This window comes from Aulonocara stuartgranti (genome assembly GCF_965226115.1).
Source record: "Aulonocara stuartgranti genome assembly, chromosome: 13".
NCBI classification, from domain to species: Eukaryota; Metazoa; Chordata; class Actinopteri; order Cichliformes; family Cichlidae; genus Aulonocara; species Aulonocara stuartgranti.
This window is the reverse complement of record NC_138949.1, coordinates 25387692-25515748: the sequence shown is the minus strand read 5'-3', so window position 1 is coordinate 25515748 and position 128057 is coordinate 25387692. Positions and strand designations below refer to the sequence as shown.

At 38.9% G+C, this 128057-nt stretch overlaps 5 protein-coding genes across 8 annotated transcripts; 2 read left to right on the top strand and 3 right to left on the bottom strand.

Moving 5' to 3' along the window:
* The first annotated feature begins 13598 nt into the window (after positions 1 to 13598).
* On the top strand, positions 13599 to 21676 carry pnpt1 (polyribonucleotide nucleotidyltransferase 1). Of its 2 annotated transcripts, XM_082558367.1 has the most exons (29): positions 13831 to 13846; positions 13954 to 14014; positions 14159 to 14342; positions 14489 to 14563; positions 14679 to 14784; positions 14897 to 14946; positions 15066 to 15129; positions 15230 to 15277; positions 15405 to 15518; positions 15930 to 16116; positions 16330 to 16381; positions 16478 to 16535; positions 16641 to 16737; positions 16831 to 16933; positions 17301 to 17371; positions 17870 to 17906; positions 18008 to 18074; positions 18169 to 18258; positions 18368 to 18421; positions 18619 to 18728; positions 18864 to 18935; positions 19277 to 19340; positions 19427 to 19510; positions 19610 to 19693; positions 19844 to 19950; positions 20385 to 20440; positions 20576 to 20654; positions 20744 to 20791; positions 20871 to 21676. In XM_082558367.1, exons 3-29 carry the CDS (start codon positions 14283 to 14285, stop codon positions 21024 to 21026), a joined length of 2193 nt encoding a protein of 730 aa, XP_082414493.1. In that variant the 5' UTR covers positions 13831 to 13846; positions 13954 to 14014; positions 14159 to 14282; the 3' UTR covers positions 21027 to 21676. The 2 variants fall into 2 exon arrangements, with proteins under 2 accessions (XP_082414492.1, XP_082414493.1); XM_082558366.1 differs by lacking the exon at positions 14159 to 14342 and having other exon boundaries at positions 13599 to 13846.
* Positions 21677 to 23704: 2028 nt separating this feature from the next.
* On the top strand, positions 23705 to 35256 carry ppp4r3b (protein phosphatase 4, regulatory subunit 3B). The gene is made up of 16 exons (XM_082557923.1): positions 23705 to 24164; positions 24694 to 24749; positions 26779 to 26877; positions 27083 to 27706; positions 28421 to 28498; positions 28719 to 28835; positions 28954 to 29070; positions 29635 to 29766; positions 30252 to 30354; positions 30436 to 30477; positions 30869 to 31027; positions 31204 to 31373; positions 31454 to 31593; positions 31881 to 32026; positions 32107 to 32246; positions 32558 to 35256. Exons 1-16 carry the CDS (start codon positions 24023 to 24025, stop codon positions 32660 to 32662), a joined length of 2370 nt encoding a protein of 789 aa, XP_082414049.1. The 5' UTR covers positions 23705 to 24022; the 3' UTR covers positions 32663 to 35256.
* A 575-nt stretch (positions 35257 to 35831) lies between these two features.
* cfap36 (cilia and flagella associated protein 36) lies at positions 35832 to 45619 on the bottom strand. 2 transcript variants are annotated; one of them, XM_082557926.1, is made up of 11 exons: positions 45256 to 45619; positions 44832 to 44896; positions 44604 to 44705; positions 42558 to 42672; positions 42381 to 42468; positions 40516 to 40675; positions 39841 to 39931; positions 39366 to 39547; positions 38302 to 38466; positions 37770 to 37889; positions 35832 to 37328 (listed from the first exon to the last, which is right to left on the bottom strand). In XM_082557926.1, exons 1-11 carry the CDS (start codon positions 45359 to 45361, stop codon positions 37245 to 37247), a joined length of 1278 nt encoding a protein of 425 aa, XP_082414052.1. In that variant the 5' UTR covers positions 45362 to 45619; the 3' UTR covers positions 35832 to 37244. The 2 variants fall into 2 exon arrangements, with proteins under 2 accessions (XP_082414052.1, XP_082414053.1); XM_082557927.1 differs by lacking the exon at positions 37770 to 37889 and having other exon boundaries at positions 45256 to 45618.
* A 919-nt stretch (positions 45620 to 46538) lies between these two features.
* LOC309720767 (uncharacterized protein) lies at positions 46539 to 50050 on the bottom strand. The gene is made up of 3 exons (XM_082557928.1): positions 49997 to 50050; positions 48019 to 48174; positions 46539 to 47603 (listed from the first exon to the last, which is right to left on the bottom strand). Exons 2-3 carry the CDS (start codon positions 48142 to 48144, stop codon positions 47370 to 47372), a joined length of 360 nt encoding a protein of 119 aa, XP_082414054.1. The 5' UTR covers positions 48145 to 48174; positions 49997 to 50050; the 3' UTR covers positions 46539 to 47369.
* Positions 50051 to 51092: 1042 nt separating this feature from the next.
* Positions 51093 to 125863, bottom strand: LOC309720765 (inactive phospholipase D5). Of its 2 annotated transcripts, none has more exons than XM_082557924.1 (10): positions 125576 to 125863; positions 75628 to 75764; positions 63765 to 63951; positions 60202 to 60301; positions 59839 to 59966; positions 57910 to 58107; positions 57105 to 57241; positions 56806 to 56971; positions 56619 to 56709; positions 51093 to 54751 (listed from the first exon to the last, which is right to left on the bottom strand). In XM_082557924.1, the coding sequence occupies exons 1-10, from the start codon at positions 125744 to 125746 to the stop codon at positions 54204 to 54206; spliced, it is 1863 nt and encodes a 620-aa protein (XP_082414050.1). In that variant the 5' UTR covers positions 125747 to 125863; the 3' UTR covers positions 51093 to 54203. The 2 variants fall into 2 exon arrangements, with proteins under 2 accessions (XP_082414050.1, XP_082414051.1); XM_082557925.1 differs by lacking the exon at positions 125576 to 125863 and adding an exon at positions 111498 to 111913.
* Positions 125864 to 128057: the final 2194 nt, after the last annotated feature.

Sequence of the window (128057 nt, the reverse complement as noted above, 5' to 3'; positions counted from 1 at the left end):
TTTTTTTTATTGAGAACCAGTTTGTCTGCAGCTTCAGCGTTATAATTTCTAACATGCTGTGGCACATTTGGTTCCAGTTTGTGCTTAGTTAATCCACTGGCATGTATAAATGGTGGGGATCCAGGTATACTCTTTGTCTGCTTTTGCACCATGCAGTACATTAGTGACATGTAGGCTACTGACACCTGGTGGGTAACGTAAAGACTGGAGGTGTAGTATCTGTCAATCAAAGAAACTGTTCCATCAAATTTGCAACATATGATTCGTTTAAATTTAAAATAAGCTTTCTGCAGTCTGTTGTTTGTTTATTTATTTATTTATTTATTTAGCATTATTTAGGAAGTTCTTTTGAAATCAAATCTGTTTTGCAAGGGAGATTTGGCCAATGCAACTTTTAGACATATATCCCCAAAATACCACAAATACAACAAAAAATACAAGGTCTACATACATACAATTAATATGCAATAAACAAATAACATAAAACATTAGTGGCCTCTAAAAAAAATAATGAAATGTCTCCTTTTCTGCAATCCGAATCAGAATCAGAATCAGAATACTTTATTGATCCCTGGGGGAAATTATTTTTTGTTACAGTGCTCCATTTTAAACCAACATTAAGACAAGACAGACAATACGCTAACTAAGAATAGTACAATATATACATATATATACATACATACATACATAAGTCACTTATAAATAAATATTTGGAAAAGAAACATGTGTAGCTGTAGCAGCAAACAGAGTGTTAAGTGGATGCGTTGTACAGGGAGATGGCCACAAGCTGGAAAGATTTCCTGTGTCGTTCAGTGGTGCTTTTCGGTAATCTCAGTCTCTCACTGAACGAGCTCCTGTGACTGACCAACATGTCATGGAGTGGGTGGGAGGTGTTATCCAACATTGTCTTTATCTTGGACAGCATCCGCCTCTCCGACACCACCTTGAGGGAGTCCAGCTCCATCCCCACAACATTGCTGGCCTTACGGATTAGTTTATTAAGTCTGTTGGCATCTGCGACCCTCAGCCTGCTCCCCCAGCATGCAACAGCATAGAGGATCGCACTGGCCACCACAGACTCATAGAAAATCCTCAGCATTTTCTGGCAGATGTTGAAGGACCTCAGTCGTCTCAAAAAATAGAGACGACTCTGGCCCTTCCTGTAAAGTGCTGTGGTGTTTTTAGCCCAGTCCAGTTTATTGTCAATGTGTACTCCAAGGTATTTATAGTCCTCCACAATGTCAACACTGACCCCCTGGATTGAAACAGGGGTCAAGTGTTTCCTGGTCTTCCTGAAGTCCACGATCAGTTCCTTGGTCTTTGCCACGTTGAGCTGCAGATGATTCTACTCACACCACGTGACAAAGGAGTCGACCACAGCCCGGTACTCTGTCTCATCATCCCTGCTGATGCATCCAACCACCGCAGAGTCATCAGAAAACTTCTGAAGATGGCAGGTCTCTGTGCAGTGGCTGAAGTCTGTGGTGTAGAGGGTGAAGAGGAAGGGGGAGAGGACAGTCCCCTGTGGTGCCCCTGTGTTGCTAATCGCCTTGTCAGACACACACTGTGGGAGACGTACATATTGTGGTCTTCCTGTCAGGTAATCAACAATCCAGGACACCAGAGAAGCATCCACCTGCATCGCTGCTAACTTATCACCCAGGAGGGTCGGCCTGATGGTGTTGAAAGCACTGGAAAAGTCAAAAAACATGACCCTCACAGTGCTCGCCGGCTGGTCCAGATGGGTGTAGACACGATTGAGCAGGTAGATGATGGCGTCCTCTGTTCCGAGACGAGGCTGATAAGCGAACTGAAGGGGATCCAGATGTGGTCTTACTATGGGTCGCAGCTGGTCCAGGATGAGCCTTTCCAGGGTCTTCATGATGTGGGAGGTCAGTGCCATGGGCCTGTAATCCTGGGGGCCACTGGGACGAGGCGTCTTTGGTACATATGATGATTTAAATTCACCAATAGCTATAGCCATGTTTAAGTTTTAGGTCTTCCTGTAAATTCCATGTCTAACAAAACACTGTTGTCCCCACATCTGTCAGAACTCTAGTCACATCAAAAAAGGCCAATCATAGCTAGTAACTATTGATATGGCAACAAAGAGGCGTCCAATAGTGTTAAATAATATCGCTTCATAGAGAAAGATAAACCAATATTGGTTTTTGTAAGTTATCAGAGACTTTGGATTTTTAATAAAATGTAGAGATTCACGGTACAATCTATCAAGATCTTCTTGCTACTCTTGGACTCTAGTCTATTATTATTTCAAAACAATCCCGATTAATCTTATACTGGGCCTTGGTACAGTCCCTCATTTCATCCAGCATCTGTATTTTAGTTCTCATCTTTAACGCAACATTCTTCTGATTGGCTATCCCTGATAAAAACACAGGCTCAATAGCAGGTGGATGGGTCTGTAATGACAATATTATCTAGACTCAGTGACATCATGCATACTCAAGAGTAGGAAAAAAAGTATGTGAAATGGAGCAAGTTAGAGCAGTCTGAAACTTGAGCTTTTGGCTCATTACTTCTACATATTCGTCTGATTCTGATATGCCTCTATCATTAGTTGAGCAGTCGCCATTGTAACATTACAAATTTAACAGAAATAGACAGGTCTGCTTTAAAGACCATAAAACTAAAAATATCCATAATGATACAGAATGAGGTTATGTCATTTTTATTGATAGTTGTGTTTTTAAAATGACTTACTGATGATGATTTACTAAATGCCAGAACAGCTATAAATGGCTAATTTTGAAGCTCTAAGATAACTTGTGACTCACACTATTCAGTGAAAGGTCAAATGATTACTCAAGGTCAGATTTTGACAGAAAAAGAATCTGCTGCTTAGATAATTAATGAATCATTCAAATAATTTTTAAAACAAGTTGTCACCAACATTTCTCTGTTTTATAGCAGTGGAAACTGAATTTCTGAGTGGGCCGGACAGAACATGGACACTGATTGTATTAGGTTGGTTTGGGAAGACTGTGAGTAACTAATCAATAAATTCACTGTTGGCAACAAATAGTACAATGACTAATGTGTTTGACTAAATGTGACTTGGTTAGTTTGCTGAATGAAGCCAGCAGTTTTAAGCACACAATAATTTTTTTTATTTTGCAAGGTGATGACTTAGAGATAAGTCCACTATAGAGGTTGAAGACACCTAATCAACAAATGATGAATGGCTTTGATGATGTGCAGAGGGAGCAAAGGCAATGTGGCCAAATAGCCAATCAAAACACAATCACTGGTTTGAGAACCAGAGACCTGAATCACCTCCAAGAAACAGGTTTAAGAATGAATGAATAGCTTACTGTACATATAGTCCCCTAAAACCTTCACTCAGCACATTTCACCAGCTGTTTTGAATAAGCAGAAGTTATAATTTGCATTTAGATTAACGGTCACTGTTGTTGGTGCTTTAGCTTGGGACTATACAGTATGTGTTCATGACAGGACCGGCTGTCTCTCGTTTCCTGCAAAACATGTTTAGCTGAAGCGATGTAAGTTGTTTAAAGCACAATATTCAGCTGGATAATCCAATGTAAACAAAACAAAAAAGGACTCTATTTATCTTTTACATGGAAGTCTGCTTCTTTATGTGGGCATCAGCCATTTAAATGACGCTCTGCTGCTAACAGATGGGCTATGTCTAGCGTACAACAAAATGCTCATTAGATATAAGCAGAAACTGGTAAAAGTCTGACATGTTTCAACATGTAATGTCTGATTGTGTCTTTGCTTATATTTGAACTGCAAAAGTTCCTTTTGGAGGCTTGAAATAAATCCCTCTGTATCCTAGATCACGCATACCGAAGCACTAATTCGGTAACACACCTGTTTTATATTCAAATGTATTTAAAGTCTCTGAAGATGTCGTTTCATTTCTTGAGCTGTATCAGTAAAACACGAGAGGAAGGAAGAACATACTATTCTTTCTTCGGTGATGATTCAGATATGATCATTTTGTGCTCTGATCTTTAACCTTACAATCGAATTTCTTTAATGAAGACTAAGTGGATATGGTTATATATATGATATATTTTGCAATAAATATTCAATGTTATTAACTAAATTATTTAGGCCTTATTTTTAAGGCCAGAAGTAATTGTTAGGTAAGTGACATGAACTAGTTAAATAAAAGATAAGTTAACGTTCAGTGATATGTCCATGCAGGGAAATGCTAATTTGTTTTGTTTATGCAAATATGTTTTAAGAAGCATCCTGAAAGCCAGGATTCTTGTTTTGTACTTTGTATTAAATCAGTCTCTGATCTTACTAGAAACCAAATGTGCTGCCCACTTCATTAATCAATTTACCATCTGACTATCTCTCATTCATTCTGGGCTGTTATAATTCAAAGTGACTTTGTGGAGGACTCCCAAGAATTGCTGATGAACTTCTCGGTCATGTTTGGCGTGATCTGTGTACTACATCTGCTGCTACAATTATCCCAAAAGACTCTGACCAACACTGTATTCATTTAAAGTACAGTAGTCTGGAAGCTGGCAAACTTTCCCAAATTAGAGACTCAAGAGTCAATCAATGAATCAAAGTCAGAACACAGTATTGTGTTTTGTTTTTTGTTGTTGTTTTAGTTTGATATTATTTGTAATTTTTGTAGCAATAACTACACTACAAAAAATGTATGATAGTCATTGTTTTGAATATCCAAGCATATATTCAAAAATAATAAAGTTCTTTTTTAACGGTTTTCAGTGTTATCAATCAAATCAGCTTTTCAGATGTTGAAATGTACGACACAAGATTTACCCTCACACCTTTGCAGGGCTGTAAAGAAGGTGCAAGAAGTAGCTTCAGTGCTGGAAAATAACTGTTTTGGCTGCATGAATTTGTTGGAGGCTCAAGGGTCAAAGTGGAGTAATAAGAACAAGAAATATATATTTGTAGCAAAGTCTACCTAACGATGCAGTCCTTTTTTGTAGTGTGCTGTTATTTTGGACATCAAGATGTGAAACGTGCACAGATCTGTTCAAGTGAATCACTGATCACACACAAAATGTTTTTCTGTTTTTTAGGTGACACCATTATGGCAGGTAGAAGCGTTTCAGGTTTTTTGTGTTTTTTTTCTTATTAAAAAAATGAAAAAATATAACTTTGGGTCAACTTTCATTATCCCCTCCTGCATTTCTACTCCTTCCCTCAAACCAAAATATTCTAACAATATGTTCCCTGTTTCTCATTGCTGTTCCTTGTCCCTGTTGTATTTCTTTGGAGTGCTTCATCAAACATCACTCGCAGGCCTTCTCTATTAGTCTCTATATAGAGTATTAATGGTTTTTATATTTGACAATATTTTACAGCAACATTTAATTGATTTTCAATGATCTAATTTAATGTAAAATTGTAGAAAAAAGTGTATAAAATATGTTATTCCTGAAGATGTTGTTCTCATTGATCATGTTTTTCGTCATTTCTAACAGACTGATAAATGAAGCGTACTAATAATAAGAAAATTGGTTTAATTGACATTGTTTTCTTAATTGAATCAAATGAGAACGGGGATTTGCTTCAGTGTCTGTGCAAATGTTTTTTTCTTCTTTTCAAATCAAGCCCAGCTCTTTTCCTTGGCAGCCCACACACATCTCTGCTAACCCTATCACCTCAGCTGACAATTAAGCCTGACGCAGATAATGAAAACCTTTCACGGTTCGTGTACCGCCTGCTTACTCACACAGCAGCCTGAATACTTTTTTTTTCAAAACTCATTTACTGTGGGGGATTAGACCTGTGGAGGTTTGGATATTTTGTAAAGCTCAATGTGTTTGTGATTGTGTATTTGCATTTATTTCCATTAGCGTGGCTTCGTTAACCTCAGACTGAACAGTGTGCTCCTGGCTGTTTTACTAAAATCTATTATTCATGAGGCTTTTAAGAAGTTTTGTCACAAAGCGGCATCCACCTCCACCTAATGACTCAGTGATTTAACAGCACTTCTCTCACACACTCAGCTCTGAAAGTGGGGAAAAAGACCCAGTGGAAACCTACCAAAGAGAGCCACATGGAAACTTCTCCTCTAGCTGACGTAAAAGACGCACTGGCAGCTCCTCTCTAAGAAAGTTCTCTTTGACGACTGTAGTTTCCTGTTAGTTATTCCACAGGAATTTACAAGACGCCACAAACATTTTAATTTGGAGCTGGGCCCATCTCTTGTGGTCTTGGATGCAGCTTTGAATGACTAAGGCTGCACAGAATTTCCTCTTTCTTCAACTAAAGATAAAATGACTATTACAAAAATGAGAAAGTGTAGTTAACTTGTCATTAATGAGAAAAGTTTAGTATTAAATCCTGGTAGAATGGGCCATTTTAAGAGAAATTTTGCAATCCATCATTTGAAATGCAAGATTTTTTTTAAAAAGAAAAGAAACATCAGGAATATACCAAAGTAAATGGAAATCTGGCCAGCATTTTCCATAATTCACATTCACACAATGATGGAGCATGGGACTAAAATCAGGGGGGCTGGTCTGAATATTTAACTCCTGATTTACTTGGATTTTCCCACATAAGCATCTCTAAGGTTTACAGAGAATTGTTTATGTCTTGCTAAAGACAGAGATCTACAACTGCTTCAAGCTGATAGGAAGTCAACAAGAGTTACTCTAAAAACCACCAGTTACAACTAAGGTGTGCAGAAGAGTATATCCAAACATGCAACATGCCAAACCTTGAATAAGATGGTAGTGAAGACTACACAGAAAGAGCAGAAGACCACTCAGGCACCACTCCTTTTGGCTAAGAAATGAAAATTGAGCCTAAAATTCAAATAAATTGGACAATAGAAGATGGAAAAATTGGTGTGATGAATCTCAGTTTCTGCAGCAACATACCAGAAAACTGCAGGGTCTGAATTAGGCATAAACAACATGAAAGAATGGATCCATCCTGCCTTGTATAAATGTTTTGGACTGCCGGTGGTGTGGGGCTATTTCCTTGCCACACTTTGGGCCTCTTAGTACCAAGTGAGCATCATTTAAAAAGCCCAGTCTAGCTGAGTATTGTTACTGATTATGACCATCCCTTTATGACTACAGAGTATCCATCTTCTGATGGTTGCTGAAGCAACGGTGTGATCTATCATGTCAACGTGGACCAAAATCTCTAAGAGATGTTCCAAACCCTTATTTTTTCTGCAAAGGATTGACATAGTTCTGAAAGAAAAGGGGGTCCAACCCGATACTAGCAAGGTGTACCCGGTAATGTGTCCAGTGACTGATTACAGGTATCATTAATTTTCAGAACAAATTTAATGGTAATCTGCTTAGTAGATTATAAGAGTATTAAGGTGTGGGAATGTGTACGAACACATATAACATAAAATAAAATGCATATCTTACAACATTACCTCAGCCTTTCTAGATTAAGTAATTTAAAGATTTAACCTCTATCATTATAGTGGAGGTCACTCTGACCATCCGCCCTGTCTCTGTATCCATCCCACCAAGGAATCAATGCCACAACAAATCAATGCAAAACTCTTAAATCTCCAATGTTAATTGTTAAGAGCCCCGTGGCACAGTGAAAGCCTAATTGCATAACATTGCATTAATAAAGATGAGCATGCCCCAACCCTTTCATCATGCAAATGTGTTGTAAAATGCTGATGCATGCTTTAACTCTCACAGATAAACTAAGTATTTTTTATTTTATTGAGACACTGGAGTACCACTACATCATCATGGTGGCAGTTTAATTTTGAAAAAAGCTACTGGATTTATATTGGTTGATTTTTATTGCTTTGTCTGAATAATTTATCCTACCATAGGAACAGCACAGTCTGATGTTATGAGGAGCCTTAATGACTGGCCATAATAGGATGGAGATCAAAAAGTATTCGGCTCTTTGCAGCCCCTTGGCTTTATGTCACATGTCTGTTTGAGAGGCTTTGGAAATGAGTAATGCTGCAGGAAGCCAATATTTAGGAAAGCAGGATCACGATTTAAATCACAACATTTTGGTTCAATTTTATTTCAAAAAATAAATAAACATTGATTTTGCTAATTTAGATAGTAAGACAGAGATAACAGAAAGATATGCTCTTTGATCTCTGTACAGCATTTGCTTATGTTAGACTTTGGGAGCGGTGGGTCGCCATTGTTTAACACATGGAGACCTACATTTGCTGTAAACCAGTGGCTTTTTCCTGCAGCACAGTAATAGGAAAATTCACCTGCCATGTTTTTGATGTCATTAGAAACTATAGATCCTAAAAGAGCCAGTGCGAGCACTGAGAGAACAACAGTGCTACCCAAATGATACTATTTTAAGAAAAAAAGTCAAAATGTGGAGATTACAGTTGTTGTTTCAAGACATACTGCTACAGTTTCTGTACCCTCTGAGTTAGTGAGCTCAGAATCTGTTTTAGTAACAAGAAAGGAAATGATTTCTCTTTTAGCACATAAACACAGAGTGGTGATAATTATAAGGACGTTGGAAAGATGGTGCAGAAAGCTGCATCTGGTTAGACGGGAAAACACACAAATGTGGAGAAGGAAATGAAGGAAATGGATTGTAATGGTCATATGCAAGGTTATCGATGGTTACACACTCATGCAATAAAGAGAATGCATGATGTGTTACCATACGGCTCGTTAATTTGTTTCACTAACTCATCTAAACAAGGTAATTTGTAGAGGGTATAGCAGCTGTGGCAGTTTGTCTTGAAACATCAATGGTAATCTCATTTCAAATTTTTTCCCAAAACGATCAACAATATATTTTTTCTTAATGTGACCCTAATACTCCTTCATTGTTTCCAACCAATTATTATTATTAAAAATAATAATAATAATAATGAAAACTGTTGTTCACTGTTGTCATGAATCTCTGCAACTGATGATCAGCTGATGTCACACTCTGGTTGGACTGATCATCTCAACATCAGCATGTTGTGCATGTGTCATGAGGACACTTTTCCCGGTGTTCTCTGAATCATCATTCATATCCAGTAAACACACACACACACACACACACACACACACACACACACACACACACACACACACACACACACACAGAAATAGAGAGAAGAGAGAAAGGAGAGAGAGGAGGGGGGTGGAGTTCTAATCTGCATCTAATCAATAAACTGATCCCAAAAGATTCATTAATTAGGAGCCATAATGCTGACAAAGCTAGCCTGCCAGTGAACTGTATGCATCAGTCAAAATTCACTTCTTTAGACCTTATACATACAAGGTGAGTTTTCCTGGCTGCTGTACAGCAACACCTTGGAAGGCATTTACTGGACAAGGTGTTAAACTCCATAAAGGATTTTTCATAATACAAAATCATTGAATCATTTGCCCACAGCTGCTGTACATGTTAATGTCTTGTAGGAAAAGGAACAGCAATGCAATTGCAATGTTACAAAATAATAATAATAATAATGTACAACAATTACAAATTTGCACAAAAGGTCAATGTGAAATACCTATGATACTCTCTCTATATAAATATAGTATATATAAATACTCTCTCTCTCTATTTGTCTTTCTCTTTCATATAGATAGAGAGAGAGAGAGAGAGAGAGAGAGAGAGAGAGAGAGAGAGAGAGCAGTTAAAAACAGTAATATATGAGTCATATTTGTACGCTGATGATTATTAACGATCAGTATGGTAGTTAGGATAGGTTAACACTCACAGGGTGTATGTTTTCTGTGTTGAATACTTTTGCTTTTACATGTATTTATTCTTTTTTTGTTTTCAAATTTAACATGTAAGTATTTTTCAAGCATGGTATTCATACCTTTTGTTAAGTCAGTGGACTAAATGAATCACAGCCATGAAGCAACAACCTTCCATGAGCTACAGTTGTGCCCTGCTTTGTTCTCAGAGAGGGAGCTCCTTATGTGGATCCTTGCCATGTGCCATAATGTAATTATCACGCTTGTGACAAAGCAAATCATGCCTTGTCAGCTCAAGTAGCCAAAAGCTGTCTATACATGGCTGCTGCAAGCTTATGCGTGTCCATATCAGTCAAATCAATTATTGAGCTTTCGCTTTACAGAAAGAAGGAACGATGAGATGTTTTTTAAAATATAAAGTAAGGACTACAAGGAACCAACGCTTCTCTGGTAAAAAAATAAAATCATTAAACAAATTAAACAGCAGTACTCAATTAAAGGTTTTCTTTTTTTTTTTTTTTTTTTTTGCCTGTCCCATTTGGTTCTTTAGCCGTCAGAATTGTTGTCTGAAGACCAACAAGGATACCCAATGGATTTATTTTGCCAAATGGATCATCGTGGCATTGCCGTATTGGTCCATTTGATCGACCTTTGTTTTTATTATTTATTTTATTTTCAGTTGTTACAGACGGGACAGACATGAGTGAGGGATAGGAAAGGGAGAAAGAAAGAGGAAGGAAAAGAATAACAGAAGGGGAGAGGGACAGTGAGAAGGGGGGGGGGGGGGGGGGGAGAAGGGGAAAAAAAATCTCCTGGATCACCTGTTGAGAGAAAAAGAATAGAAAACAAGCAAAAAAAAAAACAAAGCAACATACTAAACACAACATCATCGCATTAATCTAGCTAAGTGTAAACAGCAGTAAATACTAAATATTCAATGTTGTTGTGCAGCACGCAGGACAGACAGCGCACAATGTGCTTTGAAGTAGCAGCAAAGAAAGGTGTAATTTAAGTCTACGAACAGTGAACACCCGTGTGCACATCTGTGTGGATCAGTGCGCTTGTATTCGAATGGTTTCCACATGTAATGGTCTGCAAGAGGATGTAGAGAGCCATAGCCCTGCCCCCCAGAGCATGAAGCAGGCATGGAGGAGATCCAGGCCCCAGACATCCAGAGGCCCCAGAGTGCGAGAGCCCAAGGAGGACCACCGGAGGGGCATCCGTGCCACCCTCATGGGAAGGGCTGAGGATCCCCAGACGAGGCGTCACCCAGTAGCCACCGAGCAGAAGCTAGAGGGGGCTGCACCGGCGTGCCCGCCGGCTCTGCAGTCAGCCAGCTGTGCCAGAGTGAACCGAGCCGCAGGCCCAGAGGCCGGAGGCCTGAGGGCCCCCCGCACCCCGGAGGAGGCCTGACCGAGCAACAGGCGCCAGGCCCCGCCAAGTAGCCACCGGGAGTGAGCTGGTACATACCTGAGCGCCCAGCCCTGGACACCAAGAACCACCAATGCACCGACCCCTGAGGGCATCAGTCACTCTGACTCAAACTGATCGCCAAGGAGCCAGAAAAGCCTCGTTTCTCACCCCCGCTAAAGCTCCTGTTGATTCTGCATTTGTGTGTTCATGTGTGTGTGACAGAAAATCAGTGCAGAGTTAATGCAGGCTGTTCTGTTGCCCCCTCCTGATCCAACACAGCATGAAAATCACTAAACCACGTAAGCCTCTTGTGTCCTGAAGTGATCGAGAGACAAACACACTCCAGACACATAAACAAAAAACCTTTTTGCACTTTTATCAATTGCACGATCATCCTACATGAAGACCAGACACTATGGCTTAAAGTGGTGTCCCAATTTTCTTGAAAGATGGAACTGATATTATACTTTTACTTCCCCTTTACTTCCCCTAAATCTTCCCTGTTTGAGTAACCATTGATTAGTCAAATGGATTCAATTCAATTCAATAAAAAATTTTTGATCCTGAAGGTTGACCCCGAAGGAAATTGGGTAATTCTAATTATTATGCAGTTAGTTCAAATCATCAAATCAAGGCCACAGGAGTCTCTGTTAGATGACCAGATGACTTAATGACTGATTGATACAGCCTGTCCGTTAACATATATCAAACTTTTGTATTTGTCTCTAGACATTTACATTTTCTCTTCAAGGCAAACAACACATTATCTTCCACTGAGTTATTTATATGATCCATGTAGTCCTGTGGAAAACACTGAGTGGTCCATTACACAGTAATAGTTTGTGGCTCTGCGTGGTATAAATGAGATCTCAGTGTGTCCTGGAGCCACGGAAACAAGATAAAACTGGTAGAAACCTTAGTAATAATGGGAATGAGAGCTTATGTGTTTCAGTGTGTGTGCCCGTGTGAAATCCTGCTGCTCAGCCCTGCAATTAGCTTCTGTGTGTGCGCGTGCGTGTATGCGTGAAAGTAATGCCTGGAGATGCTGTTAACACTTCATCTGTTGCCATAACAACTGCACCAGGCTCAGTGTTAGTGAGCTGGCTCACTGACTGACTGGAAGGCTGTAAACGAACTTCAGGACTGATCGTCTCATGTGGAGGCAAGTTCACTGATTGACTGCCAGATGTACTGACTGATAACTGGACAGGGTCCATGCAATGTTTAATACTAGGTTTCAAGATAAATCATAACAGTTGATACAAAAACGTTACTCTTCCTGAACAAAGGCAACTTTCTGAATATGGATGAGATAGCAACACAAGCATTTTTTTCCTTATATGCTGTTATATAGGGTTGAAATAATCTCACCACTTTAATGAAAGTGGCTGGAAGTCGAGCAAACGAAAATATCAGCAGAACTTTTTAAACAAACAAACAAACAAACAAACAAACAAACAAACAAACAAACAAACAAACAAACAAACAAACAAACAAACAAACAAAAATCTATACTTCAACAGTGACGTCCATGGAGAAAAAGGAGAGTGTCTGACCGTTGTGGTAGAACTATATGCCTTATATGAGCTTTTTAATCCTGACACCTAGTGGTGAGAATTTAAAATTGCATTTTAGTGACGCAGCAAAAACATAAATATCGCCTTGAAAAATTGTAAATAATAATAATACTAATACTACTACTACTACTAATAAGAATAAGAATAAGAATAAGAATAATAATAATAAGAAGAAGAAGAATGAAAAGATATAAATAAAAATAGAAAACTGAGGGTAGTCTTTCATAAGATGAGAACTGGCTGATCTATGCAAATTCCCACAGAAATGCACAAATTGTCATTTACAGCATGATAATTTCCACGGGCATCTTAGACATCACGATTATTTGTTTGCTTAAGACATTTTGCATATAGCAAATGTTAGATGCAATCTAGATTTTAAGAAATCAGTCACTGACATATATTCTGGGAATGTGAAGAAAGAGTTTTTTTTTTTAAAGCAAACTTAATACTGTTTTCCCCTTAAACTTTTTACTCGGTCTTAAGAAAATGTGTTTTTTTTAATTTGTGGAATAAGTGGGTCAAATATATCAAACCATTACAATCAGATTTCATGGAGGTCTTAAGTGAATGATCGTGTCATCTTTTGTATTTCCTCTTTCCTCTAGCAAGTTTTACTCCTCTTTTTTTCTTATATTGCTTTCTAAACTCACTGATATTTTTTAAGTAACTAGACATCAAGGAGATTATAGGAAAATAAATACAAAAATATATTACATACGTCAAACAATCGAAAAATATGCCATACTTTTGAGCTTTTTTAAGATTATAGAGAATCAAGTAAAATATGTAAAATGAAAACCTTATTGATTACTAAAAGCCAATTTGAATACACCTGTTTGTTTATTTATTTAAATAGATAAATGTAAAGTAGATCAAGCGGAACTGTTGTTTACTGGATGGCAGGAAACTCCGTGGATGTGACACACTCTCCTCGCTCTGTCCAATCAGAAGAGACAGCTTCTCTACGTAATTCCGCACATGTGACGAACTGTCATGGTAGCCTCCTCGCTCACATCCCAACTGTAAAGACAAACTGAGCGCGGATATTTTTGTTGTTTACTGGTTAAATATGAAGTATTTGCTCCGGCTGGGGCGCTCGTTCGCCCGCCTTCATGTCCGGTTATGTCACCAGAGTGTTTACAGCCGCCATACTAACGCATGTAGAGTGGGAGTGGACCTCGGAGAGAAGTGAGTGGTCTTTCCCAGTTTCCATTCTCTTCCATGAACTGTGAAATAAAGCGAGCGGTTAAGGGTCACTGGCAGTTTCACGTGTTGTGTTCTTGCTGTTTTTGTAGGAAACTTGAAATCTCTTCAGGGAGGTTTGCCAGATTTGCTGATGGAGCTGCTGTAGTACAGGTACAAAAAAGTCTTCTTTGATTTGTCTTCGCCCTTTCTTTTTGCTTCTTTGTGTATTGTTTCTATTTCTGATTCTGTTTACTACTAATCCTCCTTCTGTTGTGGTAATTCATTAAACACCAGGCATAACTTTGTTGGCAAAAGATCTTTATTACAGAATAGTAAACCATGGGCCATCAGCATGCAGAGAATCGTCACTTATGCACAGGAATCCCACCAAGAAAAAAATCCTTTCAACTGGTAGCAGCCGGTCTATTAGTTTGGCTTTATGTCCCATGTCCGTTTTACCCAGGACGTGTCAGCACAGCACAGCAGAACCTATACTGAGGCTTGTATTGTTCGTGTTCATATGTTCAACTTGTAATTCACCTCTGTGGCTGCTTATTAAAACAGAGCAAAGATGACCTGTGATTTTTTTTTTAAAAATGTTGTTCTTCAGGTTTAAATGGTGACCACTTTTTCCTTTTCCCATAGCTCGGAGACACCTCTGTGATGGTGACCGCTGTGAGCAAAACCAAACCTTCTCCGTCTCAGTTCATGCCGCTTGTGGTACGACTCCATGTTTGTTACAGCCGTGTTCTAAGTGGATTTGACTTTATGAATCCCCGATGTAAGGAAACATCTGGTGGGGTTCTTTTGATTTAATATCCTTTTCAACTGACAGGTGGACTACAGACAGAAAGCTGCAGCTGCTGGTCGGATTCCCACGAACTACCTGCGGCGAGAGCTGGGCACCACCGACAATGAGATCCTCACCAGCAGACTTATTGGTGAGTTAATAAGATAAGCGCTGTCCTTACTGAGTGTATAACATTGTCGTGGAGGTTTGGTTTCCTGTTTAATTGGAGTGACCTGACTAACTTTCCCGTTCGTTTTGCTCAGATCGGTCGATTAGACCTCTTTTCCCTCCTGGTTATTTCTATGACACTCAGGTAAGTTAAATTTTAAAGAATTTTCACTGTCATGTGGTGATTATGTTGCCACATTTTTGTTTTCTTGCACAAAGGTGATAATCCTCCCATTCTGTTTTAATGTATGTTCACTCCTAAAGATCCTCTGTAACCTGCTAGCAGTCGATGGCGCCAATGATCCAGATGTGCTGGCTATTAATGCAGGTGAGGTAAATCTCAGCTACAGAGATTTCTTCACAAATCAGATTTTTTTTGTTTGTTTGTTTTATATCCTCGAGTAAAACATTATATTCTTCCATTAAAGCTTCTGCTGCCCTGGCCCTGTCTGACATCCCCTGGCATGGACCAGTGGGTGAGAAATATGCATATTGTTTTATTGATCTGAAATGGTGGTTTTCACTTCACTTTCAGTTCCTGGGACATTATTGTTATTATTGTTTATCTCCACCTTGGAGCTACTTATGTTATTGTGTGTGCAGGTGCTGTGCGTGTGGGTATGGTAAATGGAGAGTTGCTGGTCAACCCCACGAGGGCAGAGATGGCTTCTAGCAGTCTTAACCTGATAGTGGCTGGAGCTCCCAGCAGTCAAGTGGGTAAGTTAATAATTGGTATGTGATAAGCAGCAGAATATCTAGTGTTTATAGCGGCATGTAGTTAAGCTGCTAAGTTTAGAATTCAAACACTTGATCAAGTGTTTGGAATCACTTTGCTGAGGAGATAGTGCCTGCAGAAGTATTGACTTCCTGTATTTATAGACTTACCTTTATGTAAATTGTCTTTTATTGCTTCTCCTTTATGGGGATTTATTCATAATAGCATTTTGTGTTTTAAATTTGACAATTTCTGCTAAAGGTTACCTTGGACTTTTTTTAAATCTTTTTGTGGCCTGGATGTGTGGCTTTCTGTAATAATTCAGTTTCTGAGAATCCTACATTTTCCTGACTCCTGCTTCTTGTGCCTGTCTTAGACAGCATCACATACTCATGTTTCTCTGTGTCTGCCAGTGATGATTGAGGCATCAGCTGAAAACGTGCTGCAGCAGGACTTCTGCCATGCTGTGAAGGTGGGAGTGAAACACACCCAGCAAATCATACATGCCATCCAGCAGCTGGCACGAGAGCAGAAGGTGACTAAGCGCACCCCGGTCAAGATGTTTTCACCCCCGGCTGACATGGTGGAACATGTTCGGAGGTAAGAACACAGCCTGAGACTGAGGAAGATGAAGGCAAAGGATGCTGGGAATTAAGCAGTGTATTTTGAAATGTTTTGATAAACGAGAAAACAAAATAATCTTGAGGCAAGGGTAATGATTTCATTTAATGGTTTGGCCAAAAATAGGACAAAAATAGGATTTATATTGTTCTAGCTCTCAGAAATGACTTGCTTTTCCTTTTCCTGTTGCAGATTAGCTTCTGAGAGGATCTACGCTGTTTTTACCGATTATACTCATGACAAGGTAAAATCTATCATCTTTATTCAGCTTTCTGCTTCAGTTTATGTATTAGGGAAGTTTACCTAAATAACTGTAATAATCTCATCATAATCTTTTTAGATTTCGAGAGATGAAGCAATCAACAAAGTTCGGCTGGAAACTGAAGAGGAACTTAAAGGTAGGCCTTCAAAGTTATGGTGCATGGAAAGAATTTACAGTTGAGTTTCCAGTGTTGCTGTATTTCCATCTTTAACCCCTGTCAATTGATGTCGTCGATTCATAGAAAAATTCCCTCAGGCCGAGCCTTTTGAAGTCATTGAATCCTTTAACACTTTGAGCAAGGAAATCTTCCGTAATCTAGTGCTCAATGAGTACAGGAGGTAAGCACTCTGTGTTGTGGGTGGATATTATAATGTCACATCATCTGGGTGTGGAAAAATGGAAACATTGTGTTTCCCATTTTGTGTTTTTAGGTGTGATGGAAGAGAGCTGACTGGTTTAAGAAACATTTCATGTGATGTAGATCTATTTAAACCGCTGCATGGCTCGGCTCTGTTTCAAAGAGGACAAACACAGGTATGCTAAAGCACAAAGAGCCAACAAAAGTCATAGTTCATTTGGTAAATAAGTTGGGTTTTTTTTGAAGGGATTGAAGATGTTTGTGGCTGTTTCTTCAGTTTTGAAAGCAAAAGTATGACAGGTTTGAATACAACAGCAGGAACGCTGAAACTGTAGTCGAGATATGTCGCTTTAATGACTGTTACACAGGATTTTTTCCTGGCTCAGAGTAGGCCTGTTTGGTACACACTTAAGCATGATCAGTTTAAATAAAGTATCGTCTATGAGTCTGTGTTACCAGTGTACCATTCTGTGTTTAAAAAATCCTCTAAACTGGAAAAACTTGGATGTTACCTGTAACAAAGTCCTCCTCTGCTCCCTGTAGGTGCTGTGCAGTGTCACATTTGATTCCCTGGAGTCCAGCATCAAAACAGATATTATCACTACAGCTTTAAGGTAAAACAACCCGAACACATATCCCAAAAAGTTGATTCTGTTCATCTGGAAGTAGCGTTTTCAGCGGGAGAGAAAATTTCGTTACTCATCCAAGTGACTTCTTCAGTCACTTGCAGACCCCTGCAGGTTTCCCCTTAGATCCTGAGACTGAAGAAGTCACTTTGATGAGTGACTAAACATTTGTCCCGCTGAAAACGCTACATCCAGATAAACAGAATCAACTTTTTGGAATTTCCTTACATGGATGCTCAGACGGGAGCATGACCATAACTGGATATTTGTTGCTCATGCTGATACTGTTTATCATGGATTAAAAAAACGGTATCACCTCATATACTTTATATATACAGATATGCAGTATGTTAATGTAGTATTGAAAAGGATCATTGTTCAGGAAGTTTCAAGGAATGTATTTCAAAAGCTAGTTATTAATTGTGGAGATACTGCCAGCGTCTACCAACATCTGCACTCCTGTGATGCATGCATTTCTTTTTGCAGTGGCATCAAAGACAAAAACTTTATGCTTCATTATGAAGTAAGTAAAATCATTTTTTAAGTCACATAGTTGATCAGATATTAAATATAATTGTTTTAGTTTTCAAATAGAGCTGTAAAGTCAACTTTCCTTTCTTTTAGTTCCCCCCATATGCAACCAATGAGACTGGAAAGATGGGAGGCCTCAACAGGCGAGAGCTTGGACATGGTTTGTTTGACTTTTTTCATCCTCTGTTTGTATTCAGTCTAATAATCCCTCATTTCCATCAAGAATCTTTTGTGCATTGTTCGTGTTTTTGCAGGAGCTCTGGCCGAGAAGGCTCTGAGACCAGTCATTCCTAAAGACTTCCCTTTCACCATCAGGGTCACTGCTGAGGTGTTAGAGTCAAATGGTGAGTGCGGGGAAGCAATTTTATAAGTCGTAATATAAAAAGTCACAAATACGAATGTGTCCATTGCTCTTATTTTTCAACATATTTCCATCTCTGCATGTCCTCTCAGGATCCTCCTCTATGGCTTCAGCGTGTGGGGGCAGCCTCGCTCTTATGGATGCAGGTACTGTTCTGACTTTTTAGTTAATCCAGGAAAAATCCAGTTGTAAATTGCTCTCTGGACCTTAGACGTGCAGACAGCAAACATCAGCTTTTTTTTTTCAAAGTGACCTGAATTTTGCATGTGTCTGGATACGATGCTAGTCAGATAATATGTCATATAATAATGATTAACTAATATATCTAAATCTGTGTTGCCAGGTGTGCCCATCTCTTCTGCTGTGGCAGGTGTAGCCATTGGTCTCATCTCCAAGGCTAACCCAGAAAAACCTGCTGAGATAGAAAACTACAGACTATTAACAGACATTCTGGTAAGTCCAGTTTGTGATCAGTTATTATCACTAACAAGTGGAAGAAAGATTATAGTTGAATGCTCAAAATGTTATTGTAGTTGTTCCTGGGTATGACAGGTGTTGAATATGAGCTCTTAACTGTTTCGTAAACAGGGAATAGAGGATTACCTGGGAGATATGGACTTCAAACTGGCAGGAACAAACAAGGGTATCACTGCTTTACAGGTACTGCATTGAGTAACTTGTAATAAGTGTCTAAGAAAGATGTTTTAGAAGTAAAATTTAATAAAGCTAGCTGAAGGGACATCACTTTTTCATAGAAATGTTTTAATATAAACTGTACTCAATGTGTAAAATATTAAAGAAGAGACCAGTATAGTGTTAGAGCTTTATTTTATTCTCTTTTTATTATAAGACAACACTAACTTGTCTCTGTAATGGCAAGTTAAGCAGGATTCTTCTTAGTGAAAGTGTTGTTCTGCTTAAACGACTGCGTGGTGAAACATAAATGGCCTTTCTGATACAGATGAAATGTATTAACTAAATTTTCTTTATTTTACCTCCAGGCTGATGTGAAGATTCCTGGGTTGCCACTGAAGGTGGTCATGGAGGCAATCCAACAGGCCACAGGTAGCCCCAAAACTGAGAAATATACTCTTTATTAAAATTTTATTTGCATGGCTGTTTTTCAGCATTTGCCTGTTGTTGTGTTTCAGTGGCAAAGAGGGAGATCTTGGGCATTATGAACAAATGCATAGCAAAACCCAGAGAGAGCAGGAAAGAGAATGGACCTGTTGTAGGTAGGTTATGTCTGAATATTATATATATAGAAAGATGCAATATTTAATAGACAGTTTTTACTGTCATCTGTTCCAATATGTGATGTTTTCTGTCTTCAGAAAATGTCCGGGTACCTGTCTCAAGGCGAGCTCGCTTTGTTGGCCCTGGAGGCTACAACCTCCGCAGGCTTCAAGCTCAAACAGGTAATGTATAAGTAATAAAGTCTGAAAAAGGCAACTTGGAATGTGATGGTGACGTGATGCTAATCCAGCAGCACACAGATTTGTTTTTTCATAATAGAAACTGTTGTGCAGAATATAAAAACGTCACCACGTTTTCTTCTTTGCCTTTAGGTGTGACGATAAGTCAGGTAGACGAAGAGACTTTTTCCGTGTTCGCTCCAACACCAGGAGCCATGAACGAAGCCCAACACTTCATCAGCGAGATCTGCAAAGATGATGTGAGTCTCCCCCACTTGTAATTACCTTTATAATAGCAGTCTGTCTTTATTCAGAGCCTTTCAAAATTTGTGTTAAAATTTGCTCTACAGAGAACCCGAAACAGATTAAAAAAAGAGGAATATAGTATAAAGCTTAAGCTAGATGGCATTTAAACAAAGAAATAAGAGAAATAATCCTGATCAGTACACTTAAAAAAACAGGAAAGCTCTCAGCATGCTCTAATAAAACATAAAATATATATATCTATATTTATATATTCTAATAGTTTCTTTGCACCCTTTTATGCACATATATAAACTCAATTGCTGTTTTATATCACAATGCAAACATGACCTGCATAAACAAATCAAAACATTAAGAACAACTGCTTACACATATTACACATATTCATAATGTATGTAGGTGAAAATGGGTCTATTTCTTTGTTTTGCAGCAAGAACAGCAGCTGGAGTTTGGTGCTATCTACACTGCCACCATCACAGAAATAAGGTAAACTAAAACAATGCGTTATTTACCAACAGTGTTTGTTTACAGTTATTTCTCCACACTTGGAAACTGATTTATGTATAAATAAAGTATTGCAGCCTTCATACATTCATCTGTTCTTCTGCTCCTCTGCTTTAGGGACATTGGCGTGATGGTGAAACTTTATCCCAACATGACTCCTGTCCTGCTGCACAACTCCCAGCTGGACCACAAACGGGTTTGTGAATTTGTCTGCGTAAAATGGTTTTCCTTTTGAGTCTGATGGTAAGATTTCTACTTAAGTCACTTCCTTTATTTTCCTTTTAGATCAAACATCCGAGTGCTTTGGGCTTAGAGGTGGGACAGGAGATACAGGTGCGTCTCGGTTACTGCAGACAAGGCATTGCGTATTTCAGTCTGGGATGCTTGTATCTAAACTGTGTTCTGCTAACAGGTCAAGTATTTTGGACGGGACCCAACAGATGGCAGAATGAGGCTTTCGCGGAAGGTGCTCCAGTCTACCGCTGCAAGTGTCGTAAAGAGACTGAATGACAAACAGAGCATCTCCATGGGTTCAAGCGACATGCAGACGACCAGTACAGATTCGTGACACTCCCCCATGACTGCCTAACTTCTGGCTTTTCTGTCAGAGTAGACTTGGACTGAGTCAACTTTCCCTTTTCAAACAACAGATCTTGTTACGAACTATACATAAAGAAGGTTACTCCGCTGCTGAGAGCATGGATGTGGCTAAAATGCTGCTGACATCATGACTCTGAGAATTTGCACAAACAAACGGATAAGACGAGGAGGCAAACATTTTCAAAAATACAAGTGTCTACCCATTTTCATGCTCTGTTGTTTGACTGTATCAAAGTCATAAGATTTTTCTTTCATTACACAACAACAGTGCTTCTGTCATTCACATGTGTGATAATGTTGCCTCTTGAGGCATATTTGGTATCTGTTGTAGCAGCGTGTCCACTAAAGAAAAGAAAGGCAAGTGGGTGATGTGTTAGAGAGAGGCGTTTTCTTAATCTTTATATGGTGTTGCATTTATATTATATGTGAGTAATAAAATGTAAATAAAAAATCAGCCACAGGTGGGCCACATGCCAGTGTACTCCTAGTGCTGTTACCAACCATGGATAAGTAGGTCAGGAAGGGGATCCGATGTAAAATCTTCAAATCAAATATGTGGATCATCAAGAATGAACGACTACCAATGGTGCTGTTGACCAGCAGGGTGCTGGTGGAAACTGCTGTGCAAAGACAAAGAAAGAGGAAAGCAGGAGAGAAGGAAAGGTTTGTAAATGAGAGTTTACAAACCCAACTAAAAGGAGTAGCAGTATGTAGATGTAATATGTAAATAAAGTCATTAATGATTTCTTTATTCATGTCTTTAAGTCAACAAAACACCTTCCAACCGTGCCAGAATGTACTGAGTGCATGCATGTAAAATTTTCTTCATAAAAAGCTGATTTAATTGCATGTTTCAGTGGCCACATGCAGGCACACAAGTACTGCTTCAGCGTGTTTTAAAAAAGACAGTTGCTTCACAAGCAACTGCTTCACAAGGGCAGCACGGTGGCACGGTGGTTAGCACTGTTGCCGCACAGCAACCTGAGTTCAATTCCAACATCAGGCCGGGGTCTTTCTGTGTGGAGTTTGCATGTTCTCCCCGTGTTTGCGTGGGTTCTCTCCGGGTACTCCGGCTTCCTCCCACCGTCCAAAGACATGCAGCTTGTGGGGATAGGTTAATTGATTAATCCAAATTGTCACTAGGTGTGAATGTGAGTGTGAATGGTTGTCTGTCCCTATGTGTTAGCCCTGCGACAGACTGGCGACCTGTCCAGGGTGTACCCCGCCTTTCGCCCTATGACAGCTGGGATAGGCTCCAGCGCCCCCCGCGACCCTGAAAAGGATAAGCGGAAGCGAGTGGATGGATGGATGGACAGTTGCTTCACAATAGAAAAGGTTCATCCAGTGGGTCCTTAAAAGAAACTGAGTGGTGGAGATGATAACAGGAGAGCTGTAAAATTTCAACATTTATTTAAAACAATTTATTGCATAATATTGGACAGGGAAAGATCTAATAACTCTTTGGAGTCTTACAGAAGAATTAAGTGTTTCTCTGTTCAGCCTTAATCTAAGAGTGTTAGTAGTAATGTGTAGGGTTGCATCAGGAAGGGCCTACAGATCTGGAGGGAGGAGGAATGAAAGTCAGTAGAAGCAAGGCAGAATACATGTGTATGACTTAAATACCTCTGGGCTACAATCCAAAACAACAGACAGTGCACAAGACAGTATAGGCAGGGTGGAGTGGCTGTCGAGGTAATTTGTGGATATATTGGACAAAGGATGTTGAAGACGAAGCTTGCCAGACAGGAGGACAAGAGGATAACCTCCGAGAAGATTGATGGATGCAGAGGAAGGTTGATGTGACAGAGGAGGATGGACTGAGATGGAGGCAGATGATCCTCTGTGGCTCACCTTTCTCTGCAGAATAGTTTGAATTCAGTCATGTTGGGAGGTTCGTGAACATGAACGGCCTGTTTAAGGTCATGCGTCTAATTTAGGTCCCAACTTTGAATAGACCAATCCCAAACCTTTGTTTTGTTTTTGTTTTTTTGTTTTTTTTGAGGCATTCAGTGAAGTTTTGGTGTTTTGGATCATTGTCTTGCCGCATAACCCAAGTCTGCTAAAATTTCAGATGGCTGGACATTCTCATTCATGATTTTCTGGTAGAGGACAGACTTCACGGTTCCATCAGCTGCATAAAGCAGCAAACCAGCCCCAGACCATCACACTACCGTCACCATGTTTGACTGTTGCTTTGATATTCTTTTAATTAAATGTTAGTTTTACTTACCAAAAAGTTAATCTTTTGTCTGAGGAATATTTTCCAAGAAGTCTAGAAACTTATGCCAAAAAAAACCATCAAGCTTTTATTCCTTTCTTTCTCTGTAGATCATGGCTTGAAGTGTTGCTTTTTCCAAGACAAATTCCTCGTTTGTGTAAAAAAAAAAAACTTGTCAGTTATGATTGTGATTAATTAACGTGAAAAACTCTGTTAATCTTCTGCTTAAGTAAGTATCTGCTTCCTCTATGAATTAAACAAGCTGAACAAAATCACATCTGTACATTATGCCAACATCTGCAAACGGCTATGGGTGTTATTACCTTTCTCTACCGTTGGTGACGCGGTGAGCTGGAGGAGCCGCAGTTCTGCCATTGGACGATGCAGCCCGGGGGAGGAGACCCCGCGGCAGTTAGCGCTTGATTGACGTAGAAAAAGAAAAAGAACACAAGATCGGATTACAAGATGGCGGTCTGTGGACGTTAGCAAGAAGGCCGTTAGAGTTGTTGTGTTCTCTCAGAATTTTCCAGTTTAATATTAGGCCCCTTAATAAGTAGATTCACGTCGTAATATGTTTATGAAATACCTACTAATATATTTTGTTGCTATTGGGAACTAAATTTAAACATGCATGTTTTATAACATGCGGTTGGAAACAAAGTTAACAGGTCGAGGAAAACACTAGACGGGTGAGGTGATAGCTTGTTAGCAGAAAGCTAGCCTGCTAGCTCCGACTCGTTTAAACCATGTCGGACACTCGGCGGCGAGTGAAGGTATATACGCTGAATGAAGATCGGCAATGGGATGATCGGGGTACCGGGCACGTTTCGTCTACATTTGTCGAACGACTGAGGGGGATATCGTTATTAGTTCGGGCTGAATCGGACGGTAAGTTCCCTGTTAGCATAGTTGTTGCGGTGGTTAGCATGCTAACTCCTGGTTGTTCGGAGAGAGCGCTTCGATTGCCCACAGTGGGCACCAGATTACCTTATTAGACTTTTTTTCTACATGTGGGGCAGACTTCGCCGTCATAGTGCCAGAACTGTTAATATTAGGCACGTCTCTCAATAAATGGCAAATATTTATTGAATAGCTGTTGCTAGCATGCTTATTAGTTTAGTCCGACGGGATCTCTATAGCATGGTGCCCCTGAAAGTCTGAACGCATAAACTTGTTATTGCTCTTTGTGGTTCATGTATGTGACAAAGAAAGTACATAACGTTATTACAATAGAATCTAAGGTCTGCTGTAGTTATTTTACCTTTGTTTTTAAGCATTTTAGTTTAATTCGATTGTTTTTGTGTGTATTTGCATAGCCATGACTGTTTATTCCCAGGCAGAATAACAAACCTCGTCTTTAAAGAACCGGCTTTCTAACTGGTTTGAATATTTAGTCACCTATATCTCTGTGCTTTAGGATCACTGCTATTGGAATCGAAGATAAGTCCAAATACTGCATATCAAAAACAACAGGTAAGTTTTTATTATTACCTGAGTCTGGCTCAGCTACAGATAGCACACATATTTAAATAATCCCAACACTGGTTTGAGATCTGCTGCTGGATAGTTAATGTAATCTAGGCGAGACAGTAGAAATTGGCTGACTGATGCAATTGTAAACTTGGTATCGAGTAATAATCGGGTAATGCCGTGAGTAATTACCACATATGAACCACACCGGTTTGTAAATCAAGGTATCATTAGAATTATGGCATAAATATGAAGTCTTCCCACATTTATAGCTGAGTGTCTGAAAGTCAACTTCCACCTTCCTTTAACAGTGAGCTGCTGTAATTGATGAAACATTTAACTAATTCAACTTAACCTTAACCTTGTAACTCTGCAAGTTCCTAAATAAAGAAAAATATTTTCCACCTTTTTCTAAATATTTTTGCACGTCTTTAAAATTACTGCTCTTTGTTGAAGGTTGTTGAATAACTTCCTTTTTTTAGGTATTGGAGGCTGACAGCAGCTCTTGTTCTCAGACATGTTGAGGCGTGTTTTTTTTTTTTCTTTCTTTTTTTTTGTTGTTGTGTTGCATGGGGTTTTTTTTATGTATCACTGTTATTGTGATATGACACTTTTATATTACCTAAAAATTTATAGCATTATTAATGATTAGGGTCTGGCTAACTTCAGGTTTAATCCTGGATTTCCAGTGTTTTGGAGCTGGTTTACTTCTTATGGGGTACATTACTGTGGCAATTTACACTCGCCTAATCTCCTCAGGAATGGGGCATGTTTGAGACAAGAGATCAACATGTTTGAAATCGCGTCCCATGGAACAATTATTTCTATGAAATAATGCATAAAGATCAATTAGAGCTTAGTGTGCAGATATTAAGAAAATCTGAAGTTTGTCTCAGCATCGGTAAGAAATAGAGATTCTTGAGGGCAACTTTATTCCTTGCTTCTTTCCTGTTGACTGCAAACAATATTAAAGCAACTTTATTGTTGTATAGGCTGTAATACATTGAAATGATACTAAAACAGGCAATTTAAACCTTTTCGTTTCTGACGTCATGAAACATTTGCAAGTTGGCTACTTACCAGTTTGAAATCTTTTATTTTGTTAAATTTTGTCTCTACTTGCCCTTAGACTATTTCAAATTGCGGAGACTGAGTGAAAGAAGCGGCAAATCTAAACGTCATTAGCTTCTTTTTATTGTAATATAGTAATGAGGTCTTCCCAGATCTTTGACATTAAGTTTGTTGCCTTAAATTATCAAAATTTGTACACACTTTACTATTTACTTTAATCATTATTACTTTAAGACATATATAACAATACTTTAAAATTACACAGCACTTTTCTTCTCACACAGACTGACACTGCTGTTTTGGCTACAGAAGTTGTGTTGCAGCGAGTCTGTATTATCGGTTTACCTACTTCATGTTATATAATGCTAATTTTATAGCATGATAGTATTCATAAACTATGCCCCTCAGCTGCTAATAGACCGGTTCATGTTTCTGGTTGGTCATGCTGCCATTGCTGTCTCTTTCATGTGAATGTGGTCATAGCTAGATCGAAAAACCCCTGTTTGACTTATTTGATAACCACCTTGGTGAAGCTAGGTACAAAAAAGATATTCTGCATGTGTTTAGCTTGCTTTGTCTGTTGTAGACTTTTGTTCAAATCATTTTCATACTCTGTGGATAAGTCACTGTCATGCTAGAGGAGTGCATTCCCACCAGGATAGAAAACTTTATCCTTCAGATACACTTTAAGGATTTGCACCCAAATCCTGCCAGCAATATGTACAAGAAGGCATAACGGAGCCACAAGATCCTCTGTCTGCAGGAGTTAAATGTTGACGTTTTTATTTTCCTTTGCTGCCTGTGTGTGTGTGTGCACACATTTGTAAGCATGTGTTCAGTTAACATACAATTTAATGAAGTGTATCTTGAATAAGTGTCTGTGTGTGTCTGTGAGTGCCTGCCGTGAAAGAGTTAAGCGTGTCCGTGTGTAAAGTTTAATAATCCTTTGTCTTTGTTCCAGGACACATTGATTGTCTGGTCAGAAGCAGATAACTATGACCTTGCACTCAGTTTCCAGGAAAAGGCTGGCTGTGATGAGATCTGGGAAAGAATTTGCCAGGTAAAACTCAAACCAGGAACATACAGCTGTTTCACTGATGCTAAAATTCCATTGAGCCTACCACAATGGGCAAGCTCTGTTGATCTATTTAATAGTTTGTGTACTGGACAAATTACTGAGAAACGTTAACCTGTGCAAAGAGGTGACTGTACACATGATACTATCAATTGTGTTCATTTAATAATAGCTTTTATTTGTGACTCAGGTCCAAGGTAGAGACCCTGCTCTGGACATCACCCAGGACCCCATTGATGAGTCTGAGGAAGAGCGCTTTGAGGAGATTCCAGAGACAAGCCACTTAGTTGAGCTCCCCCCTTGTGAGCAAGGCAGACTGGAGGAAATTGCCGACTTGGTTACCTCTGTCCTTTCTTCACCCATCCGGAGGGAAAAGCTTGCCCTGGCCCTGATGACTGAGGGCTACATCAAGAAACTCCTGGGTCTCTTTAGAGTATGTGAGGAAGTGGACAACAGGGAAGGCCTCCATCACCTCTATGAGATTGTCCGAGGCGTCTTATTTCTCAATAAAGCAGCCCTCTTTGAGGTGATGTTCTCTGACGACTGTATCATGGATGTGGTGGGCTGCCTGGAGTACGACCCAGCATTGGTTCAACCTAAACGCCACCGGGAATTCTTGACCAAGACGGCGAAATTTAAGGAGGTGATCCCTATCACAGACTCTGAACTGCGGCAGAAGATCCACCAGACATACAGAGTTCAGTACATCCAGGACATAATCCTGCCCACACCATCTGTCTTTGAGGAGAACTTCCTATCCACACTCACCTCCTTCATCTTCTTCAACAAGGTGGAAATTGTCAGTATGTTGCAGGTAAGGATTCAAACCAAGCTATTTATAAAACAACATTATGAGTTAATTATTTAATCCACTGTGTAGTTTAGCCAGTACATATACAGTATTGCTGTACATGTTGTGACTAATTAAAATTTGTTTGACAAATGACCCTGCTTGTAGATTAGTCCACCAAGATGACTCATGCTTAAAACCAAATTAAAAATTTTTCTTTAAATGTATTTAATTCTCATGTGAAATGTTAAATCAAGTGGGAAAGCTCAAATAATAAGTGTGAACAGATGGAAATGTATAAGCCTGTAATGACTGTACAAATAATGTATGCGTAAGATGTGTGTGTCAAGTTTTGTATTGTGATGATGACCAATTAAAACTATACATTAAAACATTTTCAAAATCTTTGAGTGAATAGGTTTAGGCCCATTGTAACACTTGTATGTGTATTGTAATATGGTGCAAATGTGAGGCATATGTTCTGAACAATAAGTTTTATACCACACAATTATTTTCATGGTGTAAACAAACAGGACCTTAGAATTCTTTCATTTCACAGTCAGGTGACTGATTTTAATTTTCTGTACGGTTCTAGGACTCATGGGTTTATTGCTGGAATAATTTGCCTTTCATTCTTGTTGTGCTGAAATTGCAAGTCAGGATTAGATTTTCTGTTTATTTTTAAGACATGTTTCTTTATTGTTCTGATGTTTTAACCCGGCTTTAAATGTGCCGCAGGAGGATGAGAAGTTCCTAACGGAGGTCTTTGCACAGCTCACAGATGATGCGACTGAGGACAGTAAAAGGAGAGAATTGGCAAGTTTTAAGAAGTTTTTTTTGTTCTTGTTGTTTTTTTTTTTGGACATATGTTGAAACCTCAAAGTAGTTGCCTTTCATAACCATGTTTGAGAAATGAGCCCAGAAATGGCGGTAGGCACAGTGATTTTTATTTGGGACCGGTTTAATTATTTTGATCTTTGCATTTCTCATTTATATTGTCATTTATCTATCTCCTTTTTTTTCCTCCTCTCCTTAGGTGAACTTCGTCAAAGAATTCTGTGCGTTTTCACAAACGTTGCAGCCTCAAAACAGGGATGCGTTCTTCAAAACTCTGGCAAATCTAGGCATTTTACCTGCTCTTGAAATAGTAATGGTACGTTATAGTTCTGGCATGAATGTGTATCTGAGGTAGTCTTAATAAAAGTCTTTTTTTGATTGGTCAATGCTCAGTTGAATTAACTTCTTTTTTTTTTTTTTTTTTTTTTGTTCAGGGAATGGATGACTTGCAGGTGAGGGCAGCAGCTACTGATATTTTCTCTTACCTGGTGGAATTCAGCCCCTCCATGGTTAGGGAATTTGTCATGCAGGAACCTCAGCAGACAGATGATGTAAGCATCTAATCATTATTTTTTTTAAAAAAAAAAGAACTTTCTCTTTAATGAAAGCAGTGTTTTGGCAGCCCAGGCTCTCTCAGTTTCAAATAGTTCATTACCACATCAGGCATGTAGAACAGTCCATAACTGAGGTGAAATCTAAATAAGGAAAACTGTTTGCTTTATGAACAATGAGGGAAACGAGGTGTTTTGTATTGTGACAACAGCCTGTCACTGTTGGGGCTCACGTGATGTGCTCGATTTTTACTACAGAGCCATAACATTTGAAGGCATTTTATAGCTGATACACAATTTACATGTTTGATAAAGTAGTATAAAAACACAGAACTGTTATAGAGAATTACTGAGACAAAGTTTGATTAACTTTCTTTAGTGTCCTCTGTTGATCTTCTGTTCTGTGTACAAGAAGGCTTTTTTTTGTTTGTTTTAATACTGTGTGTTTGCCCTGTTTTTTTGAGAGAGACAGTTTTCTTTTCATGCCATACAAAATTTATTTTTAATCTGAGCGCGCTACTGTGTTAACTTCTCCTTTGTTTGCTTTGTGTATTTGTGTTTCAGGATGTTCTCCTGATAAATGTTGTGATTAAGCAGATGATTTGTGACTCTGACCCAGAGCTGGGGGGAGCTGTCCAGCTGATGGGTCTGCTCAGGACACTCATCGACCCTGAGAATATGTTGGCTTCCACCAACGTAAGCAAAATCAACCAGATTTTTGTTGATTTCTTCCCCTTTCCTTTTTCTCCAGCCATTGCTCAATGTTGATCACTCTGCTTTTTCATTTAAATCAGTTGTTCTCAGACTTTTATTTGGTGTGACTCATTTCCCCACACTTTTTAGTCATTAACAATGAAGAAAGGATCCAATTTAGTCAAATTAGGGTCAGTGGAGTCTTCTGTATTTAAAAAAACAAAGTCTACAAAGTCAAGTTTATTCAACTTAGTTTCACGCATTATTTTTACCCACCTGCAGTGGCTCTGCCAGTGAGTCCTGCCTCACAGTTGAAGAAACACTGATGTAAAGCAGCACATTTATGGTGCCTACCTCATTGTTATCTGACAAAATCCCCCATCTGTGTCTCCACATGTCCGTTACCACCGCTAGATTAAGTATATGTGTCCCCTGAGTGAAACCTTAAACACTTATTAAAGTTTTTTTGTGTTTGTTTTTTCTGCTAGAAAACTGAGAAGACAGAGTTTCTGAGTTTCTTCTACAAATACTGCATGCACGTGTTGACTGCTCCTCTGCTGGCCAACACTGCACTTGACAAAAATTCAAAAGGTGAGCTGGGAAGTTAAACTAGGGTACAACAGACTGGAAGAAAGGAAATTTCACTGTTTAATCTATGTAATCACATTTCAGATCTGCAGGAGGGATCAACAAAGGTCAACCCAGTGTGCCCAGGTGGGTGTTATTTAAACTGTCAACCATGAACTACTCAACAGTTAGAAATTTGTGCATTTGAAGTGGCTTGAAAGTACTGCTCTTGTAGTAGACAACATCATTATATTATTTGTTTTTACCTGAACCCTTCCAAAATAAATGACCAGCAGCTCTTACTAAGGGTGTGGTTCTTTTTCTTTTAGAGGACGTGAATAAGAAATAAAATGTTAAGCTAGTCACCAGACTATGGGAACAGCTTCAAATTATTAAGGAAGATGCTGAGGATCACAAAATCTGGAATGACTCTTAAAACCATATATTAAAGGATTGTACACTTGCTGTCTGGCTTGTATTTGGAAATGTACCTGGACAGTGCTGCATGTCCTAACACGATTTGTCTTTATTTGTGTAGACAACTTCCAGACAGCTCAGTTGCTGGCACTGATCCTGGAGCTTCTGACCTTTTGTGTGGAACACCACACCTATCACATCAAGACCTACATCATGAACAAAGACCTGCTTAGAAGAGTGCTGGTGCTGATGAACTCAAAGCACACGTTCCTTGCTCTTTGTAAGTTCCCTGTGTTCTGATAGCGACTACATTGTGGTTGAACCTCATATACAGATATAACCATACCAGAGCTGTGTAACTGCTGTTTGTATCCAAGCTCACAGAAATAATACAGATAAGACTTTGAATCATATCGTGCCTCGTTTTTTTACAAAGTGGCTCTGTTTTTGTCCAAGGTGCTCTGCGTTTCATGCGCAGAATCATTGGTCTAAAAGACGAATACTACAACCGCTACATCATCAAAGGGAACCTGTTTGAGCCTGTCATTAATGCCTTGCTGGACAATGGGACCCGATACAACCTCCTCAACTCTGCCATCATAGAGCTCTTTGAGTTTATTAAAGTGGTATGTAAAAGCACAAAGGCTACTTTAACAAGCCTTTGTTTTTGCATTAAATATATAATGATCCACCTTTTGCTTTCCAGGAGGACATCAAATCACTCATAGCTCACATCGTGGATAACTTCTACAAAGCACTTGAATCCATTGAGTATGTCCAGACATTCAAGGGCTTGAAAGGACGATATGAACAGGAAAAAGACCGGCAGAGCCAGAGACTCAACAGGTCAGAAGCAAGGGTCATTCCCTTACTGTGATCTTTATCACTCATGCACTCCACCACATAAATTTACATGTATATATGCCGACTTTACATAGTTTTCTATTCCCATTTTGTGCACACCCCTACTGAATTTCTGCATGTTTTAGTCAACCTCTGTTAACCCTAGTGCTTGTCATCATTGTTCAGCTTCATAACCTTCATTTATATTTAATCAGAGACTTATTACCACAAGGTAGTACTTCCCCTTGTGTAGACACCTGTACCTCATGAAGCAGTTTTCTCAACTGTAGATATCGAAGAGATGCGCGGTCTTTGGATGAGGATGAAGAGTTGTGGTTCAATGACGATGATGACGATGACGATGGAGAGGCAGTGGAGAAGAGAATGGGGGATGACTTCTCTGATAGCTACGGCAAGTACATGGAAGCCAAAAAAGGTAAGCTATATTCTCTTACTGTATGAATGTTGCTGGATAGTTTTTCCCAGATTGTTGCATGATCCTAGTTTGTGTTGTAGGAGCTGCCAACGGAGCCAATGGTGCCAATAACAATGGGAAAGCTGCTGCCCTCCCACCTGCCTCACCAGCCGTCACTCCAAACAACAGTTCAGCTTCTTCTGTCAAAACTGTTCCTCTTCCTGCCACACCAGTAGTCAAGGTAATATTTCATGTTGCATTCTGAGAAAGACTTGAATTCCTATCCTGTCCTATCCTAATCCTTTGTCCAATTTTGGGACAGTATAACACAGGACAGTCTTTAATTTTCTGTGTTGCACAATATGTTTCGAGTGGTATCACAACATGAATGCAGATAAAAGTTACACAAGTTACTTGTTGTTTGACTTCACTGGTCAGAATAAGTAAAATGTGAGTGAAATTTAGAACACTATGTTTCAGCACTAATAGCTGTCCTGCGCTCCTGCAAAAGTACATGTTGAAATGAAACAGTCACTCTTGTTGTTGTCTTAGACTGCTCTGGTTGGTTTGGTGGACTACCCTGACGATGAAGATGAAGAGGAAGATGATGAGGAAGAAGACCAGTCTCCAAGGAAGCGGCCTCGTTTGAGCTCCTAAGGCGAATTGTCCTCTTTGGTCATGGTGGACGGACATTGAGTCCCTTTGAAATCCCCTCCTCTGGTTGTCTCATTGGCTGCCTGCCTGTGCCACCTGTCTCACTGAAGAAATGGACAAAGATGAGCTCCCACCTCTCTCAGTCCCTTCTGATTGCTGCTCCAGCTTCTCCCTCGGCAAAAGGAGATGAAGAGTTGCTTTTGTTTTGTTTTGTTTTTGTTTTTTTAAAGAAAGAAGGATCAATCTGTGTCTCAGCCTGTTTACCTCTTCCTTTTCAACAACCTCTTCAGGGAGATTCCCAAATCTCTTTTCTTCCACCTGAGAACCTCATTGACCCTTTGAGAATTCATCTCTCCCCTCTTTCACTCCTTCCTGCTCTCCTTTCCTGCTCTCACTTATTCCTCCTCACCCACAACCCTAAACACCAACAAGACATTGAAGTTTGAATTGGTGGCACAGCAGTTCCCAGCTCTACAGGGCTAAGGAAGCTGCAGTCCAACAAGAGCCCCACTGCGCCTGTCACCTCTTATTTAAAAAAAATAAATAAAAATAAAAAGCCCTTCCATACTTCTCAAATCCAAATCGATGAGCTCCAGAGAGAGAGGAAGTCAGATCACAACCAGCCAGTGTATGAACTTGACAGCAGGTCAGTCAGGCTAGCAGGACTAGCCGTCATAGTAATAGAAAGCTTGACTGGCTGAAGCTGTGTGTGCCGCCCTCCCAGAGAACTACTTACTTTAGTCATGGATAGAGGGACATCATAGAAAAATCCCCAAATTCTTAAGACAAGGGAGCTGACCAGTGAGACTGGGATGAAGACTAAGAGCGAGAGGAGCAGGACTCAAACCTTCAAAAGCCATGTTGTCAGTTTGGTCGAGGCACACACACAAACACACACACACACGATGATACACGCACATACAAGACTGTGTTAGCCAGGAAGTCCTGTATTTCATGACTTTGTTAAAAAGTACTGTACAGATCTTTTTGTTCCTCTTTTTAATCTTTTGCCCCTGACGTGATTTTTGAAAGGGGAGCAAGACCCCTACCTGCCTGTGTTCTTTTTGTTGTCGCACAAAAAGGTGGGGTCACTGTTCACCCTTTAGTACAGTTCATTTGATTCAGTGTACAAATACAGAGAAGTCCTAAATGCTGGTTTAAAAATAACAAAAAAACTTGCAGTAAAGTTTCTTTTTTTCAGTCAACATTTCGAGGATGTCTGGAATTTTGTACTTAAGTCAAACTTGGCGTCCTCGTTACAGTGTGCACATCATCAGCCCAGTTTGTGTTTTAAAAGGGGTGGCAAACCTGAGTCGTTCATCCTTCTCCCAGACAGATCTCAGGTTCAGAGTTTAACTTGCATCAGAAACAAAAAGCTGCCCACCTTGTTGTGGCACAGCTGGTATAAAAGATGGATGTAGCCAGTGGCGTCACCCACTGGTTTGTGAAGTCCTGTTATGAAGCCTTGAGCTTAGCCTCTTGTAGTTTTAAAACCAGATGTGAGAAGGGGGGAGATGATCTTGCTGTGAACAAGGATATCACACACTGGATCCTACCCTGACTAATCCTCTTTTCGGATTCTAATAATGACTGCAATTTACAAAAGTGAGCTTCATGTTTTATTCAGTATTACCTGAAACTAGTGATTGAAACCATGAAGCCATAAACAAAGTGTACTGAGGTCATAGGGCAAGCAAGTTGAGGGCCGGTTTCCCATAAACTTCAATTTTTTTTTGCAACCAGAGTTGGCCCCATCCACACTGGTTTCACTTTTCAGTCCTGGAAGCTGTGTCCATCTTTTATACTATGTTCTGGCCAGAGTAACACTACTAGATGGTGAATAATCAGATATTACATATACTGTGGAGACTTCTTCTAATGAGATTGAGGTGCTAAAGGGGGCTTTTGTTTTCATTTTGAGGGTTCAAAATGTCGTTCTGCTCTGGTTGAGATCTTCTTACTCCCAAAATTTAAAGCCTATTTCAAGTTTTTTTGTTTTGTTTTTTTCATTTTCTGTTTAAAAAAAAAAACACAAAAAAGAAGAAAAATAAACCCTACAGATCAAAAGTTAGTTTAAGTCCTTTTTTAAAAAAAAGTTTTCATTGACTGAATGGATGATCTGTTTTTATTAGGTATGATAAATATGATTTACCCCGCAGTCAATGCAGTGAAGTTTTTGAATCAAACAGTGGTTCTTGTGCGTATTATTTCTGACAACACACCGGTGTGATGAAGCGGGATAATTCTGTCGGGTTGGAACATTTCTTTCATTGCTTCTTCTCTCATGGTCCCAACACAAGCACATAGGAAGATGAAGGGAATCTAAACTGGGTAAAAAAAATTGCTAGATCAGTTGTTCATGTACAACAACAAAAGCAGGAGGTAGGAAATGAGAGAATTATTGCCAATGTGCTTTTCAGGAGCAGCACCTGCAGTGAATTGTCTTTCCTCCTCTATGTTGGTTCCATCCAACAATGACTGTTTCTGCTCTCCCTTGATGAATTTGTACCAAGTGCATTTACTACCACCATCCATTCTTAACATTTGTATGAATTTATTTGATAAGTTTTGAAATTAAATGTGACCCTGACATTGAACTTGTGAATCTAGCTTTGTTTACCAACTTTGTACCAATTGGCAATTGGAGCTGCAAGTGTCCTAGATTTTATGTTAGGCATTTTGATTGCTTAATAAGAGGCCAGAAAATATTAAGAAAATGGGGTTTAACATCTGAAAAGTTATATGTGCTTTCTTTTACTATGCACTGTATATCAGTTGGCTGAATTGCATGGAAAGTTACAGAGATAAGAGCAGGAGAACAAAAAGCCTGCGCTATTGGCCCTCATGGAGAATGGTCTGAAAAAGAGAAGTGAGCAGCAGTTCTCTAGATGAAAATGCCTTGTCAATGTCAGAGTAGCCAGGCTGCTTTGTTACACTGGTAACAGGAAAAATGTGTAACACACTGAATCTTGCTGCAGCAGTAGAAGATCATATATCAGCTGAGAACAGAAAACAGGCTACTGTTTGCACAGGTTTAAAAAATTGGACAAACTTTGCCGCAATAATTAGGGCAGTTATGAAAACAAAAGGGGGGTCCAACCTAGTACTTAAAAGGTCTAACTACTGAAGTGGGTAGGTTTTTATATATATACATTCAAGTCTAGACTGCAGGTTGTTTCTAAAAAATATATTTTTTATTAAACAGCATACACAATAACAACATTACAAATAAACTGGTGCATTATGGTTGATTGAAGTGAAGACTCTTGATTGGTTTGCAGATAAATACAGCACTCGTAGAAAGCAGCGCACTGTTCTCTTGGCCCCTGTATGAACATGTGATTGGTCATCTTGACAACTTGCACAGCTCTCTTAACTGCCAACGACGTACCAGCTTCCTTGTGGGAGTGCTAACAGTGGAAAACAATCTGTGCACTGGATCCAACTAATACTGCCTTTACCTCAGCGTAGAGTCCTCCCAAATCTGTACTCACTGATTCATCACGTCATGGCCAGTTACTGTTAACTGTTGCTAGAAGGAAATCAGCCAGTGTCTGAATCCAAATCCAGCACTCCAAACATATTGACTAGTTTCAAAGTAGCAAAATGGGTTTCAGAAACTGTGAAGCAAGATTTTGTACCATTACTGACGAGCATAGTGTTGCATATCTTCTGCTTATTTTCTTAATTGTCCTTCAATTTTAGAAAACCGAGGAAAAAAAATACAACTATACACCCTTTTATTTGAAAAGTACAAAATGTCTAAATATCCTCTTTACCTTGGTATGTGACAAAAGAAATATTCAAATCTTCACAATTTTGCTTAAAAATGTCAAATTATGACAAAAATAATTAATACCTGTTTGGATTGATTTGTTGTCCAACGGCTAGACATTTCTAAAAAGTAGTGTACAGACTGAAAAAACATTTTTATTCCACTTTTTCAACCAATGGTCTACAAATGTAGCAGTTATACAGCACATTTTAAGTAGTAGTGCTTTGAAGCTATACTCAGTCATGCATTCACACACCAGTGCAGGTGGAGCTGCCAAGTAAGGTGCTGCCTTGCCATCAAGAAGAAACTGGGGTTCATCGTTCTGCTCACTAAACACACTTTGGCATGTGGTGGGGTTGTGGCCGCACCACCAAACCTGCAATTAGGGGCAACCTACTCTTCTCCTGAACCCACGATCCCCACAGTATAATTAAAGTCTGTCTACAAATGAAAAGCAGAGGTTTCGGTACCGCTGGCAGGATATCGCTTGATATACAGAAGCACACAGCCCCTTGTGCTTTAGCTCAATTAACATTTTCTGAAATTAGTCCAATACAGAAAGTAGCTATCAGACCTTTAAATACTCCAGTGGTCTGTTAAGAGTAATGAGTGTCATTTAAAAACAAAGATGCTCTTTTTGCTACACAGAAAAGAACTCAGAAGATGGAAGAGCCCATAATTTTTGTCTTTAGAAAGAAAAGAGAAAAGATTTGCATTACGAAATATGCAGCAGTGTAAAGGAAGCCATGTGTTTGATTGCCAGAGTAAATAGATAAGATATAAGGGAGAATATTGCATTTTGAGGGGAAGTCATTTCTTGATCACTTCCTCTTTCAGCTTGTCGGCAAGGTGCTTTCTCTTCTCCAGCCTCTTTCTTTCCTCAGCAGATATCTCCTGTGAGAAGAGACCAGACCAGGAAGCAGTCAATACTCACCAGCAAAATAGGGAAAGTGGAAAAAGCAGCGAGAAAGGCGACTAAAATACAACCAAGCACATGTGTCTACATACAGTACACAAGCAAGAAAACTAAACACAGGCAGCTAGTACTGGAAACATTGGCATAGTAATCCTGTAACTTTGAGGTAAACAAGGTGCTGACAGAGAATCGCATCTAATAAGGAATAGGAACTGAGTCAAGATCGATGATTTCAGTCAACACAAATCAAGATCTGATTCTCTTCAGTTTGTGGCAATAAAATTATTAATTTAGGGGGGAAAAAGATGCAGACCTTTAGTTGGTGATAATGAAGGGAATGATTACTACAAAGCAAAAGCAGATGAACACAAGACATGAACAAGTACAGTTGTTAACATCAGAGGCAGCTGATGGATCACCTTCTGACTGGAGGAGCGCTGTGCTGGAGAAGCACAGTGAGGAGTAGGTGGAGGAGGAGGAGAAGAAGGAGGATGAGGAGGGGAACAGGCCCCATTTCTCTGGGACTGACCCACTGCCTCCTAACAGGCCAGTCCAGAGCAGACACAAGTGGAAGTGGGTGGAAATGAAGAACAAGAAAAAGAAGCAAATAAAACAAGTTGGAAGGGGAAAAAACAAGAAGACAAAAAAATTAAATGTAGGTTTAAGAAAATCAGGCGAAATTTGGATAACTGGTCCTGGGTGAGGCATAATTCATAACCAGCGTCAAACTTAAATTTCTAATCTCTAAAGATAACTTTGAAGAACTTTAATAAGCCACTATGAGTATTAATGCATGAATGTGTGTCTAATCAAAAACAATGTATTCACTTCAACACAACTACTGCAAATCCCTGTTTCAACAGATAGAATTTGTGCCAAACTGCCTGCAGCAGTTGGATGAGCAACTTTATGAAGTGAGGTATGGAGAAGGAGGCGAGGACCTGCATTTACCGGGGTAGTGCTGGGTGCTGGTGTGGGACTGCTGGGTGCCTCCTCCGGCAAGGACGATTGCTTGGTTTTCTGCTGCTCTTTTCGGAGCGCGTGCAGCTTGTCCCTCTGCTGACGCAGATATGCCGCCCTCTGCTGGAGCTGCTCCTGCTGTGATACTGATAACTCCTGCAGAGAAACGCAGGTGAAGCTCAATTATTATATTTCAACAGCAATTACAGCTGCTCTCCTATCTCCCAAACTGCTTCCACAGTACATCTGCACATTTGATTTGGCACAGACTTTTACACCTCCTGACACAATCCTCACATTTATCCAGGCTTGGGACTGTTACTAGTCATTCTAGCATGCGGAGCTTTAGTCTCCTCCTAGTTTCAAACTGGCAATCTCTCACACATGAGGCATAAGGGCATGTAAACTTGTTATTGTCAAGTCTCTACATTTCTTTCAAACTCTTAGTTACACCCACTGCATGTTTGTTGAGTCCTTTTTAAAAACACCAAAAATCAAAACATGTAATCTGCAACATTAGTAATACTACTGATGCTGCTCGTTTACATGACTTCCAGCATTAAAAATGTATCTCATCTGACTATGTGGGTTGGCTGTAGCTCAGGAGATAACGCAGGTCACCTACTAATCTGAAGATTGGTGGTCACATTCACAACAAGACCTTACAAAGCATTGGTGAAATCACCGACAACACCTGTCTGTCTTTTATATACAGTCTATGCATTGGTGTTCCTCCCTTAAATTAATGCAGGTCATAATTTGTATTGTATTGTGATTATCTGTATCTGTATCTATTGTACATATTTATGTTAGGTAGGGAAGTAAAAAAAATATCTGTATTTTATTTTGTTTTCTTTCAGTAATAGGTAATTCAGTTGTTTAAAACTAAATAATTGTTGTCTACCTAAAAGGAAATATTAAACCCTTCTGTTTAGAGTGCAATTGTGCTTTGGCACTGATCTTTCCTTCAGAGTGAGGATGAGGCAAATCGCTTTTTATGTTATGCGCAGATTTCCTGTAATCTATGGGGTACGTCAGCAGTCTCACAGACTCACAGTATATGGCTTAGAGAAGCCAGCCTCCCTGTGTGCTTCCTCCAGCCACGCCTCGCTTGTAGTCTGGCTGCTGTTGCTCTGCTCCCCGGCATGAGGACTGCTGCTGATGGAGGGCTCACCAGACTTCACAGGAGCTCTCACAGCTGGCAGAACTCGGGATCCCACAGCATCACTACCACGATCTGTGGGCACATACACAAATGACTTTGATGAGCTGCCACTCTCGTGTTGGTTGTGTGTTTAAAATAAAACAAAAGATTAAAAAGCTTCACATGTTATCTGCAACATTAGTAATACTACTGATGCTGCTCGTTTACATGATTTCCAGTAATAAAAATGTTTCTCATCTGACTATGTGGGTTGTCTGTAGCTCAGGAGATCAAGAATAATGTGGTATAGTGGGGTAATTTTATATAACAAGAAGAAAGAAAGAGTTCAGTTGGTCGCAAAGTGTTTGTCTTCTCTTCTAACTTACCTGTTGTGGGTTTAGAGGAGCTACTCCTCTCAGCACCACCTCCTGTAGCAGCTATCTTGCTCCCTTCTTTTCTAACTGGGTTACTGTTGACCTACAGGTGGGGATATGGGTGATGGAAAGAATGAATGAACATTTAAACTGTCTCCAAATAATGTGCAAAATCCACAAAGCACAAACACTTCAAAGCTGCTTAATGATCCAATAATTAGGCTGGTATTTATATCTGTTAAGAGCAGAGGTCTACTATGCATTTTAGTTTTACCAGCATTTTCTCTCTGTTAGCTATCACAGACACAGCTGGACTGGCATTACTGTATTTCTAGTTAGTAAACTGCAGTGTACTTATTAATACATCCCTGATTAAAATTTTACTGCATGGATGGTTCAACTTTATACTGTGTTTTTCCAGTTACCAGTGTGGTGTGCTGATCATTAACCCATGCTTTCACCTTGGTGAAATTTAAATAGCACATTAATAAAAAAGTGATTTCAAGGTTAAAGGGGACTTCACAATAAGAATTGAGCTCAGGCACTCAATGGAAAAGTAGTTAGTGAGATTATGTGAGATAAAGTCCAACAAAAGGTAACACTGGCATGCACAAGAAGCCTCACTAAGATGCACTATTTGGCTGGTTCACAGGTCTTATTTAACTCATAGTGCTCATGATGCCTCACCTTGGCAGGGCTGATGTGTTGGCTGAGGGCGGAGGAGGTATTCTTGGCTTCATCACACTCTGCCATTAGCTTACTAGAGCAGCCACTGGAGGTGGAACCAACCTCTTTCTCTAATAGCAGCCTCCTGGACATTTCCTCATCATACTCCTCTTTTGACTTTCTACACAGGAATAAGCAGGAGAGAAAAAAAAGAAAGAAAGAGTTCAACATAAGCCTAGGACCAACTAACTGTTTAAACTTCACTATTTCAGCCCTGTTGCAAAGCCTTTGGTCAAGAGCCCTCTCGAAGGGGTTCACAGTATGTTCAGTAGTTTTGGTGTGATAAGAGCATTGACAATTTAGAGGTAAGCCTGTTCTATTGTCCAGTTAGCCCTTGGCTGACAGCACCAGTAGAAACTAGAAAAAGACAGCCGCGTCAGGGATTTCCATGTGGTAACCCCGTTTTGCCCCAACCAGCTCCCAGGCATCACCCGGGAATCACAGCCAGATCCTTTAATTTGATTTATTTAATAGCCTAAATTGTCTCAGTGGAGACTGCTGCAAAGCATTTACAAGTAGGTGTATGGAAAGACAGAGATACTGTGACTGGAACTGTGCCTAGTCATAAATCCTGTGAGGATTTTTATAGGTTGATATTGACAGAACATAGATACATTTGAACTGTTGAGGATAAAACAATTAAACATAAACTTGCAGAATTAATACTAGTTTAAGACCCGTCATCAAAATAAGCGTCAGCTTCAGTGATGCAGTTCCAATCAGAGATTACGTAAAACAATTCCTTTATGATGCCACTTATATAGAAGAAACTATTGATAACCTGGAGAGGAGTAGGGGCAGCATAGTGGACCGCTGATAAGGTTCCCTGGTATGACAAAAGGGATGAAACCATCGTTTTTCTCAGCTGCTTGTTTAGTGTCAATCCCTCCAACCTAAATTAGCTGGATCCTAAGGAGCTTAACTGTGGTCCCATTAGACTCGGTGTGTTCTACTTGGCCAGGCACTCAATAGCAAAATCCCATTAGAGAAGAGTGATAGGAGCTTCGGGAAGCCTTCAGGAAGTGCAATGGATGCATAAAGAAAATGTGGAAATTTCTTAATGGTATAGTGAGGAACAAAAGCCTCATATGTACTATAAAATTAACTGAATTACCTGAAAAGTAAAATTAGTAAACACCTACTGACTAATGTAAATGTGAAATTTCAGCCTAAATACAAAGAAAAATAAGCTATTCAGTTAGGAATAATTGAGAAAAAAAATGGGGATTTAACTTCCCGTCAGAGTTGTTAAGCAAATACATTCCTAATTAATGTTAACTTGGAATACAAATAAATAGAGCAGCACTTTTTTATTCTGTTGTAGAAATGATCAAAAACTGTTTCCATGAAATTCCCGTCAGAGACTGTTCAAAATCTGGCTCATAGGACTTCTAAAATATCCTTTCAACAGATGTGCCATAAAAACACGAAGAGCCACAGCATTTAAAAAAAACATTAGAGTGCTCTTAAGGTGGCACAGTGAACTGTGAGGATGTTTCTAAGAAAGGGTGAATGAGATGTCAGGTTCAACAGAACTAGTGATGGTCCACAGTCAGTAAAAAACTATGTGGGGAAAGATAGTTGAGCAGGTACTGGCTCGTTTTGGCGTTCACTGATTGATTCACCTGTGAAACAAACTAACTGAACCAGACACTCACTAAAGGTTTTCTTACAGTCACATATTGAAATATCAACAATCCTAAATCTTCAAATCGGCCATTCGAATAGCTTTACACAACAACTAAAAGTTTATTTTTGGGACACCAGTAAATGTTATGTCAAACACTGAAGGAGTCAGATACCACAAGAATGACAGAGCGACTTACTTAAGAACCTCCTGCAGGATTTTCATCTCTTGCTGTTGCAACTCTGTCATGACGTCCACACCATCAGTCAGACACTCTGGGAGGGCCCCTACACACACGAAGACATTTAACCTACAGCTGAGCGTTTGGCTCTGCAAGTGTGTGTTTGGATTTGCTTTACATGTTAATCCAGCCTACCGTTCCTTTCTTTAATGACCCTGAGGGCTTGGAGCTGCAGCTCCATATTCTTGTGAACCATCAATGAGCGAAAGATCTGGAAGTCATCTGTAGCCAGAACTGGCTGGAATACTGCCTGAAGAACAAAAAAACCAACATCAGTGACGTAGTCCGTTCACAGGTTGTAGTAATGTGTGAAATAGTTGTTGTTTTCATTGACTGGCTTTATTGAACAAACTACTGAGAATTATTATGTATTGAGAAGACAATGAGGCAATGTCAATGTCATATCCAAGACGAATTTAAACTCTGAACAATGCAGGAGGAGAAGCAATTCTTGTGAAAATGAAAATTTTCCATAAAACAACCAATATCACCCTGACCTTAAACATAATTTGGGTGAAGGCTCATCAGGTGATCACTTTGTGCAAGTTTAGTTTATTAAATACTGCCATGGAAGAGTAGCGTGTCCTGTTGATCATGGACAAACCTTACTGGGCCTTCAGTCCAATAAAAACTATGTAAAAAGTTTGTGTTCATATCACATGATAATGAAGACTGAGTGTGTGCTTATAGAAGAGACACAACTGTAAAATTCAAATTATATTCTGCATCAAAATCTTTTCAATTAGACTTTTTTTTTTTCTTCACAATTCCAATGTCGTCCAACTGATCACTGCCAGTTTTGGACATTTTTGCTTTAGTTCTGGCAACTCATCAGTTTCACCAAAACAGTTTCAGTCTCTCATAAACACAAAAAAACAACAACTATATTGTGAAGTATTTGACTCAATAACTAAACACAGAGGAAGACTGAAAACACAGTGACTCCTAATGAAGTGCAGCTTGAAGATGATTTCTTTTGATAAGTCTGCTTTGTGTAATAAACATTCAGACACAGTATAACACTTCATGGTGCTAAGGTTGTAGTATTTACAGAGGACTTACATTAATCTAAACTAATGTGATAAAATGGAAACAACCGTTTAACCCTTCCTTAATTGATGGCTCAATTCAGAACTAAGAAATGTGTTTTCTGAGGAAAAAGCTCAGTTTGACTATGTTTACAGCAACAGATAAAAAAGCAGAAACAAAAGACAAACATCTCAAACTAATTAGGTTATTTGGCAACAGGATAAGTAACAGAATGAGTATAAAAACAGTGCATTAGTGATACCAAATCTTTTAGAAGTAATGACTGCAGAGATTCTGCAGTCTGTATAAAAGGGCTAGAGCAAATGTTCAGAAATACATTTGCAAAGAGTTTTCATCATTTTGATATTTAAAACGGCTAAAGATTCAGAAAATCTGGAAAATGACCATGATTTCAGGATTTCAGGAGGGAATATCAGCATGGGATCAGGAATAATTCCAAAACAAACACTGTCAGATCACAACTTGCATTGATAAATGCAGCTTAAAATTATCATGCAAAGACAAAATGTACCTACACAAATCCAGAAACACTTATCTGGATGCTAAGCTCATTTAAGGTAAACTAGGGGACAATAAAAAAAACAAAAAAAACCAAAAACACTGCCCTCTGGGTTTTGAAGTTCGTTTTGGAATTTATAGATGTATAGATGTATGTATAGATGCTATGCCTTCAGCCAAAAGAGAAAGAATCATTTAACTTAGTGCACAGTTCAATCGCCAGTATCCATGGTGGTGTAGGGGTGAATGAGTTTGCATCTGTAAAAGCACAATATATATACAGGCTTTGCTTATTTCAGTAAGACAATGTCAACCAAACTCAGCATCTGAAAAGTAGTAAGTACCTGACATGTCAAGACCTGTCAGCTATTGAAAACATCTGATGAACTATGCAGCAAAAAACACAGCAAAGACGGCTTTAGACAGCTGGAATGTTGTATAACGCAAGACTGTGAATGTTTCAACTTAAATGGAAACCCCTCCAAACTAATTTTTTAAAAACGTGTTGTTGGCATCAAGCCCACTGCTTGATGCCAGCAACACTGGGCTTATGTAAGCAAATCCTATCCCTGATTCTCAATTCAGGTTAGCTGGCAGGATGACAGTGGTGTGCAAGCAGGAAGCTTAGAGTACCTCCAGAGCTTTAGACTTGGCAAAGGGAGAAGTACACGCATCCAAAAACTGCTGCTCGTTGATGCCAACCTCCTGCATGTAATTCTCCAACAGCTTCTCCACCTACGAAAGCAAAGCAGCTCACACCAGTCCATTCTGACGAGTCAGCAATATGAAACTACTACTGACTGATGCTGATGAGTCAATGCACGACATTAGCCAGATTGTAGTAATCACAATTGAACTCACCAATTTCTTATACTGCTCGTGGATTTCTGTGTATGCCAACTTATTCTCATCTTCGTCGTCAAAAACTGAAATATTGAAAACACACAGTTGACAGAAATGAATTGTGTCCACGGAAGTATTTTATAGACTTAGCTAGATGCACTGACTTTAGCACGCAGAAAAGTTAAACATGTAAAACCTGTTTATAGGTCCGCTTATATGCAGATGTTTGTTGTATTTGGTGTCGTAAGATTTGCTGTCGCTGTTTCCGCTCGTATCATATGTAAATGTACAGGAGGAGAAAGTCTAGTACTAAACTTGAGTGGATAGACTATCAGACAGCATCGCTGTTACACGTTAGCGTTAGCTTAGCCGCAGCGCTAACGGTGCACAGCTCCAGAGAGGCTTAGTCTCAGACTAAAATCACCTCATAACCTGTTTTTACCTGTGCATTTGTTTTCCAAAAAGTCCGTTACAGGAACGACCCATTCGGGACTTCCAAGGTAGCCAACGATGCTTTCTAAAACCCATTCACTGTCGTCCTCAGCCATGTTGGTCGTAGCTGGCGGGCGTAAGCAGCAGCAACAACAACAAAGGCAGCAGCGGCAGCCCTGACACAGTGTTGTTCTTCAGGTCCGCGCGTGCAGCACAGCTCACACAGATGGGAAAACACATCTGGTTTATCGTCCCTCATTAACTAGTCCGCATGAGTCTCGGAGGCTGCTTTTTCCGTTCTGGACAAGGTGAGAAATGCGCAGTCATGAATTTGAGAATGGTGACGCCTAATTGGTTGCTAAGGTAACCATTACGTCAGTCAGCTGCTCCTTCTGCCTGGACGAAGCAGAGCCCTCCACTGGCACCGAGACGGAGAAGCCGCTAAAGTAAGCATTAAAAACTCCCCACAGTCCCAAACCTGCAGTTGCTGGAAATATCACAAAAACAAGATAAAACAAAAGTTAATTCTGCATCGTTCGCTCATTGTATATAGATTACTGAGTCTTTTGTTTGTACTTTTTGTTACCATTTAGCGTGTGCTATCTCAAAAAGCAATGTATGGTGAACCAAACGTTTTCAGATTCTACTCCCTTTATTTGTTGTTTTTATGCTTCACATAAAAATGAAATTACATATAGTAGAAATATAAGTTAAAATGAAATAAATAGTATGAGTGTTAAATATTTAAAAATATTACTATGCAGAAATCTCGAGTAACCCCTCATTTCTTTATATTATGCTGGGAATCAGCCTTTACTATTCTCTTTTTTTGAAGGTCTGATGATGGAATTAATTTGTCCTCCTGTTCTCTTGCACATTTTGCCAACTTATGTCATGTTTTCAGCCACTAGCAGTTTGGGAAATACATTGATCATCCAAAAAAATACTCTTTTGTGTTGATCAAACTACACTGAAAAAAATAATCAGTGGTATAAACGTAAAAAAATCATTGTAATCGGTTGCACGAAATTAAGTTATGTTTGGTTAACCTTAGTTTTTTATGTTATACCTGCACACATTTTTCTGGTAACACAAACATGACTTTTTTATGTTGTTGTTATGTTTTTCATTCCGGTCAAATATTTATAGAAACCACTTGTTTATCAGACATGAACTTTTTGTGTTAATTGTATTGGACTACTGTGTTATATTGACAAGATTATTTTATGGTAAGCTTATTTTATTTTATAACAAATTTCTAATATATAATATATAATATAATATAGTATATAATTGAGTGTTCAATAAATAAAACTAAATTAAGGCTGATCTTACTGTATGTACTGTACACTTTCTCTTCAATCAAAGAAATAAGCAAAACATTTTTGAACAATGACCTGTATTTTTGAAAATACTACACAGTTGTAACAATGGACTTTCAATTCAGGCTTCCAAAATATACATGAGTCATATTTGTACAATGCATCTCTTGAAAAACATTCCACAACATTCCTCAAAGTTATCTGCTGTAACCTGAATTCAACCTTGTGGGGCCTTATGACATCGGGCTTATGTAAAAAATAGTTTTTTAAATGTAAGAGCCATAAGGTAATATGGCAACAGGGGTGTAATTATTAAAATGACACAAAGAAGAGACTTAAAATAACATTATAACCCACAGGCACACAACCAAGAGACCTAAACTGATTAGTATTGGCTTGCTTCTATCACTAAACATCACAATCACTAATACTAGACGATGCAATCTGTTTGTAGTGGTGCACCTTGGGAAAAAAATTGCAAACTGGTGAAATTGGTGCAAGGCACCATTTCCATTGAGAAAAATGGACATTCAAAGTTTGAATTTTTTTTTAAAAGAGTCATGGCTTGAAAAGTGAAAACTGCAGTAATAAAGGCCCCAAGTTGAAAAGTGCCAGAAAAATAAGTTTCACTATGTCCTGCAACTTTACCAGTGCTGGCTTAAAAGAAAGGATGGTACATATTTGAAGAGGTAAACATGTTGTTCCCACATCATAACTGGAAAACTGTTCAATCGTACAGTCTGGTCCTGAAAACCTGGGCCTTCTTTGAAAGGCTGTTCCTTTTGAGCTCCATAACCAGTTTCTATAATACCTCGAAGGTATACTTTTCCAGTGGGTAGGTGAGGTTCAAAGTGTACATTAGTCCAAACAGCATTGCAGCTGCTAGGGTATAGTTATCCAAATCCTGCCAGACTCTCTGGCCTTCAAGGACTATCCCGATGTCCTCAGGGCTGCCATTGGCATCTCTTGACTTTATGATGTAAATTCCCATGGTTGTTTCCTTATTAGATCGTTGGATAATGGCTTCATCTGTGGCCTAGAAAATGCAGAATTCCAAAATTTAATTAAACAGAACACTGGTCAAAGAACATTATACCAAATCTTATTTTAATCTGTGTCACTATTCCAAAAAATGTTAACATTAACACATTAGGTGAACAAAAATGGATTCATTACAGCATGTGATTTGAGTCCTCAGAATGCTTAAAAAGGTAATGAAGTGAAATCTCCATGCAAAGAAGCAGAATACGGTCAGAGCACAGAGAGGTGTTCAACTATCAACTCCACACATAGAAAAATGCAGGTAAAAGAAAAAGAAAAAAAACGCACCCATGGTAAATTGTGAAAATCCCAGGTGATTTTCAACATACTCCTGGCATAGAGTGACAAGCAGCATTTTGTTAAAATTATTATTTTCCCTAAAGTGTATACACAAATTATTTTTTTTTTACCTGGGCCGTGGGCTCCAGAATGTTCTGAAGTCTTCTTCCTATTTGTCCTCCTCGCCTTTTGAAGACCTTTATTAGTTTGTCAGATAGCACATCTATCTGCGAGAGTAATCTGGACTGCAGTGGCATGGTGGTAATGCGCTTAAACTCTGCATTTATCTAAAAAGAGAAGTTGTCACATAAAAATGCTGTCAAAATCTCAAATCTCACAAGGTTACATCCACACAAAGTTATATTACTATTTATTAGCTATGGGTCCCATGTTGCTGAGCAGTTCCATAGTTGCCCTTACTTCCAAACCACCCAAAGCCTGTTTGCAACCACAGCAGTTGCCTCCTTCTGGCCATTTTGCAGTTCTGCCAAATGACCCAGAAACGACATCTATTATTGTCATATACACATCAAGGTCTTTCATTAATACTTAGTTAAATTAGTTAATTTGACCTTTCCAGAAAATTTACCTTACAGAATGTGAGATAACATATGCAAATCTTCACTAGTAAATAAAATAATGTTATTAAAACCTTAACTGTAACACCTCTACATAACAGCGCTAGACAATTGTTCTGAAGCAACACCAATCTGCCCTTCAGCAGGGATAAGCACCATATATCGATACAGAAAAAATAAATTTAACATATTTATATTGTCATTATTTTTATCTCTTTAAGCCCTCCTCTCAGTCTCTCTATAAATCAGTTAAACAATTTGTTGGGTTTTTGTGTGTCTTTAACATGTTATCAGTAGATTACATTCACTGCCCCAGAACATGAAATAAAGCCCCACGTCATGCACTTCCTCTCCTAATGAGTACTGCATAGGTGTCATGCCCTAAATAAACCGACTTTAGTGAAGACACCCCCCCCCCCCACAAACACAGAGCCCACCTCATGGCAAACTAGCTTATTTAACTGTATAACTAAAACATTTTAGGTACAACCAGTTAACTAAATGGACACGAGTTTGTTAGTCTGTATTCACTGAGAAAAAACAAGCGGATGTGACTGGGCACACACTGAAAAAAAGCTAATGCACATAATATTGTCCCGCAGCTTAAGCTAGCATTATCGTTAGTTAACTTAAGGAATGACTTGTTTTTTCCATTATGTTGCTCAACAGCAATTCATGAGGAAAACTTCCCCATATAATGGATGTTCTCTTCGTTTCCTCTCAAACATGTAGTTTTCAGTTTACCTCGACAAAGTAAAGCTCAGCACCAAACGTAAACGAAGCGAAGACAAAAAATGGCGGACCGCCACAGTGAATTTTCCCTCGCAGAACACACCCTGGGGGGTGGAGTTTCAACAGAAAACATAACTATTTTCTGTTATTTTGATATGACTGGTTTTAAAAGACTGAACATCCTTCTAAAACAAGTGAAAGGCGTGAGACTTAATTATGTTTAGACCAAAAATATAAATGATTCATGTTGGATATATTTACTGTATTTTTACTAATTTAACAACCTCATCATTACATTAGTTGCTTTATGCTATTAGCATTAGCTTGAAGCTCAAGGTCGTCATTTTATTTTATTTCTTTTTCTGGGCTTACAAACAGGACACACAACATTTAGATAACCGTTACACTGAATCTTGGGTCTGTGTTGAGTCTTCCAGCTGCTGACTACAGAAGCTAGATTGACCTTTCAGCATGTTTATAGCGGCTGTGGCTATGTGCTGGTAATGTTACCGTGTGTGAGCAGTCACATTGGCAGCAGACATGTTTCAACAAACTAGTCATATCCCAGCCCTACATTAGCTTGTTTAATGGTTAAGACACTGCAGATACCACCACTTACTACAGACACCGATGCAAGTTTGTAATAGTCTGTTAATTTAGACTGAAAGAATATACAAACAATATTAACTCACATTATATATGTTAATTACTAATTTGCTTATCGCATAATTTCGGTTACCATTAGCTAACTGGAGCCTAACATTGGCCTCTCATGGTTTTCGATAAACAGCCCACATACCTGTAAAATAACAACACCCCAGTAAAAGTCCACATATATAAAGGGTCTACACTCGTTCTCACTGGTGTGTTAGCTTTAAAATCTTATTTACCTTCAAGTGTAAAACTCCAGATGGTAGTAGATTTTCCAAAGCGAGAGACAAAAATGGCGGACAGCGCAGCCGATTTTTCCTTTCCAGGGGGCGGAGCTTGAGGATAAAACACGACTAACTTGTTTCTTTTCAACATGATTTGTTCTAAAAGAATCAATATTCTTAAAGAATATGTGAAAATTAAAAGACAAAAATATGTTTAGATGTGAAATTTAAATTAGTCATGCTGGATATATGAAGTAATTCTATGCAAATTCAACAACCACCCTATTGCATTTTTTTCAGTGTATGTTATCTTTGGGAATTTTCATAGATTTAAAGAAATGGGAACAAATGATGAACCTTTGCAACAGGCTAGTGGTAACAAAACAACTTAAATTGGTTCTTTGTATGTTGTCTGTCTACAACAGAGGTTTAAGTGGCTTAAGAAACAACAACAACAATGACAAAAATGTTCCTTTGAAAATAATCGGGTACAAGAATTTGAAACGAGTGAGAAAAAAAAGCCAGTGCAAAAAGAAGAACTATGACTCAAGACCACTTTAACAATTAGACGAATGTCTGGCTCCTTGGAAGCAAAATATAAAGAAATGAGAGTTGACTCAAGACTTTTGCACATTACTGTACGTAGATTATGTTTTAAGTTGGCCGTGGTACTAATTTTAATCTCACATTAGCTTCATCCTGTGGCAAATCTAATTATTATGGTATTATGGTAAATATGATTGCAATTATTAAATATGATTATGATGATTATTGTTATTCGCCATCCTGTGGTAAGGCTTCTTTGATTGTCCATTCTGGTTACACAGGGCCTTGTCTGTGTAACCTGAATGTGCAGCGATGTACTAAGGATTAACTTCTGAGGTAAACCACTTTACTTAACGAAAGCCAGATCACTAAACAGACACACATACACACACAAACGCACAGAGAAACATAAGCTAAGATGCTTATTTTTTATTAATAGTAAAAATCGAGTGATCACATAATTTAGTAGTGCGCATTGACAAGGATATTCAATAAATATACATTCCTTCTGTATCTTTAAAGGTACAAGATTTCATTATTAGCATCATCTCAAGAAAGGCTCATAGCTACTGTGCACAGCTCATAAAGGCAAGGCATGCAAGCAGCAGTCATGCCGAAAAAACATACTAAAGGTAGGCAACATTTAAAAAGCTTTACAGGCAGTATTTGAAATGTATCTCTCGGTAATAGTGCTTTGTTTTGCTAAAATAAGCAGTTCTGCCCTTCTGTGTACAAGAAAAATATGATCTGTTACAGAGTTTTCACTAAAAAATGAACATTTCGCTGGAGCAATGGACAGGCAGACAACACACAATTCAGAAACATTCCAGTTTGTTTTTTTGTTTTTTTAAAATTTTGCTCTGACTCTATAAGTTGCATGTAGCAGATTTTAAACCACTTAAATCTTGGCATCTGTGTACTCTGTACTGTGTACAGAGCTGAAATAATCCCCACTGTAACTGGAAAAAGATTTGTTTTCCAAAACAGAATAGTTACAAAACACAAAAACCATAAAAACCTGGGCAGAATGCAGTACCAGCGTTACCGCCCTCCCCATATGACAATCATAGATTATAGCAGCGTATAGTAGTGAATCTGACTCCAGGTCAGCTGGCAGATAAGCATTACAGTGTGGTGACAGTGCTTTACACATAGATATTATTATTGTCATAATCTCAAAGTCTACTCACTTGGTATGGAGAAGTTATGCTACAAATAAAAAACGACTGTGTTTGTCATTTAAGGATACTTTTATGAAGTAATTATTATAGATAGATACGTGGCTGTGTCTTGCACAGAAAGGTATAGGTTCTTAGGGTACACATAAGTAGTAAAAAAAAGTTTTTTGCTTTTCAGAATGAAATAATTTTTTAAATGGTATTATTATTGTTTATAGTTTATACATTCTGGTGTGAAAGAATCGCTCTCAGGATAGAGTCAGTTAAGTGTTATCTGATAAAACACACACATGCTCATGGAACTGCCTGTTATGCATGTTACACGTGCATAAAATCAGCAGCTGTGAACCAACATGTTGCTTGATCAAGGCTGAATTTTTCATTTAACATTTAATAGCAACTTTTAAGTGAAAGCATGTAACTTGCCTCGTGACATCCACTAGATGGCAACAGCTACCCAAGTTTCAACTGACTCGATATTGGCCAACAAACATTTGAAATCCCAAGCCCCTGAAATGAAGAAAACTGGACTTCCTTTTGATCCATGTGCCAATTTAAAAAGATCCAGCTGCCTTCACGTAACATGCTTAGGACTACCACGGCGTGGATGACTGAGAACCTCGACAGAGATTCGTTTTTCAAATGGTACACAGCCTGAAAAATGACCAAACCCGAGATATTGTTTTAGGGATGGAACTAATGTTTTGTTTTCATTGCTGATTAAATTGCTAATATCTTTATTAGTTGGATCAAGAAACGTCACCTCATATATTAATGATAGAAAATTACTGTTTATGTAATTAATACATTATCAGAAGACTTGTCAATTAATTCTCTCCTGAAATCAGACGTAACACTGATGACGCATGTGGCGCTGTCATGTTAAACACTCCATAGCAACACATATATACATTTTAGACACAGACATCCCTACGATTTTCTCTCTGGTGGTGTTTTTGACTTTACTCAGTTAATGGCTTTGAAAGTTGAAAAAAAAAAAACCTTCTGTATTATTATAAATCCCACAAGAATCATTTCTAAAGGTTACACTTGTAGCAAAGAGTGTGTAAACATGCAATCATTCGAAATGCAAATAAATGTTGCTTCAAGCTTTCAGTCAAGTATAAACTAAAGATGCTAGATTTGTAGCTCTATCTCCACAAGATAAAGGGAATATATATTCTGTCACAGGCATGACATTACAGGCCAACATGTCCTTGAGGTTAAAATACAGCAACTGCCTCTGTCAAGCTCTGTTAAAAATTCATTGTATTGATTTGGTTGACAGCAGAGACCCTCTGGCCCCTTTCGTCTTAACGCTTCAGTATGTGTTCAATAAGTCACAATGCTGGGTTTGAAAGGATACTACAGATATCCATGCAATCCACCTCTAATCCCAGGATTTGTTTATGGTTATCGATAATGATCTTTTAAGACCCTTCTGGATCATTAGCTCCCCCTCCTTCCACCATAAAAAACCACAGCTTGCTTTATTGAAAGTAGTGGCTGATGGAGGATGCTAAGCCATCAAATGCATCATCTAATTCAGTCATGCAGTGGAACAATGCACCCATATTCATACTTCTGGAAATGGAAATAAAACATGGTGGACATGGTTTGAGCAATCCCTTAAAAGGCCCACTTCATCAGCTTTTTTTTCTAAAACAACTAATGCTTACAATTAGAGATCAATACATTACTTGGCTCAGCCACATGAAGCTGTTTGTTTCCAGGAAGCCGATTAAACTTTTATTTCAGTCTCTGCTTAATTGTTGTTTTTAAGAATTTTGCAATTTAAATAATGTTCTGGTGTGAGTGAATACTATGGGAAAAGCATAAACCTGTTTACTTTAGGCTAACATATTCAAGACCATTGAGAGCACAGAGGCAGTTAGAGATCTGCAACAGCTTAAGGTGTGTGGTAACCTGTGTGTGGTGAATTCTGAATGCCAGATGTAGCGACTGTAGCTACATATGCTAACGTGCCTCCTGCCTCTTCACATGCAGCTGTTATCCCTCCTTTTAAAGGGTGATTAATTATGAATGTTAGCTTAAGTGACATACAATATTTAGGCAATCAGTGCAATTTATTTCCTTTCCTGGGAGATCTAAACAAGGACAAAAAATAATATATAAGTTGTAAGGTTGTAAAATATTATTAGCCTATTAATCAGAATTCTAAACCAAAATGATTTGGTTTCATTTGTAAAGAATCAAAAGTGCCAGCCTGCTGTGGAGCATTTACTTTCCTTCCTGAGTTCTTCCTTTTATCAAGTCCTGCAAACCAGATACCTAAATTTGAAAAGTGTCTTTCTATAAAATCACAATAATAAACTGCTACAAAGACCCAGTGTTGGAAGTCCAATGCCACTGGAGGAAAGAAGTTCTTCAAACATGATTTTTGTGGTCACACAAATCCATTGGCGATCTCTCTGCCACCACTGCTCTCAGCGGACTGACTGGGTACTTCCATTGGATTGTCGGCGTTACCTTTTATTTCTACCTGTTTTTGGTCAAAGCGACTCATTTTCATTTGACTCCTCTCTTGGTAGTTGTCCATAACTGGCACTAACCCACTAGCAGTGCCTTGTCGAGTAAGTTTGCTCAGTCTGTCGTTACGGTGCCTTGTTTCGTCCGGTGTCTGTCCAACAACTTTGTGATGATTTCTTGGTAGTATAGATCCTTTATTATGCTGCCCTTTCTGAATAGGCAGTGGTCCATTGCGTAGCTGGCTGGCTTTGAGTAACACCATTGGTTTGATCTGGTGCTTGTTGCAAACCAGGAATTTATTAGCCTGCAGGGGGATGGTGTAGTGTGAAAACCAGTCCCGCTCAAACGCAGCCTGTAACTGCTCCACGACGGTGAAGTTCCTGTCGTCGATATCTTCTAGCTTACTGATCACAAGGCCTGCTCCTGCATTAAAGGTAAACTCATCCCCCTCCCAGTCAAGATTACCTGTCAGGAAATAGACCACAGTGAGAAACACAAATGACATCGCAGTTTTGGGTAACTTGTAGATGGAACTGAACTGAAGAACTGAAAAGCATATCTGAGTTTATAGATTGTAAATCAAAGTGGAAATTGTACGATGAACTCATTTGCAACCGGACAGTGATGATTGATATAACTTGTGGGTTTTAGGTCTGTATATTCAACCTGCATTCTCTTCACTTTCCAGCAGGGAGAGTCTCCTTGAGTGGGGTGATATGTGACAGGAGCAGCATGAGGGTAAGGTAAAGGAAGGTTTACATAGCAGTAGTGAGAACTGCTATAGTTTGAAGAGAGTGGCACAAATAAAAAGGCAGGAGGCAAAAGATTAGAAATGAGTACATCACCTAGACAACAAATTAGACACTTCCCTGAATAGGGAAGAGTCTAATTTGCAAAGGGGCAAAGTCACCTCTTTTTGTTAAGAAAACTGCATCTTTAGTACAATGCTGCAGATGTTCTATCAGTCTGTGGTGGCAAGTGTGCTGTTCTGTGCTGCAGCCTGCTGGTGAGGCAGCATCAGGAACAAGGAGGCAAGAAGGCTGGAGGAAAGCTGGCTCTGTTATTGGAGCCAGACTGGACATGCTGAAGGAGGTGGAGGAAGGATACACACTAAAGATGTTAGAAGCCATCCTGAACAACTCTGAGCACCTACATTATAAAATCTTTATGGAACAAAAAAACATCCGTCAGGCTTTTCAGTTCTTATACAAATAGCAGATGAGCTATGTCAGACATGAATTTCCCTCTTGGATCAAAAAAGTTATTCTTATTTTTATACTTATCAGAGGGAAGTTAGGGAGGCAAGGTTGAGATGATTTGTATAGTGCAGAAGAGTGATAGTGAATATACTAGAGAAAGGATGCTGAAGATGGAGCTGCCAGGCAGGAGGAAAAGAGGAAGACCACACAGGAGGTTCATGGATGTGGTGAAGGAGGACATGCAGAGGGCTGGAGCGATAGAAGAGGATGGTAGGGATAGGGTGAGATGGCGGCAGTGGTGACCACTAAAGGGAGCATCTCAAAGAAAAGGTTGTTCATTTTGTAACGTGTGCTCCCATAGTAAGTAGAACAGGCAGCAAAGCAGGATAATCTTCGCTAAGTTTGGTTACCAGTATGGCGATGGTCAAAACACTCAAGTCGAGAGTTCAAAACAGGACTACACAAATCGATTTTGTTGATGATACAGTGGCTACATTAGGTTTTTATATTCAGTCGATGGGTGCCACGGACTTTCCTGTCTCGGATGCTCACTGTCTGGTTATTGTTTTCCATAAAAATGGATCAACATCCAGATTTTGGAGATGATTTAGCTGAATTTCAGAGACTGGACCACATGCCTCAAACACTGTTCATACTTGCACCATACGTACATTTGCTCTAGTTTTGTGCAACACCCTCCCTCCTGCCTCTAGCAAAGGTATCAGGTGAACTTGCCAGGGTTACGAGATGCAGCAGATCCTCAGCGAGGCTTTCCCCAAATCACAGTGTCTGGCCTAGCTTGTTGCTTCATTATCACTAAATTATTTTAATTTGTATTTAGGGTTGTTTTCCTGGTTAGTGATAAAGCTTAAACAAATGAAGCACACATATAATTAACCTCTGAACATCTGATTATAGTGTTTTTGACCTTAGAGTGCCAGTACAGTCATTTCCCCTTGTATATTTTTTTCATCTGTGTTAGGCAAATTTCCTCATCATATTGATCTTTTATTATCACTGTCAGAAAGAAAACAAAAGAGGAAGTATTCCTTTAGGTCCACTAAAAATAGGTCATAGGCATAAAGTGAGCAGACATATAGGCCACAGTCATAAAGTCTAGTCGATGAGCTCACCTAAATAAATGGCTCTGTCTGTAACCATAAACCTGTTGTGGTTTATTCCTTCGAGACTGACATCCCTCTGGCCCCTGGGGTTGAAGAATTTCTGCACACACGTACACACACATGCACAGTTATGCAGTGAGCTTTGATAAAGAGTATCTGTAGAGATGAAAATAGTGCATATTGGCCCTGAACTTACAGCTTCTAGTGAGCAGTTGGCCTGCTCCATGCACAGACTCCTCAGGGACCAGATGAAGTTGAAAGTTAGCGGATGAGTCTTTTCCGAGCAACTTATCAGCAGACGGACTCGTACATTCCTCAGGATCAGAGCCTCTCTTATAAGGCTGTCGATACGCGACCAGTACCTTGGCACGGATACAAATACACGCAGAATTAGGCATGCAGCTGGTCCGGCACATACGCAGTTTAAACACTGCACTCAAGCCACTGGTGATAAATGCCTGCCAAGTCACTGTGCGGCAGCATATTTGCTCTAACCTGCTGGTGTTTCTGCCGATGAGGGGCAGGTAATCAGTAATGGAGATATATATGAAATGGTTGGCTTCTTGGATGACCCTGGCAATAGCTTCCAGATCACTGCTGCGATGTTTGGGAATGAAAACATCCGGTGAGCTCTGTCAACAGAGAATTAGGGAATGTTGGTGTTGCATACTCTTTAAAGATACACACAACAGTGATCACAAGAGCATTGTGTAAACAGATAATTATTACCACAGGAATCTTCGTAAACTACAGAGTTGCCACTGTGATCATTAAAGCTGTTATAATCATAATAACTGACTGAGCTTTCCTCGTTATTATCATTGTAAATGAGCATCAGGGTTTCTCGTTGTGTGAATAAGAGAGGATTAAAGTTTCAGTTTTAACTTCCTTGCTGACAGGCACTGTACCCTATGAATGATTAACTCAGAGTGTGTGCTTGAGTGTGCTTTTTGTGTTCATTTTAATATTACTGAAATGGACAGCTTAGCCGAATCAACATTTTTTTTCTGCTGGATCACCATCACTCTTGTCCAAGAAGATAAGGACACTGAAAGACACAGCATCCTGCAGAGGACTCTATGAAAAATTAACGTTCCCTCTCCTAAGCTGTCGCCACCACTGCAGGCAGCTTTTACACTAATGTGTACTGCACGCACTTATATTTATGTCTAATTTCAGCAAATATGTATTGTAATTTACCAAAAGTTGGGGTTTTGGACTCCAAAAAGTGTGTGTTTGCTACATGAACCAATGAATTAATTCATTTATAATGCAAACTAATACTTTAAATGTTACTTACAGAAACATAGGCCAAGGCTTTTGTGCCATTGATTGTGAGATTCAGTGGCGTGTCTCTGTTGGATACAGCAAATAGGCGCTTGGACCAGAAGGAGGGAATAAAGTCTTTATACTGGAGACCCCAGTAGAGACTGAACACTTTGTGGAGGTCCAGAGCCAGACAGCTGCAGTTGTACACCAACACACCCAGCTCCTTCCTCTAAAAAACAAACAAAAAAATAAACAAACACATTTTGTAGGGCAAAACAACAATTGAAACCGGCAGCATTTACATAATTAAAGATGTATATCTTCATTTTTGCCTTTAGTTATTTGAATCAGCCTTTGCCTATCATCTCCATCAACATTTACCTTCCAACTAATATTAACCTGTTTTACTGTTTTAACACTTTTATGCATTCATCTACATACACACACATTTCTCTGATATTTCCACGTCAGGCCATATTGTCCGCATGCCTAATTCAATTCCAAGCCTTAGTCTATCCTGACAAAAACAGCAGGGAATGTAAATATGCCGCAGTGAGCCTTTCTGTTCCTGATCTTCTTTTTTGCTCTCAGTACCATTTCAAAGTGGCACTTGTCATTTTTTTGATTCTCACCATGCAGTTCTTGGAGTCACCTTTTCTTTCTGTCATTCTACACAACCCAGCAGTGTTCATATGAGTAAAGCATTTCTAATAAATTCTTCTCTTGCAGCTCATGTGTTACTAAACTCTTGCCATTGTCTTTTTAAAAAAAAAACGCGAATATATGCACTCCTCAATAGACTAAAAATCTAGTCCATAACCTATTTTCATAGATATCTACAGAAATAAGGAAGGAAAAGAACAATGTCAGTCTGTTTGTTTTGTGGTCTAATTTAAATACAATGTAGCATCAATATAAGCCTGGCTGAGAATGCATCAAACATGCTGACCTGACAAATACTTTTGAATAGTTACCTTGTGCTCCTTGCAGTTCATCTTCCTAAATTAAGGCCTTCACTAACAAACGGTCTCACACTTTAATGAGCTGTCTACCTTTGAAAAACAGATGAAAGATTCTGGATTCTCTATTTTTGGACGCCACCTCCTGCGCTCACAAAAACATATACACAGATATAAACTGACTGTGTGCTAACTATTGTTCTCTGTTAGGTACACTTTGCTAGTAACGCTTGGACCTACAGAAACATCTACACAGATATAGTTGAACCCCCTTTTGCCTTCAACAGTTGCTTTAGTTCTTTGTGGCACAGATTCAGCAAGACTGTGGAAGGATTCTTCATTCCTCTTATTCTATATCGACATCGCAGAGCGGCTCGAACTTCAGCAGGTTGTCTTGATCTTATCTACATGCCTAAATGCACTGGGTAGCTGCCATGTGATTGGCTGCAGTAACAAACAGTTAAGAAAGTGTACATAATGAAGTGCCTGGTGAGTGTATATACAGCACTTTCAAAATGTTTTAGGTGTTTAAGTTCTAAAAGAACTTAAGAGTTTTCACACTAAATGTTGGTATGATTCAGTATTTCTTTCTAATTCCTGCATTGAGGCAACTGGTGGCGTGAGTCGATGCAATATAAATAAAATTGAACAGAATGAATTTGTGTACAGTTAGACGAATAAAACTATTTGTGTATTCATTAAAAAACATTCTAGCTTCCCTCTTGGTGCCTATAATATTTGCACAGCACTCTACAAATACATTAAATCTGAATATTCTTGTTTCGTCAACAATGCTGTTTTTAAGCTATACTGGCTCATACCTTGCGAAATGTAAAGTTCGATCCAATAGATCATTACGAGAACTTTACATTAACAATACCAAATTTCAATAATTTGTGTTACTATCCTGCCTCAGAAATCACAGAAGTAAAATTTGGTTGATTTTTCTCCAAAGTCTCTGTAAGTATTTCTGTGGGTATTGTAAAGTATGGTGGCAGTACGGTGGCCAGAGATCTCCAGTCCATGCTGGCACTGCCGATGTAGAAATGTTTCCTGTCGACCACCCAGAAGGAGGAGTGAAGGTTGCCTTTGGTCAGAGCTGCCATGTTAATATAGTGAACCTCAGCATCTAGAGATGGAGAGAAAAGGGAGTTACATGTGAGACATGGAGGAGGATAAAGACAAATCTGCCAGAAGCCATACAAATAGAGACAGGGGATAGGAAAGATGGTGAGAGACTGAAAGACTGAAAATGTGACCAGGGGGAGCAAAGGGCTGAACAGTCAGATCTAAACACAACATAACATCTTATGTGTTATGTCATAACATATAAAGCAATGAAAGTAAAAGCTAGGTGTGATTACTGAGTTTAGTGAGCTCAGTTGAGTTAGCTATTCCAGTTGAGATTTTCAGCTGAATTCCTCTTGCTTTCAGTCCCTGCAGGCTGGACAGCAGAGCCCTGCCCTAGAGGAAACAAACCAGCAAAGCAAGACTGTTACATGAAATCCATGCAGTATAATCAGATACACAGAGTTCAGACTAAGTGCTTACATTTTTTACATTCAAGTACTATCATAAGTGATAAATGTGCTATTTGTGTCCCATTCATTTTTTTCAAAGCACTCGTCTGCAGGCAGCTACTGTAATCTCTATTTTTCTTTTGGAGTCTTATTTAGAAAAATATTTATATGCCTCTTATGGTTTTCCAGTGATGACTACCTCTGATCACTGTAGCTATCCAAAAACATGTAACCTTCTGTGCATATTTAGAAGCACAAATTTTACAAACCCACAAACGATGCATGTTATTGCTGTAACACAAAATAAAAAGCAAACTGTTTGAAATAATTTACATGCATTCATCTCATGTCATTTAGAAACGAGCAAACTAACAATATATTACACTTGATATGAAGATTAATTTCCAGTTTCATGAAGTTTTCCTTCATAAAACCGACCTGAAATCCACCCAGAGTACAAGATACTGTGAGGGACTCCTTTCATTAAGTACCTTTGGTGATACAAGGAAAATTACTCATCCTTCATTAGTTTCTCTTTAGTGATCACTGAACACACATTACAGGACACAAATGAAGACAGGAGCATTTTAAATAAGAGCTAAAAGCTACAGTTGAGATGCAAATTTGGTCAATTTGGCTCCATTTCTACACTCAGATCCTGATGTACACTAGGGAAGTTGTTATTTCACGATGTATTAAAACTGTGTTTTACAATTTAAATGAGACATATTTGATTTTACACTTTAAGCCCTGTTAATGCATTACATCGAGTACTGCCCAGGCTTTAAAAACAACATTATAACACCTTCTATGGCTCCAGAGGATTATTTTCAGTCTGTTCAATGGTGTCTTTATCAGTTTGAGTTTGGGAAGTTCACATTTTTGCTAGAAAATGTATGTTCCATATCACACTATATGGACAAAATTATTGGGCCACACCTCTCAATCTTTGAATTCAGGTCTCCTCAGAAACACAGTATGACTTAGAAACATTCTTAAAAATGGGTTTATCCTAAAGAGCTCACTGAATTCAAGTATGATACTGATAATAGGGTGCTACAATTGCAGCAAATCAGTCTGTGAAATTTCTTCTCTGCCATATAATTTGCAATCAACTGTAAGTGAAATTATTGCAAAGTGGAAGTATTTAGGAACAACACAGCAGAGCCATAAAATGGGGCACTAAGTAAAGTTAAATCGGTGGTGCGTAGGGTTTAAAAGTCACCAATGCTCTGCTGACTCAATACCTGCAAAGTTCCTAACCTACTTTGGCATTAACATCAGCACAAAACTGTGCACTGGGAGCTTCGTGACATGGGCTCTGTTTGCCGAGTAGCTCTTGTAATGTGTAAGTGACCTCGTACCACTATACTGACACAGAGATTTAAAGATGTTTGCCAAGAGTGTAGTGGAAAAAGGTAGATAAATGCAATATTTTCCAATTTTCAATTTTAAGGATTGGTTTTAAAAATGGTTATGTATGTCACCCCTACAACAGACTGGTCCAAATGCAACCCCCCAACCGCAACCTTGAATTGGATAAGGGGAAGAAAATTAAGTGGATGGCTCTTAAAAATCTATTTCTTTTGACTTAACTTTATTTCTGGGATTTAGTGCATTGTAGACAGACAGGAAATATGTACTAATATAATCAAACGGATCAGACAGACGGGAGACAAACTAAGGATCCAGGTACAGAATGCTTTCTAGCTCAAAATCTATAAGCTATTGGTTCCCACCCTGTTTGCAGGACTGACAGATATTCTTTTCAGTGATGGTTTGTAAATACCCACACTGTGTCTCCAGGATTATTAGCTTTATGCCTGTTGTAGCCACACAGATGTTCACAATTTGAAGAAGAAAGCAGAGCACTTCCACCTGCATGCAGTGAAGCTTGCCCTTTTACAGAACAGTACATTTTAAATTTCATATACAGCATGTTCAATTTTTAATTGAACATGTTGTAAAATTTTTAGGTTGGTGCAGACTGAAAGAGCATTAGCTCCTCTCTGGCCTGAGGGGACTGAAAGGTGCAATCCGTTTCTGACCATCAGCCTCAGGGTTTCATTAATTCTGACATATTCAATTTTTTATGAACCATGTGTTTTGCCAGGCTGTACACACACACACACACACACACACACACACACACACACACACACACACACACACACACACACACACACACACACACACACACACACTATGGTCAATAACATTCACCCAGTCCAATATGAATGTGTAATTATCAGCAGGAAATATTGTACTTTTTCATGATTTGATTTACTGTTTTACTTGTAAATGTTTATCAAACACACTTTCTGTAACAGTCCAAACACATGGCTGATGCTAGGTTAAGTGGTGATTCTAAATAAGATGTGTTTGCCTGTGTGTGTCAGCCCTGTGATGGACTGGTACTCCCATCTCTCACCCAGTGTCAGTGCGGACAAGTTCTAGCCTCCTAAAAGTGGTTAGGAACATGGATGGATGGATATTGCATAAAGCTACACTTCCAGTTCAACAGGATGATTCACAGAACAGAGCATCAGAGCAGCTGATTAGCACCAACTGCATAAACACAGAGTGACTCTAGGAGTAATGGGAGTTGGATAAAAAGCAAAATAACATCAGTAACATTTTTGAAAGACGCACAAACATAGATTAAAGCCCATAAATTTAAATAAATGTTGCACAAAGAACAAATACAATGATTAATAATAAAGATATATTCTATCATCACCCCTACAAAACAGAAGTTTTTTGGTTGACACCCTTTACATGTTATGCTTAGGACATTTTGTTAATCTATCAGTAAGCACAATCTCTTTAATCAAAATGATATGTTTAATGCTAAAATATAATTATTGTTGTTATACTTGAATATCAAATTCTGTTTTACAAAAAGCACAGAAAAATATTAAAAAACATTTCTTTGTAATCATCTTGTTTTCTGAAAGAATTTTTCTTTTTAAAGAAAATGTATCCAGTAAATGTATTTAGCAATGCAAGTGTTTAAAAAGGCCAAACAGTCAAATTATTCAATAACCCACAAGATTATAAACACAGTCATCTGCTTAAATTTAAAAATGTAAAACGGACTGAGTACATGTAAAGTAGTAAAAATAAGCTCGCTGATCAACTCTTATAAGCATAAAATCTGATGTTATCAGATTTGGATAACATATAATTTACAGTAGCATTTTTCTCTGTGTAAATGTCCTTTTACTTATGAGGTTTAAAATCAGGATCTTGATTTTATTGAACCTTTAATGTATTTAAGGAACCAACTTTGTCTTTCACCAGTTTATACAGACTAACACAGAGAGAGAGAGAGAAAACGTCACAGGCATAAAATGTAAATACTACTCTTGCAGAATTAAATCCCTGTTGATTTGCTCTATTTTTACCTGTCGGGCAGCAGGCTGGAAACTGGATTCATTATCAGAGGAGTTAAGGAGCCACTGCGGGGAAACTATCTCTACGACCCGGATAGCTTGGTTCAGTAGGTTGTACAGCCCTATGGAGAGGGGGAGGTGGGACGTGCTGTTGTTTAAGAAGGAAATGTCTTCTGGGATGTTCTCCACGAGCACGACTCTGTGAAATGGAAAGAAAAACATACATATTTATGTAGGAACTGCTTGATAACAGACGCACAAAGTCACAAAAGCATCATTTGGATGGTCACAGAACCCTGTTAATGGGAAAATGGATGTGAAATTAATGCGGGGCTTATGCTCTTTCACAAAGCAATTATGGGTGCACATCAATGGGAGATCTTGTGGTAGTGAAATAAGGTTATACTCCTTCTCTGTGACAAATTAGCTTACTTCAGCCTTCTTCCTCTCTCTGGATCGTTAGCTTAATGAGAGAAAGATTTTGAGACTACACAGGCCCCTTAGATTCTATTAAGCTTCATTAAATTGTGTACAGGTTGCCTCTGGCAGGGGTTGAGAATAATTGAAGGCTGATATGCAGAGTTGTCAGATATGTAGATTCAATTACAGCTAGTCAGGGAAAAATGACATTTTTTGCTGTATTGTCAGTGGTTTCTATTATACACTACTCCCTGTGTGGTCACATGGTGCATTTAATGTAAAGATCAGCAGTCTGGGGTTAGACTGCATACTATAGCTACAGCAAACAGAATGTATAATGATGTCATGTACAGAGGCAATTCATCCTTTAAATGATCTGATTGAGTGGCACCAGGTTATTTCCTTTTCTTGTAAACCCTTAGCACAAAGTTGAATGATGGGGAAAATGTACTCTGTGATTGTGTTTTTCTTTTGTATATATCATCCAGTGACTCAGCAGTTGTCATTTTCAGATATCCTGACAAAAATAATAAAGGCATTAGCACTGGAGTAAACAGACTGAATTAGCTGTGGAAGCCAGGCCTAGATCTGCAGCCACTCGGAACCAAGCCATTACCAAGCTCCACTACTTTCTCTCTGCGTTTCTTTAAAGGCAGACATCGATTTATGACAATTGGATTTCAAAAGAGGGAAATACAAAGAGGGGGAGCGGCTATTTTCCTCGAGGGTAAACAGCTTAGCTATCAATTCGGCTGCACCTAGGTTGATTAAGTCTATGAAATAAATGTTGTCCAGGAAGCTAGCAGAACCACTTCTGCACACGACCTTTATGCACTTAAGTGAGAAAATGGATTAAAGTAAGAATTTGTAAGGTAAATATACTGTTGATTACTTTGGTGGTTTATCCAGGGGGGTGATTAAATGCCGGAAATTACAGGAAGTCAATAACCACAGAGGCCAGGACCAGGGCTCAAACTGCTGACACTGCAGCTGAGAAACAATTCCTCTACTCTCTAAGGCACCAATGCCAATCTTGTTATTTTTATGAGTGCCTCCATTCACAGTGGAAACAGAAAAGTGTAAAATAACATGATGTCTGTGAAGGTTCACAGTCATCCAGGTCATCGTAGTCAAAGGAGCTTGCAAAGAAAAGCGTCTGGACTTCTTTAAGTTACTTGAAGACGTTTCACCTCTCATCCGAGAAGCTTCTTCAGTTCAAAGGTCAAATGGTGGAGAGTCCCAGATATAAACCTAGTGGGAGTATCCCCCCACAGAGGGGTAAAAGGACCCCCTGATGATCCTCTAATCGCCTGAGCCAAGGTGTGAAACTGGGTGTGTCTGATCTTCAACTGTGTCTGATCAGACACCAGCGAGGGAGGATAAGAAGGACAGACGCAACAACATTGTCATCCCCTATGTAGCCGGTGTATCAGAAAAACTCAGGAGAGTTTTCTCCAAGCACGACATCCCGGTGCATTTCAGACCCAGCAACACGCTCAGACAAAAACTGGTTCACCCGAAAGACAAAACGCCAAAACACGACTTAACAATGTGGTGTATGCTGTACAGTGCAGCGAGGAATGCCCAGACCTCTACATTGGAGAGACCAAACAGCCACTTCACAAGCGCATGGCACAACACAGAAGAACCACCGCCACAGGACAAGACTCAGCAGTCCATCTGCATCTAAAGGTCAAAGGACACTCTTTTGAGGATGCCAATGTTCACATTTTGGACAGAGAGGACAGATGGTTTGAAAGAGGAGTGAAAGAAGCCATCTATGTCCACTGTGAGCGACCATCTTTGAACAGAGGCGGGGGTTTACGACACCAACTCTCTGCCATCTATAATCCAGTTTTGAGATCCCTTCCCAGACGCCTTAACGCCCACTCACATCCTGGGCCATCTGACCTCAGGAATTCGCATGATAAGGTGGGGCCAGGTTTCACAATGAGCTCACCCGAAACCCTGGCTGATTTGGACCCACACCCATTTTCACACCTTGGCTCAGGCGATTAGAGGATCATCAGGGGGTCCTTTTGCCCCTCTGTGGGGGGATACTCCCATTAGGTTTATATCTGGGACTCTCCACCATTTGACCTTAGAACTGAAGAAGCTTCTCGGATGAGAGGTGAAACGTCTTCAAGTAACTTAAAGAAGTCCAGACGCTTTTCTTTGCTCCTTTGAGTAAAATAACATGATAAAAGCTCATATGACATACAGTGTATCCTGAAAAGTGGTGTAGTGGAATTTAAAAGTAGCACATTTGCTGGTAAAAAGAACAACAACAACAAAACTGTAAACATTTAAAACGAGTGCAGAGCTTTATCTCTATTCTCTCATGAAAAGGTTGATGGAAGGAAAAGATTAACATTAATGACACATTTATTGATTCATTTTATTTTGGGCAAGATAAGAAATTTCTTCCTTTTTTTGTTTGACTGTTTTATTTTAGGCTAATTGTTGCACCTTCTATCCACTAATGCTGCAAAGCCAGTTTTGCTTTTCTGCCTTTTGACAAACAACCCACATTTTTGCTAGTTTTTAATACCAGTTGTTATGTACTGTTACTATGTGGTGCATGTGCCAATCATTGGTAAATTTCTTATGGTAGTCTTTCCCAGAGCAACTGTGAGTGGTTGGGTCTGGCAGTTTGGTGTCGCCTTGATGTTACAAGCTTTTCATCACAGCTACCAGTCTTTTTTGAGTGGAAATGCATGAAATCGGCTGTAGATTGAGCGCTGGCACTGGTGGAACAGGGTTATTAGAGCGGAGCAGAATGGTTTAAAATAGAATACAGTGACTTGTGACTCAAAAAGAATGTGTGATAATAAAGGTTGCTGTTTTTGAGTGATTATTACACAAAAAACATCTGTATAAGCTTTATAATAAAGGTGAAGCCGAATATTAAGTATAAACCAGCTTATCAATATTACTAAGAGGATGTAAATAATATATTGTAATGATGTAATGCTGTAATATAATACACAACTCTGCAGTAATCTCTGAGTATCTAATACTTTGCATTTCATTAGAGTAACACTTTATTATTGACATGCAAAGTTTTTGTAGCATTGTTTGTATTGCATTTATTATTACAGAATTACAAAATGAAAAGCTATTCACCTTTTCAAATTATTTCTACTAACCAACAATGCAAAGTGCAGAAAAACAAACTGATTAGTATACATAGACCTACTTTGAGTACCTGAAGCTAAGTCGCCACTTTCACTCTTACCTGTATTTGTGTAAATTAATCTAATTCATGCCAAATGGATACATTTTAACTGTGGAAATATATATATATTTTTAAAATTAGTTCGTTTATAGGCTACATATTTTTAAAACTGTAGAATGTAAAGAATCACTAACAGCAATATTAAATAAAAGATCACTATTGCTCTTTTCCATATTTACATTCATCTAGTTTCATTTTGGACTGTAGCAGATAAAGTTAATTATTGTTTCCCTGTCCATTCGCGATCATTTGTTCTGTTAAAGCCTAATTTAACCTTTTTGTTTTTCAAATGTCTGCCTGCATGTAGAGTAGTCAGAACACAGGGTCAGCAAAAAAGTGACAGCTCGGGAGCTGGACTCAAGGGCATGCTGGTGGGAGTATGAGCTGCAGGTGATAATGTAGTGGCATCACACCGAGAGGCCAGTTTGCAGTTCACAGCTTGAAAATGTATTCCTGGCTAAAATAAAACAAAGTCAGGGTTTTGGAAAGTTGACAGTGGTCAAACAGTAGGATTCGTTCCCTCGACATGCTGATATCACCACATGGAGAAAAACTGTTAATGTTTAATAAAGCAGAGCAACACCAGTGGCACTTGCTGAGTTTCTTTTGAGGGATTTAATTCGATGTGTATTCTGTGCTCTGCCATGCACGGAGCTCGAGGACTCGACACTGAGAGTGAGTGAACTGGAAAAGGAATATAGGGAACTGTGATTAAATTATACAGCGTTGCACCTCGCAGTGTACGTAGAGTATCCCTCTTTGTCCTAAATTGACAGCAAAAACTAGGACAGCTGCAGTAAACACCTCACAATGAGGAAAACAAAGATGGATAGGAAAACAGATTGAGGAAGAACAGGGGTAATCTCATTCTGAAAGGAATCCTCTCAGTCCACTTTAGTGGCTGTGAGATATGATGAATAATCACTCTGACCAGTTTAAACAACGAGACAGGATTTGGTATTAAAAGTGAGGGAAGCAGAGAGGCAGCGGTTGTGTCTTCCGGCAGAGAATTCATTGATTTATGCAGTCTGTGTTGTCCACGGCTGGTTCCCTCCTTTGTTACCCATCTGTGCACTTGTGAGTGTGATTCAGCTCAAGCAGCCAATACCTAAGTGGTGTAAACTTCACAGTGTGTGTGTGCATACACGAGGCAGTGACACAGAAAGAAGAACGAGGGTGTCTGAATGTAAAATCTCACACTCTGAATGATAATGGATTTCCAGTTTCAGTGCTGTAAGCGAGAGCAGTTAGATCACTAAAACGTATTCTCTTAAAATTATGCTCTCCTTCCCGATGTTTTCCTCCACAAGGGCTGAACATAAGAATACATTTCACACTGTTACAGGGCTGCCAGAGCTGAGACTGGCATCTTCACATGTTAAAGATACAGCACAGTAAAAAGTGGATACATCGTATGTCGGCATAATGTATGTAATAAAATCTGTTACATGCAAATGCTTTTATCAGCAGGCGCCCGCTGATCCACACCTATAGTAAGAGCATGTTGATATACCTCAGTGTGCCCGAGTCATTCCTGACATCTGATATAAATTATCCACCCTCTCACGAGCTGCCCTGAGCAGTGGGTGCACAGCAGCGAGGACATTAATATGGGTATCACAGAAGCTGCTGCTGCTGCTCTGCTCCCTGCATGATGTTCATTTTATTTTCACCAGGTACAACCAAAGCGCTCCTGTCACAGTAAACACAGCTAGGATGTTTATTTAAATTTACAGTGCTCCCTTCCTGATTTCTTAGTTGTTTTTTTTTGTCACACTAACAAGTTTACATGTTAATGTTTTTCTAATATTATACAAGATAAGCCAAGTAAATACAAAACACCCTTTTTAAATGATGAATTACTTTATTAAAGGAAAAAAGTTATCCAAACCTGCTTCTACCCCAAGTAATTGTCCCCCTTGTTAAATCATGAATTAACTGTGATTAATCCAATTTTTTGGAAAACAGAGTTCAATTTCATTAACCACACACAGGCCGGATTACAGCCAGACCTGGGGACGCTTTGCTGCTTCAGGACCTGAATGATTTGTTTGACTGATGGATGAATTTTGTTCTCTACCAGAAAATCCTGAAGGACATTTTTGGGCCATTAGTTTGTGCCCTGAAGCTCAAGCTCACTTGGTTTATGCAGCAAGACAATGATCCAAAACATACCAGTAAACCCATCCCCAAATGGCTAAAAAACAAAACAAAATGAAGGTTTTGGAATGGTCTAGTCAAAGTCTGGGATGAAATCGTATTGACTTGCTTTGGTGTGACCTTAAACAGACTATTCATATTCAAAAACCCTGCAGTGTGGATGAATTAAAACAATGCTGCAAAGAGGAGTGAGCTAAATGTTCTTGGCAGAGATGTTGAAAGACTCATTCCCAGTTATTACAAAAACTTGGTGGCACAACCAGTTATTACGTTCAATTACTTTTATTTTTTACACAGGGCTAGAAAAGTTTGGATAGACTTTAAATATTAAATAATAATTTTAAAACTGCATTTTGAATTTATTTGTGGTATATTTGTCTAGTATTAACATTTGTTTGATGACCTGAAACATAAGTGTGATAAATGTGCAAAAAATAAAAAATAAAAAGACAAACAAAGTAAATGCTTTTTCATACCTAAAATGATCTGGACTGATTGCCAGTTTGGCCTAATTACTACCTAGCTTTATTTTATACCTGTGTGTTTCAGATACTGGTTGCTGATTGGTTCAGGTAATTTTTTAATTAGCTCAGCCTTTCATTTTTGGGGACGAGGGTCTATTTAAGGTTTTTGATGTCTGATAATCCATTTGTGCTGAGCGCTGCATTTTGTGCCCTGGAGGCAGGAGCAGCACTGAAAGTTTAAACGTAATCTGGTTTGAGCTGAAAAAGGTTATCATTCAGTTTTCACTCGATTAAGCCACACAACACAAACTGCCTCTTATATTGTTATATACTAAATAGCAACACCAATTAAATACAAGTTGCTTGCTTGCTAGTGTTTAACTGATAAGACTTTGCAATGATAAAGTGGACATGATACTTGAAACTCTTTATTCTGGTGTACATTTTAATTCAAATGGATGCTAATGTCTTTGGTAAATAGTATAGTATGTGTGGCACAAGAAATGAAAACAAAATAGCTTATATTTTTATCAGTTTTCTGTCTTGCTGCTCTACATCTCTTTTGCGTGGTTCACTGCATCCTCTTCCAGCTTTGCCCAGAGGGAAATCTGAAGTGTTTTAATGGTTTGGGTCATGTCAGGAATTGTCAGCAGGTAACAATAAATTGCTCCCCTCTTATTTTTACCTCAAACTAGTAAGTCAGTGACCCACAAACCCTGAGTGTTCCTTTCTGTGCTGACTTGATAGCTACGTTTACCATCATGTCACGATCTGTCGGTTTTAATGTTATTTTGGGGAGTTTTATTCTCTCTAGCATCTTGTTAGGGTGTCTTGCTTTTATTTCCTGTTTTATTTTGTTAGTCCTCTATTTCTGGTGCCTTGTCAGTAGTTTTCAATTATTATCTTAATTAGTTTCTTCTGTGCTCTGTTAACAGGTTGTTTCCACTCTCCCCGATTACCTCCCATGTCTATTTAGAGCCTCATTTTACTTCCTGTGTCCCTGTTGTCTTGGTCTAAGAAGGCTGTATGTACATCTGCAAACTGCACTTCATGACAAGTCAAATCTTTGATTTGTAGACAACTCAACCTACTACCTGAAACCCAGCTGCCAAGATGCTTCCAGTGAGCTTTCCTCTGTTTTCTTAACATTAACAATCACAGTAGCCAATCTGATCCAATTGAAAATGGATATCCATATACCGGTATATTGGCAGTATATCTGCCATTGTTTCAAATGGTTACTCACAGTTTTCCTGTGCACAGAAAGTACACGCTATTTAACTTTCCCAAAGTCCCAAATAATTAGTTGTTTGGACAGCAGCTACTTTAGAGGCAGTTGCATTGAGATATAGAAACTAGCAGACTTGAAAGACTTCATGCTAAAACCAAGACTTTGTGGACTTGATGTTGCTTGAGCATGCCAATTCTCAAATTCATTAAATCAGCTTATTTAAGAACTTAGACATGGACTTTAAAAAGAAATTAAAAGTGAGCTGATTCCATTTAGTAATGAATTTTAAATGTATTTTTTATTTATATTAATAAACTTTTAATTAATTAACTTTTAAGCAGTTTGCAATATATGAACTTTAAACGAGATCTATATGATGTACTCCTTTACACACCATGATGCACCATTTAATCTGTCTTCATGGTGACCTTTTTAATCTTTGTCTGTTCAAGGCTTCATATTTCAGAGAGGTTTGAAATATGAAGCCAGTGTGGAAATGCCGAAAGTTACACTTATTCTCATGGCTGCTTGAGGCTGTCTCAAAGTGAGTCAGTCCCCACAGACTCTGATGTTAAAATGGCACGTTTTGAAAACTGTGTTTTTAGTAAGGTACAAAATGTTTTTGGCCTCTATGGGTAGTTTCTATCTTCATAACAACTTTAGTACAGATGATTTTGATTTTGTGAATTGCATTTATAGTACAGTTTATGGCTAACCGAGCCTGAGAGCCTTAGCTAAAAAAGTGTTAGTCCTCTCCTCAAACCAATGGGCGATGCCATGTTGTTAGATCCATACATCATATTCAGATTATCTGTAAATGATATCTGAAACGCGTCTGATTTTAGGGATGAGGCAAGCGTGGTTCTTCAAGCGTACTTTCTGCATTTCCACAGTAGCTGATGGATCAATACTAACCTCCTTATTAGCTGTCTTACGTGAAGCAATTATAGACGTACACCAGGGATGGATCAGACCCGCATTTGGATGCGATGAGATGAGAGGAAAATTAATGCTCCCACTTTGTTCCAACAACAAAGCAACACACGTGCACATTGTTGTATACCTAAGAGGCTTCAAGCTTCAGTGCAGTTGTAGATTACACTGTTTATCATCGGAAGAGGTAGTATAAATCAAATTAATTATGTGTTTGATTATACTGCCAGGAAAACATGAAGCAACTATCTGCGTCAGCGAGGACACAGAGTGGCAGCAACTCCCATCTCATCCCACCCTGTTCTTTGGATGCAAGAATTAGCATCATTCATGATGGAGGCCAAAGCAGATTAAAAGGAAATCTACATAACAAAACAAACAGCTGACAAGTCAAAATTACAACATCACAAATAAAAGCTGCTGACATGTTATTTGGAAGCTCAAAGGGGGTTTTTAGTTAAAGGAGAGTAATGGCTACACAGCATCGAGGTTGCCTGGCTCTGTTCGATTGTTCAGTAGTTTCATTTTTTAAGTTAATCACTAGATCGTTTTCAGAGTGTGAACCTTCCATATAAGACATGCAAGTATGAGCCGTAGATGCATTTGCTTTGATGAATTCGCTTTAGAAATGTAAAGGGCTTGCATGAGCAAATCTCACCGCAACCCCATTACGAATGTGTCAAACTCACAGTGATTTATCATGTTTCAGACCTTGCATTGGGACTTGCTTTGAGCAAATCGCTTTATGAAATCATTAATTACATCTCGTAGTCCTTTAAAATGATGCATGTCACAGTCAAAGCGTCATCGCTAAGCTCATGCAAAGTGAATAACAGTGCACGCGTAGAAGTCTGACAGCACACATTTCTGGAATTTGCCTGCCAAGCAAACAACATCTGTTCGTGTCTCACTGATTCAAGCTCCAAGTCTACCCTGATAACTTTTTCTTTTTCTCCCTCCACCTGGATCACCGTCCCTCAATCATTGCACTGGCCTTATATTTATCTCTCATTCTACCCACTAGCTTTAGGGGCCCTTCAGAGGAGAAGGGGAGTCCAATTTGTCTTTACAAGTTGGGACTACACTTTCAGCCTTGAGTGGAAGAGATAGATGCCCGATAGAGTTCTCTAAAGGCTTGTTAATAGCTGATTGGAGGAAGAGGAGGGAGAGAGTAAATGGACACAGACTTAAAGAGAGAAGAAGGAAGTAATTCAAGACTGAATGTTAAATTGAAAAATAAGAGTTTAATGGAGAGGAACCAGTACGAAGTGGCGAGCAGGAGAACAGGACTGCTGTATCAGCTGGATGCCTGCTGATCAGCCATTTTTACTCTGGACTACAAGGATGTGCTGCAGTGGCTTTTACACTTTTTTTGTCTAGGGATCTATAATCTTAAAACTTGGAACAGACTGTAGAAACTTGCTAAAGTCTGGTTTAAATTAACTGTAGGCACAGCCTGGTCATCATTTCACACCCGTGGGGGAGTGAATAGACATTTGTTATGTTCTGGTGCTTTAGGCAACAGTCAACTCACTTATAATGCAAACAATTCCAGACAGTTGGTTATTACAGTTGCCAAGGCCCAGACAAGCAAAAGAGAAGCTACTTAACTCATGTCAACCGAAGTCTCAAAAGATATTCATTTCTTAGTAAATGCTTCGCTCCTTTGTTGTACTTAACTGCTTCTTCTTATATCTCGCACGTCTACTTGCATCTAAACATCTCAGTGATCTCTAGTTTTGAATCACTTACTTATTTGAGTCTCAGCTGCTGCTTGGGTTTTGATTTCCAGGTGTTTGGAGCTTTGATTTGTATTATTTATTTATTTATTCCATTTATTTATTATTTTTAATTCCCGTGCCATCTTGGATGATTTCATTCCTGTTTTGCTTCATGGCTTTGTTTCTGTTATTAGTAGCTGAAGTTCCTTCACTCATCCTCCATCTGTTTCTTCTTTGGTCTTGTCTTTTTTTGTCTTCATGAGTCTTCTTGAACCCATGTTCAGTATTTTTCCTTTGGATTCGCTTGTCTCCTACTTGTTAAGTGTTAGTATTAATGTCTGTATTTCTTGTTTCATTTTGTCCGGTGTTAGTTTTGCTTGCTGTTTGTCTCCCTCCAGTTGTCTTCACATTTGTCTCGTTAAACTTCTATTGACCATTTTGATACTTTTGATTTTGATGCTTCTTTAGTTTGAAAGTCTGCCTGCAGTGTACAGCATTTTGGTGCTATCCACATTAAACCCTGTAAAAACAGAGGAATCACTGTATGTCTCATTTTCAAACTACAGCTTGTTAAATTTTATTCAGCTCTGAGGTTTCTTTTTGTGTGTGTTATTTCCATCTGCCACCTGGTGATATCAGCGTAGAATGTCACAGGGATTTTTATTTTATTGTATTATTTTTATATTACTTTTTATTTGATTTCAAATGCTAATTTGTAAGTCGCCTTGACTACATCAGAAAATAAGCTCAGTGGGAAATAAACAAAAATGCCACGTTTACATTTTTTGATGATCATCATAAAATGTTTTAATTGATTTAATTTGATCTCCACCACTAAACTTCTGTGTTTGGCATGATGCTTTGAATAGCCTGGACCACGTCCTTGACTTCTGTTGACTTGTTTAGTTACTTGTTACCAAATATCATAAAAGCTTCAAAGTTCAGGAGAGCGGCATTTACTTTTGTGTTTTGTTGCAGATGTTTGTTTGTTTGTTTGTTTTTTAATCTTTCTGAAGCTTGTGTAAATACAGAGCTCGTTTCAGGCATCCAATCAAAAGCCCTTAAAAAATTAGAACCCCAACCCTAAAAACCTGTTGACTCTGTGATGAGGGAATCACAAGTGAAAAATGCTACGTCATTTCAGGGCTGTAGGACTTGCTGCAGCAAGCCTTTATTCCTGATTTGTGAGCTCACTGTAGATCCTGTGACCTTACAATGCTGTCAACAGTGCACATACTGAATTTTAACACATAAATAAACTTCCCGACTATGATATCTATACCCTTGCTGATGCAGCACAGATAGATATCAGTGGAAACTGATGTAACTTTTAAATTCTGTAAATCTATTTATTATCAATTTAAACCAGATTTCCATTATAATTGACTAATGGGAAATGTAATACAATAGAACAAACACAATGAGAAGTACAGGCGAAAGGAAAAATGCTTGAAGGTCTTATGACAAAAAGTCAAAAGGGTCAAAATGTGATAATTATGAAAAACTACTGATATAATTCACAACATAAAAGAATGCAGTGTTTCTCAGCCTAATTTTTTTTTAGTTTCTCCAATTTTTCAGACCTCTTGCAAATAATTTTCTTGCAATTCTAATAAAGAAAAAAGCTTTTAACTTGTGATGAGGCAGAAAGTTTGGAAACCACTCTGGGTGTTCTACAGCTGTGTGTTTACAGATCAGCAGTGTTCACCTGCAATCCTTGCTACAGTTCTCCTCTGTGATCCCGTCCTCGTCTTCACCCCAGATGTCCACGGCAGAGAAAATCAAGGCCACCAATACAGCAAAGCAGCACACCAAGGCAAAGATCACAATGCACTTCTGCTGAGACTGCAAGAAAGAATAAAAAACAACAACACTTAAATTATAAAGGCACATTTTCTGCTCTTCATCGCTACTGCAGAAACACAGCCAAAGTTCTTCAACCTTGGCTCCTATTAGCCGTCTGGCTGACAGAAGTGATTTAATGCCCAGCTCAGCGGGTCACTGGATGATAGAGGAGAATTGAACACCAACATGTAAGAAGTATGACCTCGGAAGTTCTGACTTTCATATAATCGAGAAACAGGAATGAGAAGAAAAGAACAAAAGATATACAAGGAGGTGGTTTTGTTTCTCTCGCTGTCTCTAATTTTTTTAATTTCTTTTTGGTAATATTTATGGTCTCATGAATTTCAACATCCGATATAACTCAGAAGAAAATAAAGGTCACCTGAACTGTGCAACATGCAAATATGAAGTTTGACATCAAAGAATCTGTTTTGCTTGTTAATATTAATCAGCCCTTTGGAGAAATCACAAAGCCAAAATGTAATTTTGTCCCATGCATTGCTGACCAATTACAGTGTGAAAGGAAATGCAATATCTCTACCTCATCAGCCAAACAGCCCCTCTGGGTGCAAATCTACTCTGAAAAAAGAACACTATCCATTATTGTTGACAGGAGGAGGAAAAGTTTCTTACTAAGAATATTTCCTTGGGGATTTGTCGACCTTTGAAAGACCCGGCAGTAGCAAAATAACTGTACAGTTTTCTGTTTACCTCCTGAAGATAAACACACCAGAAATGGGATAAAATGTATAAATAATTATAACCAGATTTGTTCCATTTGCTGTTGTTTAAACATACAAGATCTAAAATTGCATGACCCCCAGGAAGTAGAGGAAATTACATAGTACCAGCTCAGAGGTCATGGTAAACGTATCTTGTATTTTGTGTCTTTATATGCCACAAAGCATTTTTGTTTAATTCAACACATTTTCACAGCATCATATTAAATACGATGTCACCTCTGCATTTAACGTGCAGTGAAAGCCAAGATGACTTAGAAATGTGTGTGGTTCTGGTGATTATGATGGATCTATAGAAGAAAACTATTTAGGCCAAATATTGCACAAGCTTAAAAAATGATAATAGAAAAGACCTTTAAGACCATTTCAGACCAGTGAAATGAAATTAAATATGACACATATGTAAAATACAATAGTTGTAGTCAACATACACGTAGTTTTCTATATCGGCTCAAAAGTTCCTACATCACGTTCATTTGCTGTCTTCTTAAGCCTTTGTTTGTTTGTTTGTTTGTTTGTTTTTCAAAAACCTGCTGAAGGTGGTTCAAGTTTCTTTTTTCTCCTCAAAAAATAGAACAAAACTAAACAAAAAAGCAAATGCATAACAACTGTGCTGTGGATTTTAGCAAAACGTTTAGTATCCACTTTGGATGCTAGAGAGAAGAGGTCCCGGGGACCCCTCCAAACAAGCCATACTTGTTCATTCTTTTTCTAAATGTATTTTTATAAACTTTAACATTTAACATGCTAATTGAGGCTTGTGGACTCTGAGCTCTTGGGTTTCTGCAATTTCTCTGATCATTGCACGGTCTGAGCTTAGGGTGAATTTACTGGGACGTCCCTGGGAAGATGGTGTTGACACACACCCGAATGGTTCAGACCAACAACCTGCCTAAATGTTTGCCTTTATAAGCAAACCTCCAGCAACGACCGGCGCTGGGGGTCACATCTGCTGATAATCAGTTAATTAAGTGCAACTGATTAGCACCACTGCTGCTGTTTAGCCCCTTAATTCCTAATGAAACAACAGGGGTGCACTCATTTATATCTATGCCGCTTAACCTGCATAGATTCCTATAAAAACTTGACTATAGATGTCTAGAGATACATATGTAATCATGTGGCTAGTAGGCATACTGTACATGTTTCCAACTTCTTATAGTGTGTAACTCTGTAAAAGTTTTAGTGATATTGAAGAAAATAATTCACGATACAAAAATGAAATATAGAACTGTATTGATTTTTGCTTGAAATCATATTACAACGCTCTACTAGTCAGTGAAGAAAAAATATTCAAATATTTATATCAGTATGTTAAAGATTTTAATCAACTTTACAACCAACAAGCAGTAAATGGGACATTATGTTTCTATTGTAGTCTCAAGGTACTGACTCATTTACAGAGAACTGCCATAGTTATTTGTAAAATAATAATAAATGCATCCTGATTCCGAGAAACCAGCCAGAAGAGCCCAAATTAATTACCCTTGAACACTTGCACAGCAGATCACTAGCACAGTCAGCTAAACTCTCTGTCTACAAAGAGAAATGTTATATCACAGACCATCAACCTCTGCGAGCCACACAAACACATAGCTTTGGTTGCTGTAGTGTGTTTATTGTAGCTAGAGAGATGAATGCCCACAGGTCCTCAATGTGGGAATTAAATTAATCGTTGAGCCAGTCAATGGAGCATTCCCAGAGAAGCAAAGACACACTAGCTGGGATATTCAGCTTCACACTCTCATTCTCACACAACTATCTGTCTGCGCTGATGTCTGCCATAGGAATGGCGTTTTCCACTGGTGGATGAGATATATTACACCGTACATGTTCCATTTAAACCATAATGCAATCAGTTTACATCTTAGACTGACCGGACAAAGAAGATGAAGCAAGGAGATTAACTTAATTGCTGAACCTCCAATCACATGTGATTGGTTGTGTTTGTGCCTGATAGCAGTGATATGAAAAGGTCACGTTAGTGCTCACAAGGGACCATGTTACCTGGCACTGGAGCACAGCTAGAAGTCAGTGCTCCTTAAATCATAGGAAGTAGCAGCATTAGCTAGACAAATAAAGAAAACTTTAATGCAATTATCAAAAAATGTGAACAAAATAATTGCTAGTTTGTGCTTCAATTTGTGAGTGCAGTGTTAGTAGTATTAGTCTGATACTTAGTACTAATCAGCTTGTATCTATGTCTTTGGGATGCAGCTCACTAAACAATCCTTAATGGAATCAAATCAAATCATCAAATCAAATTTATTTCTATAGCACATTTTAAAAGCCCAATGTACATCAAATTGCTTCACAATATAACCGCAATGTAGGCAGAAACAAGGGACAAATAGTACAATTACAATTATAATGACAATAACATAGTGTAGTGCAAGCCAGGTGACAGTCAAACTAATGTGCTTCAAAGGCTAAATTAAACAGGTGGGTTTTTAAGCGCGATTTAAATGCTTGAATAGATTCAGAGGTATGGACATCATCCGGGAGGTTATTCCAGAGTCTAGGAGCGGCAATAGCAAAAACATTAGCAGTCCATATTCTGGTCTAAATATAACTTCTGTCCCAACACTAAGGCAATGGTGACTGCCAAAATACTAACATTAAAGGTACAGTGTGTAAAATCTCACCACTAGATGTCAGTAAATTGCAGATTTCAGTTAACTGAATCCGATCAGTTCAAATACATAATTCATCTCAACTACTGTACAGGGAGTGCAGAATTATTAGGCAAGTTGTATTTTTGAGGAATAATTTTATTATTGAACAACAACCATGTTCTCAATGAACCCAAAAAACTCATTAATATCAAAGCTGAATGTTTTTGGAAGTAGTTTTTAGTTTGTTTTTAGTTTTAGCTATTTTAGGGGGATATCTGTGTGTGCAGGTGACTATTACTGTGCATAATTATTAGGCAACTTAACAAAAAACAAATATATACCCATTTCAATTATTTATTTTTACCAGTGAAACCAATATAACATCTCCACATTCACAAATATACATTTCTGACATTCAAAAACAAAACAAAAACAAATCAGCGACCAATATAGCCACCTTTCTTTGCAAGGACACTCAAAAGCCTGCCATCCATGGATTCTGTCAGTGTTTTGATCTGTTCACCATCAACATTGTGTGCAGCAGCAACCACAGCCTCCCAGACACTGTTCAGAGAGGTGTACTGTTTTCCCTCCTTGTAAATCTCACATTTGATGATGGACCACAGGTTCTCAATGGGGTTCAGATCAAGTGAACAAGGAGGCCATGTCATTAGTTTTTCTTCTTTTATACCCTTTCTTGCCAGCCACGCTGTGGAGTACTTGGACGCGTGTGATGGAGCATTGTCCTGCATGAAAATCATGTTTCTCTTGAAGGATGCAGACTTCTTCCTGTACCACTGCTTGAAGAAGGTGTCTTCCAGAAACTGGCAGTAGGACTGGGAGTTGAGCTTGACTCCATCCTCAACCCGAAAAGGCCCCACAAGCTCATCTTTGATGATACCAGCCCAAACCAGTACTCCACCTCCACCTTGCTGGCGTCTGAGTCGGACTGGAGCTCTCTGCCCTTTACCAATCCAGCCACGGGCCCATCCATCTGGCCCATCAAGACTCACTCTCATTTCATCAGTCCATAAAACCTTAGAAAAATCAGTCTTGAGATATTTCTTGGCCCAGTCTTGACGTTTCAGCTTGTGTGTCTTGTTCAGTGGTGGTCGTCTTTCAGCCTTTCTTACCTTGGCCATGTCTCTGAGTATTGCACACCTTGTGCTTTTGGGCACTCCAGTGATGTTGCAGCTCTGAAATATGGCCAAACTGGTGGCAAGTGGCATCTTGGCAGCTGCACGCTTGACTTTTCTCAGTTCATGGGCAGTTATTTTGCGCCTTGGTTTTTCCACACGCTTCTTGCGACCCTGTTGACTATTTTGAATGAAACGCTTGATTGTTCGATGATCACGCTTCAGAAGCTTTGCAATTTTGAGACTGCTGCATCCCTCTGCAAGATATCTCACTATTTTTGACTTTTCTGAGCCTGTCAAGTCCTTCTTTTGACCCATTTTGCCAAAGGAAAGGACGTTGCCTAATAATTATGCACACCTGATATAGGGTGTTGATGTCATTAGACCACACCCCTTCTCATTACAGAGATGCACATCACCTAATATGCTTAATTGGTAGTAGGCTTTCGAGCCTATACAGCTTGGAGTAAGACAACATGCATGAAGAGGATGATGTGGACAAAATACTCATTTGCCTAATAATTCTGCACTCCCTGTATTCAGGATGCCGGGCAACATGACAGATTCACAAACTGGTGCTTGCTCTTATGGATCTTTAATAGATTTACGCTTTAATAGTTCCTGAGAACACAGTAATTTTGTTGGAAGACACAAATACACACTAATCAATGTACTTATTTATAAGCACAACATTCTTGTTTTGTTTTAAGCAACCCCCTAAAATTGCTTACTGTACCTTTATGGCCTCAAAATGTGGAGTTCAAAAAGAGTGAGGGTACATCCTACTTTTACATATTTCCTTTATTATTTTTAACATTTATGTCACAAACCCTCCACAGCAAACAAGACCTCAGACCTCTTTCTCTCCAGCCACGTCCTCCAGCTTATCCAGGGCAACGCTGAGGGGTTACCAGGCCACACAGTCGAGAGATATAATCTCTCCACTTATGTTGTGGGTCACCGGGGCCTCTTCTCGGTAAGACATGCCCAGAACATCCAACCTAGGAAGCATCCTAGTCAGAGTGCCAAGCAACTTCAACTGGCTCCTTTCAATGTAGAGAAGTAGTGGTTTTATCTGGGTCATTCTCAAATGACTGGAGTCTTCACCTTATAATAATAATAATAATAATAATAATAATAATAATAATAATAATAATAATAATAATAATAATAATAATACATTTTATTTAAAAATAGCGCTTATCTCTAAGGAAGAAGTCAGCCACCCTTTGGAGAAAACTCATTTCCACTGCTTATATCTTTGGTCTTGTTCTTTCGGTTACTACTCAAAGCTTGTGACCATAGGTGAGGGTAGCGACATACATCGAGCGGTAACTCAACAACTTTGCTTCTCAGCTTTCTCTTCACCAGGACAGACTGGTACAGCGTCCACATCACCGCAGCTGTGGCTGCAAACCAACTATAAAGACATTAAAGGCAGACCTGGCCCCAGGTGTTACACGTGCTGCTGATTGATATCCATCATAGATCTGCAACAAAATAACAAGCAGAGAGGGAGGCAGGGTACAGACACTATTTACTGTAGCAATGTCTGGCAATCCAATCCTGGTGAAATATGGAAAGATTTTTATGGTTCCCATTTAATCCCCAATTTCCCTGCAAAATAAGTGCATGCATTTTACTCCTCAGACTTCCCCTACACACAATATGCTTAATTTCGTTAATGTAATAGGGGGTTAAAACGGCAACAATCGTTGCCGGTGGGATTAAACGGGTTAATTTAGCAGCTGATGATAAAACACTGTTCTATACTTCCCACATTGCCGTTTCACTGAAAACTGAGCGCCGACACTGCCAGTATCATCTCTAAAACAATAACTGTAAACAGACGAATCCCACAAACAAAATTTCCAGCTAAAATATACAGACTTTTTTTCTGTCATCGCTTTCAAGAAGCTTTTTGGCTGTTTACAGTGATGGTTTTTGTGGCTTAAAAATTCCAATCTTATACCAGAAGCAAAGATAGCCTTGAGTGACTGAGGGGGAAAAAAAATCATAAATAAGATGATTTAATGAAATTGCTCGCTGGATGTTTTAAAAAGCTCCCCTGAGTCCATCTAAAAAAAGCCCGTGCAAGGTGGATGGCACAGTGCCAGACTACACACAAAAACAAACACACTCTACACCTCATACTGTCTCCTTGCCTGCTTTTTGAATGCACAAACACACATGCAGACACAGAAGTAAAGGCCAGAGAAGGTGGATGTTTATAAGTGCAGATCAGAGGCAGATGTTTTAAACAAAACTGCCTGTCCTTTCCCCCTGCAACTATCTGCCAAAGCTCTTCTTAGTTGTTTATAGTTTGCCCTTTTCTATCTTTTGAAAAACTGGCTTATTCTAGTCATCTTATAACCTTTAAAAACTCTGCTGTAAAAAAAGTTTTACTAAAGTGTGGGGGTTATCTAAAGTAGACACTATCTTTCTTAAGTCCTACTTTTTTTGTACTGCAGTGTCACACTATAGTATGCTGAAGAAAAGCAGAAAGACGCTAGAAATATGCAGCAAGCTGACAGTTTGTGAAGGCATATGATCCCTGCGGCTTTGGAAGCACATTTAAGGAAATCTTAAAGTGCGCCTACAGAGAAGCAGAATGAGTTTCTCCACAGTACAGCCAGAGAAAAGTTTGAGGGGCCCAATTATCCTCTTAGGACTGTTTCCTTGTTGTCAAGGGAAGGGGACAGGAAGGAGCCATGTGGCTTAGAGGGGAAGATAAGTTTACACCATACAAACCATTGCAACAGAAATATGGGAAAGCTATCAACAACAAATCCTGGTATAATTTGTCTAATGAGCGCTTGGAGTGCCGCAGATGTCGTGGGGATGTTAGGAGGGAGAAGTCAAAGCTCATCACAAGCCTGCAGACGTATTTCAAAGGATGTGCAGTTATGTTTTTATCCACTTCAATTCAGTTTTATTTATATGCCATCAGTTGGCAAGGTGAAGACCCTGCAATCCTAGAGAGAGAATAGAGAGAACCCCAATGATCTGAGACATCTATGGTGACCAGCTGGGAGCAGCACAGAGAGAAAACAAAACAGGATAAAACACTACTGGAAAAAAGTATGCAAAATGAATGACATACAGTAGTGGCATATAAGCACATGAGAAATGAAATGGGGAGCGAAGTGCTGCTTGCATCATGAAAAGTCCTGCAGCAGTCTGTGCCTATAGCAGCAGAACTAAGAGATGGATGGTTCTGGGCCACCTGATTCAGCCCAAACTATATACTTTACCCAAAAGGATAGTTTTAAGCATAATTTTTAAAGTAGTGAAGGTGTCTTAACTGAAATTAGAGCTGCACAGGAGGAGGCCTGACAGCTGGGGGTCTGCATCTCATTCTACTTTTGGAAACTTTAAGACATGATGGGGCCTGTTATTCAAGTCTTTCTGTCACTTGGTAGGCGAATAAGAAAACCACTAGACTGTGGAGCCAATAATTAGTGATAAAATATAAAATTTAAAAATATGTTAGTTTTTTGAGGAGCGAAATGATGACAAGTGTCCACTGCAGCCATTGTCTGTGCTTCTCGTGCATTTTCTCTTTCGTCTTCAAGATAACTTTTAAAGCAATCATCAGCCGATGCAGAGTGTGTCTTTGAGGCCTATGCATTGGTTAAATTCCCACAATCCTCTAAAGCAGGGGTCCTCAACTCCAGGCCTCGAGGGCCAGTGTCCTGCAGTTTTTAGATGTGATCCAACAAAGCTGATTCAAATGGCTAAATTACCTCCTCAACATGCCTTGCTGTTCTCCAGGGCTGGTAATGAACTAATCATTTGATTCAGGTGTGATGACCCAGGGTGAGATCTAAAACCTGCAGGACACTGGCCCTTGAGGCCTGGAGTTGGGGACCCCTGCTCTAAAGTGTCTGACTTTAAGTTCACGATGGAGGTCCTGATGAGAACCTCTGAGCAACCTCTTAGGTAGCCTAATGAATGAGTCCACATGTACTAGACTTTGAGACAGAACTTCAGTTTAATCAACGTAGCCATAAATTTTAACATGCCAAGCTGCTTGAAATACAAATGTGAGAAAATACCATTTTAGTAGTAATGCATATTCATAATGGTCATCTAACTCCCCAAAACAAAAACAAACAAACAAATAAACAAACAAACACTGACACTATGGTCTCTGTATGATCGAAACATATTTTTGGTACTTTTCCATCACTCTAACACCGCTTTCTCCACATTACACCATAATGGATGAATCTAGTAATCACATTTGTGATGAAACAACTGTCTTAAGTGGGGAAAAAGCTGTTGTGCTTCAGGCTCATGCCTCAGGCGAAAGCAGATGGTTCACACAGCGGCTGGAAATTCAATAGCTTCACATGCTAACAGTATTCACGCAATATACAAAAAAACCTCTCACTATTGTGTTTTTTTTTTTTTAACCTTTTTTTGTATTTTTTTGCTGACAGGTATGAAAACAATTCATGAATTCTTAAAAACAGTTTATTATTTTGTGGCACGAAAGCTTAACTGTGTTAGACGTCATAATGTGAACACCAGTGTCATTGTGCTGTGATAGAGGAAGAAGGTCTGCATGTATTTCCCTGTAGTATAAAGTGTTACCTTATTTTCACTTTTTTCTTTCAAAATTTCATAAGTACAGGAGAAAGCCACTAAAAACTGCAACCAAATCAGTTTTACACCCACACACAGAGTCTTCAAAAACTGCATGTCTGATAGGCCACTAATCAAAACAAGTTATGACATATGAAAAGTCTAAGCTTTACAACATTTTTATCAGGCTCACCTTCAAGCAGCGATTCCTTCTGTACCAAAATATATTTTTTAATATAGTCATATTAATTTTTCTTCCAGCCCTTCAGACGTCATAAATATAGGAGAAAGCCATGTGAAATTTCAGCGCTGAAAAACACATTTAAGCTTTTATATTCAATTATAATTTTTTCTATAACCTTTAAATAATTTCTTGTATCCTGTGTTTACCACTAGTCTGAAATCTACTTTAAATGTCTTTGTCTTTAATTATTTCTCTGTCTTGCAAAATGTTCAGATAAATAAAACAGTAGCAACAACAACAAAAATTACCTGTCTATCTCTGAAATGTGAATCCAGGATCAACATTTCTGCACACAAACACGTAGTCAGCAGCTTTATGTGTTTGTGTGATGATGTGTGTATTTTGTACAGTGGCTTTTGAAAGCTAGAGCTGCACAGGGACTGACTGTAAAGAAAAAATAATATCAGACGGTGTACTGCCATGCTCTCCAAGTAAGTGCTGAGTGGGTGAATTTTTATTATGATCGTGTGTTTCTGTGTGTGAATGGAGCTGTGAGCAAAATGCTGGGAGTGCAGTTCATTTCCAGTCACCTATGTGCTTCCTCTCTCTTTTACTTGCTTCTTTTTTGGCTCTGTGTGTTGAGATAAGTCAGGCTATCACTCTAGTTGTGTAGAGTCTGACTTGGTATCTTTTTCTGTGCTGTCGGCTCTATTTTGAGCTCTGTTTCTCTTTCTTCTTTTCAGTGTATTCATCTATCTTTAACTTTATCTTTCCAATTATCAGGGGAAAAAAAGAAACAAGAGAAAAAACTGTGACATTTTCTTGTTGAGCTAAAAGTGAAAATTTGACAGATTTGTCTTTTGCCCTTCTCCCCCGTCCCTCTTCTCAGCTGTTTCTCTTTCCCTCTTTCTTTCTCCCCTTCTTTCCCCCAGTCAAGTCTGTCCCGTATTCAGTAAGTGAAAATAAAATAAACAATAAAAGGTGAATCAAATGGACCATTACGGCAAGGCTGGGATGGTCAATTTGGTAAAGTAAATCCGTTGGGCATCTTTCTTTGCCTTTAGACAACAATTCTGATGGCAAAAGAGCCAAATGGGACAGGCCAAAAAAAAAAAAGAAAAGAAAAAAAAAGAACATTTGACAGATTTAAATGTGCTTTCTGATGGAGAGTTAGATGAGCAGGACAGCATCACCAGCGACACAGGCTGGCTGGCACTCATTTATTATACAGGCAATTAAAAGGGTATGGCCATAGAAATCTAATATCAAATTGCTTGCCTACTTGACATTATCACAGCCGTTTATGCACACAGAGTGCTGAGGCGAGGGTTTGAGCACACACACTCACATATACAGACCACCCATACAAACTGTTATTTGGTCAAAATATGCATAAACCTGGTTTAATGTGTACATTCTCTGTTTCTGGTGTGAACAAAAAGCTTTTATTACTTACATTTGTTATTTAACTCTCAACATTTTACTCTATAACAGCTGTTTTGTAGAACTGCTGGCACAACACAAAACGACTTTACCTAAATCTTTCATTTGAGGCTGGTTGGAGTATTCTAAATTACTGCATGACAGAAATGATAACACAAAAGACAAGGTGTGCCAAACATCCCGGCTGTCCCCTACTCATGCTTATCTTTATTTAAACGCAACACTGTCATGGAGCTTGGTGTCTGTTGTATTTGTCCTATTTGTTACTCTGTTAGCCTTCTCATGTCTCATTTATAGTCATTTCTTTCTTTATTTTGGTGATTGCTTTTCCTGGTGTATCTTCTGCCTCCTCATGTCTTCAGTTTTTTTCCTCTTGTGTTTTTGCTTTTTGGTTAAACTTAATTCCTGTACTTTTCTTTACACACTTAAAAGTTAAAGTAACTTATTAATTCGATTCCGTTTTATTGAATAGCGCCATATCACAACAACATTTACCTCAAGGCGCTTCATATTGTAGGATAGACCCTACAATAATACATATAGAGAAAAACCTAACAATTATATGACCCCCTATGAGCAAGCACTTTGGCGACAGTGGGGAGGAAAAACTCCCTTTTAACAGGAAGAAACCTCAGACAGAACCAGGCTCAGGGAGGGGCAGCTATCTGCCACAACGGGTTGGGGTACTTAGTATTTATTATTATCAAGTAACTGTCTGTAACAGAATATACTAATACATGACCATACTTATTTCTGTCTCAAATACCTGTTTTTCTGGTTAGTCGGTGAGTGCTGGTGATTCTAACTGTGCTCTTGACTCTGCCACAAAGTGCTGCTTGCATTTATTAGCAGATAATCCATCTGTCTGTGTTGCAATTTGGTCAGTATATGAAGGAATTCTGTTCAGAGGCAACGCTGGATGATTTTATGCTTCATTTTTAGGAGGCTGTCTGTCTTCATGAGTGCAATAAGTCTTTTTACTGGTCTGTGCTCAAGGTGACAGCAATGTATTACTTTATGAGATGATGGAAATTTATCAAAGCTGAAAAAACCCTTCTGAAGTAATGCTCAAAGTCAGCTTTCTGTGTAAGAATAGTGGAAATATTTACACATTTAGAAAAACATTCAGGTTCAAATTGAAAGACTGAGCAACATTCAGGAGATATGCTGATGTTTTACTGATGTTGCTTTTGAAAAGCTGGGCATGCACATAGAAGACAGACATAGAAAGGAACGCAAACTGACAAGGCAGTGACAGCTAAAATGGACTTTGGTGCACAACATGATCAGCATTTCTGAAAGTCCGTATGCACACTCCTCTAGCATGCATTCATAGAGTTCCTTAATAAACAAACAAATATAACGCGAGTGTGAGACAAGAAGCAATTTAACTGAATATTCGTGATGAACATCGCAGCATAATGTAAGGAATAGTTTACTAAAAGCTACATTTCAAAACTAAAATGTGTATTCCCTCTAACAGGGATTGCAGCAGACACAGTTAAAAGGTTAGCTGAAAGGCATGTCTTGGGCATGCCTTGTGGTAATTTCTTTAAACATTTTTCAGGAAGAGTTCTCCGGGCTTCTTAAAGACATTCAAAGCTCTTTTTTGGATGCTGGTTGCTTTTGTTCTGTTCTGTGTCAAGCTGATCCAACACTACTTCAGTAATGTTCGGTTTGGGCTCTGAGAGGCCAATCAATGACTGATATTGTTCCATTGTGTGTTTTTTTCTAATCAGGCATGCTTTTACTGCACTGGCAGTGTGTTTGGGATTATTATAATACTGAAAAATGAAGGTGTTGCCAGTGAAATTGTTTCCAGATGGGATCCAGATGGTGGATGAAAATCTGATACTGGTACTTTTCTGCATTCATAATTGCATCAGTTGTGACCAGATCCCCAACAACACTGATTTAAATACAACACCAAACCATGACAGAACTAATGGCTGTAGACACAGTTGTACCGCTCGCCTGATCTCATCTGTACAGACTGAAGATGATTTGAGCAAATAACTTTAAATTTAGTTTATCACTCCAGTGACTTGAAGTTCAGATACTGTTTATCTGCTGTAGATATTTTTAGGATTTTCTTTCGTTGTCCTCTACTTGTCCAGTTTCCTAAAAGGACACATTGCACAGGATGCCGAAAAATGGCACGTTTTGGGCTAATGGCTCTCTGAGAATCACCTTGGGATTTTGGTACTTGAAATTTTTTTTTTTTACGTTATCTTTGGAATTGTTTATAGATTCAAGAAATGGTAAGTGGCAAACTATGCCTTTGTAACAGGCTGCTAGTAAAAATGCCTTGTTACAAGATAAAATAGTTTTTGTTGCAAATTCAAGTGTGGACAAAATACTGGTTTACCCTTTGAGTTAAGTGTATTTTTATGCTTTTTATACTTAAAAAATGTCCATAGAACATTTTTGATAGATCTTCAGAAAACCTGGAGAATTGCTGCTCAACACCATTTTAACAATGGCAATGGAAATTTTGGGCGACTCAAGGCTATCGCAATGTACTACTAGAGATCTGTGATTAGCATGATTGCCCCAAGCTGTCAGTGAACTGAAAATGTGTCTATCTGGATAAAATCCACTGGCTTATACGGATCCATTTATGGTCCGTTTTTGTCTGTTGCATGTGGTAAAAGGTGTTAAGGTAGACAACTAGCAGTTTTCTTGGTGAAATTAAACACCTGTTTGTTGTTACTTTATTGTAGGTAGTTAATATGTCCTTGGAGCTCTTTGTCAGCTAAGATTATTTAATATTAGACCATACTTTGTTTTTTTTTCCTTTAGCAAGACTGAGGAAAAAGTCAGAGAAGCAACATAATTAATCAGATTTTCTATCAAAAAACGAGTGTTTTCCTTCAATCCTGCTGCCACAGTTTTCACCTCTGAGCTGTTGCCTGCTCCTGCCTTTTGGAAAGTGACATCAAGTGCTCCTCTCTTGGGAGACTGAGTGTTGTTAGAGACTGTCTGCTCTGGTCCCTGGAGTGAACCAAGAGCTCAAAGTGCCAGCTGGATGAGTAGTGAAACAGTTCTGCCTTTAGTGAAGCACAACCACAGAAGCTTTCTAAAGATGTTATTCCATAATGACGGCGACCGTGGCTCAGGGGGTTGGGAAGCGTATCTGTAACCGGAAGGTCGCCAGTTCGATCCCCGGGCTCTCTGTCCTGGTCGTTGTGTCCTTGGGCAAGACACTTTACCCTACCGCCTACTGGTGTTGGCCAGAGGGGCCGATGGCGTGATATGGCAGCCTCGCTTCTGTCAGTCTGCCCCAGGGCAGCTGTGGCTACAACCGTAGCTTGCCTCCACCAGTATGTGAGAGTGAATGAATAGTGGCATTGTAAAGCGCTATATACATCCAATCCATTATTATTATGAAGCTCTCTTGTTGTCTAGGTGTTTGAATAAGAGAAATGCACCAGGCCATGCTGTGCAAAGTTGGAAACAGTTTTAAAGAACTAACCATAAAGCCAGAGCAGGAAATATCTTCAAGAGCACAGAGTAAATTGAGTTAACTTTATTAAAGAGTGCAGTAGCCGGTTGGCTGAGAGCCTTTTTTCCATATCTGTTCAATTTAAAAAAGGAGTGATCGCCTCAGCTTGACACCTTTAGTCAAATAAAAGAAAGGAATGGATGACCAGATTCTTGGCTCTTGTTCTGTAATGGCTGGAAGACCAGGGGCTACATGTCTTTGAAGATTTTCCACTATCACTCTGTTTGACTGCTCTGTCAAGTCTTGTGCATGTATGGATTTTCTCTCATTCGTGTTAATGTTTGTGGAGCAGGAACTGTTCTTAGAAACACTTCTCGCTTTAATGAATTTAAATGGTGAGACGTAAGCCATACATATGCAGTCATATGCAAAGGTTTTTGGACACTAAAGATGTTTACATTTTTTCCACACCACACAATAAAAGCAGGACATCATCGGCACTGAACTCATTTTGCATTTTGACAGTGATCCCAACCAAACAGCCACTGTCTTAAAGAGTTATTATTTTACAAGAGTCCTGCAACAGATGATGTGCCCCTCAACCCTATCAAGGACGTTGGAATTAAATGAAGCAGTAGAAGCCTTATATCAGATGATATTTGGACCAATCTGCCTACAGGAATCCTAAAAAATACCTGTAAGCGCATCTGTGTTGTTTAAATATGTGGCCACTAAATTCTTATTTGACTGTAAGATGTTAATTTGCCTGTAGACTGTTGTTTTTAAAAGAAGAGCATATTCCAGCTGACAACAGGCAAAAAAGGTGTTGTAAATCCTGGACACACTGACGGTCCATTACAGCCAAACACAGAGAGACAACTACACACTCTTACATCAACACCTTCAGCTAGTTTTGTGTCTTCAATTAATCTGGCAAGAAGATGCTTCTACTGTGAGAGAAAACTGGAGCACCTGGAGGAAATCCACATACTGGAGATGCACGAGAGGATACAACTCAACGCAGAGAGGTCTCAGCCAATTTGAAGCCTGTACTATGAAGCAGGATTTGGTGCTTAAATAAGAACTTTATAACTTGCTTTTTTTGACCCTATAGCTACAAGGAATTTTATATTTTCTATGAGCCTTCATATAACAATAATATCTTAAGCTTTGGGCTTATTGTAGTTACATAACATTTTATTTCATTTATAAAAGCTTCTGTAAGCTACCCTCTTACTCATAAGGGATTGCCACAGCAGATGGAACCACATATTTGATTTGGCATAGACCTTTTACAAAGGTTCCTGAAAAACCCCACCCAGGGATTTGTGTCTCTTCCTGGTCTCAAACTAGATTTACTAGAATTTATTGGGTTAGGCAAACATGTTGTGATGGACTGAGCAGTGAAGGAAACTTAGGCACAGGTTAAAGTCCAAAAAAAAAAGATTTTTTATTTAACCCAAAAAACATAATTGGTTAACTCATGCAAAAAGAATCAAAATCTTGGGCCCATAAAAGAGGTCAAAATAACAAAACTCTACTCAAAGTTGACAACACAACTGCTAACTCAACCAAACTGACCTAACTTGATGAGACAAAGGGGAAACTTAAATAGTGGCTGATCAGCCCACAAAAACAGGAGAAGGGGTAAAACAAACATAATGAACTCCAATTCCCCCCCATGGTCCCGAGTTATGGCATGAACCAATTTGCAGTCTTCCTTTAAAGCTCGCTCCGCCCCTTTTCCACCTCTTGGCTCCTTAATCAAGGGACTGGAACAGCTGCAGCTAAGGTAACTCAGAAAACAAAAGATTAATCATACATAACAGTGTAAACTAAAATGTGCGCACTTATTTTAGAATGCAGTGTTATGTGGATATGTGAATTAACTCTAAACCAAAACCAGTTATTTATTGTCCTGTAAATTAATTCCTATATTTAAAGAAAGACATGTGAATGCAATGTTACTTATAAGCCTCTATACTAACATGGTGGGTATTACCACTGTGTGGCTGTAAGTGCAGCCATCACACATGTTAACCACTGCACTATTTTTTCCTTTACAATTAAACATCTCCTGCAGCTGTTAGGTGGTGCTACTTATTTTTGGTACAGCTTATCCATTTTTGTTGTTTATCATTGAAACAACTACAATAATGCACTAAAACTTAAATTCACGTCCAAAATAAACCAAACATACAAAATCACAAGACATAATCAAACAAACATGAAGAAAAAAAAAGAGAAATATTGCTAAAATATATTTAAATAAAACTAAAATGGTGTAAGGTAAGGTACAAACATCACAGACTGATTTTGGTTCTATTACACACTTTTGATGTTTTGTACCTGAAGCCTGAAGGAAGCAGTTGAAATTCTCTATGCCACGCGTGTTTCTAGCTCTCCACAATAGCTCAGACCTTTCGCAATACTTGCTGCTCATATACAGCAAGTTACGGTGACTGTGGGAGACCTAATACATTTTTGGCTGCCCTCACAACTTTTTCAAGTTTATGCAGTCCCTAGGTTTTAACATTGCCAAACCAGGCAATAGTGGAAAATGCTAAAACTGATTCAAGAACAGACTTCTAAAAAACAAAACAAGACATCATTCTATTATAACTTGCTCTATCTGTCCATGTTTGTGATGGGATATATGCTGCCACTGCTCCACTTTCAACTGAACATCATCTTAATTCAATGGGAATCTCTGGGTTGATAACCATATACATGCAACTACTTATCCAAGTAAGAAGAAGATTATGAATGATTATGAAACTGCATAAGTTCAGAGGGGAAGATCACTCATTTGCCTGCTGTCCATTGCTCTAGTCCAATCACTTTCACACCTGCATTCTCTGAGCCAATCGGCCTCCATTCTGTGTGCTTCAAAGCAAAAACCCATCCAAGCTTCCATCTTCATCTTCAGTGTCTAAACTAGGGTGGACTGGTCCTAATTCCTACCACCACTGGGATTCTGTTCTGTCATGGTGGGTCATCAGTCTAATAGCTTCATTGAATTCTGTGTCTCAGTAAATTACGTTCAGTTCTTCAACACCATCTCTCCTTACTGAAATGTTGCAGTTGCTTCTTAGTACTGGTAGTACAGGTTCAAACCCCAAACCATCTTGTTGTAAGATGATAGTGGTAACCGCTATACCACTGTACCCCATTTTAGTACATAAATCTTTTATGTAATCTTATTAAAGTTAATTCATGTCAACAAGAAAGAAAAAAAAAGCTGCTGAGCCTCTCAGGTACTGTAATAAGAAAAACACACATAATTTACTGTTTCACTGGAAATGCCATTGTTCTTTTGAAGTCTTTTTTTTTGGCTATACTGAGTTGCAAACATGATTCATTCATAATGTTCATCCAAACAGCTTGACATTTTGGGAAATATGCTCATTTGCTTTCCTGCTGAGAGTTACATGTGACGATCAATATCACTCCGTGTCTGTGGGAAGGAGAAAAGTGAGCTGAAACTGCTAGGCTGGCTCTGTCAAACTCAAAGTAACAGGAACAACAATAATAACAGAGCTGTGGGGATTGTAGAGACCACAACATATGAGTGCTCTGCTCTGCATTTGTTATGATAATCACTCGATGTCGCATGTCCCGTCATTGTGCCTCTGTTACTGCGTTGCCTTTCTATATGGTAATTACAAACTGTGTCATGCTATGTTGCTGCTTTTTGATCCTGCCAGCTCAGATGTGACTAAAAATCACTGTGGTGCACCCAAGAGTCCCGATGGCCTTATGCACACATAGCATAAAAATGGATGATGGGATTTTTATTTCTTTTACTCTTATAGCTTTTTGGCAGGAGATGCATGTTTTGGTCAATGACCTATGGTGCGCTTTAAATACATCTTAAGTAAATAAATACTGGAATAAAGATATCATTGCACCATTATTTTCCTCTATCTGTCTTTCTGCCTCTGTACAGCCGCACATATTCATTTTTGTTTTTGGTTGTGCTAACAGTAAGAGGGCCTGGCTTAATGCCAACTTATGTCTCTTTCACTTTCAGCCTGAATCCATCACTGGGGCCAATCAATAGAAGAGGAACATCATCCATCTTTAAGGCAGGTACACACACAGGACAAGAGTATGCTCTGGAATACAAAGTGGGCAGAGCAACAGTTAAATTTCACCTTAATATTTCAGCTAAAGCAACAGGGTCACAATTCTCAAATCTAATTTTCTACTCTAACAGAATGAAGAACTGCTTGAAGCATTTATAATGTGAAGAATAGCTGTGATTTGTAGCTACAGTATTTAAAGGCTAAGCAGTAGAGGCATATTTGGCTCATTTCTGGCAGAAAAATGGCCACGTTGTTCCTTTCTTCCATTTGGTTTGCAGTTGCATTTGTTTCATTAAAGCACAAAGGCTACAGCCGCACTAGCCCGGATAGATTTGAAAACTGCGTTTTCGTCTGAAAATGCTCCGCATCCACACTAGCTTTTTTTAGTCGTTGTCACAGAGTTGCGTGTCCACATTGAAAACTATTACGTTCCAGTACTGCGCATGCGTGAAACGCAAGAAGATTCTACCTGCCTCATTTCTGTCTGCCGCTTATTTACTTTCCGGGTATTTGAAATGTTGCAGCAAAATGTTGAGGAAAAGCACCAAGTTTTTAAAATGGACTAACAATGGGGTGGAGCTGTTGCTGCGAGTAACACAAAAATACAAAGTTGCAAAAGCGAGTGAGAGTTAAAGAATTTGAAGAAAAGCTATCTGGAGCATGTACAAAGTGATATTAATCTTTAATAGGGCTGTAAAAATAGAGAGCACACAAAACAACTGCTGTATAATACCCTTTGCTATGTTAGTTTAATTGCTATCTTAGTTTAATTGGTCACATGCCTACATCATATGACTGACATGCTTCATCGTTTTAGAAAGTCTGCGTTTTCGCTGTCCACACTGTGACGCGAAAGCACCGATTTTAAATGTCTGCGTTTTCGAGAGCGTTTTCCATGAGTGAAAACGCCATCTCAGTGTGGACGGGAGGCCAAAAAATATTTTAATGAAACATAAAGTAGTTTAATGAAACACATGCATTAAAGTACACCCATTAAAGTACAGTTATAAATCTATGAGGGCAATTAAACTTCAGTAATGCATTTTCACTTTGTTCTGAATAAGAAGTCGTAATGAAACCACTGTTGTACACTCAGCTGCTGCTCAGTGCTACCATGAACCACATAAATGAACTCATTATGCATTTTACATTCACTGAAAGCTGGAGGGACAAGTAAAGAGAGAAAACTTTCTAGTCAAACCACAAAAAAACATCTACAACCCTAATTCCAAAAAGTTTGGTTCACAGTTTAAAAAGTAAATGTAATGATTTGCAAATTTGATAAACCCAAATAGGCTTGCTAGGTACTACATTCTGGAAACACTGTCCAAAATTTAGCTAAACCCATTTTAGGTTAGTATGTTTAATTATTTTATTTTAAAATATATACTTTTTTAAGGCCATTGTTGGTTTTAATCTACTCTAACCCAAACCACTCCACTGGATTTAGCTACATTTTGGACAGCGTTTCCAGAACGCAGCTAGCGAGCTGATTGGAGAACAAAACAGCCAATTATAATTTTTGCATCCAAGTCTGTGATTGGGTGGTTTTGTGGCACATCTATAACGTGTACAGGAAGAGTTGAGCATAGATGTTGAGAGCGGAGCGACACACTGAGAGCAGGTCCTCAGATCTCTGTCAGAACACAGAGCAGAGGTCTGAGCTAGAGCAAATGCCAACAACTTAGCGAGAGTCATTGTGTGTGTATATGGATAATAGCAAACACTGAAATACATTTCTTGCATGCAGCAATGAATTTTGTTCGGTCTAATTAAGCTTTTCTTCACTCAAAATCATTCTCTCCTCAAAATGCAACACTTGTACTTCTTATTTACATGTGTTCAAAATAGAGGCACAAAAATAACGCCATATAACAACAGTCTTTAAATGGGCACTGAGGAAACCAGCTGCTGGAGTTTGGTCTTCTTTCTTATATTTTTCATGATGTGCTAAATGTTTTCAGGTAGCGGAAGGTCAATTTATTTGTCAGTAGTTTGTTCCTTCTGCCTAAAAATGACCCATGTACGCAAATAGGAATGTCTATGCTTTAAAAGAGTCAAGTAAAGGGATTTTGACAGTAGTATGAGTCTCATCTACTTCATCTATGACCATTTTTATATAATAATAATAATAATGGATTGGATTTATATAGCGCTTTTCAAGGCACCCAAAGCGCTTTACAATGCTCTCACATTCATACACTGGTGGAGGCAAGCTACAGTTGTAGCCACAGTTGCCCTGGGGCAGACTGACAGAGGCGAGGCTGCCATATCGCGCCATCGGCCCCTCTGGCCAACACCAGTAGGCAGTAGGGTAAAGTGTCTTGCCCAAGGACACAACGACCAGGACAGAGAGCCCGGGGATCGAACCGGCGACCTTCCGGTTACAGATACGCTTCCCAACCCCCTGAGCCACGGTCGCCCCCCACTCTTAGTTACTTTTTACTTTGTTTTTGTTCAGTGTTTTGTCACATAAACTAGCTAAAACCTTCTTTTAGGAAAAGCTTATGTTTGGGGTTTAATGGAATCACTTCACATGTTATACTGTATATCTTTTAGGTTAACAGAGTGTATTTCATTTAATCTAAAATTGAAAACATCAGACACATTTTACATCCACTTATTCACACAGCAGCTAGAGGTTATTTAACTACGATATATAAATATAGACCGTAGTAATTAGAGTTTCACAATTTTTTTATTCCTCACTCTGTAGAAGAGACTGGGAATCATGCTTTAATGCATAAGATAAGATCTGACTTAAATTCTGCTGAATAAAATGCATGAATTACTGAATTAACATTTAGTAGTTAAATAATAATCTTTTTTCAGCTTCAGCTTTTCCTGCTGAGAAGGGCTGTTATCTTTGGTTACACCAGTTTCTCCTTTCTTTATAACTTCTCTCACATAGAGCAGAGCAGACATGATGCGCCTCATTAACGAGTTGTGTTTAACACGATGTCATTCATCACATGTTATTCTGAGAGCAATAAAAATGTACAAACAAGTGTCAAATCTAATATAAAAATTAGACATAGGGAAACCTGGTAACACTTTATAACACAACCCGCGAATGACGCGCAAGTACCCTGTACTTATGTGCATTTTGCAGGCAGGTTTTGCAAGAAACTATGGAACAATTACACTGTAAGTACCCTGTACTTTATGAAATGCAAGCCATATTATGCGTCACTTGCAAGACCCACGAAACAATGAAACAATTACACTGTAGCACCCGCGACTAAGGCACAAGTCTCTGTAATTACGTGTAATTTTGTTGTTGTTGTTGTTGTTGTTGTTTTTTACTGGAAACAATAAAATAATAACATAAAATTTAATTAAGCAATTTTAAGAACTGGATTATTTCATGGTAAATACCAGAAAACAAACAATATTTCCTCATCTTACATCTTATGTACCCTGTAGTTTCACCCAATGACACGACCCTTGCCCCAGAAAGTACAGTGTACTTACAATATACTTGTTTCATTGTTTCCTGCAAAAACCTGACTTGTTACCTGCAAATTGCAGGTAAGTACAGGATAGTTGCGCCTTAGTCACTCCATAACATGACCCTTGCCCCAGAAAGTACAGGGTATTTGTGCCTTATTCTCAGGTCGTATTTTAAAGTGTTACCAGAAACCTAAATGGAAAGTTTTGTTTTTTTCATCTCACTGAAGAACAGTTAAATGAAAAACTATTGGAAACATACAACGAAACGCTGTTAGCTCCATCTTTCTGGCCCTTTGCTGTTACAGTAGCTTCCTCTGTTCAATATTTGCACTTCTCCTAGAAACTGGTATACAGATGGTGAGACATGGTGTGGTAACATTGGAGAGAGAATTATCCTGAAGTCACGCAGTTCAGTCTCGGATCACTATCTGAATGGGATTGGTTCAAAAAGCAGCTTGCCTTGACAACAACTTGTTTATTTTCTGATGGATGAAAATTACTAGTTTTCTGTGTGATTCTTTTAGCAGAACCTTCCAAAAGAGCCTTTAAACTACAATAACATATTAAATGTGTAATTTTCTGAACATATTGCACAAATTGCACAGAGAAAAAACTAACTGAAAAAATTCTGTAGCCTATATACACTGATTCAATTTCTGTGGGGTGACAATAAAAAAGGCAGATGCTTGCAAAGCTACTGAGACACATGAAGTGTCTTATCCCATTTCTTCATGTCACTTTGTGTTCCCTGATTTAATTTCTATGACAAACGACTTTATAAGTACACAAAACTTTTCATCAGTCGCTCTAAATTGAATCGTTTCTGTTTCCGTTTGCAACACTGGAGCAAGCCCATCCATCACTTCTAAAGAAAGTCTGGGAATGAAAGGAGCTAGAGAGGTAGACAGTCCCAGCAGCTCCATTCTTCCCCAGATTTACTCTGACAGTCTTGAACCTTCATACCTAAACTCGGTAAAAAATCTCATCAATTCCCGCTCAGCAGGGAACTGTGCTGCTATTTCTCAATTTGCTTGTTCTATCTCTAGTCCTCGATTCCTTCTTAAGGTTGAAGGTTAGCACATTTTGTGTTGTTCAGGCCTTCTGAAACGATCCATCATCCAGTTTAATCCACAGTGTCACGTCTTCAGATGCTGTGCACTTTGTATAAAAAAGGGTTTTGTGAAGAAAAACATATTTTACGGTTTCATTTGGAGCAAACAGATTGCAGCATGTATCCATGCTGACAGTTTGAACCTGAGAGTGCATGTGGGGATGTGAGGGGATGAAATACAACAGCAACTGTGACTGATGCAGCTTTCTGTCCTTAAAACACTAAAACGGACTGGTTTCTGCACCTACTGCTACTGGTTGGATGTGTCTTGGGAATGGTGGATGGTAAACCCTTCACCAGTCCTAAGTGGTGGGTAGGTTTTAAACTCTTTGTTGGTCTAGTTATAACTTACATTTATCTACATTCATCTGTTTGTGTCATTGTCGTCATGGAAAATGCAAATAAATTATTTTTGGTGTTCAGAGTCCTACACTTCAGAGAAAAGTTTAAGACCAAACTATGTCTTGAATATGCATCTATATGCATCATCTTTTAAAGGTCAGGCAGGTGAGGCAACGCAGTCTGTCTCTCTCTGAGCAAAGCTTTCAGCGGACCTCTTCCTTGACCTTTTCTTAACAGACAGAGGTCGTTGTCAATCTCTGATAACAAAAGTCAGCATTGGCCTTGAAGCTGACCTGCAAATGATGATGTACACTTCTAAATGTCTGTCTTTGTGCATCTTTGTATAAGCTGTAGAAGACAGAGAAATCATTTTGATTCATAGAGAAGAAGAAACATGACCAGGAAGGACTTGAAGATGCAAAGTGTTATATACTGTTGTAATTCATATAGTCTGTTTGCAGACATGTTCTGGACACTTGTTTTCGCCTTGACTAATAAGAGGTTATCACATTTAAACATTTCACATCTACCACAATCATGCACTCAATCTACTTTCGCTCACACTTTCCCTTCATGCCTCCTTCTCTTGCAAAGTGCCTGTGTCCATTCATACCACCTGTGTTATCAAAATCAATAAGTCATCCGCAGTCCTGTTAAAATGACATAAGAACCCTGCTGACCGTGATGAGACTTGAGTCCACTGTTGACCCACCCACTCAGCGCTCAGTTGTTCATTTAATCAGCTTTTATCCAGTCAGCTAGGAGCAGTTGGTTGTTTAGCACAGACTGTAAGGGCTGTATGCTTTTTGCTGGTTCAGCAGAAAGTGCTAGGACTTTATCATCTTTGTTTCTTCTTACTGTTCACTGTGAAACTTAATTATATTCAAAGAGCGTGCACTTTTGTTCATCTCTTTGTATTTCAAAGAAATGTGCTAAATTTGGGAAACCAAAAACACACATATGATTGTTGATATCAGGAATTTTCTTAATTTCTTAATTTCTCTGTTTTTGTTTTGAAGTGTGTGTGGTGGGGGTGGCGGTCATGATGGGAGGAGGGGTGATTTTAGGCAGAAACAAGTCGTGAACGAAACAATGGCTATTCTTTCTAATGTGATGTGGCAATTTGTGGCAAACTCATTAGTAAACAGATGTTGATTTTCGACTGCCAGCAGTCACAAAGCAACATTAAATCCAGTAATCACTGTCTTCTCTTTTTTTTTTTTTTCTTTTTTTTTTTTCTAAATGACATCAGAAACAGCAGTATGCGACATTACGTGATGGCAGAGCTTCAGTTCATCCTTTGTCATTTTTTTTTTTTTTTTTTTTTTTTTAATAAATAGGACAGGGGGAATGAATGAGAGAGAGAGGGGGAGAGAAAGAAAGAAAACCAAAGGGGAGAAGAGACGGTGAGAAGGGGGGGGAAGAGAGACAAAAAAAAAAAAAAAACTCCTGGGTCACCTGTATGGAGAAAAAAAGAAACAAACAAACAAACAAAAACAAACAGAGGAGACAGCAAACAACAAAGAGCAACATAATAATAGAGAAAACAAAGCACCATCACAATAAACTAGCTAGTCATAGATATCAGTATTTACTAAGTAATAAACGATATTGTGCAGCACGCAAGATAGACAGCGCACAGTGTGCTTTGAGGCAGCAGCCAAGAAAGCTTTAGTCCGCGTCTGTGAATACCCATGTGTGCATACCTGTGTGGATCAGCATGCTTGCATTCCAAAGGTTTCTCCATGTAATGATCTGCTAGGGAGTGTGGGGGGGCCACAGCCCCGTCCTCCAGGGTGTGAAGCGGGTATGGAGGAGATCAAAACTCCAGACATCCAGAGGCCCCCAGAACACAAGAGACCATGGAAGACCAACAGAGGGGCAGCCGCGCCACTGTCCCAGTAAGAGCTGAGGAGAGTCCCAGATGAGGGCTCGCCCAGCAGCCGCGGAGCAGAAGTCAGGGGGAGTTGCAGTGACGCGCCCGTGAGCTCCGCCGGCCCCCAGCTGCGCCTGAGTGACCGAGCCCTAGGCCGAGAGGCCGGGGGCACCCCACCTCCAAAGGGGGCCAAATTTCTCTCCTCTGAACTTAAACACATTATAAAAGAAGCTGCAGTCAGACATTAATTTGAATAGGGGCCTTCGTTGCAAGTGACTCATTTCATAATGGAATTAATATTTTCTATTAAAAAATCTAATAGAAGCTTTGATAAGACACATTGCTTTCTTTGATGGACATGCTGTTCTGAATCTTCTGTATGGCTTGTTTTCATCTGGACTTGCTGTGTTGTCTGTAAATCTGGTGATGCATTGATATTTAATTATTTATACATATGGTAATTGTTGAAGGTGTAAATGTCTCACATGTTGAACGAATTAATATTTTTTTGAATTTATAAATAACCGCAACGTTGCTTTCTAAGTCATTTTTGCAAATGTGTAGTTCAATGGATTCAGTCCAACCCAATGCAAGACAGTTTCCACTCAGCGCCTGCATGTGACTCAAACTGCATTGTGTTATACCATATTTATAAGTTGTACTATTAGCTTTCTGCAGAGTAGACTCTCCAGCATAGCTGCTCCACCACACTCTCTTACAGTGTTTAATAAGAAAACCGCTTTGAATAACTGATATTCTATCTACTTTTAACACCATTTTATTACCCACATGTCTTATTATTCCTCTTACATTCGCATTACAATTACTGTCCAGAAAGAAAGACACTGCCCTCATTGCCTCCTTCTCACACACAGACACACATAAGAACTTCTAAACATAAGCAATCCACAAAATCACACTTGCAATACGCTGCTGCTGGTGTAGCAATACAAGCGATATACTGTATGTTTTTGTTGACTATAGTACTAAAGCTACCACGACGGTGCTCTCATCTTACTAAAAAGCAGATGTTTTGCATACCACTGCATTTTTCTCCACATTTCCGACCATCCAAACGGCATTTCCTGACTTTCCTGCATATCTTTAATAGCAAATGTATCCTATTGCCACTGGTCATACCACCGCACTTCACTGTTTGTGCATGTGTTTGTGACTCCATGTGTCTGTGGTGGAATCAGCAGGATGTTAAATTACACTGGCTCAGCTGGTGTATACAGACACAGAGAATGGTTTATGACTACCCATACACACACATATCCACTGAAGCACTCACATGCTTTGTGCACCAAAGTGTTTCATTAAAGATCTGCCAGTAGAGCTGCTTGGGCACGATCCCCTGACAAGTCACAGGCCTAGGCTAAATTACAACGATGGCAGGGAACAAAAAGGGAGCACTGAAAGAGTGAGCTTCATGAATTGATTCACAATAAGGGCTCATCTCTCTGTGCACTCTTTAAAAAAAAATAATTATCTGGACCTTTGAGCTTTAGAAATGGGATAGCAGCCAAACAACGAGCAAAGCAATATCATGTTTAAACTTTTAGGAAATGATAAGATTATGAAAGCTGAAGACCTTTTTTTCTGTGATAACATAAACTTTTCATGCAAATTTATCCACAAATTACACATGGATTGAATTAGCCATTAAACTCTGTTGATTGAACTCAATTCAGTGCTGCAACTTTTTTTTCTTCCTAGCTTGAGTAATGTGATCACCTTGGGGACAGAGAGATGATCTGCCCCACAAAAGGGGCTTGGGTGCTATATCTGCAGTGCACCATGACCTTTTTCAGAGATTTGTAATGACCACAACATTTGACAATGCACAGAACCTTAGAGTGCGGCACTATTTGCATTTGGGCTTTGAGCGCTTGTGTCAGTGTATTTGTAATTATAATAAATGAATAAGTAGCAGCTCTGTGACAAAGTGTCATTTAACAGGAACAACACGTGTGAGCGTTTATTAGTCTCTGGTGTGAGTGGATTATATGTCTGGGTGTCCGTGCTATGCTGTCAGACTATCAGTTCTGTGAGTGTGACTGTCCATAGCATTTAATTTAGATATAAATAGCTTAGCTCAGGGTTTGACAAGTAGAGGCAGTGTAAATCTTCAGGAAATTAAGCTAAGTAAGTATGATGTGAAGCGTTTGTATAGGTGTGTTAAAGGACAGAGATGTTTGACTCTTTAGCTAATTAGTCTTCAATTACTTTCAATAACAGAAATGTTTTATTTTAAAAGTCATCATCGCTGTTTAGTTCTACAGAAGACTTGGTATTGAACCTTCTCTCCACACTTCCAGGATGTCTGCAGGATTCACAATTTCAGCGTAATTTTTTAGTCCATAAAGAAATATCTCAGCAAAAAAGAATTTTAATTTCTAGTTAAAGCTGGCTCCAAATCAACTTTAACAATTTAATGTCTCCTACAAGGTGTCCTACAGGAAAAATACCAAATTTAACAACAGAAATAATCAGGTTTTTGACTTTGTAGCTAATTTATCTTTTCATAACAACTTTTAAAGGTGAAGAGGTATTTCAGTAAGGCGGTTGATGACACAGGTGGCTAGGCTAGGTGGCTAGGGTGGCCACCAGAGGGCTTCACTCACACCCAGGTCGGGAGGAGGGGTTCTGCTGGGGTTGTAGTTTGGAGATGAATAAAGTCGGAATGGAAAGTTACAGCTCCTGTATCGTCTGTACAATACCTCCACAGTATCCCACTTCTTATCGCACAGGATTGGCTAAACCATCATTAGATTTTATGGTCCTTTCATTCTTTACACAAACATATTAGTTTATCAACGTTTTGGCTTCTTAAATATGTTTGGGCACCCCAGTGAGAAAAATCGATAAAATTGCCATTGCTGCCTGTCTATCTTATGATGTAGAGGACTCTGTGGTGTTTGACACAATTTTTTTTGTCTGCCACTATTTTACTTGGAGCAAAGTTTGTGACAGCAATTTTATTATACGTATGGCCTTGACAGTCTCCCAGCCTTCTCCTTCTCCGGCCTTCGAGCCCTCTTGCAAGCCCCAGGGATGCTGATGCTCAGAGTAATGAGCCAACACATCAAGAAGTTTAGTGGCAGATTTAACTCCAGGACAGGGAGCTAACTTTAAAATCACTGAGTCTACACTTTTTTTTTGCACTGTTAATAACACTGTCACAATAAACCATACCTACTGTACATCATCTGCACTCCTGCTGTGGCCTATTCAGATCTGGCCATTAGATCATGTTGAGTTAAACCGCTCTCTCTCTTGCACATGAAGGTAATGGTTATGATTATGATGATTTTCTTTCTTTTTTTTTTACATCAGGTGAGCAAGACGATTGAAACTAGAGCTAGATGGTGCTAAATGATGAACACTGGTTGACTGGAGGTGGTGGTAAGTCACTTTTTTCCCTACCTGTATATTTCTGTCTATATATGGATACTATATGTTCAATGACTACTTTATTTGGGACACTTCAATCTACACCTACTGAACAACACAAGATTGAAAAATGTTGATTTATGCTGCAATATTTGAATGATAGGGTCTTCCAAGAGAGAGACTGACAGCTACACTCACAGCTTCAGCCAATTTAGAATAACCATTTAACCTGCCATGCATGTCTTTGGACTGTGGGAGGATTATTTTGAGAAAACTCCAGTACATGGAGAAAAATGGAAATTATACACAGAAAAGCCCCTGCTACTTAGTACATTTGAACCCAGCAATAACACTTACAAACATTCAAAGGTGCGATTAGTAATTTTTTGAGATTAGAATATAATATAAAGAATATTTTACTTATGAATATAGATTAAATAGTGTGTATTTAAATATTTTGCCAAACTAATGCATTAGTTTTTTAATGAATTCATTAACTTAGGGCACCGGTTTGTGGAAGCTCCCATGTTTCCCCGCCACCTTGAACATGGTGCTTTTTGTCTAATTGCATTTTATGTGTGTGGCTAGAGACTGGCTGCATACTTTGTATGCCAAAGGTTGAGGAGAAGGGAACTCTTAGGCATTTGCCTGCTGTGCAAGCAAATTTTCATCTATTTCTAAACTTTCTGACTCAAGATATGAAGGCTCATACCTGTGTATTATCATCTGACAAGGGGTCCCTTTTAACAAAGAAGCGAATATGCAACGCAAAAAGACCAAAACAACCAGCATCTTGATAAAATGTCATCCTTTTCCTCTTCACCTCAAGCCTCATCTCCTGAACTGAAGTCAGGGCTCTAACACATGAAATTGTGCATTGGCATGCTTATTTATTCTTGATATTATCGCAGTTACTTATTGCAAGCAGATTAGACATGCAGACCTCCAATCTCCGAACAGCCTACAAACTGCTGGCTAAACAGCAACATCTGGTTTTAAGCTAACATTATGCCACTACTAATGTTAGGTTCAAGTGTCCTAAAAATAATACTTTCCCTCATATAAACAGTTTGGGTTAGAGGTTAAGGGTCTTGAATCTTGAATCTGGAATTTAGGCTACGTTCACACTGCAGGTCTTAATGCTCAATTCCGATTTTTTGATCAAATCCGATTTTTTTGTCTGCTCGTTCACACTACAAATAAAATGCGACAGCAAACGCGCTCTAGTGTGAACGCTCAAAGCGGCCCACATGCGGAAAAGAAGATGTCACACACAACGCGCTCTGTTTAGACCCAGAGCAAACAATATTGTTTGACTGATGGCCCTTAATATAAAGACTTCGGAATTCACGTTTCCCAATTTTTGCTTTAAGTTATTTTGTTATTTACATAATAATGTAGATAACCTAATAATTATCCTTATTGCTGTTTTAGAGAGGAGCGGTGCTTCAAAGGATAGTTGCAGATTTCTGTCAGAATCTGCAGATTATACAGTACAAATAAAATGTTAACGTTTCTCCAACGTTGTCTTCCCAGCAGTTTCACCGGATGGCCAGGAAGCGTTCGCGATGTCTTCTCGGGCGCTTCTCCGGTGCTAATAATTAGCGTCTGTCTTGTGTCATTGACGTAAAAGACGGATTTAATGCGACATGACCGTTCAAACAGCAGTCGCTTTCTAAAACGTCAGATATGTATCGGATTCAGTACAACATACGAAAGTGACCCAGATCGGATTTGAAAATATCGGATTTGTGCCGTTCACACTGTCATACCATGATCGGATATGGGTCGCATAGGGTCAAAAAAATCGGATTGGATGCGCTTTTGCCTGCAGTGTGAACGTAGCCTAATATGCTTATGCTTCTTTCTGCTCCTTTTTGAACATGAAAGTTATTTGGAGTTTTGGTTGCTCGTTTTCCTTTAGAATTTCATTCTAAAATCATATGAGAGTTTATTCACTATGCAACAGTCCAACAGGGATATATCAACTTCAGCTAAAGTTTCACTAGCTCTGGGTAGCAGTAGCTAAGAGGGGCTAATATAAGTCCCCCCTTAGTATTTTTTAAGAAGAAAAAGAATAACAGCACTGAAAAGGGACTTCCTCAAACACTCACCTGACTGTAATTTTAACTTCATCATGCTAATGCCATGTTCATTTTTCTCTTTTTATCATTTGAGGAAAAAGGCAAGCAAGTTAGACCCATTAAAGACTTAAAAAAATCCATACTCTTCGACAGGTGCACGAAAAGAACACATCTTCTTTAACAAATTGATCATCCCTCTGCAGGCTGTGTCACCCTTAGTTGACTGAAGTGAAGTAGTGACAGGAACTTAATGAGAACTAATGCAGACTAACTGTGTCACCTGTGAAATAGATGGGTTTCCACAACTGGACTGTCTTAGACAAATCAAGGACAAAGTGCGGGTAGTGACTGCACGTAGGAGCAGTGAATAAACACACAAAATGCTGTTGTATTATTACTTTAGTGAAATTTAATCTGGATTACATTTTCCTCTAAGCTATGTAATGAATTAATACTGTAACAATGTACCAATTTATAAAAACAGCAGGGCGCAGAAATGTAAATATATGAAACAAAGAGTCAGTGTCCTCTCCTCTCCTCCAGGTTCATTCATTATTAATGGTTTGTTAAATCTCATTTTCTCTTTCTCTCTGACAAGATCTTGTAATGTTCTAAGAGGTGTTATATGCTTTGTCTTGTTAAACCCTTGTTAGTGCAGGGTTAGTGATGAATGATGTGTCAATCAAAATCAGTGAAGGGCAGAAGTGAGGGGACCTGATGTTGTCAACCCACAAGGCCAACACCATGAATTTGGTCATCCTCCCCTGATTACCACACATACCACCAACCCTTCAGAACAACCTTGAATCTGAAATAAATTAAAGTGGGTGCGACACTGTAAACTTGTGCAGAGCCAGCTGTAGTTTTAAAGGGGATTCAGTAGGTAGAGCTACACAGGCCAACTCCTTAATAATGTGGTCTAGTGTAGATCATGCTTTATATCAGTGCATTACTGTTAGATAGCAATCCACCTTTTCATACACAACTAAATGAAAGTCTTCTTTCAACTCCTAGGGGAAATGATTGACACAAAACAGGGGATTTAAATCGTCTTACGGACAAGTCTCAGACAGCTTTCAACTCTATACAACTAAAATCCATCTATCTGTACCAGAGGTGGTGCAAACAAGGTTACTGAGTATATCAATATGACATTTCAAAATGTAGCTTTTAAAGCAGAAATGTAGCTTTGAAATGGCAAAGGCTAACAAATTGTTTGAGGAATGCAACCCTGCCAAAAATCATAACAGAAACCAAAAAAATTAATTAGACCTTATGCAGAAAAAAGAAAAATTATATTTAAAATTAGAATGAGATTGAGGATACAAGCGGCAGAAATGGGCTGGCCTCTCCCTTAGAGGTAGGGTGAGAAGGTTGGCCATCCAGGCGGGGCTCAGAGTAGAGCCGCTGCGCCTCCACATCAAAGGGAGCCAGTTGAGGTGGTTCAGGCATCTGACAAGGATGCCTCCTTGGAACCTCCTGGGTGAGGTGTTCCGGGCATGTCCCACATGGAGGAGGCCCCGGGGCAGACCCAGGACACACTGGAGAGATTATATCTCTCGGCTGGCCAGGGAACGCCTTGGTGTTCCTCCGGACAAGCTGGAGGAGGTGGCTGGGGAGAGGGAGGTGTGGGCTTCTCTGCTTAGGCTGCTGCCCCTACGACCCAGCCCCAAATAAGCAAAAAAATATGGATGGATATTTAAAATTACTAAAAGCACAGTTTAGTCTAAAAGGAAAAAAAAATAAACCCACCCACAAAAAGATTTTTTGTCAAATGAGAACAATGTCAACCCAAAATTAGAAAACAAGGAAAGAAAAATCTCTACAAACAAACCGAAAATCAAATCCCCTTTCACGCTATTCACACTAGTATTGAAGTAATAAGTCATGCAGGTCTGTCTACTGATGAAACTGATGCTAAATTACTTTAAAAGTGCTTAAGAATGAATAGTGAAGACACCACAAACTGTAGCTCTATAGGCATCTTCTGCAGTTTTATTTTTTCAGCTTTTTATCCTTTTTATTCCATCTGCGATTATATAATCAACTAAGCGTACTCAGTATGCAGGTAGCAACCTCAGGGCTGTCCTAAGGTGACATCTGCAGAAGAGACATCATATTAGAACGAGATTCATTAATCTATTCACGCGTGTTCTCCACACTTACGCCTCTACAATACTAAACGTGTTCATTATCCCAATTAACTGCAACAGAATAACCACTCTGAGAGTGCATAGTGCTAAATATGTGACATTAATTCAGTAACAGAAAATGCTTGAAGCATTATGAGAGCTTGCCCAGATGATATAATATTTACTGGTTTTCTAACAAAGAAACATTTACAGTATGTATACGAACTGCTTTATTCTATCTTTTTAACAATTAGAACAAAATAACTAAGAATAAGAAACTGATGGAAAGATCATTTTCCAATTTCTTATAGTTTTTCTTTCTTGAGGTAACCATGGTTTTGAACTGAACTCACTGACACTGAGGATACTGCAGCATGAGGACAGAGAAGCAAGGTTACAACAGTCCAAATAAGGATGCTATTCATATATTGACTGTGACAGAAATTACAGTTAGATGTACTAAATGCATACATAGCATAACTATGTTGTTTCATTATCCCAATAATGCATACAGCATTTCTAGACTGAAGCCTACCCCACTTCCTTTGCCACAGTTGTTCCAGAAAAATCCTTCTTTATGTAGAGAGAGTATTAATCTGACTTTTTAGTAGTAGTGTGCACCTTGTTAGCTAGATCTACCAATTACTGTTTCTCACTGACAATTGCAACACGTATTGCCAGAGAGGGGAAGACTGCGCGCAGGCAAAATGCAGTAAATCAGACCGCTTTAATCCTGAAGTACGACTAATTGAACCTCTAACCTTTAATGGACACATTCTTCTTCACAAAATGAGATCAGGCCAGACTGACCTGTCTTTGTAGAGATATCACTCACAGATAAATCACTGGCTGTTCTGTTTTGGCTAGAATTCAGGAGGTAGTAGTTTGGTTGCCATGGATACCAGTTCAGGTGTTTGGGGGCTCTACTGTCTGTTGGTGCTTTGTACACCATGGTCTGATGGCTTCTGGGTCTGTTTGTATGAGTCCCTGTGAATGTGTGTCTGTGTATCCAGCATATTGATGCTGTCTGTGAGCAGAATTAATTTTTTTTTCTTTTCATGACGCATTTATTTCTGTAATCATATTTTCCTCTTCTCTTCTCATTTCCCCCCCCTGCCCTCCTTTGCCATCACCACCTCTCCTTCTTCTTCTTCTTCTTCTTCTTCTTCTTCTTCTTCTTCTTCTTCCCCATAGATATATACAGAGTGTAGTAGGCCAGACTTGGCCAGTCCAATTTGGCCCAGCAGCCCACTTGTCAGCCTGTGCTATGTGTACCCAGGCTGAAAGACTGATGGCACCAGGAGACAAAGAGAAACAGAGATAGAGAGGAAGGATCAGGGACATAGAGTACTGGTATAGAACATTCCTATAAAGATCCTGGGAGAATTTATAGTTGTCAAAGGTTCACACACATGATATAAAATTTCAGTAAACCACAAAAAGAGGACAGCCTGATATCTGTATGGGTCTGAGTCATGCTCTGTGCGCTAATCAGTGAATCACGGCCAGTGAGAGCTGACCAGCAGTGAGGTAAGCCTGGACAAGATTAGTCTGGCTGTCCTCCTCCAGCATTCTTTGATTTTATTTGCACTGTGATGAAATCTGCTTTGTAATTCAAACTTGTGTATTCAGTAAACAGGATATTTTGATGTTTAGGGAACGGTGTTATTATGTATCAGGGTTTCTACTGGATGCTTTACCTGCTGACTTTTGTTGGAGAGTCACTTTAATAGGCTACCCATAACTGAGGTCTGAGACATAATAAAAGATAACCTTATTGTACACTAAATGCTAACAATGTAAAAAATATTTAAAAAAACAAACATTAACAAACATTTTTATGTTAATGCATGTTAAAAAAAAAAGAAATATTCAGCACAACTGTCTGCCAGCATTTACTGTAAGCCTGTTAATAATAAATTAAGTATGTCCCACAATATCGACTAATAACTATTTCCCATAAACAAATAATTGTAAATCGCTACATTTATAGCCAGTATTATAATCTGAATTCATAAGCATTCCATTAGCAATATTTTCTAATACATAGATGTCATGAGTCATAATGAGTCATAATGCATGCAAAATTAATATGCAGATCAAAAAACATTCGTTGGCATTGAGTAATGTCATTGTGTGTGTTTTTATTATTAGTTTATGTGCCAGGCAATACAATTGTGAATGTAGTCCTGTAGCTTTGTAGCTGTAGCTAAATGAGGGCTAATCTTATCATCCAACTGACCTAAAAATTGTATGTATATAAAAAATACATCAATTACTTTCTGTGATTCTAATTAGGCATGGGAGAAAAAATGTGAAAGCGTCCTAATATACAGGGTTAAAACATTTTTCTTTTCTTTTTTCTTTTTTTACCACATTTTGTTTTTACTGCATCATCACCATCCACTCAGTATGAATGCACCTACAAAAGCCCACCTTGTTACCTCAAAATCTCCAGTGCTTGAAAAGAAGGCAACAGGACTTCTTTATATTTCTGAACCCAAAGACTACCGTGACATGGATGACCGTACACAGATTTGCCTCAAAATATAATAAGATTCGTATAAAGAATAACAGAGAAATGCAGAAAATCACATTGAGTTTATGGATAAAGTAATGAAAGGCACTTATAAACCCATTTTCCACTGATTGCCAAAGACAGCAGTGGATAAAATAGTCACAAGACCAAGTCAATACAGCACCTTGTATCTAGGTCTAAGTGTGAATGAGTATGCACAGTTCCAAAGCATGGATGACTTCACATTACATGCAATATTTCAAGATATTTTCTGACCTACTTCCTATAAACAAAGATCAGAGAAGAGTATAAAGTAAAGGCAAAGTACAATATCCCACAGCACCACTATCCTTGATGGCTACACCCTATATTCAAGACTTGATCTTCACACTCTAAGAAAACAAAAAACAGAAAAAAACACTTGCAGCCAAAGAACAATCAGAGCACTTGACACTAACAAAGAGACATATGACTTTCTCATGCAGCACACAGGTTGCACCAGATAGATAGATAGATAGAACCACTCACTCGCTCACTCACTCCTGCTTAGATTAAACAAATTTTATAGTAGAGAGCCCACCTTCATGACGCATCCCTCTGTTTGTTAGTCCACTCGGAAACACATGTGCTCTTCCGGATGTGCGAGACGAAAGAGACAGAAAGAGTATGTGTCCGTGTGTGTGAGCTGCAAAATCCGCTGCTTCCTCTCTTCCCTGGGAGTCACAGGGGAGGAGAGTCCATCCCTCTCGGCAGAGAAAATGTATGTGTTGGCGTTTGTAAGTGCACGTGCATATGTGTGTGAAAGAGAATGAAAGAGAGGGAAAGCGCTGCTCCTCCTATCCTCTCCTACAACTGCATGAATGAAAACATAAAAGGACACACCTCTATCTGTCTATCTATATATAGATCTATCTATCTGTTGAGCTATCTGTCTTCTAGCTTCCTTCTTCACTTTTCTTTCTCTATCCTTTCCTCCTCTCATCCCACCATATCGCATGTTTGCTCACCTCCTTCTCACTCTCCCGCTCCCTCCCCTGCGCTGTCTCACCACCCTCTCTCTCTCTAATAGAAAGCTCAAATTTCTCCACTCTTCCATACAGACCCACAAAACAGGGAGGGAATAGAGAATAAATAGATGTTCGGACTCTCCTCTCTTTTCACTGTACATCCACTTGCCTCTCCTGCTTATATTGTCTCACCTTACCCTGCATTATTGCAATAGTGAGCTCCTCCACTTTTTCTTTTCTGTGATTAATCTGATTTTTCAGGTCTATTGATTTTAATACTAATCCAGTTTGTTCAGATATTAAAACAGAATTGCAATACATGATGGAATTGCAGAGGCACAGCATGAAACAAAGTGCAGGCAGTGAGCCTAGTGAAACACAGCCAATGTAACTGAATTGCACTGATTCAATACATCTCAGTGCAGTTTAGTTCATTGACTGCAAGCAGAGATATGGCAAAGTAATGCTATTTTACACTTCTTAGTATGCAAAAGCAATACATCGGCAGCACATTGTAATGCAGAGCAGATCCTGTTCAGATGCAGGGTATAGATAGTAAATCTTTTAAAGTCTGTCTGCCCTGCAGCTGTGTGCTGACAGAAAAAAGCCAACAGGGGGTGCTAGTACGCTTTTTAAGTTGGCGATCATCGCAGTGCAGTAGGCATAAGAAAATAAGAGACAAAGAGAAACAGGGCTTTGTGATTAGAGCTAAATAGAAGATCAACTATCAGACAATTTCTGTCTCTGCCATATAGATGGAGGATTAAACAATAAATAGATGATCAGGCTCTCCTCCTCTTCTTCCTTTCCTGCTTATCCCCCCTTAGTAACAGCTCACATTTCTGGGATTTTTCCTGCGATAGATGGGAGTATATATTTTAAGGTCTAGAATCTATCAGACATCAATTGTTAAACTTACCATAGACTGAAATAAAAACAAACAAACAAGAAAATGGCCAAACAGTCGGAAGGTATGTGAAACCATTTTTAAAACAATGAGAACAGACCAGCAGAGAATGGAGCAGAAAACACTAGAGTCAATTTTTCTTTGTTAAAGCCCTTACAAATACCTTTGTGTCTTTTATGGTCCACCTGCAGCTAGCTATCCGATAGCTTTACTGCCCATAAAAAAACACTGTTACAGTACCCAGTCTTGTGAAAGGCTACAATGATGATCGTTAGCTGAAACTCATAAAAGCTTAAAATCCGTATTATTAGACATGTTCTTGATTATTTAAATGGAAGATGACAAGACTTGAGAGTCATATAAAAAGTAAACACAGCACAAATCCCAACAGTATATTAAGCAGCAGAGAGTATGCAGAGATTAAAATTTGTTGGACTTACCATGTCCAGCCACCTGACATGGACTTTCAGTCCTCAAACCTGGTCAAAAAACAAACAAACAACAAGGACAGTTCTTCCCTGGGAAATGGAAGCTACCTGCGTAGTGACTACAGCCCACTGAAACTGTTATTTGTTAGACGGACAAGCAATATTTATTCCTTTTTGATCGAGTGCCTACAAAGGTGATAAAAACCATATCATTCACTACAGTCATTCAAGACTCTTTCTGTTCGAGTGTAGTATTTCAAGCACATCTCCCCCAGGGACTGGTGCTGAATTGCTACAGAACCATCACCGAGAGCATCCTCACAAACATGATCATGACGCGGTACTAAAGCTGCTAAAGCAGCCGAGCGGATGACCTACACCGTGTGGTGAAGATTGCATACTAAACGAGCTCCTACAACTGGAAGATGTCTACACCACTCTTCTGAGGAAGTAGACGAGCAGCATCATTTCAGACACGTCACACCCCCGTTACCCTTTGTTTCAACTTTTGCCATCAGGCCGATGATACAGATGAATACAATACTCATGCAAACAGACTAAGGAACAGCTTTTCTCCCCACCCAACCACCCATATGCTATAATAACTTGCACTGACAATAGCTCTTCAGCACTACAATTGGACCCCATATAATCTCCCCCTCAGGAGTATCCATCCATCAATCCATTCTCCTCTGCTTATCCAACTCAGAGTTGTGCGGGGCTAGAGTCTACCCCAGCTGCCACAGGGCTGAAGCAGGGCATAGGAAAGGCTGCCAGTCTGCTGCAGGGCTTACGCAGACAATGATTTACATTCACATTCACATCTGTGGGCATTTTAGTATAACCAGTTAAACCTACAAACTGCATACCTTTGGACTGTAGGAGCAATCCAGATTACCCAGAGGGAACCCACTCAGTCACAGTCCACACAGAGAGACACCCACTCACACTCATGTTCACACCTATGGTCAATATTCATGTTGCCTCAAATGGTATTTGCATGATAAAGTCACTTTTATAAGATTCCTTGTCTTAAGTATAAAAACAGTACAATGACCCGAATGGCAGCAAGTGCAACATCACTCCAGATTATTATTATTTTTTTTTAACCAGGAGAAAATCAATTAAACACTTGTTTATGACTAGTCAGCGTACAGTGTAACTGTAGCACATATAAAGAAGCATGAGAAAGTTTATTTGCACAAGCCTTTACGTCTTTTAAAAGCAGCAAATTAGGTGTTTTTAGTTTCCTGCTTCCTGTCCTCTGTATCCAGGCAGCCTTCTTGACTAAACCAAAAATAAGTGTTTCTCGGAGGAAATGACCGAGAACTTGTTTGACGTAAACTCTCAGATTCAACCACTTATGAAAGACTGAGAATGTGCAATTATAGGTGGCAAATTATTGTTTAATTTGGGATAATTGTTGTTTAAATTCCTTAAATAGCTTGTTTAAATACAGAGAAACCACTGAAGTGCAACCAATCTCAGATATAAAGCATTTACCTCATCTGCCCTTCTGCAGGATAAAGGATGCATGTGCTGTTTGGAAGCTCTAAAAGATATGTAATCTGTAGTTGATCAGTTTTCCAAATGTTTCAATAGTACTGTATAACAGTAGCTTTACTTGCCTCTGAAATGTCTATATGTGTCTTTGTGTTCCACAGCAGGAACATATTAATCTCAAAGGGGGTCATCACAGCAGCAAAGCACACCTTAAACAATATTTTAACGACACAATAGTTATAGAAATGCTGATCCGTGTTCCATTAAATACATTCTCACAGTTTCAGGATCTGTCAGTTTTTCTTCACACACAAAAATAATTAGAGCATCTGTCACAAGCATCACTGATGCAGTATCAGCACTCAGCGGTGCCATCCATCTGCTGAAGTTGGTGTGTTTTTGTGTTTTGGATGCACTGCAGAACTGTGAGTTTCAAGCTGACTTGGCACTGCGCACAACAAAAAAATCAAGGGAGACTTTGTTTGGCTTTGTCTAGATTGACAGTTTTATGTCAGATTCAGGTCATTTCACATCCAGCCTTTCGGTATCAGCTCCGGATTTCCTTTGCCACACTCCATGAAGAGGTCAAGTTGCGTCTCTCTTGTTAGTGTCAGCTAGCTGACAATGTGATGCCGGCTGCGTGTGCAGCAAGAGGAAGCTGCTGCATTGGTTTTATCACTCACTACTCTCCTATATATTGCTGGTATATCACAGCTGCACTCTGATATGAAATGGTAAAATGGCCTGTATTTGTATAGCGCTTTTCTAGTCCCTAAGGACCCCAAAGCGCTTTACACAACCAGTCATCTACCCATTCACACACTGGTGATGGTGTAGCCACAGCCACCCTGGGGCACACTGACAGAGGCGAGGCTGCCGGACACTGGCGCCACCAAGCCCTCTGACCACTACTTGAGTACCACGTAAACGTGATACTCAAGTAGTGCAATTAGATCTGGCACTGTCCCACAAATTAGGAACACATGACAGAAATTCCAGCAGGGGGCAGTCACTTTACAGCAACTCAGAAATAAGGTCAACATGAATTTCATCAGCAAAGGAACATAAGTTGCCACGACTACACGACTTTAATGCAATTTTAATGCACAGTTTCATTCATCATCATTACTAAAGCATATCTAACAGCTTTTCTTACGCTAGTCATTTTTTTTCAAGTTTTGTTTAATAAAACTTGAAATTCTTGAGGCAATAAACGTACCTGAAAAGAATTACTTAGTGCATTGATCTTTCTATGCATATTTGCAAGCTATTAGAAGCTGCTTCCATCATTTATATGCAGTCTGTGTTTTTAAAAATTATAGATGTGGCCATAGACAGTTCATCTCTCTTATGCACATTAATGTGTGGTTGTATTATTTTGATTGATTAATTATCTAAATGTGTGCAAAACCCTAAAACTTTTTAAAAGATTTGTTACATTAATATAAACAGTAGCTTACTGTATTTGTTGCAGGCAACATAAAAATTTAAATAACACACAGCTCCAAGTGGGACTGGATTAAAAAAAAATGAAGATATATAGCCCGAGGAGGTTTGAAAACTCAGAATTTCAGATAAATCAAAGAATTATCAAGAAAGTGAATAACGCACAGACCTAATGCACTCCATACATTCATGTTTTGAACAAATTTGCAGGGTTGCAGGTATACATTTACCATAGTTTTGATGAGAAGAAAAGTTCTAAAGCTGGAATATAACACGAGCAGCACTTCTGTTACTCCAACACTAAGAATCTCTTTATTATCAGTGTAGTCAAAGCAAGCATCCAATAAACGAATCCCTTCTAGCATATACAAAGATATTGCACTTGAGTAGTTTCATGAGCTGTAACCACTCTTATCTCTGCTCTGCTGTATTGAAATTTCCTGAAGCATGAGAGTTTACTGAGCCTCCGGCATTTGAACTATAAGAGCTATGAAGTGTTTGCCAGTGAAATTAAACAGAAAACATTTCTAGAAATCAGTGGAGTCGAGGGGGATAAAAAGAGCATCAAATTAGATTATGAAATGTCAACATGAAAGCTTTCTTTTTAATCTACATTGTGAGCTACAACAGACCAGCAGAGCTTCTCTCTTAAGAGATCTAGAGATGATGGCACAAAGGTTTCATAGAAGGCTTAAATCCTTCTGGACGTTTAAGATAATGTGGATTTCACAATTCAGTGAGGGCTCTGTACTCATGTAACACTTTCACAGCTGAAATAATTTAGCTTTGTGGTACAGAAACAGAGTCTAATGAGTTTCAGCTAATTGCCTAATTAGTTCAATTCATGAAAAAGCATGATTATGGCTTCCAGTGTATCTTCCCCATTACTCTGTCTCGGCAGGTGGTTGTGAGGGGGTAGTTGTGTATGTGTAACAGGGTTGGGCAAAAATGGCTAACATACATGTAACCGGGATTATGTATTCAGATTACAAAATCATAAGTAAATCATCTAACCAGATTACCATCAAATTTGATTTTAGTAATCTTGTTAGAGATTCTTTCCATCTTTCAAATCTGGGGAAAAAATAAATTATACAACCTTTTTTCCATGATAAGGAATGCTATTGATTTACTTATTTACTAATTTAGTCAGTCACTTCCCCTTCACAGATATGCACTCCATTGTCTGTGCCAAGGGCAGTTTGTCAAACAAAGAATAACAACAGGCAAAGACCTCAAAAGACCTCTTCTGACTTTGAAGACGGCAAAATCTTTTTTATGATGTCCCTGAGTGCACTATCACATTATTCAAGGCCTGAATTGATTCAGCAGTAAATCCTAAATATATAACATATATCATTATAAATACTGAAGGTCTTTTTGCAGTATTACAAAGTTGAGAAAAAATCTTATGTATTAAAAATTTTGATGTAATGTGTATTTATTAACCAATTATATTTCAAAGCAATCAGAGTCTGAGTCAATTTTGTGATTAAAGAGAAAGAGGAAACACGCTGAATTTTGAGATGCCATAAAACAAAGATAAAAAAGGAATGAAAATAAGAAAGCTAGTTAAACTAAAGGAGATTTAAAGCTCACATGTAGAAAACTGACAGCCAGCATGCCTCAAACTGTCAGGTCCTGAAGAGATGTTTAATTAATTAGAATTGAAACAGATGGTATTCATTATCATGGTGCAGTATATAGATCACACACCTGGAAACTGACAGTCTGATGCATGCAGTGGGCCAAAATGTTATAGCTCCAATCCTTTGAATTAAAAATCTACATCAATTTACACAATGAAGTTTTCATATTAGGTGATAGCTCCCCCTACTGTTCCTGTAGGCTACAAACTATGCCAGAACTCGCAGCATCACTAAGGATCAAAATTTAATTTAAAGGGTTAAGAAAAGAAATCAACAGCAAATACAAAAGTCATGTGATTCACAAAGAAAATCAAATAAGCATCTATCCAATCAGAAAGCAGTCGAAGTAAACTAAATGAACAAGGCAGGACTATACGACAGAATAGTGAATTAAGGGTATACGTGTGTGAGTGTATAAATGTGTGTGTGTATGTGTACCCAGCCAGATTTGTGTTAATTCAACCACTCATGAAAGAGTGCGAATGAGCAATTATAGGTAGTAAATTATTGTTTTAATTTGGGATAATTATTGTTTACATACCTTAAATAGCTTGTTTAAATACAGAGAAACCACTGAAATACAACCAGCCATCAACACAACCAAAGTAAACAAGGAATGCTACCCGTTTAGGAAAATAAATATCTAGTTCCTAGAAACACCTACTTTATAATGTAGAAGTGATTAACATGCAAGAAATCTACTGTGGATCTACCCACTGTGCTGACCTCTTGTGCATAGGAGCAGCTGAAAGTAGCTTTAATTGAATTTCTTTCAAGGTTTGTTATGATAGCATCTCAAATTTAATTATGGACTATATAGAACTATGTTGTGTCAGTTATGTTTATACAGTAGTTGCAGCCTTATACAGTTTAGCTGTAAACAGGCAAGAGGTAAACTTTAACTAAGCATGAAGCCTCCACACAAGGTCAAGTTGATGCTGAAGTGAAATCAGGATGAACTCATGCCAAGCTGTTAAAAAGGAGCCAAGAACCCCGAGCATCAATTTTAATTGGTACTGGGTATTGAACACAGTGAAGAGTGTTGGTGATTGATGATAGTAAGCTTCTGGCCAAAGGTATCTACATAAAGTTTGAATACAACAACAACTCTCACAGATATAAAGACATCTGTCTTCTTGCCTTCATTTCTGCTGATCTTTAGGTAGGAAAATAATCCCAATGTAAATCTTCCTTAACTTTGATCAGCACTTGCAGCAGTTCAAATGTGTTGTCTTTTATTTCATTGGCTTCTCTTTGCTGTTTATCTTCCATCCACTACATAATGAGAGTATTCTGTCTATAATCAAACACCTTTAATCAACCGGTCAACATTTTTACTTAAAATGTAATGTGGCTGCTTGACAGGGGGGAAATGGATTGGTGATTTTTTTGTTGTTGTTGTTTAAGAGTAAACAATTAGACTGGAACATCTTACTGAAAGATCAAAGCCTTCGAGCAGCATTATGAAGAGGCTGCTTCATGGTTGAATTTGAACCGCAAAGAAACAGTTTCAGCACAAACTTCAAGATGAGTCTTTTCCCCTGCTGTCAGACAAAACTCACCAATTAAAAATAAAAGGAATCCAGAATTCTGAAAACATGTCCATCTCGAACTGAAAAAGTAAGGTCTCACTGCTTTGAAGGCAGAGACAATTGCCCGAGGTCATCACCAAGTAATGGGGATGAACGCATGAGACAACAGCATTAATGAGGCTGCACTTTCTCCACGGAGAGCAACCTTTTATCTGAGCGTGGTTAAGGACTGAAAGTGATGACAAGAAATCTTTTAGGATCGCCTAAAGGAGGCAGATGTGCTCCTGTGTCCTAATGATTCATTACTGTGTTTTTGTGAATGTATTAATGTCTGTTACATAAATTGCTAACAGTTTCTAAAGCACAAGTTTTTGTTTAAAAAGAAGGTGCTGTAGAATTTAGCAATACACCATTACTGAGCAGTAGGAAATGACAACAGACATTGATTGGGTCAGAAATAGCATGAAACAGAAGAGCTGGTGTGGAGGGTGGGTTGCAAAGCAGCTTGCTGAAGCAGCAGTACAAATGTAAAATGTTTCCCAACAGGACTTCCAGGTGAGCTTGATTCTGTGACATGCTTGAACTAACATTATGCTCAGTTTTATACACCAAGATTATTATTTCTTTTAAATTAATCATATTTTTAAAAAAAAGTTAATTCTCCTCATTTTTGACCACAGGTTTAGTGTCTCTGCATTTAGTATCTGAAATGTATATAAACAGTTCCACCTTGCAAGGCAATGGAAATAATAGGTTTTACTCTGGTTTCCTTCAAGTGCTTAAAATAAATGTATTAGAACACCGTTCTTAAGAACAAGAAAATACAAATGTTTTAAAAAATGAGTCAAAACATCTTTAACTAAAAGACTAAACTTCAAATTACATTTTAAAATTACAAAATTACATAAACTAAAAGTTGCTGAATTCTCATTTTTATACTCAAATTTGAGCCTGGACTCTGGACTCTCTAAGAAGTCAGATCAAGCATAAGTTTTAACTATTAAAACATTTATTTTCTGTTAGTGACATGCAAGTAAGTGTAATTTGGCATCTTAATAAACAAATGAAATAAAAATGTAAAAGTGATTTTTGGTAATTAAAAATATTGGTGATTTAGAACAGCTGTGGCAGATCATTACACTGGGTGGTGGTCTAATAAATTAGTTAAGCAGTATAAATGTTTCACATATATAACTTTATTTATTATGTATTAAATCTGGAGGTTTATCATAAATAATCATAAGTTGTTATTCACTTCATAGACAGCTTCTCAAATTGATTTCCAGAAATTTTCACACAGCTAAAAATATTTCTACCTTGTCACTACATCTACATTTCCCACTTCCAGGGTGAACTTGTGTTACAGATGGACGTGTCAAAACCTGAGTGTAATCTTCCTACCCCTCATTCTTCAACCGATTAACAGCATCATTCATCACTTCCAGATAAAAAAGTTCATCATAAGATATATGTCTAATAATATTTCATACTTTGACTAATGTGCACTGAGAAATCAATCCAACTTTCTTATTCATTTGAGGCAAATAAATATTTTCCCTGAGTTTCATCATCTTCACTCGCCCAGCCCACAAAAATAGCAAATGAGAGGGATAGGGGAAAAAAAAAGAAATAAACATAATAATGTCACAATCTGCAGGCAGCAGACCGTGTGGAGCAGAGAGTGAGGACCCAAATGCAGACAACGTAGGCAGCAATGAACTTTAACAAAAGGCGAGCCATTTATTCAGCCTGATTGTCAAAACAGAACGAAATAAGAAAACCAAAATGAATGAGGAATTAATCATGAAAGCCTGGAAAAGTAGGAACATGGAAACACAGGGGTAGGTGAAGAGGGGCTTTGGCAAAGGATGGAGGAAAACAGAGACAATATAGACACCGAGGGATGATGAGGGAAGTGGAAACACATGGAAACACCGCAGGAACAAATTTCCACATAACGAGACAGGGAGAGCAAAACTGAACACAATGCACATGAGACAAGTAGCACACATACCAAGACTCAGACAAGGACATGGCTTGACACCAGGATGGGGATAAACAAACATGGGAGCGCATGACAGACAGGGGAGACAAGGATGAACACACAGACAGAACACAGAGGCATGACTGGGATAAAAAAGAGAGGGCGAGAGACACAGAGGGCAACAAACATGGAAACATGGCAGACCTAACATGGACAACGCTAAGGACAAAACATAAAGGTGAGTGTAAGAACACAGGAGGAGAACACTAAAGAACGAAACACAGTGACAAGACTAAGAAAACGGGACAATAAGCTGATGACCCTAAAGTGACTAAACAGGAAAACCCAACATAATAACATCCAGAAATCAGCTTAATATTCTAAGGCTACGTTCACACTGCAGGCGAAAGCGCATCAAATCCGACTTTTTTGACCCTATGTGACCCATATCCGATCACGGTATGACAGTGTGAACGGCACAAATCCGATATTTTCCAATCCGATCTGGGTCACTTTCGTATGTGGTACTGAATCCGATACATATCTGACATTTTAGAAAGCGACTGCTGTTTGAACGGTCATGTCGCATTAAATCCGTCTTTTACGTCACTGACACAAGACAGACGCCAGTTATCAGCGCCGGAGAAGCGCCCGAGAAGACATCGTGAACGCTTCCTGGCCATCCACTGTAGATGTCAGTGAAGCTGTTTGGAAGACAGCGTTGGAGAAACGCGAACATTTTATTTGCACTGTATAATCTGCAGATTCTGACAGAAATCTGCAACTATCCTTTGAAGCACCGCTCCTCTCTAAAACAGCAATAAGAACAATTATTAGACTGTATGTAAATAACAAAATAACTTTACAACTTAAAGCTAAATTGGGAAATATACAGTCCAAAACAAGTCTTTATATTAAGGGCCATCAGTCAAACAATACCGTTTGGTCTGGGTCTAAACAGAGCGTCTTCTTTTGCGCATGCGGGCCGCTTTGAGGGTTCACACTAGAGCGCGTTTGCTATCACATTTTATTTGTAGTGTGAACAAGCAGACAAAAAAATCGGATTTGAGCATTAAGACCTGCAGTGGGAACGTAGCCTAAGATTAATACTAAGATTCAAAAGTCCAAAACACAGAACGCTGGGTCACCAGCCAAGAACAATAACAAATAAACTTACATAAGAGGCTAGAAGTCCCCTAGGCCCCATATAGTTTGACCAATAACACCACAGATATGGGTCTATACATCAGCACTGCCACTATGAAATTGAAAATGCAATCAGCGTGTGGAGCCAGCTGTACTTTCAGCTGCCAATTCTTAAAATTCCTCCTGGAGGTTTGGCTATCTTTCATTCACAGTTAGCCTCCTGCCCTGGCTCTCAGCTGCTGATTCATCTTCTTTAAGACTGTCTTATGAGCACACAGTGAACACAGAAGATCCAGTAACTGCTGTAAGAGAAACTTTAAATGGCATTTCACCTCCCTAGGTGCAGGGATGTGCACCTGAAACCAGATAGACGAATGAGTGTGACTACAAGGTGCAGAACAGCCACACCTGTCTACTACAACAAGAAACAAAAAAGATATTTTTCAACTACTTAGTCTATGATTCTGAAATTCTATGTACTCGTGAAAAAATGCATGTAGTCAATCAACAAACAATAGAGGATCTACAAAGCAGAAAGCTGGATAGAGCACCAAGCACCTTCTTCAGCTGATAATCATTCAGATTATTTGCTGAATGATTTGTTTATTTGCATGATTTGTATTTTGTTTGGCAATGTTAGAAATTAAACTACATCAGGATGAGAAGCAAAAGTAGCTCCACTGCGTACTATATCAAGATCCCATCTTTAGTAATGTACTCTTTAAACTTGCATAATTTAATGAAAGCAACCGCAGCAAACTCATCTGTTACAAAATCAATGACTCAGCACAGACAAGAGGAAAAGAGTAGTGTAAGAGAAAACACATATGCATAGCTACCGAGTAATAACTAAGAGCAAGGTGATGCGCTCGGATGAGCAGTAAAATATGTTCAATGAATTGCATGAGATTGGTCAAATAAGGACAGAAGAGGATGTTTAATCCAAATGCAGCACTATCATACTTTCAAAACGTAGCAAGGAATGAAATTTTACCATACATACTGAACTGATCCGTGCTGTTTTGAGGATCGTGCCAAAATGTTCACAGATTTCAGTTTTTGTATATGTTTTAAGTGGACTTTTGGACAACTGCAGAATATTCATATTCCAAGTTACAACGTGACCAGGTGAAAACATGAGGCTGTAATCAGTCTTTGATTTCGTAGATTGATGACTTCACTTGGAATGAGTAAAAAAACCTTCTTGGAGTTTGAAAATATGCTAAAGATGTGACTTGAATCACATCACTGTGACTGGCACTCTGTCCCTAAGGCTCTCAGTATCCAACTTCTTATCTCTCCTTGAACTTACACCACATTTGTCATCGCTGTCAGCAGGAAAACTCTTGCTCTTAAATGTAAAGTCAAGCTCCATCAGTTAAAGAAAATCTCATTATAAAACAATAACGGGTTTGTTCTCGACTCGAATGAGAAATCATATCTGTCCAATGTTGCCAACACATCGTTTACATTAGATGTAGATAGAAAGAGGCAGACTTAATGTTATGCAATTACAGAAAATAAAATCACTGTACACTGTAAAGTTTTCTTTTGTCCTTCAAGCTATAATTTGTTTTGAATAATGCATAGAGTGAATGAGTGTGTGTTTATCTGCATGTCTGCTTGGTAGTTTATTAAAATGCAAAATGTCTTTTCTGTTTTCAGGCTTGACGGCCAACTTGCTGGCCTCTGAGTGCTTTTGTGTGTGCTCTGTCGGCCTGTAAAAACAGACTTACAGCATGCGTGTGCATGTATCTGTGTGATTCAGTGCCTCTGTAGATGTGTGTGGGTGTGCAGAAAGGGGACAGGCTGCTTCATCATTCTAGTTAGTTATGCAGACAGACTTAGCAGCAGTTCTCTGGACGTGGCACTGTTCCCCTCCAGCATCAAATATTCAGCACACACACCTCTTCCATTCCTTTCCTTGACGCTAAATCTCTACACCTGGAAGGCCTTCACAGAATGTTGATTCAGTTTACGTCGGAGCAGCGAGTCTCCTGAGGATGTTTCTAATAGAAACTCCTTTCTAATAGAAAACAAAAGTAACTGTTGAACATCACAAAGGTATAAAAGAAAAGCGTTGCTGCATATAAAGCAAAATTCAGCTTATTCCTTCACTTACAACACAAAATTCCCCTCAGCATGCAAAATTTAGAAACTTAAGTTGATGTGTTATAGAAGCAGTAGTTTACAGTTGAAGTTGCTCAGCAGATTCATTAATATCAGACCCTTTTCTGTATTCGTTTTTACACAAATTTACATTTGCAATAAGGATACATTTTAATGTAGATCATTGTAACCTACAGTACTGAAAGAGGGCATGGTTAACAAAAAAAGAAGTTACTCAACACAATTTAAATGTGACATGACAAATATTTTATGAACGTACAGCAGGTCTATATATGTTTTCATTATGAGCATTTCCTTATAATAAACAATCAATTTTCCCTCTGCTTAACTTAAATTCCTTTTGTTGCTAATAACAAAAAACAAAGTAATTAATTTAATTTAGATTTCTATTAATCAGACATAAGGAGCTGCACTTATCCAAATAATTCGAATTCCATCAATAAATTAATTATTTAGTGTTTCAGCTTTGCATTGTATTCTGAATTTTGTCTCTGCATTATGGCCACCAAACAGTCCACTGTCTCAACATTTTATCTCAGATTTATATAAATAGATATTTTTCTGTCCAGTCTCCACAGCAGCCTCTTCTTGTTAACACTCCAGCCCACACCCTACAATCTGGGTGTGCATTCATAGGAAACCGTTTCCACTCAAATATTATCATAATTTAGTGACACCACCCTCATTCTATCAGTCTGTAATAGTTGAACACTAAAAGACATTCATATGTTAAAATTCTTCTCTTCCATTTTATCCCATTTTTGAAATTACATGTTCTGAAAGGCTTAACCAAGGGTCAGAGGGTGAGAACATGTCCCAGTGGATATGAAAAACACAACATGTTTTTAACTATTCTTAAATTCTACTTAAGACTTCACTCTTCTTTCAGCTGTGTCTAATACCTCATCTCCAGTATCAGAACTTACATGCTCCAGTTTATCCCTCCTGCGAAGCCAGACGCTGGCTGAGTAGTCCTGCTGCTGCACGGCTGTTATTACGGAGCTGGTTGGAATCCCGGTGACTGGATAGCCAAAACCTAACCCCTGACACTTTGTGTCCTGGCCACCTACTATCCCGCGTATTCCTCGTAACTCCATGGCTAGTTGGTTGGGCAACTGGTTCAGTGGTCTTCCACTCTTGCCAAAAAAAAAAAAAAAATCAATTAGCTTGTTGATCCTCAGCCAATAGGTTAAAACAACTCTTAATTCAGCTGCATCCCGTACACTCAAATTTTAACTCAATTTGCACATGCTGAAAAATAAATACACTTATTTCTCTGCAATTATAAAAATGTGAGTTTTTTTTTTTCTTCCAATGTGGTTTGCTATAAATATTCCGCTCTGGTGGATCCTCTTCTGTCAGTGTCTTTAATGACTTAAACACAAAATCCCAGTTTGAAGCTTTGCATTCCTCAAAATAATCAACAAACAGCTTTCATTCTCACCATACCTCTCTGGTTATAAAATGAGACTGTCCCTGTCTTCAACACTTTTGACAAATGTCCATCGGCTGCAAGAAATCCTCTTTCAAGTGCTTCTCCTTCTCATGATATTGCAGAGATCTTCAGTATTTTCTGATCTGGGTTAGACTGGGTTTGGGCTCTGCCCTCAGCAGACGAGGGACTCCGACAACACTGATCAGGACTTCCACCGATTCAGGCATCCCCCGTGTGAGAGCGTGAGTGTGAGGAACAGGAGAAGGGAGGGGAAGAGGAGGGGTTGAAAAGAACACTGAAAGAGGTAGAAAGAGAGGGGATGGACAGAGTTGAGGTGAAGCTGATTCATAGTCATAGAGGGAGGAAAGACCCCTCTGTAAAGCATACGCCGTTATCAATAGACTCTGACGACAGGAGGAACAGACACATCTGTGTTTATCCAATAAACATTATTCAGCCTTTTTCTTAATCTTAAACCTCTTTTTATCCCTTCAATCCTTTCTCTTTCCACTTGTTTTGGCAATTGCCTCACACTATGAAATATCAGTGTTTTCTTCTTTTAACCTGTCGGCTCTCTCCACTTGTGTCACACTCTTTTGCTGCCTACACCTCCAGTTCTGCATTGTCTTTCTTCATTTTCTTCCCACCGCACACACTTGAGTATTTACAGGTTTTTCAGTTGTTTATCTTTCCACTGATTTATGACACATGTACCTCTGACTGCACTCAAACATGCAGACATACGCACGCACAAACATCCCCCTTGGTGCATCACAGCAGAGTGGTGCAGTGAGGCTGCAGTACCTCTCTTTCCTTACCTTTGGTTGTGTCATTGTGCCAGAGAAGCAACAGAGCTTAAAAACTTTAATTGGCATCTGGGTAAACTCATGCATACTGTACTGACACACACACAGACACACACAATCGGTTCTACTTCCAGTTACAGAACATTGCACTCACTTGTATTAATTTCCTTTCAGTTATTCCTGTGTGCTAGTACTGATCGGGGCGATTGTGGCTCAAGAGTTGGGAGTTCGCCTTGTAATTGGAAGGTTGCCGGTTCGAGCCCCGGCTTGGACAGTCTCGGTCGTTGTGTCCTTGGGCAAGACACTTCACCCGTTGCCTACTGGTGGTGGTCAGAGGGTCCGGTGGTGCCAGTGTTCGGCAGCCTCGCCTCTGTCAGTGCGCCCCAGGGTGGCTGTGGCTACAATGTAGCTTGCCATCACCAGTGTGTGAATGGGTGGATGACTGGATATGTAAAGCGCTTTGGGGTCCTTAGGGACTAGTAAAGCGCTATATAAATACAGGCTATTTACCATGAATCCCTAAGTCTATACTATATTCCATTAATCTATAGATGTCTTCACCCTAAAATTTAATGAGCTGCAATACAGAAACTTGCTTTCTTGTTCCAAAAAAGGGGAGGCAGCTCCCCATAATATAAGCAATGCAAGTTCTGTCTCACACACCATCTACACATTGAAGTGATTAGTGGTGGATAGCCAGAGCACTTTGCTTCACTGAAATAAAAACAGTTCATTTTAATTGCATGCACTGACTTCCATTTCTGTGGTTAGTGTTAATGCTGGGAGTCTGCCAAAGAATGACAACACATGCAGTCTCTGCTTATTATACAAAAATATGATTGGGGTGCCACTTAAAAATAAATAATAAAATAGCGAGAAATATATAAGGCTGTGAGGGTGTTCGGATTTTTTTTATTTTGTGCATGGGAGGAATTCAGGGTGCTGTCAAAGAAAATGTGTACTGGTTTAGTCTAGATTTGATACAATTCCTTAGTCAGAGCCAAAGATTGTATAAAAGATGGATTCTGCCACCATGAAGTCAACCATTAGGTTTTTGATTCCATATTTTTTTAAACCTTTGGGCCCTGCTATGTCAGTTTTTTTGTAAGAGGGCAGAGTGCTAAGTTATGAACTAACTACCAATTCTGCTACAAAGTGCTAACTCAC

Coding starts and splice junctions, on each gene's coding strand:
- LOC309720767 (XM_082557928.1), bottom strand. CDS start 48,144: ATGCCACTGCAGTCCAGATTACTCTCGCAGATAGATGTGCTATCTGAC. Junction 47,604..48,018: donor TTCTGGAGCCCACGGCCCAG/GTAAAAAAAAAA, acceptor TGCATTTTCTAG/GCCACAGATGAAGCCATTAT.
- cfap36 (XM_082557926.1), bottom strand. CDS start 45,361: ATGGCTGAGGACGACAGTGAATGGGTTTTAGAAAGCATCGTTGGCTAC. Junction 42,673..44,603: donor CCAAGTCTAAAGCTCTGGAG/GTACTCTAAGCT, acceptor TTTGTTCTTCAG/GCAGTATTCCAGCCAGTTCT. Junction 37,890..38,301: donor CAGCACCCAGCACTACCCCG/GTAAATGCAGGT, acceptor CTGGCCTGTTAG/GAGGCAGTGGGTCAGTCCCA.
- LOC309720765 (XM_082557924.1), bottom strand. CDS start 125,746: ATGGAGTTACGAGGAATACGCGGGATAGTAGGTGGCCAGGACACAAAG. Junction 56,710..56,805: donor CCAACTGCTCACTAGAAGCT/GTAAGTTCAGGG, acceptor ACGTGTGTGCAG/AAATTCTTCAACCCCAGGGG. Junction 54,752..56,618: donor AGACAGAGCCATTTATTTAG/GTGAGCTCATCG, acceptor ATTTCCTGACAG/GTAATCTTGACTGGGAGGGG.
- pnpt1 (XM_082558366.1), top strand. CDS start 13,728: ATGAAGTATTTGCTCCGGCTGGGGCGCTCGTTCGCCCGCCTTCATGTC. Junction 16,117..16,329: donor ATGGTGGAACATGTTCGGAG/GTAAGAACACAG, acceptor TTCCTGTTGCAG/ATTAGCTTCTGAGAGGATCT. Junction 18,075..18,168: donor CAGGCGAGAGCTTGGACATG/GTTTGTTTGACT, acceptor GTGTTTTTGCAG/GAGCTCTGGCCGAGAAGGCT.
- ppp4r3b (XM_082557923.1), top strand. CDS start 24,023: ATGTCGGACACTCGGCGGCGAGTGAAGGTATATACGCTGAATGAAGAT. Junction 27,707..28,420: donor AAATTGTCAGTATGTTGCAG/GTAAGGATTCAA, acceptor AATGTGCCGCAG/GAGGATGAGAAGTTCCTAAC. Junction 28,836..28,953: donor CTGCTCTTGAAATAGTAATG/GTACGTTATAGT, acceptor TTTTTTGTTCAG/GGAATGGATGACTTGCAGGT.